Source organism: Mesoplodon bidens (assembly GCF_964165515.1).
Source record: "Mesoplodon bidens genome assembly, chromosome: 16".
NCBI classification, from domain to species: domain Eukaryota; kingdom Metazoa; phylum Chordata; class Mammalia; order Artiodactyla; family Ziphiidae; genus Mesoplodon; species Mesoplodon bidens.
In genome coordinates, this window is record NC_138173.1 from 12,168,711 (window position 1) to 12,312,889 (window position 144,179).

The 144,179-nt window shown below is 40.0% G+C and overlaps 1 protein-coding gene and 1 pseudogene across 2 annotated transcripts; one reads left to right on the forward strand and one right to left on the reverse strand.

Annotated features, from left to right (window-relative positions):
* Positions 1 to 1,705: 1,705 nt before the first annotated feature.
* PDE7A (phosphodiesterase 7A) lies at positions 1,706 to 109,148 on the reverse strand. The gene is made up of 13 exons (XM_081258218.1): positions 108,929 to 109,148; positions 49,012 to 49,072; positions 45,755 to 45,838; positions 26,562 to 26,713; positions 24,708 to 24,771; positions 18,940 to 19,035; positions 16,997 to 17,097; positions 11,805 to 11,936; positions 11,516 to 11,607; positions 8,893 to 9,037; positions 8,357 to 8,453; positions 7,605 to 7,685; positions 1,706 to 3,568 (listed from the first exon to the last, which is right to left on the reverse strand). The coding sequence occupies exons 1-13, from the start codon at positions 109,064 to 109,066 to the stop codon at positions 3,360 to 3,362; spliced, it is 1,452 nt and encodes a 483-aa protein (XP_081114344.1). The 5' UTR covers positions 109,067 to 109,148; the 3' UTR covers positions 1,706 to 3,359.
* On the forward strand, positions 60,968 to 61,137 carry LOC308629980 (large ribosomal subunit protein eL39-like; annotated as a pseudogene). The gene has a single exon. The product of its transcript is annotated as a large ribosomal subunit protein eL39-like (transcript).
* Positions 109,149 to 144,179: the final 35,031 nt, after the last annotated feature.

Genomic DNA, 144,179 nt, shown 5'->3' on the forward strand with positions numbered 1-144,179 from the left:
ACAGTTTTCTCTCTGAGGACCTTTAGCCTAGAGCACAGGAGCTGCCCCCATGACTAAGGGCCGGCCCAGAGCCCCAAAGGGCTGCTGCAATGCTCAACAATTCTTTGAAGTCTCCTGTTTTATCTTAAAAATTTATGTGAACTTTGCGTTCTCTTCCGTAATATTTAATTACTTATTTGAAATGTGAGCTTCTAAATTACTGTACTGTTTGCTCAACTTTTTCTAGAAAACCGATGTTCAAAGAACATAGGTCCTGTTGAAGAAGCAGGGTTATAGACGGTACTACCACATATATGTAACAAAACCTGTCTCTGCAGTGGGTTTATTTTATGTGTAGGTGGGGGGAGATGGGAGCAACACTCAGGTGTCCCCCCCTTGAGAATGGCGGTAAGAAAACAATCCTTTGAATATCCAACAGTGAGAAACATGTAGCAGGTCAGAGAAGAAGAAAGCAATCTTACACTGGCAGATGGAGCCCAGGCAGGCGCAACTGATGCAAGGCTGAAGGTCTGACATGCCTGCTGGATGTGCCAATCAAGCAGGCGTGGAGAAGCAGCTCCTGGCAGAGAATCTGTAGCCTCGTTCAGGGGAATGGTGGTCCACAAACGAGTGTCAGCAGGTACGCCCCTGCAGGGTGCATGAGGCGACTTGCTTCCCTTGCTCAGAATCCATGCTCAAGCAACCGGCTGATCGTCATTTGGCTTCCCGAGAATGTCTGCCTAAAGGGGAGAGAATGATTGATAGTTATATTTCTCATTGTAAATTAAACTATTAACACTTACAAAAACCATCAGTTTCTGTGAAATTGGTTAATGTGAGTTTGCTGTGAGATATAGTTCTACTTTCCATGTGCTGACATACTAGGTGTGTGAGCTTGCAAGTTTCCTTATCAGACGCTGGATGCGTCAAATTTGCCAAGATGATACTCCTCATATAAGGGGCCAACTGACCTTCCCCAGATAGCCCTCGGCTCCACCACCATCAGACTTCTGCACCCAGCTGTCCAGTGTGGTGGCCACGAGCCACATGTGGAGACCGGGCACCTGAAACATGGCTGGTCCGAACTGAGACGTGCTGTAAGCATAAAAATACACGCCAGATTTCCAAGACTCTGTAACAGAAAAAAGAATGTAAAACATCTCAGTAGTTTTTTGTAATGACTACATATTGAAATGATAAAATAGTTTGGATATGTTGGAATAAATACCATTAAAATTAATTCCAGCTGTTTTTTCTTTTAAATGTGACTCCTTGGAAATTGACAGTCACTGACTCGGCTCACACTGTATTTCTATCCGACATCACTCTTCTATGCAAGTAATGACTACGTTTGAGTTCAAAGTTTACACGTATCCCTTCTAATAAAATGGACTTGGGAGGATCCAGGAGAGGCCCAGTGGTACCTTTCTTACGCTGATACCCAAAGGAGTATTAAGTGGCCATTTCTTATTACTTGACTTTTAAAAGGCCAACACGAGTAGTAATTTAGTACCTGCACGAAGGCCTGAGGTTCCCGCCGTGGGAACAAAGGGCTGTGGAGTCAGGAGGCTGGGCTCAGAGCCGACTTCTCCCGGCTGTTAGGACTCCGTCCCCTACATCCCGGCCTCAGCTTGCTCACCTGTAAGGTGCAGGCAGCACACGAGCCCGCAGGACTCTGCCTGAACAAATGTGTGGCGAGCGAACGCCGGAGCCGAGAAGCGAATTCTTTGCTTCCCTAGTAATTTAGCGTTGTGGTTTCCAACGGACTGACTTATAGGTAAATATCAAAGATGAAAATGTGAAAAGATAGGTTTTTATTCGTCAAAAGTTAACAGCAACAGGCACGTATTAAAATGAGTATGGCAAAGCCTTTTACAAATGGCTTTACACTCAAGCTTTCTCCCAAGAAAATGACTGTTGCAACAAACTTGTAAACATAATTAATAAACAGTCCTTTACAGTAACAAGGGAAATACAATTGAACTAAAAGAAAGCACCGGTTTCTCTTAAAACTAGATTACAGTTGTGCTTACTACACATAAAACATTTTAAAACAAATTACAAAAGTGGAATGTTGTAAGTTTAAAATTAGTCCTTAGATTTTGTCCTAGAAAACATCTGTTCACATCAAAAGGCCCATCAAAGGGTAACGTTTCATCAAAGGGGGAGGGACAAGAAAACAATGCACTTTTTTCAAATCAAAACAAGAAGTTTGGTCACTTAGCTTTGTGCATAGTTTAAGGCATCTGGAGCGATCTGTTACAGCTGACCTCCCTTCCCCTCCCCACGTGTGGCTGCTCATGATGTCACATTCTAAAATAATAAATAAAAGCTGACGTTCCCAATCCTTCCCACGTGGATAAATAGAACACATGCACAGTCACACATGCACGAGCGTGCGCCACACACACATCCGCACACACACAACATACCTCTCACTCCCTGCAGCGAGAGGGACTTTAGTGCCCTTGCTCTGAAGGACACACCGGCCCACCCCACTTTATTTCATATTGGCAATACCCTGAGCTGATTATGGTGTTTTAAAACATTCCACCCTTTTCTTGCATGTGCAGGTCAAGTGTACATTAGTGAAAACAACATGCAACGTCTTCACTGCGGAATCATAATACAGCTAGGACACGGGTTCTGCCCCGCCCGCCCCGAATTAAAAACTAGGAGTTAAAAAAAATTGCATTGCCAAACAGCACTGGAGTGAAAGCTCGGCGGCACTCTAGGATAAATGCTCAGTTTCCAGTGCACAAAATAAAACGACAGCAAATGGGAGGCTTTGGTGGCATCCAAAGAAGAAGAAAGGCAAACCGGGGGAAAGAGCCGCAGTTTAGGTTTGATCTTTAAAATTCTTAGTGGTTCCTTCACAGTCATGCTCCGAGGCGGACTGAGAACCAGTATTTCAGAGTTGGTCTGTAAACATCGAGTCTGGCCAGAGGCGCAGAGGCTGGGCACTTCACATTTCCATTTTCTCCGAGAGAACTTAGTGGAAGGTAACATACACACTGTCGTGTCAGACGGGTTAAATTCCAAAGATTTCTGCTGAAGGCTTCGGTTCAAGTTTTCATGATGCTTCGAGAAGCACGAGGGCCACCGCAAAACTTCCTGCAAAACTTTGTTATTCCCTTCGGTTCGCTCCCGCTGGGCTTTGCATATTCAAGGTTTCACACGAAAGCCAAATGCATATTGCTGTATGTTTGGGTCTTATAATTAAAAAGTGGGTTCAAATGATCCAACAGAGGAAATCTTGGAAATAAATAATGCTGGCGTCATTCACTTCCCTTGGCAGTCAAGAGTGAAGTTCTCTCACCTCAAGACCCCATTCACATTTCTTACGAGCTCCAGAGGCAGCTGCCCACTGACCGGGGGGGTTAGGATAACCGGTTCTCCTGAGGTAATAACTGTGAGTTCAGCTCCTCAAATGCAGCATCAGCGTCCTCGCTACTGGACTGTTCTCGCTGCAGTCCCTTCCAGCTGGCTTTGTTCAGCCCCACGTGCCCAAGCATTGTCTGGGACAGCCTGGTGTTGGAGAACCGGGCCCATTCTGTGAACAGAGGCTCCACGAGATACGTCATAAAACCTGAGACAGAGAAAAGGTATTAGTGGATGTTCTGAAACTTTACAACGTCGAGATAGTGTTTACCCTCTTAAGTCTTACCTCTTATTTTTCCAGTATTACCTCTTATTTTTCAAAAGATGTGTGTGTAGATTTACACGTCTTCTCTGAAGAATCTATTTAGGTCACTTACTGAAACCTGAAGTAAAGGTGAACTGACAAGCACAGCCCATCTCTTCTGACGACTCCTCTCAGCTGCACCAACCATATCCTTCTATTTCAGCAAACCCGCGGTGGCCCTCTAAACCCTGAGGAGCAGGGCACAGCGTGCCCAAGGCTAAGGGGGTCCCCCCGGGGCTGCGGGTGACAAGGCCAGACTGGGGCACGGCTGCCCTACCATCCGGGCTGGTAATCGTCACACCTGGTCATGAGCACAGTGGGCCCGCTATGAACCCCAGGATTTATAAAGCCCGAACGCATGCCACAAAGTGTGAGTCTAAAACGAAGAGGAGACTAGACAATTAGGAAAGTGAACATCAAAAGTGTACCAGGGGCCTACTTTACAGACACTTCCTACAATCGATATCCCTTAATTCACAGTCAGAAAAGGAGAAGGAGTGGTCTCGGGCCCATCTGCATCTCTGGGTTACATGGCACTCGAGCCCACATTACAGCTGACTTAATACTACATAGTGTCTTACACAGGTTGAAAGAAGCCTCACCTTCACAATCGGATCACATCTATAGAAGCAAATAACATTATCTTCCTAAACTTCTGATCAAGGACAGGAAAATGTACATTCAAATTCTATCACTGCTTGTTTAACAGTTTTAAAATTTTCTTCATCTCCAAAACCTTTTCTTTTCAGCAAAAGACCACATGGACCACAGACAACACAGGTTCCGTTTAGCCAACAAAAAAAATCTCACTGGAAATAACTCAATTTCGTTTCTTTTTTTTTTTTTTGGTGGTACGCAGGCCTCTCACTGTTGTGGCCTCTCCCGTTGCGGAGCACAGGCTCCGGATGCGCAGGCTCCGCGGCATGTGGGATCTTCCCGGACTGGGGCATGAACCCGTGTCCCCTGCATCGGCAGGCAGACTCTCAACCACTGTGACACCAGGGAAGCCCAGCGCCCACTACTTTTAATTAGAAAAGTCATATACAGCCAGATGATTGAAATTTTTAAGTGTACAGATTATGGTATCTGAAGTAGTAGTTACGATATTGGAAATAAGGCTTTCTTCCATTTCTTTTTTTTAAAATTAATTTATTTATTTTTGGCTGCGTTGGGTCTTCGTTGCTGTGCGCGGGCTTTCTCTAGTTGTGGCGAGCGGGGGCTACTCTTCGTTGCGGTGTGTGGCCTTCTCATTGCGGTGGCTTCTCTCGTTGTGGAGCACGGGCTCTAGGTGCACAGGCTTCAGTAGTTATGGTACGTGGCCTTCAGTAGTTGCGGCGCACGGGCTTAGTTGCTCCGCGACATGTAGGATCTTCCCGGACCAGGGCTCGAACCTGTGTCCCCTGCACTGGCGGGCGGATTCTCAACCACTGCGCCACCAGGGAAGTCCTCCATTTCTTTCCTTCATCTCTTCCATCCCCTACACACGTTAACTGAGAACCTTCTAGATGCCAGGCACTGCTCTGGGGTGGCCACGGATAAGCAGTGGACAGACAGACAGACAAGATGTGCTCTCCACAAGTTACGTCTGGTGAGGAGAGAGAGGACAGGGGAAAACGGCATCACTGCAGTCACAGAGCAGAGCGGCTTCTGGCAGCCAAGCCACCCCCTCAGCGCTGGGTCAGGCTGAGCCAGCCGCCAGAGCCCTGTCTTTTCCAGGTGCCACAGTCAAGTCGTGAGCAGCCAGAGCGTTGCACCCAAATACAGAACCTTATTACCGCAGGTTTCACACGGTCCATCTTCTTCGATTCTCCCACTGTTCCAGCTGGTTGAGAGCTGCATCCTGCTTCTCACATCCAGCGAATCAGCTCTCACTTCTGGCTCTATGGTACCTAGGATTCTTTTAGGTCTCAAGTACCTGATAACAGTGCACGGGCCGGGGCCGCGGACACAGCCAGGCGGCAGGACGCTGCTCGTGAGCTGCTCATCCACCTGTGAACCCCCTTAACTGTCCCAGCCCACACGCCTCTCCCTTTTCTCCTCAGATGCCACAGGGCGCTGTGTCAAACGCCTCACCCTTACCCGGTACGTGACAGGCCCTAGTGTTCCTACCAAAGAAGAAAGCCGTACGAATTAAACACGACTTCTACCTGCTGACCGAGGAACCGCTGCACGGAGTTCACTCTAATCGTCCCCTGACTGACCCTAGAAGGGAACCTCTGCAAGCCCCATTTCACCTAGGATTTGATGTCAGAAAGACCAACACCGTTTATCTGTATAAACTGGGCCAACTATGCGGAAAAGAACACCAGCAGTGCCTGTGTCCTAGGGTGCCGTGAGGGGTCAGCCACGTCAACTGTCTCCGCCTTCTACCGTATCCCTGCCCCCCGGGGGACCGGGTCCACAACTGCCCAACACCGACAAGGTCAGAAAGACAAGAACGGTTTGAGGGATCCAGCTTCTTGTCCCTTTTAAAAACTGCAGTTTTTTAGACCCCACTTGCAACGTCTCTCATGAATCAAGGGAGTAACTTACTGAGGCACGAAGTAAGCTGGGGCGTGTGCACAAGCCCTCCCTGCTCTTCAAGTCCCTCTGCCCGTATTTCATCTGCTCTTCCGCATCCGAAGGTTATTCCCTTGAGGACCCGGCCAGAGCAGACGGGCTTCTTGTCCCCTCATCCCCTCCCCTGCCGCCTCCCTCCCCTGCACTCCTGGCCAGTCCCAGCTCCCGGGGGACCCGGCGTCCCCGCGCTGTCCCCGCAGGCCTGGGCCGCACTCTCCCGCATCTCTACTGCTCCCTCTGCAGCCAGATCGTTACTGCCCACTGCCTCCCCCGGAGGATCCTCTGCAGCTGCTGTACAGTGTTAAGAGTTCTGTTTCTGAATTTCTCACCCTGCAGCACAGTCCGCTTCTCCGGGTATTAGCAATGCCATGGTACTGTGCTACCTTCCGAATTTCTAGATACTTTCTCTCTCCGAAGTTTCTGGACACACTTCACTATTGTCACCCGAGTCCTGAGAGGTCCTGCTCAGTATCAGCCACCAAAATTACGCCTGTTCCTCCATATCCTTCTGAGTGACCCCCACTTGGCAATCCACCCACCACACCCCAAACCTGGCCCGTCTTCCCTTGGCTCGTCTACGACAAGCTGCACGTTCTTGAATCGCGGCCCCTTCATCGTGCTTTCTCTTACGGTCACAGTCCACTCAACAAGCAGTTCTCAAGTGACCCCACCCCGAGGGGCAGCGCTGGCCTTGGGGACACACACCCCTCCAAAGGCCAGGTCGGCACCTGGAGCTGTGACGACAGGCATCCAGCGCCTCAAGAGGGGTGACGGCTGCCCGGAGAGAGTGAAAGGTGGCTTCTGGGGGTGACATCTGAGGTGGACCCTCAAGGAAAAGGAGGCTATAGGCAGATGGGGGGCCTGGCGAGGCACAGAGTGAAGGGGCCCCAGGGATTTGGGGAGCCCCGGGGAGTCCCAAGTTTCTGTAGGTAAACGAGGGGGATGGTGTTGGGGAGAAGACGGAAGAGACAACTGGAGGCCAGGTTACAAGGGGCCTGTGTGAGGTGCTGAAGAGTTAGCTTCAACCAGCAGGCAGCGGTGCGAGAAAAGCCGGCAGTCGTGGAAGCTGGTCTTCCCACCGTCAGGCCCAGCGGTCCCAGAACGACACCAGTGAGGCTCCCACTTGGGAAAATTAGGCATTCTTTCCATTTTAGAATGGAAAGTTATTGCTACCTGCTCTTCTTTTTAGGAACTAAAATCAAATGAGAGTAAATTATAAGAGCCAAAAAAAAGGAAAAACCAGAATAAAATTTCTTAAATTATTTAAAAATTAGAAATAAGCATGATTTTAATACTGATATTTCAGATGTACCTCTCTTCTTGACAAACTTAAAATCAGTGGCGTTTTAAAAACCAGTTATATCTAAGTGTGCATAGTTACCAATCTGGATGTTGGCAATAGATTCGGTCTGACGATCACAAAGTGGACTCACACCCAGATGATACTTTTTTTCTATATCTCCTAGAAATTAAAAAAAGAAAAAAATAATTCTTAATGTGGAATATACCTACTGGTTAACTATATAATGAGAGTCTTCATCTTACCTGTAAATTCCTTAGGAATAATGTAACACACTTAATCCTCATGAGAGGATGCCTTCTAAATTAGCTCTTTTTTAAACTTTAAGTTATTCATAAGAAAAGGCTGCCAAGCCGACATCCCACTTTACATGGAGAGGGTGGAAAACGTTTACTAGGTGTTATCCCAAGACTAATTCTGTCAGCATTTTAATTTAAAACTCAGATTTCTGAAAGGAAGGTCCACGGAACGAAGATCCTTGGTTCCTGGCTTTAAATCACAAAACCTGTCTTAGGTGGTCATACGGCCACGCCCTCCACGCAAGACAAGGATGGAGCAAGGGCCGGAAAATCTTTCTGTACAGAAAACCTTCCAGCCGGCTCCACGTCTAATTCATAAATGCCTACACACACGTCAGATCATTTCAAAAGAGAACTGCTGGTTTTCAAAACAGATGCTCAATTTGTGCATTATTGGTTATAGGTGCATCTACTGTGAATTGTCACTAAAACTATCAGGCACCTTCTGCTAGACTCTGCAATTGTCTGAGTTATTTTATTCATATGATGCTAAAAAATGAACTGAATAGATTATCAATCAATACTGTAACTTGCCTTGATGGAAGAACTCCTCTGTTACTTTTTCACTCCACTGCTTGCTTAATTCCCAGGTCCGACATGGGTTACAAATATCAGCACATTTCAAAGCCATCTAGCAAGCAAAATTTTAAAATTGTCTTAAGAAAAAAGGTAAAATGTCAATTTTACTAAGCTTAATATACGTTAATAGTGGGGAAAAGAGCACCTTAGAAAAGAAAAAGAAAACGTTGCAACAGGAAATTCATTATCCTTTATACTGATTTTATGATACTATTAGTTGTAACAATCATTTTTGTAGAAACACTGAAAGGCTACTAAGCAAATTATACACGTCTGATAATTCTGGAGAGGCAAGCATAGGACTGCACTAACCAGAAAGCTACAAAGAAATCAGCCACTTCTCTCTCATTTTTTAGATATGAGAACTTATTAAAATGAAATGCCTTCCCTCAAGATTTAACCACTCAGAAGACTACACGAGAATATTCCATTTTTATTCTAACAGTCGCATGACTTGCTCTAGAAATAGAATCTTTCCAAGCTCATTTTACCTGTAGAACCAAATGCCTATGCCTGATGTCTTCCAGACGTAAGTCGCCTTTGTCCAGATGGGCCCTAAACAAGGACAGGTATTCATTCTGCTGGCTGATGTCCGTGGCCAGTATCAGAGCGCCTATCTGAGCCTCCATCTGTTGTCTGGAATTAGAGAAACATAAAGAGAAGTACAAGTCTTTCAACTGAATAGCTACTTCTTGATTATTTTTTCCTTAAGTCTTAATACTCAGAAAGCTTTACAGGGCCCTAAGATATTCTAACTGCCATTCAACTTTTTTTTTGCGGTACGCGGGCCTCTCACTGTTGTGGCCCCTCCCGTTGTGGAGCACAGGCTCCGGACACGCAGGCTCAGCGGCCATGGCTCATGGGCCCAGCTGCTCCACGGCAAGTGGGATCCTCCCGGACCGGGGCACAAACCCGTGCCCCCTGCATCGGCAGGCGGACTCTCAACCACTGTGCCACCAGGGAAGCCCCCCATTCAACTTTTAACCTACCAAAAAGATGGATTTAAAGAACGCATTTTAAAAACCTGCTAAAATAATCAAAACTAAAACCAAGAGAGTTGGTAGGAAAATACCAATATTCAAACACTCCAAAAAGAATGCCTAAAGGTGGAATTATATGCCTAAGAAAGTCTATGTAAGATTGGCATGCTGCTTGAGAAAATTCTTCGCTGGGATGCAGTGAACAACCTTGGACTCTTGTTTGGTGCCTGAGATCTGAGAGGCAGAAGGAGGGTCAGAGGGAGGAAGAAGAGCCCGTTCCACCACTGACTTCTGCAGACTTGTGAACATGTCTGACTAAAACCTGACCAAGTTCCACCAATTTAATAAAGTTTAGACTCAACTACGCTTTCAGGGCCAAATTCAAGAATTAATTATCCAAATTTTCTGGAAGGGAAAAGGTAACATGTTAATACAAATAACAAATACATTCTATCATTTAAAAAACCGCCTCAAAAACAAATACCGTATGCTAATGCATGCATATGGAATCTAAAAAAACTGTACTGATGAACCTAGTGGCAGGGCAGGAATAAAGACGCAGACGTAGAGAACGGACTTCAGGACACAGCTGGGGAAAGGGAAGCTGGGACGAAGTGAGAGAGTGGCATGGACATATATACACTACCAAACGTAAAACAGATAGCTAGTGGGAAGCAGCCGCATAGCACAGGGAGATCAGCTCGGTGCTTTGTGACCACCTAGAGGGGTGGGATAGGGAGGGTGGGAGGGAGGGAGACAGAAGAGGGAGGAGATATGGGGATATATGTATATGTATAACTGATTCACTTTGTTATAAAGCAGAAACTAACACACCATTGTAAAGCAATTATACTCCGATAAAGATGTAAAAATAAATAAATAAATAAAAATAAAAATAAAAATGTAAAAGGCTCACAGTATTGAACAGTAAAAAAAAAACCTAAGCAAACATAAAAGAATGCTATTATGCAGTATTCCTTATTTTCAGTTTTTATTTGTATTAAAATATGAGAATTCAACAGGGTTGATCATGAAATGCAAAACATGATACAAAGGGAATAATGAAGCAAACAATTTAATCTGCCTTAGTCAAGAAAAAGAGAACTTAATATATACAAACACTGTGTGGTTTAAAAGCAGTTTTTATATTTGTACTATGACAAGAAACAATTTTACTTACCAGAAGTACTGTCATAACTCCAAATGGTATCCCTGAATACAGATTTAAAAAAATAAAAAGTCCAGCTTTTTTCTCACGGACATTACCAAAAACATTTTTGTTTTTTTATGAAGTTGTTTTAAATTGTGAAAGGGAGAAAGGAAAGAAAAATGACAGTAACTTAAATCTTGATACCCAAATGGATTTCTATGTCTCACCTTCTTTCTAGAAGTAGCTGGTTTATATCCACTGACATGGTTTTCCTAAGTGCACCTTCTCTTGGTAAGGCATCATTAAAAGCTTCAGTTTGTGGACCAATGACATGAGATTTTGTTGACCACCACCATCATTATCATATTGGGCTCATTTACATTAATGCTTTTTATTAGCCTTTCAAATGGCCTGCTCAACATCAAATGATATTATCTAAAAAAAATGTAGTATTTTCTGTTCTTTCAATTCATTATTTTATCCTATAACTCTAGCAGTGACTCTAGGACTATGTTATTGAGGATACAAAAGCATTCTTTTCACATCTTATCAGTTTTGAAAACTTCCTGGAACAGATTTTAATGAATCTATTTCTTATACAGATTGTTTACTTTCTATCCAATTTACCTTTACAGCTAGAACTTATGGTTTTATTCAAAAGAGCATAAAATGGAAATATGTAATACCATTTACATAAATAAGCAGTAAACCATGACTGAGCCATTGTGTATTTGGAGTGGATTTTATAGTATCTATGAGTGATCCTTCATAAAAATTCACTGAAAAAAAAATTACTACTGACTGTATTTCAGAACAGGTTTAAATTATTAAAATTTTGATGTAAATTTGTAAAATAAGATAATTTACCCCAAAATTGTGGAACACCTGAATCTAACAACATAATTTTAAAAACTTTATATGATTGTTTTTGCAACTTAATTTCCACAGTTCATAACTAATTAATTTTGTCTTAATCCAACCTACCTGCTTTCTAATGGCATATGTGAGAATAAACCGGATTCTCTCAATAAACCCACTGCAGATCTCCAGTGGTGATTTTCCAGTACTGAGGTATTCTACAACAAAAAGAAAAGGGCATATCTGAGTAAACGGTAAGTCTTTTTCTGCACATAAAGAATTATTTGTAAGTAATATTAATCTGATTAAAATTCGAACATTCATTGAGAATTTATTTACTCCTTTCACTTCTTTAAACATGACACATTTTCTAGAATGCAAGAATATTAAATTTTGCGGATAAAATTGCACTAACCTTGTATAAAGTTGCCAAGTAATGGTTAGTTTTAATAAGGAAAGGTTGATTAACACCTGGATGATCCAGATCATGAGTGGCAGCTGCAATTAAGCTCAGCAAGACGTCCCAAGGAGTTACAGAATTGGCAAGCTGCAGTGCGGCAAGGAATAACTGATTACAGACATATTTGAAACACACTCTGCACCATTACAGTAGCTGTTCTAAATCAGCCCCGACGGAGTGTCGGCGGTCTCCTCCCGCCATGTTTCTCAGACTGCTCATCCAGGCCATGCAGTGCCTGCCAGGGGCTGGTCTCCTCATGACCCTGGCGACAGGCGTGGTATAAGGGTGTTCCTGGCCACGTGGAGTTCATGGATGCAGCTCATCCTTCATTTGAAACTAGCATAATTAAGATGACAGCTAAAGTATAAACCACCTTTTTGAGAAATAAAAGTTTTCAGACGACAAACAGATTTGAGTATTTCTGTTACTGTAGTCAGAGAAGGCCTATGAGGCTTTAAAAACATTTTTATCCTGGTGAGAACACTTAAGGTGAGGTCTACCCTTTTAACAGATGTTTAAGTGTACAATACTGTGAACCTATGACTGAGTGTGTGTGTTTATCAATAAATTGGTTACTGGGCTTCAATCAAGAACCCAAATGCAAGGTTACTTCTGAGGTCCCAAGTGCTGAAGGAAGCTACTGAGTAATCACAGAGCGGAAGTTTATGTCAAACTGGTAATGAAATCCTCTCCCAATGGATGGACAGTTCAGAACAGCACACACAGTGTATTCATCTCAGAAAAAGCCATCCTGTACACTAGCTATTATAAGTTTACTCTCAACGGTCATTTATATTCTTGATAAAATAATCACACTAAATAAGCTTATTTACCTGACTGAAGTTTTCAACGACAAAAAATGCTCAGCTGGAGTGTGTCGCACCTGCTTTTCATGAACCGCCTCTCGCTTCCCGGCAAGCTTCTACTCACCCTTTAAGGCCCAGCTCCACCAGCGCCCCCCCAGCCCACCTCCGTTCTCCGCCTGCAGCCCAGCCCTCGCCCAGCCCCAGCGCACAAATGACTGACTGCGTTCTTGCAGCACATTTCACATCCTGCCACGCTAACACTGCCAGAGTGCAGCGTGCGCCTGTTTAGCTTTACATTGGGGCAGGGCTCTCTAAATGTGTAGGGTCCTGTGCCCTAAGAGTAGAAAAGTATTCTGAGCACAGGCCACCCATATAGGTGTACTTACTTACAGATTACAAAACGGAGCCAACCCATATTGCACATGATAAAACACGGACGAAAACTGAAAAGTTTTAAAATGTGAGATAAAAAATTTTTGATTCAAATTCTAGTATATTCTTTCTATGCCAGAATGGATTTTTTTTCCATCCCCTGAGCCAAGTTCATCTTGGTCTGAAAAAAACCAGTCGGAGGGCCTGAATCCGCTAAAATAGTGTAAGCTGTTTGAGGGCAGAGAATGTAAATTATTTATTTCTGTATTACCTGTAAATGGTATATATATAGAGAGAAACTCCATGAAAGGGTAGAAGATGAAGACAGTTATTTCCTCTGTAGGATACGCAAAAGCATTAAAAAATAAAATAAAAAATAATAAAAGGTTTTAAAAGTGCTGCTTGGACTTCCCTGGTGGCACAGTGGTTACAAGTCCACCTGCCAATGCAGGGGACACGGGTTCAAGCCCTGGTCTGGGAAGATCCCACATGTCATGGAGCAACTAAGCCCATGCGCCACAACTACTGAGCCCACGAGCCACAACTACTGAAGCCTGCATGCCTAGAGCCCGTGCTCCGCAAGAAGAGAAGCCACTGCAATGAGAAGCCCGCACACCGCAAGGAAGAGTAGCCCCTGCTCGCCGCAACTAGAGAAAGCCTGTGCGCAGCAGCGAAGACCCAACACGGCCCAAAATAAATAAATAAGTAAAAAGGGTGCTGCTTACTAATCAAGATGAACAGAAGGCATGCTCCATGGAGCATACTGCATATAAAGCCACATCCCCTCCTGACATAAAAATGTAGGCATGGCTGTGGATATCTTATGAACATGTGATTTGTTAAGCAATATTCAGAAGTGTTATATTCTTATGATAACTTTGGCAGAAGAACAGACGTGTACCAGCCTGGGAGAATGCAATAATCCAGAATTGTTAAAAATTAATGTATGACTTACACATGACATCAAACAGTCAGGCAGATTAAAGAGTTAACTATTAAAAATAGAAACATGAGAAGCAGCAGTTGGGTTGTTAAAGTTCTGTGAAGGAAAAGTAAGTTCTAAGTTTGAAAACAAATCACACATGCAAAAAATTTTTTGAATAAAAATGCAACATTTCTGCTGTTACAAAAATCTTTCATCAGAAAAAAAACTTTATGAGTTTCCTAACAAAGACAAGGAAGTCAATGACATTAATGCAATTTTTAAAACTAGATTTAAAAAAAAAGACAAATGTTATTCCCATTTCTGACTGTTGCTATTAGGTGCCGTTAGGCTCAACTGGAACAAAATTATAATCTATATTCTGAGGTTCAGCTTTGAGGACATAAAAAATAAATACTAAAGTTAGAGCTGATACAAGTACACACAGAAGGAACTTTCAATAATTTCTTGGTTTTCAAATATTTTTTTCTTTCTTTTTTTTTTTTTTTACTTAGAAGAGCCAGGAATTAGCTCTTATGTATAAATCATAAGATATAAAAACCGAAAGCAGGACTTCCCTGGTGGCACAGTGGTTAAGAATCCGCCTGCCAATGCGGATTCCCCCGTGCAGGGGACACGGGTTCGAGCCCTGGTCCGGGAAGACCCCACATGCCGCGGAGCAACTAAGCCTGTGCGTCACAACTACTGAGCCTGTGCTCTAGAGCCCGTGTGCCACAACTACTGAGCCCACATGCCACAACTACTAAAGCCCACATGCCTAGAGCCCGTGCTCCGCAACAAGAGAAGCCACTTTAACGAGAGGCCTGTGCACCGCAAGGAAGAGTAGCTCCTGCTCGCCTCAACTAGAGAAAGCCTGAGCGCAGCAACGAAGACCCAACGCAGCCAAAAATAAACGACAATTAAAGAAAACCAATAACAGCACCAATCCATAAAATAAAAGTTGCTGTTTAAACAAACAAATGGAAGCAGGTTTCCCACTACACACTGTCTATACGGCTTTCTCTTCACGGTCCCCACTGCACCTGGATTCTTCTCCGTGGCTGCCTCCTTCTCAAACACTGCCTCTCGGTTTATATGGTTCCCGTATATGGTTCCCGACCGTCTGTCTGAAGTTGTGAGCTCTCGCCAGCCACCCAGTCACTCCCCAGCACATCACCCTATTTACGTGACTTCACAGCAGCAGTTACCACAGTAGAGGTCAAAGTTCTGTTTATCTGTTTAAAGACTGCCCCCCCCGCCCCCCACTGGGAGGGCAACTTTTTGAAGGCCAGGGACCTTCCCTGTCTTGTTTACCACGGGATTCTTAGCGCCAGGAAAACGGACAGGACAAATAACACTGGACAATGCGATGCCATGTCAAGGACCGGGAAGTAAAAGAGGTACAGTCAACTCTGAGTGACTCTATTTCTATTTTCTTATCTCTATGATAAGGGAGAAGGGAACTGCTGTATTTTAAATCTTAGTGCTTTTATCTGTATCCTTAACTGAAGCCTTGACTGAAGTGTTCACTGAGTATGTTAATGATGAAAAGTGTTTAAAATAAGAATGATCAGAGCTACGTAGGCAAAGTGTTTACAACTAGTGCCGCCAGAGCTGCATGGGTAAGACAGTGTCTGCACCCACGTTCGCCCTGCACTCTCTCTGCCCCTCTGGCCCTGCTGGGTGCCGGTGCTCCTCAGCCCTGGCTTCGGGCTGGGCGTGGCCAGTCAGAGGGTGAGGCCTTCACAGCCCCGTGGACTACGTTTATCTCCTCTGTGTCCCATGGGGCACTTAGCTCCATCATTCCACTTCCCTGGCTGTATGGTGATTACTTACCAATTTCTCCCACAAGACTGTTCAACAGAGACACTTTAGGCTTGGCCCAAAGTTTGTTTTAAACTTTAATTAAAAAATTGGGGTGCATGGGAGTACTCATTTATCAAAACTACACACATAAAATGTATGCATTTTACTACTGCATATAAATGATGCCACGATAAAGTTAATTTTTTTAAGTCATAATATACTTTAAAAATTGGGGTACTTTCACATACTCCACATCTCTTGAAAAATCAGGAGACTGGCAACGACAAGGCTATATTCTCAGAGTTGGCATCAACTAGCGCCAACTGGCTCAGTCAGCCTCCTTCCCACCCAACATCCGGCCGAACTAAGATCCCTGGGGAGGCGAGTTTAGAAGTAGGGCTAAGGGTGGCAGGTGTAACTTTATAACCTCCAGGATCAGGAAACGCCCAGGGGCAAACACGGCTTCCATTAACATCTACAGCTGACGGTCCCCAACCCTGATTTCTCTGCTATGCTTCAGACTCCTTTCCAACTCTCTCCTAGACATCTGCATTCGGATATGGCTCGAATACATTTAACCGCACGTGCCCACGACAGAGCTCATCATCTCTGCCAGCCCTCCCTCCCTTTCTACATTCTCTCTCTCACAGCGACTCCCACCTGCCACTCAGCTGCCGGGGACAGTCTCCACCGACTTCTCTCCCTATTTCACTCCCCTAGATGCATCCAGACACCACATCCTCCATGTTCTGATTCCCAAGAGATCTCACCCAGCATCTGCCTCTCTCCTGCCCCAAGGCTGTCGAAACAGCTCCTGACGGGCAGCGTGCATGTTTCTGGTCTCGTCTGAGTTCTTCTCCCCGCACGGCCAGGAGAGCTCTGTGAAGTCTCCTGCTTCCCTTCCGTAGCTCCCTATTCATCACGGGACCTGACGAGCGTCATCCCTGCCCTCGTGGAGCTCGGCGTAAACGCCGGGTGACTTGACATGTGTGGCCGGGCCGTACAGCCTGACCCTCGCTTGGGCTTCTCCAACCTCATTCTCGACAATCACCCCAGTTCTCTAGCTGTCAACTTAACAAATACAGCCACACCTGGAAACTTGATCCAGCTACATCTCATTCTTGTGAAGGAAGCTTCTGATTTTAAGTCTGATTAAATCATTAACTTAAGGAAAAGTATTTGAAATTAAATCAAGGGCATTTTCTCAGGATTTTCACTGACTGTAAATGCCAACACCTTACCTTAGGTTCTTTTAGGTAACAGTGCATGGCCTGAGTAACATCTGCAGCGTGGACTGCATTGTGGTAAGGGTTTTGACTGTGGTAATCTTCTTGGATCATAACTGCGTCAAAGAAGAAAAAAAAAGACCCCAAATTTAACTGCGAACAGGAGGCATGTACAAATACAAAAATTGCAACAATTATGCATTCTCCACTTACCCTTCTCATGCGGCTATCAGCTAACTGTTCTGATTCGGGGAGATGATAATCACTTATCATAACTCACATGTATGCCCAAGGCATCAACACCACTTTGACTCTTGTTTGAAACTCTTCAAATGGCACGATGGTATTCATGTCAAAATTATAAAATTATTTTTTCCTTTTTTTCTCTTTTAAAATGTCAATCTATCATTGTGCCACACTCCTCTGACTTTTTTTTTTTAAGTGTTTCTCAGTTTAATAAAAACTGTACACTTCAATCAACAAATACTCATTGTAGTAGATACTGTTCTAGGAACTAGGAATTCACCAGAGGACAAAAATCTTTATGAGGCTAAAACAATACAGATATTGGGGAATGTGAACGCGATCCCTGGGACGCTCCACCGGTGAGGTGAGGTTCAGATCTGCAGTTAGTTTTTCAGTAGGAGGGAAGGATGATCTGTTAATCCTGCCTTCTCTGCTCAGTGTCTGTATTACGCTACCATGAAAAAGTAGACTAGGATGAGGGGGTTGAGCTGTCCCCACTGCCACCAAACCTGCACTGTGGCCCTCACAGCCTAACACTCAACCCAGTGATGTCCAGGTGTGGTGAGCCAACCCCAAGGCGGTGAGCTAGGACTCACTGGTGAGAGGCGAACAGCATTCGAATTCTGTATTTACTTTGATCCCATCCTTTAAAATAGCTTTCTAGATACTCGTGTTAATATCTATTTATGTGTTTTATAACAGGTATTAGTACAGTATCGCAGGCATACCATTTGTAAATAAATATGCATTAGAAGTCTCTCAACGTCTTAGGTAATAAATTAATCTTAGTTTGCTAATTAAGAGGAAAGAAAATATTATCACCTTCGTTACAAAAATAAGAATCCTCCTGCTAATTTTCTGCTAACATTTTTCTTTATTTGGTGAAAGACTCCAGTTTTTTTCCTAGCACAGTGCTCTTAAATATCACTGCACATTAAAACATATGCAAAATAATCTTTGAAGTTTACTATCAAGAGATTTCTGGGATCAGAAAAAGAGGAGACCCAAGTGCAGTGTACCTGGATCTGTTAAGGTTTTAGCCTTCAAGAAGTTAGGAAAGGACAGAAACTGTGTCATCTTTGTGAGGAAGCCGTGGCTGACGTGGGAGACTGACAGCAAAGCTGAGCCACTCTTCACCTCACACCCCCAGCCCCCAGCGGCACTGGGCCTTCGCAGCTTCCCCACCCGGAGGTGTGGCCCCCCCTTCCATCTGGCGGGCTCTGGCCACTGGGATGCGGCGGACAGCAAGGCAGGCCAGTGTCCAGGCTGGACTGGGGGGTCTGGATGTGTCAGCGCTCTCCTGCCAACTGGCCACTGCTCTCTGAAGAAGCTCGGCTTGTTGTAAAATAATTTTTTCCCTTTTTTGTTTTTAAAGTGGCTCTATTATGGTGCCAAACTCCTCTGCCTCCTTTTAATTTAACAGGAGATCATGTAGAGCTGAGCCGGATCAGGCCCGGTGTCCCAGCTGAGGCCCACGACGCCGCCGTGCAGCTCACTGGGTGTCAAGGGCGGGGGCACAAACAAGCTCAGCCAGACCAGAAGCAGCGCTCCACAGCCCTGCAGACTCGGGGCTAAATAAATGTGTGTGTTTTTTTTTAAGCCACTAACTTTGGGGTGATTAGTTTTAGAGCAACAGCTGATATAATTGAGAGAAAAGTTAAACAAGTACCAGTATAAATCTTATTACTGTTAAATAGGTTAGAATCACTTACCTAAAAATCTACGAAGTTTCATCATATCTAAATGGAAGTACTCAATTAATCCATGAAGACTAAATAAATGAAAGGTTAAACTTACTAGACTATTTCCTAAAAAGGAAGAAGAGGAGATATTAGCAGGAATACAAGCTAATGTAACTGCACTGTACTTCGAAATACAGGTTTGAATATAAAACATAAAGAGAACTAAGTCCTACTTTTTGTCTATCTAAAATTTACAACTTATTTTACCAGTTTTGAATTTTAAATATCACATGTTCTTTCTATTCTAAGAAAAAAAGATTTTTTGGTTTTACTTTTCCAAAACCAAACAACTGGAAGATAAACATTTTTGAATAGATGAGTTTTTTTTTAAAGACACCAAAGTAATTAGAATTGATAGAAAACTTTGAAAACTGTCCACACGGAGTAAGTTTAATTCAATTTCCCAAAGCACCTAAAACATGGCTGCACTTAACCTCCTCATAAACATCCCTCCACCACGCTGCTCTGAATGGGGGTGTACCAGAGCAAAGTGCCTTGGCTGCATATGCTATGTTATTTAACAATTAAACAGACTGTAGGTTTTAAATCTGTGTGAGCTCATAAATTACTGCCAGCATTCAGACAATAACAATAACATAAACATGATTCCAGTATTCTCGGAAAAAATCTATGATTCTTACAAACATGTATAAAAGACCCAACTAGTCCCATAATGAAAATCTGTAGTAATAATATTTATGAAGAATTACAAAGAACTATCAGGCTAAACTAATTATCCAAAACTGCCTGAACAACTGTTTAGAAGCCCACAGATGAGGAAAAAAGTAAACTAACTGGAACAAGGTTTGCATAAGCAACACTGGAAAGGCTGTGGCAACCAAGAGAGACTCTTCCTAAAAACCATCCGACACATCACCTTCAAGCAGAAAGAAAAAACCATTTCAAATCTTTTACCTTTAAGGAGTTAAATGTAAAAATGCATTCAAATCCTAGTAACACTCTACTGGTACAAACATGAGCCCATGTGGTCTAGAATCATTTGTGAAGAAGTGAGCTATGTTTCTGTTATAACCACTGTAACAACCAACTTTTCTTAGGGCATATATAGAGATATTTCAGAATGTATATTCAAAGAACAATCTGGTTTTAAAAAATGGGCAGAGAATCTGAATAGATATTTTTCCAAAGAAGACATACAAATGGCCAACAGGTACAAGAAAAGCTGGTCAGTATCACTAATCCTCAGGGAAATGCAAATTAAAACCACAATGAGATATGAACTCATACCTGTCAGAATGGCTATTATCAAAAAGACAAGAGATAATAAGTGTTAGCGAGGATTTGAGGAAAAGGGGACCCTTGGTGCACTGTTGGTGGGACTGTAAACTGGTGCAGCCACTATGGAGAACCATGGAGGTTCCTCAAGAAATTTAAAGTAGAACTACCTTATGATCCAGCAATCCCACTTGCTGGTATATATCTGAAGGAGATGGAGTCACTATCTCAAAGAGATAACTGCACCCCCATCTTCACTGAAGCATTATTTACAATAGCCAAGACATAGAATCAACCTAAGGGCCTATTGATGGACGAACAGATAAAGAAAACATGGTGTATATGCAGTGGAATATTACCCAGCCATAAGAAAGACGGAAATCTTGCCATATGCGACAACACAGATGGAGTTTGAGGGAACTGTGCTAAGTGAAGTCAGACAGAGAAAGATAAACGCTGTATAATCTCACTTATATGTGGAATCTAAAACAAAAACAACAAAATCTCGAGCTCACAGATACAGAGAAGAGACCAGCGGTTGGTTGTCAGAGGTGGGGCAAGGGGACAAAATGGGTGCATTGTGTATTTGAATGCTGCTGAGAGAAGGTCTTAAAAATTCTCATCATAATGAATAAAACCATGACTATTTTGCTATTTTACAAATAGCAGATCATTACATTGTATGTTTGAAGCTAACATAATGTTATATGTCAATTATGCCTCAATTTAAAAAAAAGAATATATATTCATTCTGTATATTTAGGTAATCACAGGATTCTCCCAAAATTGTTTCCCAAACCTAATGAAATAAATGATCAATTTCTAGGATCTAGAATAAGTTTTAAGAAAGCTGCAATCAAATGGTAAAATACCCTCATCTGGGGCTTCCCTGGTGGCGCAGTGGTTGAGAATCTGCCTGCTAATGCAGGGGACACGGGTTCGAGCCCTGGTCTGGGAGGATCCCACATGCCGCGGAGCAACTAGGCCCGTGAGCCACGACTACTGAGCCTGCGCGTCTGGAGCCTGTGCTCCGCAACAAGAGGCCGCGATAGTGAGAGGCCCGCGCACCGTGATGAAGAGTGGCCCCCGCTTGCCACAACTAGAGAAAGCCCTCGCACAGAAATGAAGACCCAACACAGCAAAAATAAATAAATTAATTAATAAAAACTCCTACCCCCAACATCTTCTTTAAAAAAAAAAAAAAAAAAAACCCTCATCTGGAATTCAGGCAAATGTCCTCCACCAAGAACCCTAGGGGAATCTGACAAGAACCAATCTAACAAAGTGTACCGCCCATATCAAAATGAAAAACTGTATGCAACACTTTTTCTCATTTTCAGTTTATAAGATACCAGCTGATTTAATACCAGTAAGTAAGAACACAAGTCAACGAAACATGTCAAAGCAAGTGATGATGCTTAGTCGATACGTTAAACAAGAAACAGGCATAGAAGAAGTTATTTTATATGAGAATGGAAACACCTTCTTGGAAAAGAAAATTGTGCTTATAGAAAAGTTACCCTTTATATAAAGATATATCAACGGACGGACCTGCCTGAGGTGTTACGGCTCTCGACAGGTTTTAGGACGTGATTCTCTTCAATACCTGGGAGCTGGTAGGACTGGGCTACGGCTATAACACAGGCCTGGCCACGAGGGTCCTCATGCGCCAGGTGACTTTTGGGGGAGACAAGCCCTATCTTGCTATCTGATGTAACCTAACTCATTCCTGCAAAAGCAACATCAAATATATCCTACCAGAGAGTAACTACTTCCCGCTTTGCAGTGGACAAGCTGGGAATCAGAGTTTTGTTTCTTCCTGGCCCTCCTCACAGCATCATTTGGGAAATCACCAGAGGAAGAAACACAGAACACACCGGATCAATAGCAAGAAGGGAAAACTATATACTTGGAGACTATGTACGTATATCATCCAGAATTCACTTCAGGCTAAGCACCTTTGAAAGGAAAGCAGATCCAATTAAATAACGCAAGTGAAAGGAATTTTCTCCTGCCCACTTGTTTCCCAATAATACCTCTTCATGTATAGAATTCCTGTAACGTCTGGGTGACTGGAATGAACAGAACATACATATCACCATCTGTAAAAGCACAGGTGGGTGGCTAACCATGGGTCGTTTCTACTAGCCCCTAACAACTCCAAGAAGAAACCATTCGGCCACCTTCTCCACAAACAAGGAGTGAGATGAGTAAAGGAAAGCCAAGTGCTAAGTTAACTGACGTGGACTAGTGGCTGTTACTCCCGCCCATCCTGCACTGTCACCCTCATTCCACTTTTATCGCCACGCCCCCTGACTAGCAGGTATGTTCTTTTTAAAAATAAAATCTAGAGGAAAACAATCAACTATTTCAGTGGGTGACAAGTGTCCCAGGAGGCTAAGAATAGGCTATGAGCTCTCGGTGTTTATGTGAGGCTAGACCTTGAAGGTGTTAAGGGCGGCACTGTCTTATCTATGTTTATCTTGAGATAATGACTAAAGTAATATTTGTGTTGCATTAAGAAAGGGGAGTTTTCCCAGATCTAGGAGAAGTTGAGGCACCTATATTTTCAAAAAGGGGATGGCTGCAAGGAAGGACAGTTGATATCAAGAGCCTCTGATAGGCCCTAAATGATATTAGAGCCTTTTCTGTGTGGACAGGCCCAAGTGGGGGCAGGGAGAGGAACAGGCACTAGTCACCAGAGGGCAAAAGAGAGGTGAGCAGGAACAGAAAAGGGGGAAAAACAAAAGGCAGGGAAGCGGGAGGGAGGCTCCGCCACTGAGGAGAACTTTACTGTCTTTACACTTGTGCCTGGGTCGCTCCAGTTTACTTTCAGTCAGCAGTCCACAGACAACCACAAGGTGATCACAAAGGTATCCTCACTACGCCTGGCCATACAGCTCAGAGTGAATGACGTACTGATACTAAAAAGCTAGACCCATGCTATTCTCAAGATGAAGACAGTTCTGTTTGCTTGTCCATTTCCAATATTTGGCTTTCTTAGGAAAGGAGCTTTATTCCAAAGTAAAAAAAGAAAACAAAGTGATTTCAAAGTACAGCAGTGAATCACATTTATTTCATTCTCAACCATCAGAACTGACTTTCTCTCAGTGAACTTTCCACTCTGCTTCATTTAAAACATATTAAGGCAAAAGGGGCCAAGTCTAGCTGGACAACAGGTACCACCTTTTTTTTTTTTTTTTTTTGCGGTACGCGGGCCTCTCACTGTTGTGGCCTCTCCCGTTGCGGAGCACAGGCTCCGGATGCGCAGGCTCAGCGGCCATGGCTCACGGGCCCAGCCGCTCCGTGGCATGTGGGATCTTCCCGGACCGGGACACGAACCCGTGTCCCTTGCATCGGCAGGCGGACTCTCAACCACTGCGCCACCAGGGAAGCCCACCTTTTTTTTTTTAATGCCAAAAATTTTACACTAAATAAAGAATGATTCTCAAAGGGAATTCTGTTCCCATTCCCAAACAGAATAAAGAAAAATGAACCCTTCCCGCAAAGCAAAACAAAACTCAGAAAGAGGTAAACAGATCAGAAACACCTGTCTTGGGGCTTCCCTGGTGGCGCAGTGGCTGAGAGTCTGCCTGCTAATGCAGGGGACATGGGTTCGAACCCTGGTCTGGGAGGATCCCATACGCCGCAGAGCAACTAGGCCCGTGAGCCACAACTACTAAGCCTGCGCTCCGCAACAAGAGAGGCCACGATAGTGAGAGGCCTGTGCACCGCGATGAAGAGTGGCCCCTGCTTGCCTGGCCCCCACTCGCCGCAACTAGAGAAAGCCCTTGCACAGAAACGAAGACGAAACACAGCAAAAATTAATTAATTAATTAATAAACTCCTACCCCCAACATCTAAAAAAAAAAAAAAAAAAAGAATCACCTGTCTTTTTCAAAGTACTCATACTTTCCGTAGATTCTGATACGCCCCCTCAAGAAGCCACGAGCTCTTCCCACCCCACCCAAGCCCGCCATGGAGAAGCAGTGCCAGGAGGAACCACTGTTGCTGATCATTAACACGCCATCTCTCAAGTGAGCAGAGAAAGGAAAGCCTAGGAGCCAGAGCTAGAAGAAAAGCCATCTCTCAAAAGGTCATTAATCTACCACATATCTGGGGCTATCAAAACTGGAATACAAGATCAGAGGATGTCACTGTGACTACAGTACAAAAGAAACCAAAAAAGAAAAATCAAGAACGAGGAGATAGTGATGTTCGCCTTGGGTTATTAACAACGGTAGCATTAATAAGGGATGCCCAAGTGATGATGACAGTGGTTACTTTTGATGACTACTAAGAGTAATAATCAAAAAATAAAAATTTAGATAGATTCTCTAGGCTTACAAATCAGTCACTAAAGAAGCAACACAACAATGCTCCCTCTGCCAGCGGAGGGCTCCTAACCTAAGTAATGAAAGCAGCAGCCCACCAGCAGCTGTACCATCAGTGCAGCAATCTCAAGAGTACATTAACTTGAGTAAGTCAAATTCTTCACTTACCATTTGTTAGTCTATCAAATAGAAAGATATCAAAATTCCAATTTCCAACTTTTTCCAGCATACACTGAAATGAAAACCAAACATTCCTACTGTAATTTAATTTCAGTAACATTCTCTATCTTTTGTAGACAGTCCACAGGAAATTAATGAAAATGGGAAGTGGCTGATTTACTTTAAGAAATGTTAAGTATCATTCTCCTTTTAATCATGACCTTTCCAAACGGCTCCAAAACCTGTCCAGAGGGATAAACTCCATTTGAAAACACAATTATTATTTTGTTTTCCAGTTAATAAATGTATAGGTAAGGTTAGTGCTCCCTTCGACTTATTCCTATACTCCCATGAACGGTCAAGAGTTCTAATATAACTTAGCATCACAGAAGTGTGGTTCATACACTGCATGGTCTAGAAACCAGATTTTTAAAATCGAATAAAAGTAAATTATAATAGCCGAACACTTGCTATATCCCAGGTACTGTTAAAAGTGCTTTACTCTTTACTCACTCTTACTCTTCATACCGACACTATCAAGCAGGCATTGTTTTCAATCCTCATTTATAGATGGGGAAAGAGGCAAAAAGTTCTAATTTGCTCAGCAAGAAAGTAACAGAGCTTAGGATCTGAAGTCAGGTGGTCTGATTCTGGAACCTAGGCACCAGACATCTACACTATACTACACTTAAATTATTTGTTATTCGTTTTCTGAAAATACACTCCCAACTTATGGGTATTTATTTATATTCTTTAAATATCCTTATAAAATAGTCAATAGCATTTACTACATTAATTTTTAGGTTGATGGTTATTTCGGCCAAGTAAATAAATCCCACAACCCTAAAACTCAAATAGATATTTATACACCATATATTTGTAACCTGAAAATTTTGTGAACTTTATTTTCAAGAAAAAATTTTTGTTTTGTATCCAAAACTTCACTGTCATATACATTTATGACCTAATCGACATAAGCAACATTAAGGTACTACTGGTTGAGATTATAATACTAACAACCAATGATACACATAATATTCTCATTCTAAAAGACAAAACTTGTGAACTTTTTAAAATTTAAGGAAAGCATCAGTACTTTTCCACTGATTTGTTTTATCAAACTGGGAGGCAAATTGTTTCACTTTAGTATAACCGTAGAGTGGGTACCCCGACCCTATCTACACAAACTTGACAACATCTGGCCTGTAAGTATTAAGTCAAAGAATACTTTTACAAATATTAGAAACATAAGATTATTAAAAAATCCTCATTTGGTCAAAAACAACCTCAACTAACTTCCACCTTCATTAACATACTTCTTTTAAACTATATAAAGAAAACAATGCACACAATCACTGAGTTTAATTTTTAAAAAATCTAAATCTTCCAAATATCTCACTGATACAAGAGACAATGAAAAATCATTTGACTGAAAGTCATGAGTCTTCCCGTGCTGGGGGAGCTCAACCAAGTTCCTTATACTATTTAGGCCATAGTGTTCTTTTTTTTTTTTTTTAAGGCCATACTGTTCTTAACTACAGAATACAGAAATTAGATCAGACAATACATAATATTCTTCCCAGCGTTAAGTGTGATCTTATAGCTTAACATTCTATTGATCTACTTGCTGTTATAATAAATTGAAAACATTTTCATTATTTTAGTTACTTCAGAAATGTTCCTTGCTCTGTAATACCTAATTATAGGATGAACAGCTAGCTGCTCTAAAGGGAAAACCTGAAAAACGGGTTCAACTGATTTCACATACAAAAAAAGGCTCTATAAATCAGTACCATATGGGAAAAACAAGGCTTCGTTAAACTTATCTAAAAATTAATGTTTTCTTGAAAAAGCTATACACACCTTGGCTTGTCCATTATAATCATCATCTAAAATGTTTAGAGAATTCGAAACGCTGGTACCACGGAAAAAGCGTGACGATCTAAGATACCGCTGGAAACTTAGTAACCTTCTGATATTCCTTGCAGACACAGAAACTTCGATTTCAGATTGAGCTGAAATAAAAGGAGTAAAAGGTGAGTAGAGCGACTCAAAACTGTGCATACCCCTATCTTTGTTGGACCCCTTCTAGTTACATACAAATAGTTCTTAAAATTAATCGGCTGCCATGCCATATTTCTAGGAGAGAAGAGGTACTTTATTTGTACTTTCAATTAAAGAGCTAAGAATGAAGGGGCAAATCGCCAGTTTTATCAGCATTTAGAAATCTAATGAGGAGTGTGGTTAGATTAGTAATCAGTTTTTCTTTGACTTCCTAAGAATTATTACCTTTCACTCCATCGCTTCAATACACTATACAAACACTATGAAGCAGAAAGACAAAATCTAGTTTCAAACAATCCTTCATATTGAGAAGCCAGGTCCCAAGTTATATATAAGACTTTAAGAATTAATTATTCAACTCAAACATCTCAAATCCTAATGAGGTATCATTTCAAATCTTTCCTTAAGAGAATTTTATTCAGAGGAAAAGGAGATGGAATGGAGAATAAAGTAGTTTATACGCTGTAAGAGTTCTAAAGGATAGGGATAAAAATCCTGCAAGAAGAAAAACTCTAGGAAAAAAAAAATGTGGTTCCACATTGGATACGGATACGTTTTCTTTCCATGAGTCTAACAGTCATGTGTCCCTGCAGTGTTAGAATGAACCAAAGTTTCTGGGGGCACCAGACAAAATAAAAGACATTGGTTACAAGCTGTCTTGTAGGGCATGAATGTTATCTTTAAATTCTAGAATCTAACTAAGTTAAGTGAAATGTTCATAATACAAAACATCAAAGTGAAGACTAAGGATCAACAGATCATCATCTCTCATCTTACCTTCCATTAACATCCCACTGGTGGAATGACAGGTAATCAAACACATTCTCTCTTGTGTGTCCAGTCACTAACTGTTCTATTAACCTCTATCACACAGTGTTTTCTCATCTATAAAATAATGGCAATAATATCTAGTTCAAAGAGTGCTGGATTAAATGAGCTAATATACACACGAGTCAGATATATAATAAGTATTAAATAAATGATGGCAATGTAGAGGATAATAAAATTGATGTTGATGCCACTGCTTGGAGGTATGCATCTAGGTAATTATCCTAAGCTCCAAATTTATTTATGTTGCTCTAAATAAAAATATTCACTGATCCCTCATCATTTTAAAATGAACTCCATCTTCTTGGCCTGGAAGAAAAGGCTTCATGCTCCAGGTTCTGGCTCTCTCCAGACTCAACTCAGATGACACCTTCCCTGGGAAGCACACCTGGACACCTATATACACATTCCCCATCTAGGAGAGATGGGAGGCACCTCCTCTGGGTTCTCAAGGCTACCCGTGCAGACACCTCTCACACTACTTTTGATGCTGTTATTACAATTGCTTATTTATCTGTCTTCTTCAACAAATGATGACCTCCAATACAGGCACGGATTATTTTTTTTCATCTTTGTATTCCAAAGCGTAATAATAGTGCCATGTAGGTATGTATAAAACATATTGAGTAAATGAATAAATGCATACTGTTTTTGAAATACCTGGTGAGTTTTGAGGTTCCCATACACTCACGTAAGCCAGAAATAAGATAACGCACAGTTACGTGGTTTTTTTCTCATTTTTCATCCCAGTGGATCTAAAATAGAGTATCTAGAACAACTGTGGAGTTAAATTTTTGTCTTTATCAATGTAACTTACATTAAAAGGACTAGAACCAAAATGGTAATGTTATTAATATCAAGCGATTATGCTTGAACTAGAAATAGTATGTTTGAGGAAATGAGGTTAGTTTAATAAGTTCAGTGAAAGTAATGTTCCACGTGCTTTAAAAAAAGGTATCTAGGGCTTCCCTGGTGGCGCAGTGGTTGGGAGTCTGCCTGCCAATGCAGGGGACACGGGTTCGAGCCCTGGTCCGGGAGGATGTCACATGCCGCGGAGCAACTGAGCCCATGTGCCACAACTACTGAGCCTGTGCTCTGGAGCCCGCGAGCCGCAACTACTAAGCCCGTCTGCCTGGAGCCTGTGCTCTACAGTGGGAGAGGCCACCACAATGAGAGGCCCGTGCACCGCAACGAACAGCAGCCCCCGCTTGCTGCAGCTGGAGAAAGCCCGCACGCAGCGGCAAAGATCCAGTGCAGCCAAAAATAAATAAATAAAATGAATTTTTAAAAAAAGGTATCTCATCTAGCCCTCAACAATGTAAAAAAACCGAGTATTATTATCTTCCACTTTATACACGAGCACACTGAATCTACAAGAGATTATATATAAGATCATACAGCCAATATAGGGTGACAACTAGATTTTTTAAAAAATAAATAAATTTATTTATTTATTTATTTTGGCAGTGTTGGGTCTTCATTGCTGCACGTGGGCTTTCTCTAGTTGCAGTGAGCAGGGGCTACTCTTTGCTGTGGTGCGTGGGCTTCTCTTTGCAGTGGCTTCTCTTGCTGCGGAGCACGGGCTCTAGGCACGCAGGCTTCAGTAGTTGCGGCACTTGGGCTCAGTAGCTGTGGCTCGAGGGCTGTAGAGCACGGACTCAGTGGTTGTGGCACACAGGCTTAGCTGCTCCGTGGCATGTGGGATCTTCCCAGACCAGGGATCAAACCCGTGTCTCCTGCACTGGCAGGCGGATTCTTAACCACTGCACCACCAGGGAAGTCCCTGACAACTAGATTTTAAAACACAGATCTGCTGACAAAGCCTGTGTGTCCACAGTATTACGCACAAGTTTCTTATTACATCTCTACAGTATGGTTTATTGACTGTTTATGATAAAATTCTGTGTATACCATTATTCAAAATTGTCCTTATTTAGATGAAAGTATGTACAGAAAGAAACACAGAGGGAAAAAAGCTAATGTACAGAAATAAAAGTATTCAATTAAATACATATATATATATATATAATTTATTTATTTGGCTGTGCTGGGTCTTAGTTGTGGGCTCTTAGTTGTGGCATGCAAACTCTTAGTTGCGGCATGCGTGTGGGATCTAGTTCCCTGACCAGGGATCGAACCCAGGCCCCCTGCATTGGGAGTGCAGAGTCTTATCCACTGCACCACCAGGGAAGTCCCAGAAATACAAGAATTTAATACGACCCTTCTAGTCTTATTCCTAGAAAAGACTGGACCTGGAAGGGCCAGAGTGGAATGACACGAACACATGGGGAGCGGATGAGAGCTAATTAATACGAGTGCTGCCATCTTTGCATTTACAAGGCACTTTACTGTTTTACAAAGAGCACGTTCACATCTGCCGTCCCATTTAATGATCACAACAGTCCTGTGAAGATGGCAAAGATTATCATCCCCATTTTACAAATATAACCTTAGAAACCAAAGTAGAAATGCAATACAGTTAATGCATTAGAGCCAAGACATTTAGAAAGCTTCTAAAAAATGTTGCAGAAGACACGTATTCTATTCATTATGGAAAAGCAACCTAAAAGAGGTCAAGGTCATAAGCATGACTTCATGAGCGTTCCCTTCAATTTACTATCTTAAATCACACACAAAAGGTAACAATTTTATCACTGGCAATTCCTTTGCATCCTGTGTGTGGACACTGGTAGTAGGATCACTGCTCCCAAATTGTATGTCCAAACTAATCCACCCTTGAAGTAAAGTTGAGAATCTCTTTGGGAGGATAATTACATAAGGTCCCAAAAATTAATAAGCCTCATTTGAAGGGGCTCAATCCACTGTGCTAAGTCCCTACATCAACATGGCAGGATTCACACTGTCAATGGTTAAGACAGGTGGCACTGTCTGGGAGTCAGGGCTCTACCCACAAGATCACGGCTGTACCTCCCCCTGCCTTATTCCTATCTTCTAGGTGACTTCTCACAAGTCACAACTTCTCATTGTCTCATTTTCCTTAACTGAAAAAAAACTAACCATAATTCGTGTCTTTTTTCCTGTTTCACAGAGCCCTGAAGTTGGGACTCATTATCAAGAGTTCTGTTTTGACCACATTAAGTTGAGCACGAATATGAGATACTAACTGAAGGGGAAAAGCTCACTCATCGTAGGAACCCAATGTCTTCAGCAAGACTAATCCCACAAATAACCTATATATATAACAGGATAAGAAACAGACCTTCACTTAGTGATAGAACCAACCTTAACAATTACTGATTATTTCACATACAGTCTAAGAAAGGACGGAGAACCTGTCCAAATGAAATGGCAAATCATCCAGTGAAAAGAATTTCCTTCACCTAGGGGGCCTGAGGAGCCTATACCTAAGAAGATTACATTCCAGAAAGAACTGAAAATCCCATGAGACTTTGCAGAGATGGTAATTAAAACTACCTCAAAGCTTTGCCTGAGACTTAGTATAGGACCAAAATGGGGGGAGGGGTGGGACCAAAATGGGGGGAGGGGTGGTATCTGATTTTTTTCCATTAATCTAATTTTTAATATGTACTGCACTCACGTTTCAAAAATGAAAATCAAGGAGGGAAAGAAGGAGGGAGGGAGAAAAGAACACAGTGAAAAACCTTACCCCTACCCAGTTTCTGATCCAACCAAATGCCAAACTCTCCCCTAAAATGATCACCTTTTAAAAGTTTTGCGGGTATCCTTTCTCAGTTTTTGGATCAAATATATGGAAACATCATTATATACTATGTTTCTACTTCTTTTACGTAAATGGCAGCATACCATATAACCTGTTCTGCACTTTGTTTTTTAATTTATCTTAGAGCTCTTTCCCTATCAGTACACAGAGACCTTCCTCATTCTGAGGCTACAAAGTATTCCATCATATGGATGGACCATCATCTATTTAACCAATCCTCTACTGAAGGGCACTGCTACAACTTCACAATTTGCAAAAATCCCTTCATTTTATTAAATATGCTTATATTTCCACTACTTGTCAGCTTTAGGTATCATTCTTCAATGTTTTATAATTACAAACAGGAAACAACACTGTACAGGAAATCACTCTACATCCCACCTTCTTTGCCTTGTCCTCTTCCTCTTCCAGTGTCGGTTAGTTGTTAGGGTGCTCTTTCCCCCCTCTCACTCCAATCCCCACTTGCAGTTTAAGTTCAGCTCTAGCATTAAACATATTCAATATTCAGGTGCTTTTACCATGGCTGCCCCAGTTATCTTTCTTTGCCTTTGGGTTTCAACTGTTTGACTATAATGTATCTCTGTGTGGGTCTCTTTGAGTTTATCCTGCTTGGAGTTCACCGAGCTTCTTGGGTGTGTATATCCCTGTCTTCACCAGATATGGGAAGTCTTCCACCATTCAAATCATTTTTTCTGCCCCTTTCTCTCTTCTTTCTCCTGCTGGGTCTCCTATGAGTCATATGTTGGTACACGTGATGATCCCCCCGCTGGTTTCTTGGGCTCTCATCATTTTCTTCATTCTTTTTTCTTTCTGCTTCTCAGTCTGGATTATTTCAATGTTCTTATCTTCAAGTTTGCCAATCCTTTCTTCTGCCTGCTCGAATCTGCTGCTGAATCCCTCTAGTGAATTTCTCATTTCAGTTATCATACTCGTCAGCTCCGGAACTTGTTGGGTTCTTTTTTATAATTTCTATTTATTGAGATTCTGATTTTGTTCATACAATGTTTTCCTGATTTCCTTTAGTTCTTTGCCCATGGTTTGCCTTACCTCATTGAGCATTTAAGACAGCTGATTTAACATCTTTGATGAGCAATTCCAATGTGTGGGCTTCCTCAGGATGGTTTTTGTGAAGTTCTTTTTTTCATATCTATGGACCATATTTTCCATTTTCTTTGTATGTTTTATATTTTTTAATTGAGAACTGGACATTGTGAGTATTATGCTGGGGCAACTGGAAATCTAATCTCTCACCCTTCCAGGGCTATTTATTTCTGCTTGTTGTGGGCGGAAGCCATCTGTTTCGTGACTATTTTGTGACCAAACTATTTTTGTCTTTGCATATCTATCTGATTTTGTTTATTCCTTGTTGTGTGTGGTCACTGAAATTCCTGCTACAGTATCTCTGCAGTCTGCCAAAGACCCAACACAGACTTCCCTTAAATGTCTGGCTCCAAAGGCTGGGGGGTGGAGAGAGAAGGACTGATTCTTTAAACCTTCTGGTAGATGCTTCAGGGCAAAGGCTCTGCAGCTGAAAGGACTGAAACCAAGGCAAACATCTGTGCACGTAACCCTCAGGATCGGCCAGACTGACGTCAAGAAGCAACCCCAAATTTCTGGAGGACTAGGTCCCCACTGCCCACCTGGCTTCAGCAAGTCACTAAAGAAACACGGGCCACTCTCCCCACAGGTCGAGGGGCTGAGGAGCGGGGGATGATCACTGGTTTGTGCACACTGCTCAACTGCCAAAGAACAGCAGCCCCGCCCCTCAACAAGCACTCCCCTGGCTGTTATAAGTGTCCAATCAGGGTCCAGAGTCCTGAAATAGTTAATTCTGCCATCTTTTTTTTCCAGTTTAGTGGTTGTTTTGATGCAGGAACCAACCCCTAGAGCTTCCTACCCTGTCATTATTTTTATTTATTTATTTATTTATTTATTTTGCGGTACGCGGGCCTCTCCCTGTTGTGGCCTCTCCCTGTTGTGGCCTCTCCCGTTGTGGAGCACAGGCTCCGGACATGCAGGCTCAGCGGCCATGGCTCACGGGCCCAGCTGCTCCGCGGCACGTGGGATCTTCCCGGACCGGGGCACAACCCCGTGTCCCCTGCATCAGCAGGCGGACTCTCAACCACTGCACCACCAGGGAAGCCCCCGACCCTGTTATTTTTGGGCCACACTGCCCCTTCCCTTTATAGGGTGTTTCTCCCGCTCCCTTCTGGGAGTGGCTGCCCTAAGCCCTCTCTTCCGCTCAACCTGGGTTTGAGAATGGGGACAAGGTGCGTGGAAAGGCTTAGCAGTCCAGAAACAACAACTACCAACAGCCTGGTGCTCTCGGTATTTTTCTATGAATTATTTCCTATATACGTGTAAACATACAGTTTCTCTCTCTCTTTTTTTTTTTTTTTTTTTTTCGGTACGCGGGCCTCTCACTGTTGTGGCCTCTCCCGTTGCGGAGCACAGGCTCCGGACGCGCAGGCTCAGCAGCCATGGCTCACGGGCCCAGCCGCTCCGCGGCATGTGGGATCTTCCCGGACCGGGGCACGAACCCGTGTCCGCTGCATCAGCAGGCGGACTCTCAACCACTGCGCCACCAGGGAAGCCCCATACAGTTTCTTTTTTATCCCAGACAGTTCACGGCATTTTTTTAACTTAAGAAATCACGAACATCTTTTCAAGTCAATAAATGGCACTTACATGTGCCATCATTTTTACTAGCCACATATTATTCTAAAGTATGAAACTAACATAATTTACTAAATCTTTCTGCTGTTAGGCTACTCCTAACTTTCATTTTTCTTACCAACAATTCTGTAATAAACATTCTTATAACTGAATCTTTGCACACGTCCTCATTCCCTTAGAACAAACCCTCAGAAGTAGAACAAGCACATAGGAGCACATTTCAATGGCTTCTAAAACACACTATCAAACTGGAGAATAGGTTTTCTAAGAGAAAATTAGAGAGGTTTCCAGAACTGTCCTAGAATAGCTTCCAAAATATGATCTAAGAAAAGGGAATCAGTAACTATGAATCAAGGATGAAGCATGATGAGATCATGTTAAGATGGAAAATTTTAGTTTCAGGTTTGCTTCACCCCACCCCCAGCCTTCCTCCACAACAGATACACACTGATTCCCTATAATGATTAAAAATAAAATTCCTATACTGAAACAAGCAAGTAGAGGCCACTATTGAGAAGGTATCAAGTTGAGTAAGCAGTATCATTTAGGAACAGATAAAGAGAGGACACATGGGGAACTGGGAACAGGAAAGAGTGATCCCTGAGAACTTAACTAGTACTTTCATTCAGACAGTTTAATGGCTAAAAGGCTCACCCCCTGACCATATTACATAAAATCTGACCCTATTAACCAATATTCTCACGAACTCATTCTGTGACATGAGAAACACCAGTATTTATTTCACAGCATAACAGACAACAGATTAAAGTTGTCTTTATTAAAGCCCAGCTTCCACCAGGCTAGGACTATTTATTTTAAGTCTCGGGCTTGTTCTAGTTTACATGGTTACCTACATTCCAATCCAGCTTAGAAAGCCGACAGGGCTCAGTGACTTAATCAAGTTACTATTAAGAACCGTTGGCGCTGCTGGTTCTCGTCTAAAATATCACATTACCTCACTCTGTGATCATGAACGAACTAATCAACCCACCAAAACTAAATGAGCATCGTCACATAATGATCATGGGAATTACTTCCAGTCACCCACTCCTGGCTTCTCTGAGCCAGTAATGAAATGTGGGATAGCAGCAAATTTAGAAGCCATGTTTTTCTCTTGCTTTTCTCCTTCATATCAGAAAGTGGACAGAAAAAAGAAATATAGATAATAGGTTAAGGAAGCAAAAGGGCTGGAAAATCAACACGTCTTGAGCAGTGTCACTCCCAACTCTCCTACAGACCCTCTCCTCTGTCATCCAAACGGCATGGCAAAGATGTCACCGATATTTAGTTATTAGACAAAAGAGGTTTTTAACAGAAAAGCCTTTGGATCTTGAGACTTGACCACTACTTGCTTTAATTGTCCACAAGAGGGAGTCCTGCAGTCACTATACCTGCTACCTTAAAACCATAACAATCATTTAGATGCATTAGCATTAATTACCCTTGGAGACTGTCATAAAAATTTTTTTTTTTTAATTCAGTGCTGTAAGGTTTTAACTCTAGTCTAGGGCAAGGTCATATTGAATGATAACTGAATAGAAAATATTAAGACATTCTTCGTTCTAATCTCCTCTTTAATTTTCCTTAAAAAGAACGGAAGGCATATCAGAAAGCCTACTGTTAATACTGAATAAACACATTTAGCTACATCTAAATTCAAGTTTTCTTGGAAGAATTTTCACATTTAGCATGCATGGATAAATGGAGAAAAAACAGCTAGGTGTTCAGAGCAATGGTCTTTAGTAGAGTAGCTTGTTCTGATACGGAGAAGCAGTACAGCAGGGCAAATAAAGACATCAGCTCCGGAGTTACATATCTGATTTTGAATTCCAGCCCTGCCCCCTTTTACTAGTTTTGTGACGTTAGGAAAGTTATTTAAGTTATTGAACTGATTGTCAGTTTCCTCATTGTAAAACAGGCCTTACAGAACTGTTGTAAAAATCAAATGAGGGGCCTCCCTGGTGGCGCAGTGGTTGAGAGTCCGCCTGCCGATGCAGGGGATACGGGTTCGTGCCCCGGTCTGGGAGGATCCCATATGCCGCGGAGCGGCTGGGCCCGTGAGCCATGGCCGCTGGGCCTGCGCGTCCGGAGCCTGTGCTCCGCAGCGGGAGAGGCCACAACAGTGAGAGGCCCGCATACCGCAAAAAGAAAAAAAAAAAAAAAAAAAAAAAAAAAAAAAAAATCAAATGAGATAATACAGCAATATGTCTTTTTGGGCAAAGAATAAACACTAACATTAATGGCTATAGTTGTTACAGATATCAATTTTTTTAAACAATATGTATAATTGACATATAACATTGGTTTCATGTTTAAATATTTTTAAGCATATGACTTCATACTATTTATTTTAACAAAGCCAGATTTATTCTTCATGATAGCATAACTTCATCCTGAAGACCACTGTATACTTTTACATACTGTAGAATTAAATGCACGTATTTAAAGATTTCAAAATATGCATATGTCATTACTTTAAAATAAATATATAGACATTCCAAGCTTCACTACAAATCAAAGAAATAAATGAGCTACTCATAATCTAAAATTAGATCAATGTTAACGTGAGAATAAACTAATATTCTTTCCCTTAAGCAATTCTTATAACTTTAGTTTGCAGAATTCAATATTCACTTTGACAGGATTTGATAAAACAGTCAATATAAAACCCTTTTTAAAAGATTACTCTTATTGTTATGGATTAGGCATTTCTTTTCTCCTTCATATTAGAAAGTGGACGGAAAAAAGAAATATAGGTAATAGGTTAAAGAAACAAAAGGGCTGGAAAATCAACACGTCTTGAGCAGTGTCACTCTCAACTCTCCTACAGAGATGGGATATGTGACATGTTGGGTCCCTCTTATGCTCAAACTTAGGACTTAAACACAGCTCCTTATTTGTTACATTCCTAATTCCCTTATTAGTGAGCTGAGAAAAAAGAAGGAAAAGAAAGCACACAAGCCTTACTGTATAATATACAAAATAAAGCTTAAAGTTAAATCTCCAATTTCTCCAATTCTCCAAAGGACAGGCAGAATTAAACTATCATTAAATTTTATTAAGGTTAAGGTCCAAACCATATTCCCTAATCTATGCTATGAAGTTAGAGAAGATATCTAGGAGATAAGATATTCTTTCAACTTGAGACAAAAAAAGAAACAAAAATCAGTGGTTTTTCAAATGCAGGCACTTCACAATCTCCTGGAAAACTAGATACATTTAAAAAAATACATACAGGTGGGGCAGAATGCTCTGTTTCCTAATTCAATTCAGCACAGCAGTACTCATCTCTACAGGCACTGCTTGGCAAGGGGATTGTTATAGGAAGGAGGCAGGAACACGCATGATGAACAGACAGGGGAAAAGGACATGAGATTGTTTCCTGTGACTATGAACGATTACAGAAATGTTTCTGAAACAACCAGATACGATTTCAAGATAAATGAATGACTGGGAACAAACTAAAATTTAATAGAAACTCCAGAGAGATATGACCTTAGTCTATAATACCAGAACTATAAGTAGAGGCTGGCACATTCACATCTGAATGAGAGACTAAATTACAAATCATGGACAGCCACTTTAGTAAATCAAACAAATAATGGCTAAAAAAAAAATACGCTTGTAAATAGGAAAGTGATGAACAGGCAGTACAGTATGAAAGATAATAAGAAAAACAATGTAACACAGAAAAAGTCATGGCTGAGGGAAACGCCACGCCAACAACTTCTATTCTTAAAGGGAAGAAGCAGTAAAAGCTTCGGAATATAAGAGGACCTGAGTTTGTGTGGGAGTTTACTATACATTAAAGACTAAGATAAACTAAGGCAATAAAGTCAGTATGACATAAGCTTTTAAGCTCAAAATAAACGCAGAAACAGATGTTCTTTCTGATCCTATCACTGCGTATGAAACAAGTATCCAAGTCTAACACAGCCCTGTTAGGAAGATAAGAAACAGCACAAAATCAAACACACCTGAGGGTCTAAGGGAAAACTTAATAATTTTGTCTGCTTTCAGAGTGGGTCATTATAATAAAGACAACATGAGACATTTGATTCAACAAAAGGGCAATAGCCAGTCTGAATTCAGTTTACAGCTAACACAGATCGTACTTAGAGAAATACAAATGGGACCCTATGAAGTCTAACTGGTAGAAGATACACAGTTTTAGTCAATTTGATGCAACAGGAATATATTCAATCTCTACAATGAGCCAGAGGCTGCCAGAAACCAGGAACAAAAAGATGAGTAAGGCTAAAAGCCTTTTAGGCTCCAATGTAAATATCCTGAAAGGTTCCCTAGTATGGGGTGGAATAAAGCGCTAAAATGAATAAAAAGGCTCAAGATAATGGGCAAAACACATTTACATAGAATGGAACATTACCATGTGTCAGAGTAAGAGAAAACGGAAAACTGCGTTTGTGTGGACATGAAAAAACATTCTCCTCGTATTACATCTTGTCCAACGTTGGCAGAGAGACCGTGGCTTCCAGTCTGGATGACGTCAATGAGCTTTGGTGAATTCCATGAAAATTTCAAGCTGGCAGCCCCTTACTACTTAATAACCATGCCAGGACCTTTCAAAGGAAGATATCAGGGCACATGTGGAGCAGAATTATAATAACGCTTTTATGTTTAAAGGTATTAGAATTGATTACTATATATGCTAAAAAGAATGTGTAACTAAAAGAATAATTTACTAAATTTAGGGGCATCAAATTTAGAGCAAACAAGAGATGAATTCTGACAAAAAGTCAATATGGAATCCATTTCATTAAGTCCAACTAATTTAAAAGTCAAAGTATTATGTTTCAAGAGACCAGGTGTACGGCCAATTGGACATAGAAAAATATCTGTAGGAAAATTTGGGGCTTTTAATCCACCCTACGGAAAGTTGGTAGGAGGCAACTGACAGGAGGGAGGCTCCTGGTTCTCTCTCCACAGAGAGCGGAGTGAAAGCAGAACTTGAGAAAGCCCGCGGAGGAGGGGCTGTCACGCTAAGGAGAGACGCTCAGGAGCCACGGAGCCGTGTCAGGGAGACCCAGCTCTGGGGCGCTTTTCAGTTCACACCACCCAGCCAGCAGCCTAACATCTCTGCCACTCTCTAATCAATCAGCTTCTCTCTCCCCAGTCTTCTTCTCTACCCCCCATTACCTCTTTCTCCCAGTTTGGTAGTGTATATATTGCTCATCCTTATCAGGTGCCTCAAACCTCGAATTTTCACAACATAAGGTCAGGAGACTAAATAGCTTAAAATTAGTTGAATGCGGGACATCAAGAATCAGTTTATTAAATGCTGGAGGACCAGAAGTCTGGACCTTAGTGGGAGTAATTCCTAGATAGGGCAGGTCTGAAAGGTTAGGGATCTTCTAAAAATGGGATGAAAGCTGAAGTTTTTCAGTAGGTATCAAAGAAGTATTAATGTTAACACTGAAGTTTAAATATTTGTCAGAAACTAATCATCTGCCTATTGAGAAAGTGGACCAATCCTTAAAAAAGAAAAAGTTATATAAAATGATCACATGCTTAGAAGAGCTAGCTGCATTATCTGCTAGTAATCCGAGAGCCCTAAACACCATTACAGGATTCCACGTACAGCTCTGGGGGACAGACAAGGGAAAAAGAGGTTAAGTAAGAAGCACCAATCTTAGTTTTCTGTTATCGAAACAAATAATTAGTGATTAGCATACTGTGAATACTGATGGACTGTCATGACACTTTTTAAGTAGTATAACCAGAAACTGCTTTCTATTCAATAAGCAATTTCACATCTCCTTTTGGGCTGAATAAAAATTTCTGACTAACATGAGCATCTGAAAATTTCAGCAGTATCTTTAATGAGCTAAGATCTTCCAAATTTCTTAATAAACACAACCCATCATATAATTCCCACTGATATGCATGTTCTATCTAAACTGCAAAATGGAACACTCCCCAGAGAAGAAAATATTAGTTTGAAAAAAAAAATTCCAAAAAATGTTTCTGATCATCCTAAAATAATGTCAACAAAGACTTCCTTACATGAAAAATCCCTTTCTCAAATTCAAACTATGTAAATATGTATGATATATATTATCTTTTGCACTATAACATAGGTAATAAGAACACAAACAAAGGTAAAAGAATGCTTCATAGGGCTTCCCTGGTGGCGCAGTGGTTGAGGGTCCGCCTGCCGATGCAGGGGACGCGGGTTCGTGCCCTGGTCCGGGAAGATCCCACATGCCGCAGAGCGGCTGGGCCCGTGAGCCATGGTCGCTGAGCCTGTGCGTCCGGAGCCTGTGCTCCGCAAGGGGAGAGGCCACAACAGTGAGAGGCCCACATACCGCAAAAAAAAAAAAAAAAAAAAAGAATGCTTCATAAAATCTCTTCACTGAGAGATGATACCTGGGAAAATTTGTTTTCTTGCCCCATAGAACCAAGATAATAACACCTGATAAATTGACAAAGAAGTTAGCATGAACAGTCTACTTAAAGCAGCAGAGACCAAAAAACAAATGAACAAACAAAACCCCCCAAACAACAAAACCTAGTTAAGAATGAAAGCTTCTGTATGATAACTTAACAATTATAGTAGAATTTATTGATTAAAGCAGAATCTGTGACAAATTGCCAGACTAACCCTGACTGCAGATTTACACCAGGTCTTTTGCAAACCCTTCCTGGCAAAGAGGATTCATGATCTTCAAAATCCCTCCACCCTCTGTAACCATGAATACAGGTTAGTTTCAAAACGTCTTCCCAAAGTCTGAATTCTCCCATTTCTTTATAAACAACCACAGACCTGGTCTAATACCAGTTAACAAATCTGCACTCCGACTATAAACCCATGATTTTTAATAAATGCATAATTTAATTACCATACTTTAAAAACTTTTTGTTTAGAGATCATTTTGAAATACAAATAAAAAATGCAAAAAGTTGCAAAACTAAATAGTACAGGGAATACCCTTTATCACTACCCTTTACTCAGATTTGCCATTGTTATCATTTTATCCACCTGCTTTACCATTTGTACTGTGTGTGTGTGTGTGTGTGGTGTGTACTTGATTCTTTTTCTGAACAGCTGAGGGAAGGTTATAAACATTCTGGTCTTTTACCCTCAAATACTTCAGTGAATAACACCACAACCTAATACATGTTCCTATTATAAATAAGACCAATGTGAATGTCTTCACACATACACTGACATTTGTGTAAGATTATTCCCTTTGCATACATGCCTAGTGCTGAAATCAAAGAGAAAAAAAATGTTTACGACTCGATGCATCGTGACGAACTGCCTTCTAAAAAGTTTGTAATAACGCAAACTTGTATCACTAGCACCTTAGCTGACCGTTTGCTTAACTTTCTAAATTTGACAGGAATTTGTTTAGTAGTGAAGTTGAACACTGTTTCTGTATTTAATGTACTCATGTGTTCAGCTAATTTTCTTCTTTTGCCTCTTTATACCCTTTTAGAAAGACTCTAAGTCAGAACTTGCTGCATGATAATGCCCATGGCAAATCCTATTGTGAAGATCCATTTGTAGGCCTCACGAGAACGAGAATAAGGATTTATGACAAAAGATAATCCAAACCACAAAAACTCAAGGCAGAAAAAACTGCAATATTTACATAATAAAATTATTATTGAGGTCTCTCACTTGCTAACTTTGGAGCCTGTAATTGTTCTCTAACTGGATAAACAGCTAGAGGAGAATGCACCTTGACATGGTAAACCCAAACACTGTTTATAATAAACCGTCTATATAAAAGAATCTTTCAAAAAAAGCTCAATATTGCAGTGTAGATGTCTAATCTCTAAGCAAATTTAATAAAGACAATTATGTTCAACGTGGAGAAACTCGTAATCCAGAAACAAGTTAAAACTATTCCAGCACCTAAACACACATCAGCAGCACCTCACAAATAGAACACATAGAAGAAATACAAAATTACAGACAAGTAGTAGTTATAATGTACTAATAGTATAATATATGTTTCTAACCTGTTGATATGCATTTTCTCCTGTATTTTAAACTCTCTCTCTCTTTAAAAAGACCCTGCCCTGGGAGGACAGATTACAAGACAGAATCCTAAAAGTAAAGATAACGGTTAAGAGACCACCACAATAACCCCAGACAGTGGTAACAGAGGTCTGAATCAAGCAGGATAGGAGATAAGGAGGACACAAAGGAGAGGAGAACGACAGCTGTTTTCGGTTACTAAATACATGGGACTGAATGCAGACTGGATGTAAGCAATGAAAGAACTGAGAGAGACAAGAATTTTACAACTGGGAACGTTAACAGTGAGTTGAAGGTAAAACCAAAGAGATGCAGAAGAAGGCGTGGGGTGAGGAGCTGTACACAGAGAAAATTCTAGATTCAATGAATTTAATACACCTACCCAGAATTTTGTATTCAGAACATTCTAGAAATTATTTTAAATTCAGCATGCAAACATTTATGTCGTTGTGAAAAATAAAATCGTATTTTTAATTGTATACAAAGGAGAGGGCACATTGCTCAGGCCCTCGAGGGACTACGCCCACCCCACAGCGCTGGCCAGGTCCGCGGGACACGGCTCGGGAGGCTTCAGCCACAGCTCGGGCATGCGCTCACCGCCTGATTAGATCACATTTCACAAAATACGCTCGATGAAAATTTTTTCTTTTCAGAATTCTGAGCTGTGTGATAAACAGAACCTACGACACGAGTAGGGAAGAATGACTCATTTTTCTCTATTTAAAAACCCCTCCAAGTTACGTTATCATTTTGGCTTAGAGAGATACTCGTTTTATAATAACTACAGGGTTAGTTCCACAGTGACAATTCCCAGCTACAGCCTAGAGTCTTAGAACATTTGTCACGATGGGGTCGTGAAGAGAATCTGCGTACCTAGAAGCCGAGTGGCCTCCGCTGTCCTGAGACACCAGACCACAGAGGCTCCACATCAGGAGGTCAGGATGCAAGTGGAGATCCCCAAGCCCGAGGAACATCCTCAAGCCTGGGATTGCTGCACACTGCTTTCAACCATTTCTTGCCCCTAGGTTTCATTTTTCACCCAAACTGAGCATCTTTATCTCTTAGAAGGAATATTTTATCTGTTTACCTTTACTGCCATCATTGATACCTTTGCTCAGACTTTTCTCATTTTGTCCTTAAGATTTTACATCATTTGCTCCTGGTTTCATAATGATTTAGAAGATAAACATCCTATTTGAATTCCATGAGAGAGTACCTCCAACAGTTTGGTCATTTCCAACTTCCCTCCCCCACAGAAATGTCTCCTATTTAAGACTTCCAGCATCTTATAACAATTAAAAATTTCAAATCCTCTCTTTCACTAAATGCAGTAGAAGACAAGGGGTAACCTAGAGCCTCCCAATGCAACTGTGCTTTTCTTTAGGTCAATATTGAGACTTAACCATTTTACTGATATCCTTACTCAGAGCCAATCTTTGTATATTACAATATTTACAAACAATTTTATTTAAACTTTTCAGCGAGTAATATGTTCACGTGAATCAAAATTCAAAAGGGTGTAAAACAAACAGCTTCTTTCTCTCTCACGTCCTCAAGCCACCCAGTTTCCCTCCTGGAGGCAACCCATGTTACTAAGGTCTAATGTGTTGTTACAGAAAAAAACTACATATTGAATCACTCTCGCTTCCTTCCCCAGACAAACCCACTAAGCCTGGAGTATTATCCTTTTGTGCTGTTGGTATTCTTTTTGCTAATATTTTTTGCAAAGATTTTTTTATAGACATTTACACTTAGAGAATTACATTTGCCTCTTGAAAGTTATATTTGCTCTATAAAAATAACTCTGAATGACTCCTTTTTTTTGTAATCTGAAAGAATTTAAAGTGCTGTGAAACTAATTATCAGTCTCTTAAAGATACTGAACAATTTGCCTGAAAAATCTCTGGACCTCACGCTTTTACAGAGGTAACTCTTGTGCAGCTTTCTCCAACACGTTGACCCCAGAACCCTTCTACACTCTTAGAATTATTTACTGCCCCAAAGGGCTTTAGTTTATGTGCATTATATCTACGGATATTTTCCATAATAGAAATTAAAACAAAAATTCAAAATACTTATTTATCATTTCATTTAGAAATAACACAATAGGACTTCTGGTTTCTGGATCTGCATATAAGGAGCTCATAAGTTACCATTCTATCCTAACAACACATAAAAAGCTGAACAGACTGAAAAATCAACAACTGTTCTAGGATCCACTGCAGAGGTGAGGACACAGGGCAACTCACTGACCCAAGACTGGAGAGAGAGGCGAAGAGAGACAACTTACTGGCACAGAGACTCACAAATGGAAACCTCCTTGGGAACCGGTGCCGGGGCAGAGAAACCTGAACTACAACTGATGAACTTCCGGAGGCTTCTCTGAGAGTTAAAAACTCCAGGGAAATCCAGTCATGGGGTGGGAGTGGGGAGCAGAATTTTGTGAGATTTACCTCCAGGAGCTTGACCAGGTTAATCCCACAGTAAATGTCTGCCAGAACTCACACAAGAAGAAGGTACCAATCTGAAAAGGCCTATATCTATTAAAGAAATTGAATCAATAATCAGCAACCTTGCAAAACAGAAAACATCAGGCCTAGAGGGGTTCACTGGTGAATTCTTTAAGGAAGAAATTATACCAATCCTCTAGAATCTCTTTCAGAGGCTAGAAGCACAGGTAACACTTCCTAACTCACTCTAATCAGACATTATAAAAAAAGAAAACTACAGACCATTCTCTCTCATGCATATAAATGCAGAACTTCTCAATAAAATATTAGCAAACCAAATCCAAGAGTCTCCTTCCTCCAAAGAAGATTAACACTTACTTCTAAGCAGGTGGCTTAGAGGCACTAAAATCACAGATCACCTTAATCTAACCATTATTTGAGAAAGTTTAAAGCTGGGATTTATTTCTAATATAAAGCACTTTGGGTCTCTAACTGAAGCATAGAGAGTTTACCAGGACAATTCCCCAACCTTGGTGAACTACGAACACCCGTTTTTGGTTTTCTAGCCTCAAGTGTCCAACAAAAGCTCTGCTCAGCTTCTCACCCACTTTTCCCAGCATTAGCAGATGCCACTAAGGGGAAAAGTAGCCTGAAATGCCTGCCTCGTCCCTGCCTCAACAGCACTCTGATACACTCAAAATACACGTCTTTTCTACTGTGTCTAGTTTTTCTAATTTTTTAAAATGTAGCGTTAATCCAAATAATTTATCCAACATTACCAAAAGAGGAACTCCTCCAAAGACAGATTTAATATGTTTTTTCCCTTTTTCTCCCATTATGCGCCGGAACCAAACAATGTTTGTTTTCAAAATACGCATTCTACCAAACATCTTTCAGGGGTATGGGTGTTTTTAAATAAATCCAAGGGATATATACCTTGTTAACTATGAGATACCTTTATATAATGTCACCTGCACAAAAACATTTTATCTAGAGTAGTGAAGACAAAACATTTAGAATAAAACAACTTTTTGAAAATATAGTTTTTAAAAAGAAAAAAATGTACCAAAGTAATTTCACATTTCAATTAGAAAGAAGAAAAACCAAACCAGCTTTCATATTTTGATGCTTTCCAATTCTACTTGCCTCTAAACATTTACAAGCATTATTTAGAAATAAAGTGTCATGTATTATGACCCAGTATTTTAAAAACATTTTAAACATAATATGTTTTTCCTTGTATTCGTTTTCCCTTGGAAAATTACATAATTTTATGAAGATCTGTTACTGGAAGTCTGAGAGAAATACTGTATCTGCTAACACTTACCGTGGAAAATACGAAAATCAATATATGGATGAGAACCTCTTCTTTCTGATTCAAATCCCGCTCGACTCCTTACGCGTACATCTCCTGGGCAGAATCAGGAATAACACGTAAGTTTAGAAGGCTGCCGTGCAGGAAGAAGCTCCCACATGCAATAAAGGTCTCTGTGGGATCATACCCATAACTCAGGCTACTAATGATATAAATGGAATAAGTAGTTAAGAGCTGATTTATTTGAAAGGGTTTACAAATTTGGGGCACTGAGTTATAAGTCTAGATGAGGTTTTTTTTAGCCTACCCCTATAATAATTATAATCTCTATTTTAGAGTCACCTTCTGAAAGATGATTCATGTAGATGATAATCCAACCTCATCTCTTATTACTCACAAGGAGTTAAAAAAATCCTCAGCACAAAACTTTAAAAAGCCACAATGAGAAGCAAATATTTATTAAGTGTCTACTCTGTGCCTAACACTATACTATAAGGGATATAAAGAAACAGAAAATATATTACCTATTCTCAAGCAGCTTATAATTTTTTAAATGTACAGAAAACTAAAATGTTAAAGATTTTGCCTGAAATGTTTAATCTGATCAATCTTCTTTTTTCTCATTGACAGTGGGTATAGTCAAGGTCTTTAGTTGGGCCTTAAACTTTGTTGTTGACAAGCTCAGTACCGTTTCTTCCTGTATTCATATGACTTTTGGATCCACTTCTCCATACAGCAACATAACCACTGCCATCTTCTGCCAGGTACTCTTTTTGTGCCTTGTAGACATTATTTCATTTAATTCTCTAACCAACTCTGAGAGATAGGAATCTTAACCCCCACTTTCAGATGCAGAAACTGAGATTTTTAGATGTTTAAGGGCACGCACATGCCACAACGCTAGTATAAAGGTGTGCCAGGGTTTAAACCTAGCTCTGCGGGCTCCAAAGGCAGCACCTTACCCACTACACTTCCATAGCCTCCGAGTTTATAACCTTCAAGTCTCCAGTCCCTATTCCTGTGCCCTTGCAGTTCCGCTTGCCTGGAAGGCTTTCCTGCTTATTCTTTGTTTCAAGGTGCCTGTCATCCGCCATGAGTCCATCCCACAACGATTAATCACTTCTCTCACGTGGAGATGCCTTCACTCTCTATCAGATGTTTACTGAGCACTGACTACATGTCAGGTAACACAGCAGTGAGCAAAATATATAAAGTCCCTGTCTTCATGAAGCTCACCCTTTCAGGGAGTGACACAAATAATAAAACAAATAAATAATTTCATTCTATGGAAGATGGTAATAAGCACCATGCAGAGAGTAAAGCAAGGAAAGAAGAACAGGGAGGGGGGAGTAGGGAGAAGTGATTCATGACTGTGGTCAGAGACCTCAGTGAACGGGAGGCATCTGAGCAGAGACCTGAAGGCAGTGAAGCAGTGAGCCACATGGCTACCTGGATGAAGACAGGTCCAGACGTAGGGAGAGCAAGTATGAAGACCCTGAGACGGGAGCATGCTTGTCACGTTCAAGGTCAAGCAAAGAGGCCCGCACGGCTGGAGTGAGGTGAATGAGGGGAACTGGTAGGAGGTGTGGTCAGAGAAACAGTAGGGCCACATCACACTGGACCTTCAATGGGCCATTATAATAGCTTTGGCTGTTACTCCAAGATAGAAAACTACTGGAAGATTCAGAACAGAGGGGTGAGATGGACTTAGGTCTGAAAAGGTTCACTCTGGCTGCATAGACTAGACTCAAGTAGAGACGCACAGGTAGACGCAGGGAGACACTTAAGGAGTGAGTGCATTCAACAAGGCAACAGCTATGGCCTGCGAGGAGGGGGATATGGGGAGATGCTGGTCAAGGGGGTACAAAGTTTCAGTTACGCAAGGGAAGTTCTGGAGATCTAATGTACGACTATGTGACGACAGCTACCAATAAAACACCGAGTAACTGTGGTTCAGTTAGGGATGGTAAACAGCACTGGGCTGGTGAAGTTCTGGATACACTTTGAAGGTATCAGCCAAGAGGATATGGTGATGAAGTAAACGCAGAGGAAATAAGAGTCTCAAGAATGACGCCAAGGTTCCTGACCTGACAACCGGAAGAATGGAGTTCCATTTTCTGAGACGGTGAAAGAATGCAAAATCACAGACCTGGGGAACACAAATCTTTTAACACATATGTTAAATGTGAGGTGCCCATAACCACGTGGAGATGTTCTACAGAGTGAAGAAAACAGGAGTCTAAAACTCTGTTTTGAGGAGAGTAGAATCCTGACATGTCTACAGAGAGAGATGGAGACAGTAAAGAAGAAAAGGCTCAACATTCCTGGGGGAAGATATGTGCTAGAGTAGAATGGAACTAGGCAGGTAAGATACACAAGGTAAATTAAAGAGGGGAAAAAAGGGAAGAAGAGCAAAAACAGGACACTGGAGAACACACAGGCTTAAGACTATGAAAGGGAGTTAATGAAAGAGGCACAAACAAACAACCCAAAACCAAATCACCACCCCAGAAGCAGGTGAAGAATAAGGATGACTAAATATCATAGAAATTGAGCGAGGAATTCTGAGTATAAGGAGAGCAGTCATGAAGAAAAGACAGTAAGAAAAGGTGAGTTAAGGTGCCTACTGCAATCTTTATAGTATGTTTTTAATAGTGTGAATTAAAAGTACCAGGGATCAAGGAGTGCGTGGATGAAGAGAAAAATCTGGCAAAGAGAGGGAAAGAGAGAAACTACACACATATACGTATGTGTGTGTGTATATATATATATCAATTATATATGTATATATACACACATCAAATTCATTTTACCCTCTGGACTTGAGTAATACATTAAAGATTTAAGAACTGAGACTAGGAGAAGACAAATGGCCTTCTCACCAGCCAACTGAGAACAAACACATCCGGTGACAGGACCATGCGATCAGGTAATTCACAGCCTCGTCTTTGTTCATGTTACCGTTTAGTATTCAGCAACTGTACAAATCTAAGACTCTTTTTATGAAGAATAATCAGGATGCAACTTAAAATTGTATACTAATCACAGAGTCCCAGTTATTAAGCCAGAGATTTCTCAATTACCCAAACTCTAAGATGTCCCTCTTTATTCACATCATATTAATTTTGGCTTCTAGACTCAACTTCAAAGTAATAGGTCATTTCTGCTGCAAACGGTGATGAAAAGCTACCTAATGAAAGATATCTCGATCTTGAATAACAGCAGATAACAAAATTAACTGATATTGGTGCAAAATAAATAATTCTTACCTAGCATACGAATGTACAACGCAGTCTGATCAGAGCTGTCATAGGAGATAGCTCCACGCCTCTAGAAAAAAAAAACACGCATTTTAATGCATGACAATTTAAAATGTGATATAAAATTCAATTCAACAAACATGTATTTATTACTTTTTGTGACGCACTGTGCAAGAGAAGGTGGGATAAACAAAATGAAATTAAATACAGCATTTGCTCTTGAAATCTCTAGTTGTGAGGAAGACAAATAATTATAACACAATATGATTAAGCATTGCTGGAGAAGTGGATACAGAGTGAGGAACACAGTAGGTGGAAATTTAATGTCAGGGTACATCATACAAGCCCACTTGAAGAGAGAGCTTCTGCAGAGGTAGACGGAACTGATGGAGAGACACAGTTCACCTACTTCACTATTCCCTTCATTTAAACATGAATGAATAAGCAAACAAGAATCATCAGACATTTGAAGAAACTCTTTAGCTAGAAATAAATGGAACAAAATGAAAAACCAAATGGCCCAGAAGCTACAAGAAATAAGAGAATTTAAAAAATGTAATTAGTGTACTCAAAGGAATTTGAGTAAAACAAAAAATGGGGTGCACTGAAAGAGAACAGATTTAAAAATGCATTTTGAGCTTAAAAATAAACAGGTATAGGGCTTCCCTGGTGGCGCAGTGGTTGGGAGTCTGCCTGCCGATGCAGGGGACACGGGTTCGTGCCCCGGTCCGGGAGGATCCCACGTGCTGCGAAGCAGCTGGGCCCGTGAGCCATGGCCGCTGAGCCTGCGCGTCCGGAGCCTGTGCTCCGCAACGGGAGAGGCCACAACAGTGAGAGGCCCTCGTACCACACACACACACAAAAAAAACAGGTATAAAAAGTATCTTGCAACATTACTCATAATGGCCCCCAACTGGAAACAATCCAAACGTCTACTAACTAATGAAGTACAGCCGTACAGTATTATTCAGTATTCAATATCTAGTGTTGTTATTCAGACATAAAAAGCACTGAAGTACTGATACATGTTACAACATGGTTGAACCCTGAGAACAGTATATTGCATGAAAGGAGCCAGTCACAAAGGACCACGAAGCATATGTTTCCAATTATATTTGCCAAACAGGCAAATCCACAGAATCAGAAAGTAGACTGGTGGTTGCCTAGAGTCGGGAGAGTTGGTGGGAACTGGAGAGTGAACGCTACTGGGCACAGGGTTTCTACCTGCAATGATGAAAGTGTTCTCAAATTAACTGTGGTAATGACTGCACAACTCTGTGAATATACCAAAAAGCACTGAATTTAAAAAAAATCACCCACTTTAAATGGGTGAATTGTATGGTACATGAACTATACCTCAGTAAAGCCGTTATGAAAAATAATGAGTATTGCAAATATTTTAAATATAATTACCCAAAAAACCCCAAAAACAAAAAAAACCTTTGGAAGACCCAAAACACCCTCAGCACGTTCTGCCAACTCCACCTTCACACTCATCTCCCTTCCTCGATCTCCACTTCTTCATTCTGTCTCAGGCAACAGCATCTCTCACCTGGACTCCTGCAATGTTCTGCCCTGCTGACTGGTTTTCCTGCTGCATCTCTTGGCCCCCAGTCCATTCACACAGAAGCAAGAGTGAACATTCCAGCTACTGCTCACAAGTCCTCCAATGGCCCCCACTACACTTGGAATAAACTCCACAAACACCTAACTCTCCATGATCTGCCTACCCCTCAGTCCTCTTGTCCTATCTCCCTCTTTCTACCACTAAGAGCCAGCCACCCTGGCCGCCTTGCCCTTCCTCAGCCACGCCACACGCACAGCCTTGACACCTGCTGCTCTGTGCAGGATCACTGCATCATCGTTCCCGTCTTACCTCTCGGGTTCCAGACGAAATGTCATCTCTTCAGAGAGGCAGTCCCAGACTACCAAACCCAAAGTCACCAGGCAGTCACCCTCCCCAGAGTCCCTACGTTCCTGCTCTGTACAGCACACCTAGCTGACCTATTCTTGTTAGCTTGTTCTAAAACAAAAGCTTCACAAGAGCATGAACCATGTCTGACTTATTCACCACTGTGTCCTTGGCCCTTAAAACTACTATTATTTAGTAGATGCTAAATAAATATTTGGTAAATAAATGATTGAATGCACTTATTGTAAATAAATTAGTGAATAATCATTTACAAATTAAGTTGATGAATAAATTAATGAACAACAGAATTGATATAAAGACAAACTAAACATCTAGAAGATAAAATTAACCAAACCTCATACCAGAATCTAACCTCTGTGGAGGCAGAGACTTTGTTCAACGCTGTATCCCCAGATATAGAATAAATCCCAACATTTAGAATAGTGTCCAGCACATTCTAATGTAATCAATAATATTAGCTGAATAAACAGGCAAGCAAATTCTTAAAAAACAGTAATAAATAGAACTAGCATCATGAGCTATTATAAAGTAGTGTGACACTACAGAGAATCTAGAATCAAATCCAAGAATATACAGAAATTTTGTATATGCTAAATAAAGGATCTGAAACCTGTGGAGAGGAAATTCCCTGGCGGTCCAGTGGTTAGGACTCAGCACTTTCACTGCCGAGGGCTGGGGTTCAATCCCTGGTCAGGGAACTAAGATCTCACAAGCTGTGTGACACAGCCAAAAAAAAAAAAATCAAGTCTGTGGGAAAAATATTAATTATTTGATTAAAAATATTAGATTAAGTGGTTGTTATCTGGAAAAACATAAGGCTGTATTATTACCTTCCTACTCCAAAATAAATTACACATGGAACAGAAATTTTAATGTAAAAAAAAAGCATGAAAATATTAGAAGAAAACATGACTGTATTAAAAAAATCTCAAATAACAACAAGGACCTACTGTATAGCACAGGGAACTATATTCAATATCTTATAATAACCTATAATGGAAAAGGATCTGAAAAAGAATATATATATGTATAACTGAATCACTTTGCTGTACACCTGAAACTAACACAACACTGTAAATCAACTATACTTCAATAAAGTTTTTTAAATTTAAATAACGACTCAAAAAGAAATCTTAACTAGGAAAGGCCCTCCTAACTGTTCTATATAATCCAGAAGTCAATTTGGACACATAAAAGTTAAATTATGTATGGCAAAATATATCATAAACATAGGCAAAAGACAAACTCCAAATGAAGAAAAATGAGTTCAACAGATGCGACAAAGGGCTAATTTTTCCCTGTTACTCCTAAAAATGAAGGGAGAAAAAAGAAGTGTCTTACAAATCAATTACAAAATGAATAATAGTGTAGAAAAACAGGTAGGACATAAATACACTACTCACAGAAAGAGAAATAATAAACTAATAAACACAAGAAAAAATGCCTGACTTCATTAACAAAATACATATTAAGGAAATGAGATGGTATTTTTACATATTAATGATCTTCTTTCCTCACAAACCCCTGGCATGAAATTTACAACTCTTCAACATATACCTAGAAATCTCAAGGAAAAATAATCATTTTTTTTTACTGTTATTATAAAGAAAAGTTACTGTATTTAAAGCCCTCATTTGGATTTAGTATGCAAAATAGCTCCCCAAAACATTGTTATTATCTCCTCGGTGCTTATCATTTAAGAGAAAAACATCAATTAAACTGCTATGACTTAATGTATCCTTAAACAAACAAACAAAAAACCCCAACAGTTCAGGAAATAGAAAAGGAACACAAGTCACAAGCAAAAATAAAATTCTAATTTTCAACATTGGCTGCCTCCAGGGAAGCTGAAGGACAGACACAAGGGTAGGAAGAGGACTTTTCAATGAATATCTTTTGAATTTTGTAGCATGTGTAGTTATTATATATTCACAAAATACATTGAACTAAAATTTAAAGCTACAGTAAGAATGTACTACAAAGAAATCTTCAAAGAAATGGATGATCTCAAAACCCAAGGGACTAAATCATACAGAACACACTGCTGGCAGCATAATGCTTTTAATAAAGTTAGTGTCTTCCACCAACAGAAGACCCTGAGCCTCCTGCAGTGTTTCACGGTAAACTACTTACTCTGGAGCAAACAGCCACTGTAATCACTTGGTATTAAAAGGCACGACTCGCACCTGCTGTTCCCATCGCTACCCCAAGATATTTATCTTATTAGATTTCAAGACTCCCCTTAATACCACCATATTAGAGGAAAACTTAGTAGTCTGGAGAGCACATATGTGGAGATAAATATTTCTATCGGCCAAATCATATTCATGAAACCACAGATATAATTATGTAATAGTTTGTCATGGTCAGGACCTATCAACTCACTAGTATCCAATCAAATTGGGTAAATAGCTTGTTAAAACAAATTTTAACCTGTTATCTCTAACAGTTCTCTTCAGGAGAAGGGTTGCCTTTTTTTTTTTTTTTTTTTTTTAATGAGGGGAAGGGTATTTACTAAAAGAGCCACTAATTAGAAAGGTAAAGTCTCATTTATCACTTTAAGGATTGAGAAAGACTAACATCAGCTATTAAAATAGTATAGGTAAAAAACTAGGTAATGAACATAATCTGGATTATAACTATGACACTAAATTTATTTTAAGGTAATCACTTTAGACTTATTTATAGAGGCACTAACTTAGGGTCTGTATTAGTTAACCATTACAAAAACTTGGCAAAAACGGTAGAATTTAATTTTAATATATTTTAACAAATTACTTTGGGATGTGCAAAATATTCAAGTTATTTTATTCATTACTAATTTAAGTAAGCCTGGTCCACAAATACTTAGCTTAAATGCTATCCTAACCTGCAAGACACAACTCTCATGAAACAAATCCAAATGAGATAACAGAAAAAAATTTTAAGAATGGACTTAAAAAAAAGGTGGACCCATCAATGAATACATTCTGAGTGATAATTTACTCATTTATTGCCTCACAGACCAAGATTTAAATGAATATTATTAAACTGTAAACAGTCTAGGTAAAATAATCTAAAGTAACTCTTTTTGGATAAATATACTATAAATTATAAAATTAGAAATTTGATTTCCATGTTAGAATGTTACTTTAAAAAATAATTATATGTGCTTTATACACCAAGACTGCAGCACAGACTTAACATATATCTTTGTAAAAGACTATCATTTTTAAAGCCATATACTAGTAAAATTGTTTTTAATAAAGACAGTAAAACAAATTTAATCAAATTCCCGTGTCACACTGTCAGTCATAAAACACTCGGGGCTATCATCCACATCCCCACCTCACCTCACCAGTGAATGGAAACAACCGAGAAGCTTCTACTCGTGACTTTTCTAATTTAGCCATCCTGGGAACAGCTCGGTAAAGCAAACTCGTGTAAGTCAAACCACGGGTGAGGCCCAGCTCATCAGAAACTGACAGCCGCAGCATAAACAAGTTAAACTCTAAGGTTCCAAAGGATCCACCACCACACAGACAGGCGTTCTCTGAGTGCCCTGGTAAGACACTCAACCTTGCATCAGGATGAATCGCGGCTCTTCCGCAAAAGATCTGACTTACAAGGTAAATGACCAAAGGCGTAAAAGTTGTTCCTGATATTAGTTAATACGTAACTTTTAAAGACAGACATGGTTTTTTTGTTTGTTTGGTGCAGCTTATGAGATCTTAGTTCCCCAACCAGGGATTAAGCCCGCGCCCTCGGCAGCGGAAGCGCCGAGTCCTAACCACTGGACCGCCAGGGAATTCCCAAGACAGACATGTCTTAAAACTGAGCAAAGGTATCTTAAGTGCTATGGTTTTTATCTTGTTTGGGTTTTCCAGTAAAATAATCTATTGTGCAAAGGCGTGAGTCTTTCCCTTAGATGGTGAAGTAATGATATATTAACTCCTTGCTGAGCTCCTACTCTGTGCCAGAAAATGCTCCAGGCGCTTTCATACAAAACCTCACTTACCCGCACAAGACCTCTGTGAGGCAGGTTTTGGAGATTAGTAAACAGGTCACGGGGCTTAAACACAACAGCGCTAAATACATTTTTGGGTAACGTTACAAAAATGGTAACACACTACAAAAGATGAAGCCCAAAGTTCTGAAAGCAGTTTTCTCTGATGCAGTAAAGTGAGCTTTTTCAGACTGTATTCATCTTACATACGCTAGGAAAGCGTTCCCACCTGAGTGCCTATCCAAGGACGAATCCATCCACTGAACACTGTCCTTCCCAATCCTCTTCCCTATGCAAACAATATATTAAAAAAAAAAAAAAATCACACTCTTAAAATACTAGCCTTCTTTTTGTTTAAAAACTTAATTTAAATTTTTTGGTGGTTATAACAAAAGTTTAAAAATCTCTGAAAACATCCACAATTCCACTAATGCATTATTAATATTAACTTGATCTTCATTCAGTAACTTGGCAAGCTAATCCTTTAAAAACAATTAGTAAATTGGTGTGAGCGCAACAAAATTAATTCTTAACTTACAAAACACAAGATTTAAAAAATCTGAGTGCACTGTTTTTAAGAGATTTCTTCAATCCTATTCACTAAGAAAACAGAACTGCTTCAAGAAAAAGACAATTATGCCTAAAACAATATGCTTAAATGTGAAAAACATTACATTATCAGGGATTCAGACCTCGCTTGAAGAAGAAATATAAAAGAAGCTTTTGTGTTGCTTATTAGCAAACAGTGATGGCCTTATACATTTTAAGTTACTATTCACACTTTTCAATTTCTTAATAAAGGAAGACGAAAAGCTGCCTGGTGGATGAAAGACCATCACTTTTATACAAGTATAGAAAAATAATTTCAAACAGTATAATCTTAAGTATTTCCTACTTTGAACTCTCATTCAGATGGCAAATGGCTAGCATTCTAGCAAGCAGTTCTTTTTTTTAATCATAGCATAATTTTAATAAGGAATAATGAAGACAACTTAATATGGAATGCTAGATTCAGTTGATGAAATACTATAGCAAGCATTTCTTAAGCCCAATATTTGGAATCCAAATTTAAAAACAACAGATATATAATAATCTTACTCTTCTCAACATATTGTAAGTAAGGCATATATTTCAGCAGCAGGAAGACCTTAAGTGAGAACATGAGAGACAGTGGTATTTAGTTTTTTAAAAGTTTTTAATTGTTTAGAAACTCTCAATAATTATACTTTAAATTTATAAGCAACAGTAAATTTGCTATCTCCAGAAGAGAATGTTTAAAATACATACACCAAATGTCTAAACTGTTTAATTCCATAATCTTAAAAGTTGACCTTCTTTAAGTGTAAAAACTTCTTTAAAGGAATGATCCTGAGGAAAGCTACCTCGATACCAAGGAATGATACCATAAAAAGCCCTGGTGGGAGAAGAATTAAAATTACATGCAGTCATCTCAAGCTTCTCAGCTGACAGGTAAAATGTGTAGCTCTTTTAATCAGAGAAATAAAACTGAAGCAAAAGGAGAAGAAACTTGACTAGCAAGTTCATTCCTACCCATATATAAACTAACGATTAATGTCACAATCCTAAAAATAAAGATGGCCTACCTTAGAGGCGATCCACTTGATAAGAACCAAGGCCAGACACCAGATCAATGTAATTCCCATTGGATCAATGAAAAGCCCCCTGCATAGCCTCCCTCCTCTCCCAGAGAGCAATGAGCAAGGAAGATTTGTTAGGATCTGACAATAACCAGCTGTCCCGAGGCAGAAGAGAGGGGACACTGCCTGCCTTGAACCTCACGCAGCTGCCTTCAAACAAGGGTCACCTGACTCTCTGAGAAAATGCTGCCAGCCGGCCTTCCTACCAGCGCGTGGTTAATGCCACAGCCCAGGGCTGGGGAAGGAGAGTCAGTAAAGCTGGAAGAGGGGAGGAAACACCTTCGTGAGCGCTGACCTGACAATCTCTCAAAATATAGGCAAACGAGGTCTCCAGCTGGGCCCAAGCACATCCTCGACCTTAACACCAGGAATGCTTTCAAGTAACTTCCAAAAAATGTCTGGCAGTACTAAAAATCTCCTCATTTCCTCCACGTAGACCAGTGTCACAGGTATAATGTCCTGGCATTTAAAAATATTAATGCATTTTACTCTATTTTTTCAACTTTAAATACTGAATTGGTCAACTCTATTTCCTTTACAGCCAGGATTACTTTATGAATGCTAGGGGCTTTGACAGATAATGTTGTGCTACTTCACATTATTATAATTCACTCATTATGGATTTACTGACAAAGGCCAGCCTATCTGCATTTTTCAAGCAATTAAAAGTACACTATTTCTAAGCCCGACTTGCAATCTAGCTTACACGATACTATTTGTGTTACACGTCTCGTTCTTCTCTCGGCTGTGAGTGAGCTCGGCGGAAGCAAAGTGGGTCTCTATTCGTCTTCATGATCTCTCACAGCAGCCAGCAGAGAAAAAGCCTTTCATGAAACTTTCATGCAAGTATTCATTAAGCTCCAACTAGGTACCAGGCCCTTTGCTGGACGCCAGGGGTATAATCTTTGAGTGAAAACGGAAAGGGCTCCTGCCCTCCCGAAACTTACAGTTTAGTCAGTCTACATTCATCAAAGTCTGCAAATAAATACAAAACTGCAACGGAAACAAGTACGATGGAGCTGCGACGGGAACCGCCAACAAAGCCCCGGGTCTGACCCGGTTAGGAGGTCAGGGGCTTCTTCCCAGAGGCCCTGAAATGCCCCTGAGCTGAACTGCAAGGGCAAGAACACGAAGAGGATGGGAAGAAAGATCCTCCCAGATATGACAACGCACAACAAAGACAAGCAGAAGATTCGAGAAGAACAGCAGAGGAGGCTGGAGTGCAGGCTGTGGGACCGCCATGGTGGACGCCCCGAGAAGGGGCTTCGTCTGCATCCTAAAAGCTAATCCCACCCTGCTGGAGACTTTAGCAGGTTTTGGTCAAGGGCAGCTCACTGGGGTAGGGGCTGGGGGGGCGGTCAGGAGGCCACAGCGGAGGCCCTGGAGAGGCGCTCACGGACTGTGCTGGGGGGAGACGTGGACGGGCTGGGAAACACTCCGGCTGCGACAGGACTACGTCATGGGCTGCAGTTCATGGTGAGACAAAGGCATCTGCCTAGTGGCGGTACCCACATGACGGTTCTAAAATATTTGAAAACAGCCCAAATAGTTCAAATACCAATGCTGTTTTCATTATCCAATCCTCAGTAGGAAGTTTATTTTTTTTTTAAAGTTAATTCTCCACCCGTCAAAATGAGGCATAAATTCAAATTACAGATGCACATCACAATTTTTCTAAGTTGAAGCTATACATAACATATGGCCATACATTTCCCACTACACCTTATACATTATATATATATATACATACATATATATATATACATACCTCTTCTTTCTACTGAACTAACAAGCTGTAATGCTAATCCTTGCACAAATGGAGATAACTTTTTTAGTCTGTCACGAAACTAGGCGTGACATGAGATTGTCAGGGTCCTGGATTACTCTCTGGGCCGTAAGTTTCCAGCCAGCAAACTCAAAGGATGCCCAGGAGTAGGACAGAGCAGCCAGAGGTAATCAGCTCACTCTCAGTAGAATTGCTGGTGGTCATCCTTCATCATCTGCCGCACTAGCCTGGGCTGCACACTCCAAATTAGCCTCCTACCTCGATGCTCAGCCCAGAAATACTTCTTATCCTCACAGTTCCCAGCCAGTCAGCTGCTCGAAAAGTTGAGTTCTAAGAAGCAAATATGATACCGTCATTTTTGGTACATTTTGATAAATGCCTTTTTGGTTAACGGTGAGGTCAAGAATCTCAACTTGCTTTTCATCTAAAAGTGGAGGATTGGGACTTCCCTGGTGGTCCAGGGGTTAAGACTTCGCGCTTCCACGGCAGGAGGCGCGGGTTCGACCCCTGGTCGGGGAACTAGATCCCACATGCGGCAGGGTGGAGCCAAAAAGAAGTAGATAAATACAAGTGAAGGATTGAACAAGGGAAGAGGGAAAGAATCAGAACTGAGACACACAGGAAAAAAAGAAAGGCAGGCCTAAAAATTCTCTCATTTAAATGAACTTCTGTCGAGATTATCCCACCATCTCAAAACTCTACTGGGTTTGGAGTCAAGGGCCTGGGTTTATTTCCCAGCTGTACTGCCAAGAGCTGAGTGAACCTGGGGGAATCACCACCTGTAAGGGCCTTGCTTTCCTCCCTTCACAGGAGTTAAATAACATCTGTAAAAGAATACCTCACTCACAGCAGGCTCTCAATAACATTCAGCCAAGTCCAAATTAAATAATTAAGACCTAACAATGATCATGACCTAACCACTCCAGCTCCACCCCAACTCTGGGCTTAACTGAAATCACATGGTTCATGGGGGCAACGTGTGCTGTGCTTGCCCAGTGCCCTGGGAACCTCTTCTGAGGCCTGGTAGGACTAAGGTCATTTTTCACACCAGTGAATGGTTCCCCAGCATCCTCTTCCTTAAATATCTACTGTATGTCTGACACTGAAATACAGAGATAATCAAGACACAGTCCTTCCAGATCAGAAAATTTCCTATTTGAATAGAAATAGCTACTAAGTTTATGCCTAAAATCATAGCTCCTTCGTTGCTGATGACATATTTACATCACTCAAATCTTACAAAAAACTCAGGCAATACAAGTTTTTCTTAAAACAGTACACTTACCTTTCTTAATGGCACGGACCTAATGGCCTTAAAACTTTTTCCTATTCTGAGATATGAAATATTTATCACTAATTTATCTTGATAAAGTATAAGGCTTCTCTTAATAAAAAATTTTCAATAAGACAAAATAGAAACAAAAGCTGTTATCAAATTGTATTAACACTCCTTTACAATATTATGTCTATTTCTTAGAAAATTATCTTAAAATCTTTCTAAATATAAAATAATTTATTATCCCATGAAGAAATAGTTGCCTCTTTTACAATAATAACAAATGTATTCTTTTACATTAACTTTTCTCACCTGTCTCAAAGCCTTAGTGAACCATGACAGAGCAACAAAAAACATCACTTGACTATACTAGAAAAATTAATGCACAGGAGATAGCTAAGCTTTTGAACACAGAATTTAATACTCTAAGAAAAAAGTATAAAACTCTTTACCTTTCTGGGGCTTATAAAAGTAATATCTGAACAGTCAGGGTATTAAAAGCAAATCTCACTATTTTACGAGCATGATCAATAGAAAGAAAAGGTACAGCTTTGATCACTGTGTCTTAAAAGAGAAGTAATCCAAGCGCAAATTTTATCCCTGGGGCTCTTTGCCACTCACAGGACACCTGTCAATCTTGGCAATAGCCTTTAGCTATCCATATAGAGACTCAGCATGTCCTTCTCTTGACCAAATTAGGCTAACCTCATCTGCATTGACATCAGTGTCTATAATTTTGGAATCCTGTTGACAAGAAGAGCCTATCCCAGAGTTCTTTATACAAATGTAGTGTCTGTTGGAAATTAAAACCAAATTTATAATAGAAAAATGTGAATACTATAGTCTAAACCTTCCAACTGTGCTTTTATCATTTTGAATTCCAACCAATTTTAATACCAAATAGTAAATCAGGGTGGGATTTTTTCTTTCTTTTACTAAAAACCACATATCGGAGCTTATTATTTTTCAAATGTTATGAATTTCAAGAGATACAAAACTGACCAAAAAATTAATCCTTGATAAGTAACAAAAATTATTTAAAAACTATGGTAACATGGGAGTTTTACCACTTAATGAAGACCTTTGTGTCATACTGATTTAGAGTTCTGAATTAAGTTTTCTGTTGGATAGTAATTAATGGCAATGAACATGTGATTAGTCTTGGTATGAAGTAAGTATTCAATAATAAAAACACCCTGACCTTTTACAAACATTCAAGTCTTCTGGTCCAGAAAACTACATTTTATGATATTAAAAGAACTCAGAGATTTGCTTATTGAACGACTGTTCACAGTATTTTAAAAATTATGGGAATTTGCTCCTCGCCATGTCTTCTCACAACACTTTCAGGATCAAGTGACTCCCGGCCAAGAAACGAAAGCAGAATCGTCCCATTCCCCAGTGGATTCGAATGAAAACTGGTAATAAAATCAGGTACAACTCCAAGAGAAGACATTGGAGAAGACCCAAGCTGGGTCTATAAGGAGCCTCGCGTATGAACTGGCACACATATTTATGCTGTGTCAAGGTCACTTGCATCTTACCATATCACTCTGAGAACATCACTACTATCTGAACAGCTGGACGTTTTTTATTGGGAAAATGATTTTTCTCTTTGTGCTTCTGCACTAGTGCTTTGGCTCAGTAATAAATATGTGAGACCTTTTGTCGAAAAAAAAAATTATGGAAAAGTAGAAATGGTCACAATTTCCAGAAGGGAAAAAAAAAATCAGTGGTGTAGATCTGACAACTGTAGAGTTTGGACTTAGGCTGCTAGTATATAAGACCAGGAGAATGTCACAGACACCGGACACTTTAATTTCAGCAAGGCTGCACACATAGTCTCTGGAGGCATCATTGAGAACAAAACAGAGCAACGTTAGGCTGACTGAACAAACACAACCAGAGTTTAAGTACCGGATATCAAGCTAGTGGAAGAATTCTAGAGGTAGCTAACAGAACTCTATATTTGACTTTGTCTAGTTCCACAGTTTATTTATTGGGATGCAGATCGGACTAATGCATATCCTATCTGCATATAAAACACAAAGTATAAACCACCGTGCTTAATTACAAAATAACTTAAAAAGAGAATGAAGTATGAATTTTAAAATAAAATAAACTGCATGCTTATGGAACAGTGGAAATGGAGTTTACAAGTTTCCTTAAAAAAAAAAAAAAAGCCAGAATGTTTAAACTCTAAATTAATAGGAGACAGTAAGTAAAGGCAATCTTAGGGAAGCACTGAGGGTCAGATAAGTATCCAAATCAAGGATACTCCACTGTTCTCAATACAGGCCACATTTATAAGACTGAATTCAGTTCTCAATATTACACTGGAAGATGCATTGATACATAACATTTTTAAATGCAGATAAGGATAATATATAAACTGCTATAAGATAAAATAAGCCAAGGAGTTCAGCTTTATTCTGTGAAATTATGAAAGGTGGAAGTAGACCAATGGGCACAAGTCTGTGGAAAACAGAATTTGATTCAATATTACTTTCTAAGAACTTTCTACAGTTAGAACCATGGAAATCGAAAGGAGCTGCCTCAAACTAGCCTCTGTCAAGGCGGTTGTGGAGCAGGCTAGAAAAAATGACCTTCAAGGTCTCTGCCAGTTCTCAGATCCCACAATACTATACCTGACTCGATTTCATAATCAAAGAAGCCTTTCTAAGAAAGCTGTTATTAAAGGTTCTTCAATGGGAAATTCACCCCCCACCACACCCCACAGACCTAGCCATACTGATTTCCTCAAAGTTATTAACATCTAAGGGGTTACTGGTATTTAGCTCAAAAGAGAATTTTTAAATTAGAACTATTTGTAGGTAAGGAAAACAACTTCATGCTAAAAATAATACTACGAACTGACCACTACTTGTGGGTAAATATACATCAAAATATTTATAACATAAATGACTTAAGAAGAAAAATACTAATCTCTCCGAGACTGGTCAAATTTAAAAAGGAAACGCCAACTGTCAACTATTGTTGCCCTCTCCAAACCAATCAGAGTAGAAGCACAAAAAATTTCTGAAGTATACTTGAGGCACACCGAATAGTACCATTTCATCTCCACATATAGTACTGCAAGAGACAGAAGGAGACGCAGAAAGAGACTTTGAGATCTCCACTGTGCTGGGCATGAAGGATAGAACATAAGTGGACATAGTCCTTGCCTTCACACAGCTCAGACTTTTGTGGGGACTACAATCATAACAAATAACCACGATTACAAGCAAATGTGAGATGCTATGAGTGCCAAATATGACACTTAACCCAGGATTCAGTAGTAGCTAGGAAGACCACTGGGAAAAAGTGACACATAATCTGACTCTTAAATGATTTCGTAAGAGTTTGTCACACAAGAGGTGGGGGAAAGAGTTCCAAGCACAGAAAAAGCAGTATGTGCAAAAATCCGAGGTAAGCAAAATCATGGCTTGTTTATAAAAATATAAACAAGGTTCAATAAATGATAGGACAACTGGTAGTGGACTAGCACTCCCATCATGAACAACTAGAGAACTAGGCTATCTATGTGAAACACTGCTTTCAGATGTTAGACAAGTAGTGTAGGACTTTGATCCCTGAGAGAAGGGGGAAGAAAACAAACAAGGTGAGACCTATAATTGCCTAGGTTTCTTGAAAGCAGTTACCAAACCCCAAAGCAGAGCAGAGTAACCCTGCAGAGCAAGAAGTTTCACAAAGTTGAGGACACAGAGACCGGAGTTCAGGGAGGGTACAATACTTGGATTTTGCAGGGCTGAGTACCAGACAGGAAGAGCTGTGAAGATAACGGGCTCCAGAAGTCTGAAAATGGGTCTCCTTGCGTCTTTGGCTAAATGCTAAGCTAGCCATGTGTAGAACGAGATACCATGAGGCTGGGAAAAGAATAGCTACAGGGGAGCTGGGAAACATCTGGTCCCCACCAACCACAGTGACGAGCTCTCACAGAATACCTGGGACATTCCATAGCGACCCAAGAAATGCCATAGCACAGGAGAAGGGCAAATGTAGCCCATCAATGCCGAACGTTCTACTGGACAGCACTGTTCTGGACCCACATTAACAATGCTTAAAATAGGCCTAAAAGGATCAGGCTGATCCACAAGGAACTAAATTGCTTACCAGATCAAAACTCAACACTCTTTTAAAGAGGACAAGTGAAAAATAACAAATCAGGAGAATAAACAAGAAAATGTGACCCCAAACGGGGTGATGGTGGGAGTCAATAAAAACCCAGAAATGAACAAGATGATGGAATTGGCAGATTAAGGACTTTTACGATGTTATTGTAAATATATCCAAAGATTTTAAAGAAAACATGCACACTATGAAAAAAAGAAATTGAAACTTTAAAAAAAAAGGATCACTTAGAGCTAAAAAATACAACATCTAAACTAAAAATTCGCAGTTGGGCTTAACAGCAGACTAAATGCTATAGAAGAGATCAACAGAAATTACCTAAACATTTTCCAAATTTGATGACAACTATTAATACAGATGTCAAAGAAGCTCAATGAACCCCAAATAGGAGAAACACAAAGAAAGCCACACCAAGATACATCACAATAAAATTACTGAAAAAAACAACTGATACCAAAACCAAAGACATTACAAAAGGGAATCATAAACCCAATCACTCACAAACATAGACACAAAGATCTATAAGAAAATATTAGTAAATCAAATCCAACAATATATAAAAAGGAAATACATATGACTAACTAGAGATTATCCCAAGAATCCAAAATTGGTTTTCTGTTCAAAAAAACAATAAATGTAATTCAACATATTAGAATTTAAAAAAAATCATATAATCATTTCAACTGATAAAGAAAAGGCACTGAACAAAATTCAACTCATTTATGCTAAACACTCTTACTCAACTAAGAATAAAAGGAAACTCCCTCATCTGATAAAGAACATCTATTAAAAAACCTACAGCCATCACCATACTTAAAAATTAAATGTTTTTGCCCTAAGATCACAAAAAAGACAAGGATGTCTGCTTTACATCTTTAATATGGTATTTAAAGTCAGAGCCACTGCATTAAGGCAAGAAAAAGAAACATACAGCCTACAAATTGGAAAGAAAGTAGAAAAACTGTCTTTTATTTGAAGACAATATTATCATCTATATAGAAAATCATAAAAACCCTACAAAAGAATTTCTGGAGCTAATAAAAATTTGGCAATGTCACAGGACACAAATTTGATATATAAAAATCAATTGCATTACTATATACTCGTGAAAAATGATTGAAGGGTTTCCCTGGTGGCGCAGTGGTTGAGAGTCCACCTGCCGATGCAGGGAACACGGGTTCGTGCCCCGGTCTGGGAAGATCCCACATGCCGTGGAGTGGCTGGGCCCGTGAGCCATGGCTGCTGAGCCTGCGTGTCCGGAACCTGTGCTCCGCAACGGGAGAGGCCACAACAGTGAGAGGCCCGTGTACCACACACACACAACCCCCCCCCCAAAAAAAAGATTGAAAAATGAAATTTAAAAAATACTACTTCCAATAGCATCCACAATGCTATTGAATACTTTTGAATACTTAGAGACAAATTTAATAGAATATGAGCAAGATCTGTACAGTGAAAATTATAAAACATTTTTGAGAGAAATTAAAGACCTAAATAAATGGAGAAATATATCATGTCGTTACAAGACTGAATTGTGTTTTCCCCAAAAGATTTGTCAAGGTCATAACGCCCAGTACCTATGAATGTGACTTTACTTGGTTCCTTGCAGATGTAATCAAGTTTAAGATAACAGTATACTGGGTTAGAGTGGGCTTGAAATCCAGTATAACTCATGTCCTTATAAGAAGAGAGAAATCTGGACACAGACACACAACCACACAAAGGCAGAGACTGGAGTAATGCATCTACAAGCCAAGGAATAACAAGGACGGCCGGCAACCACAAGAAGCTAGAAGAGACAAGGAAGGATTCCTCCCCAAGAGCCTTCAGAGAGAACATGGCCCTGCTGACACCTTAACTTCTGACTTCTAGCTTCTAGAACCATGAAAATAAATTTCTGTACTATAAGCCATCCAGTTTGTAATACTTTGTTTTGGCAGCCCTAGGAAACTAATACACATGTTTACAGATTGGAAGGCTCAATATTGTTTCCAATTTTTCTCAAGTTAATCTATAAATCCAACACAATCCCAATTAAAATTCCAGCATTTTTTAAAAAGAAACTGACAAGCAAATTCTAAAATCTATATGGAAACACTAAAGATCTAGGACAGCCAAAAACGTTTTGGAAAGAAAAGAGAAGATTGGAGGACTTGCACTACCTGATTTCAAGACTTAACTTAAAGCTACAGACAATGTGGTTTTTGCATAAAGGCAGACGTAGAGCATCAGAACTCAACAGAGAGTTCAAACACAGACCCACACTTATGTGGTCAATCGATATGTACAAAGGTGCCCAAGTAATTCAAGGGAAAATGTAATCTTTTCAACAAATGGCACTGGAAAAACTATATAAACTTATGAAAAAAAATCTCAACGTGCAATCTCATGCTATACAAAAAATTAACAGATCATTATATCTGAACATAAAAGCTAAAACAATAAAATTTCTAAGAAAAAGTACGAGAATATATTCATGATTTGGGGTTAAGTAAAGATTTCTAGATTCAAAAGCACTAGTCATAAAAAATGTTAATTATGCTTAATTATAATTAAAAACTTCTCTTCAAAGACAGTGTTAATATATGAAAATGCAAACCACAGACTCAGATATTTGCAATATAAATATCTGACCAAGGATTTGATCCAGAATATATTATACATATATTAATGACAACTCATATCTTAATCACAACTAATTCAATTTAAAATATAGGCTAAAAACTTGAACAGACAAGTCACAAAAGAAGATATACGAAGATATACGAATAGCTAATACACACACGAAAAGATGCTCAACATGTTTAATCACTGGAGAAATGAAAATTAAATGAAAATTAAATTTAATGAAAATTAAAACCACAAAATACCACTACACACCCAACAAGAACAGCTAAAATTTAAAAGACTGGCAATATCTAGTGTTGGGCTGTGGAGCAATTAGAACTCTGCACATGAAACATATGTCCCCAAAATGACCTGAACATTAATGTTCATGGCTTCATTCATACAGGCATCCCTCAGAGATATTAAATGTTCAGTTCCAGACCACTGCAGTAAAGCAAATGTCACAATAAAGCAAGTCCCATGAATTTTTTGGTTTCCCAGTGCATATAAAAGTTATGTTTACACTATACTGTGGTCTATTCAGTGTGTAATAGCATTATATCCAAGAAAACAATGTACATACCTTAATTTAAAAATACTTTATTGCCAAAAAAATGATAACCATCATTTGACAATGCAGGGTTGCCACAAACCTTCAGTTTGTAAAAAACACAATACCTGCAAAGTGCAATAAAATGAGGTATGCCCATAGTCAAAGCTGGTAACAACACATGCATCCAACAACTAATTAACGGATAAATTGTGGTATATCCATACAATGGAATACTGCTCAGCCATAAAATGAAACTACTGATATGTGCAATGACATGGATAAACCTCAAAAAACACTGTGCTAAGTGAAAAAAAAATCAGGAAAAAAAGACTACATTTTGTATGATTCCATTTATATGAAGTTTGAGAACAAGCAAAACAAATCAGTAGTGGTGGTCTGGGGCAGGAGCCCAAGGGAGCTTCTGGGGTGATAGAAGAGCACAGTATCTTGACTAGGATAGTAGCTGCATAGGTGTACACATTTGTTAAAACTCATCACATTGTATAAATTATACCTCCATAAAGTTTAATTTCAAAAAGAGAAGCAAAATCTATTTCCTCCCACCCACAAAGGAAGTTTAGTACAGATTACAGTGTAAAGTGAAGGTGGGAGTGATAAGGGATTGAGACTAGAGAATAAGGACTGTCAACAATATTGACAGGTCTGAATTGTGTACAAAGGACAAAAGGAACCTATTGAAAGGTTTTATTTAGGAGAGTGATGCATAAATTATATTTTGGAAAAAATACTTTGGGTGCCAGTGGATGGAATGGATTAATAAAGTGGAAGACTTCAGTCTTCAGGAGCTCTGTAAGAAGGCTGCTGCCTTAATCCAGAATAAGACGATGGCTGAGATTAGGGTAGCGGTCACAGGAACAGAGAAAGGTGACAGGATTCAGGAGACTAATGTGCTCTGTTTCAGGAGAGGGCTCAGGGCCCCAGGGACAGCTAAGTGGAAATGTCCATCCAGGAGTCTGGCTCATGGTGAGCTGAAGAAGGGATTTGGGAGTAATCCCCTCCCAAGCACTCAAGACCACGTGGTAAGATTACTCAAGGAGAGAAGATAAGACCAAAATCTTCAGGCTTACAAACAGGAAAGGACTGGGAGAGCAAAAGACCAAAACTCGCAAACGGTAACTATTCAAACTAAACAGCACATCCCCACGCGTTTATTTTCTCTCACACATAAATATAAATAACATTCCCTCTTATATCTCTGTAACATTAAAGCCAGTAAGAAACAGCTTTAACCGTAATACAAAAAGCAAGTGACAAGAAGGCCAATGCTCAACAAATTTCAAACTGCATCCCCTGGAGGGCTTGTAATAGTTTCTTCCAGACCTAGGCTAGAGAAGGAACTTTTGGTTCAGCTCCTTCCTCCAATCTAGGCTCCCTTAGTTCCTTTACAAAATGAAAGCAAGATAGAGCAGATAATATTAAAAATTCTGCCATCCAGTTCTGTAACAGACACTGATTTGGAAGAAGCAGCCAAGAATAAATTATCGCTAATAATCAAGACAAAACCTGTGTTCCTATTCCTATCATTATTTACCTGGTGGCTGTAATGATTCGGTTTAAGTCTCTGAGATCACAGGAGTCATTTGATCACAGAATCATTTCCAACAGCAGACTAGTTTAGAGAGTGGACCCTACCACTGAAGACAACTGAAAATGCTGGAAAACACAGAAAATACCTACTGAAATGAATCCATGAGCTGGTAACAGAATAAGGAACACTCAGGCAAAAACTAAGTAAAGGCAGGTATGCATAAAGGCAGGCAGAGTACTGAAGCTGGCTCTCACTGCAAGGTCAAAGTAAAGTGGGTGAACCTGAACTCTGCGTCTTTCACAACCTCCTGAGTATATCGAACAAAAAAAGCCCAAAGCCCAGGGTCTGGACCAAGTCTAGAGCACCTCCCAGTAACTATTGCTAATGGAATACAATGAGCAATAATAGTAACATTCTGGGCTCATTTAAAAAAATAGCTTGAATCAAATCATGTGCAATTTGACAACCATCAGCTAGGAGAACATGATACAAATTTAGGCAGGCTAGCAAAAAGGTTGTCCTCTTTTGAATTTGCTACCATTTTGATGAACTTAATTGCAAAGGCAATTAAGACTAATGCTACCTTAAGGAGCTCGAACTGGAACAATGTATAAAAAGCAATGTGGTAAAAGGTTCAGAAAAAAGAACTATGTTCTCTTAAATTAACACCATTTGTTTACATTTAACAAAATGAGAATGCGAAGCCTTCTGTACTTTGCATACGTAATTATAATATTTTGTTTAAAATAGAATAGGCAAAGAATTAAAAGGGCAAAACTAACTTTTAATTTACATTGAAGTACATGGTACTTCTTTGTTCAAAAGAAATGCCTTTATAATCAACACTTCACAAAGAAATTTAAAACTTAATTTATATCATCTAGCATCAACAAATTCTCTCATTACAAAGAAATTTTCTTCATAGACACAAAAAGCACAATGGAGGTTTCCAGGGGCTGGGAAAGAAGGGACTAGCAGTTACTGTTTAATGGGTACACGGTTTCTGTTCGGCCAATGAGAAAGCTGGGCAAATGGAGAGAAATGATGGTTTGTACATCTAAAAATGGTTAAAATAATAAATTTATGTTAGGCGTATTTTAGTACAATTTAAAAAGTACAGAGGAAAAATATTTTCATCTAATTTTCCTCGAAGTCTGGAATCCTCTTAAGTTTGAAATTCATGCCAACAACTATCTTCTTAAAATTGAACCAGGAGAGCAGAGACTTTGGATCAGGTACGTGATCGTGGGTTCAAATCTGAGGTCTACCCTTCCTATCATGGAGTCTTGACACAAAAGTTACATTCTAAAAGCCTTGGCTTCCTCCAGCTGGATAATGGGAAAGTAGACAGCTAAGGTATGCTTAAAGATAATCCAGGAACGTCACCGAGGTGTTCTTACCCAATCCTCCAACACAGTCCCAGGAAAGGGTCATTAACTAAAATTTATAAGCCTTTAAAAATCATTTAACACCCTCTAACCAGTGCTTTAATATATTCAGGCATATCAAAGACTCAAATCAAATTCTATAAAATGGCTTTCCCCTCTCTACAGAGCAGACATTAATCAACCTAGCTCCTACTTAAATTACCAGGTTCTCTAAGTTACAATGTAAGACAGCCATGGAATTAAAAAAAAAAAAAAAAAAACTCATTAACTTACTCATTGTTTTTGCTCACGGTAAAAGCTTGACCATAATGCTCCCCTTATCAAATTTTCAGTCAGTGGCATCAAAAACAGGCAGGCACGTAACAATCAGAAATTCGCCCAAGTTATTCAGGGTCTAAGTCACAATTCTACCCCTTTTGGAGATCAGACATGGCGGGCATAGGCGGTGGTTAACCTTCCTAAGTGTCCAATAGTCCATGCACCCCACACGATACGGGTTACTCTTCTGACATCCTGCACTGTGTGTAATTTTATACCATTATTATGCACATATAATGCTGTTTTGACATCTTAAAAGCCTTTCTGACTGGGGAGACTTGCCCCTCCATGGGATAGCCAACTCTTAAAGATAGCCAGAAGCATGTCTTTGATTATGCAAACCAGCCAATCCAGAGCCAGACCTCCATCAGACCCTTGCATCTCAAAACAACTAATCATCCCAGGGTCAGGCACCAGGCAACTAGGGACCACTCCGGTAGCCCAAAGCCTGCAAAATGATGCAAATTAACCAATTCTGAACCATTCACTCTGCCCTGCATTGCCTTTCCCTAGGAAACCTGAATAGAGGCCATGGCCTAACTTTCCCTTCACTCCTGTCTTCTGCCTTCTGACCACCCTGGTGTTTTCCCACGTGGCCCTGTGTGGCATACCAGGGCTCCTGTCTCTAGGACCCATGAGCATAATACACCTTGTTTCTTCGTGAGCTTTTCCCATGTCTCCTCTGTGGCTGACTAATGTGACTGACCATCTCATAAAAGAATACAAAACATATCCACTGATCGAGAAAATACAAAATGATGTAACACTGAGAGTTCAGTAGTTATGTTTAAATGAATTTTATTTAATTAATCACAGGTATATCTACTTATATTTGAAAAACAATAATATGTATGAGTTTGTTTTTTTAAGTTTACTATTGCAAATACATGTGGATTCATGAATCCCTTGCCAAAATCCCAGATTCTTCTGGGATTTGCCATTATCAATTAGGAACTACAGGTCAGAGGATGATAAGGCCAGGTGTGTGTGTATGCATGCCCTTCCCCCTTCCCCCTCATCCCACCCAAATACACACCTTCTGAAAGAGATATGCCCCCTTCAGTACACCATCACGTCACTTAAAAAAGAAAAAAAACCCTGATAAAACTGAGGGGGAAGAGCTGATATGAGAAAAACTGATATGATAAGAAAAACCTGTATGATCACGGTTAAAAGGGGTGACACTCCAAAGAGCACAAAATCTTTAACCCTCTCATCAAACTGCATACACAGCACCTTATCATACATCCTCCCCTATACCCTATTAGCAGCAATTTTTTTATTAACAAGAAGATACAGAAAACCAGTTAATATTTGCCTTTTATGGCACAAATTTAACCTTATTATCTCATTTTCACCCTTTATGTACCCCAATTCCAACCAAATAATTTGCCCACAATTTCCTGATCAGAGCCTGGACATGACCACTGCCATACCTGTACCCAACTCATTTCCTCTATCTTGAATAAATTCCCTTCCACTTGGGAAAGTCACATCAGTTTTAACATCTCCAACATGCAGTTGTATAAAGAGAAAAATAATCAGTCATTTGGGCCATCCAAATGGCTTATTTCAAGATTTACTGAGGAAGCGTTATAAAAAAAAAAAAAAAACAAACAACTAACTGAAATATGTAATTTGATACAGCTGAAAGATTTATTGTATGAACAATTAAGAGCCAGTTACATAAAGTACAGGCAATTTACAACTGATGAATAAGATATATTTAAAGAGTTTCTTGTTTTGAACCTGGAATACAAACTGGTACTATGCAGCTGCATTCTTAATTTGAGGTAATGTTCCAAGTATAATTGATTTAAAAATTATGACTCCTGTTCACTTAAAAGTTTCTGAAGTGTTGCGGAGAAAACAATTTTCAAAATTAGACAAGTAAACATTTAATTGAAAGGCAGTTATGAACCTCTCTCCCTATATACAAATTTAGTTACTTGTATTATTATACTTTACACCTTACATGAGTCTTTCTTACATTACTGTTTGAGTATAAACTGATATAAGCTTTCTGGAAGGTAGTTTGGCAATGTTTATCAAAAGGCTTTAATCTACACCTAACATTTTAACTAGTCATAACACTTCTAGGAAATAATCTTAAGGAAATTACCGCAATGGACTGACTGGTTGATTACTGAAGTGAAATATGGACTACCTACAATCATTTAAAGTGAATGCTATAAAACATAAATGTTGTGTCTTCAACAAGATTTAATTTAATTCTTGGATACTTTTAACTATTTCAAATTTGTAGTAAAAACAGTGCACATATTCCATATGTAAATACAGAGAGAAAGTAGATGACTAGTTGCAGGGGCTCGGGAGGGAGGAATGACTGTGGGTAGAGTTTCTTTTTTAGGTGATGAAAATGTTCTGAAATTACATGGTAGTGAAGGTGTACAATATTGCAAAACTTTGTGAATACACTAAAAAGCACACTGTACATCTTAAAAGGGTGAATTTTATGGTATGTGAGTCATTTCTCAAAAAATGCACATATTCAAACATTTAAATTTTAACTCTTTGGGGACTCCTACCAAAATATTAATTTATGCTCCCAGAGTAACATCTTTTTGCATGTATCTTAAATTAGGCCATCCTCTGGCATCTCTGTATATGGATACGACTGTTTCATACACGTGTTACTGATTAGCAAAGTTTGGGCTCTGAATTAACCTTCTCTTTTTTCATTTGTGCCTGTGCATGGGTCCTCGTGGAAAACTGTGCTCCACCAAAGGAACTAAGCTCCATAAACAAATGCAAGGCAAAACTCAGATGCATCTGTTCAGCATATATTTTCATTAAAACGAAGCAGCTTTATACTAACAGATGAACATGTAAGAACACACTGGGGTTGTATATTATAATTTGAATGCTTAGTACAACTTTGGCTTACTTTTCTGACTTTATATTTATGACAAACAAGATGGACAAAATTTTAGATATTACTGCTGACAATACATTGAAACTAACATTTCCGACTATTTTTCCTTCAAACTTCTGGATCATTAATTTAAAAATATTCTGAAACTGCAAGGAAATCTCTAAATAAAATGCTGTTAAGGTTTTTTAAACAGCTTTCTTGAGATACAGTTCACAAATAATACAATTCCCCCATTTAAATACACAGTACGATGGTTTTCAGTGTAGTCGCACGTATGTGAAACTATCACCGCTGTTAATAATATTTTTTTCACCCCAAAGGAAGCCCCATACTTGTGAGCAGTCAGTCCCCATTCTCCCTCCCACAGCAACGACCTATCTTGTTTCTATCCTTACAGCAATCAAATTTTTGGATATTTTATATAAATGGAATCACACCCAATGTGACCTTTTGTGTCTGGCTTATTCTGTGTCTCGGCATGTTTTCGAGGTTCACCCAAGTTGCAGCATGTGTCAGAAATTTATTCCTTTTTATTGTTTAATAATATTCCATTATGGACGTAACACTTTTTGTCTATCTGTTTATCAGTTGATGAACATTCAGGGTATTTCTACCATTTGGTTATTTAATAATGCAGTTACTGACAGAAACATTCATGTACAAATTTTTGTGGTGCCTGGTTTTCCTTTCTCTTAGGTATATACCTAGAAGTGAGACTGCTGGGTCATGTGGTAACTCTACGTTTAGCATCTTGAGGAACTGCCAAACTGCTATCCAAAGAGGCTGTGCCATTTCACATTCCCACCAGCAGTGCACGAGGGTTCTGATTTCTCCACACCCTTGCTAAGACTTATTATCTTGATTTTTTTATTCTAGACATCTCTCATTGTGGTTCTGATTTGCATTTCCCTGATGGAAAAGATGTTGGAGCATGTTTCAAGTGTTTTGGGGCCATTTGTATATCTTCTTTGGAGAAATGACTATTCAGACCCTTGGTCCATTTTTTAATTGCATTATCTTTTTTTTTTAATTTATTTATGGTTGTGTTGGGTCTTCATTGCTGCACGCGGGCCTTCTCTAGTTGCAGCAAGCAGGGGCCACCCCTCGCCGCAGCGCGTGGGCCTCTCATTGCGGTGGCCTCCCCTGCTACGGAGCACGGGCTCCAGTAGTTGTGGCACGTGGGCTCAGTAGCTGTGGCTTGCAGGCCCTAGAGCACAGGCTCAGCAGTTGTGGCGCACAGGCCCAGTTGCTCCGTGGCATGTGGGATCCTCCCCGACCAGGGCTCGAACCCGTGTCCCCTGCACTGGCAGGTAGATTCCCAACCACTATGCCACCAGGGAAGTCCCTCGAGTTCCTTTTCTATCCTAGAAATGACTCCCTTATTAGGTATATGATTTTCTCCCACTATGTGGGTTGCCTTTTCACTTTCTTGATAGTGTACTATGAAGTATAAAAGTTTTTAACTTTGATGAAATCTAATATATCTATTTTTTTCTTTTGTTGCTCATGTGTTTTTCAGATCAAAGAATCCTTTCCAAATCCAAAGTCATAAAGATTCACCCTATGTTTCCTTTTAAGTTTTATAGTTTCGGTTCCTAAAATGAGATCTTTGATCCATTTTAACTTATAAGGATCAGCTTCATCCTTTTGCATGTGGCTAGCTATCCAGTTGTTCTACCACAGTTTACTGAAAAGGTACTCTTTCCGCATTGAATGGTTTTGGCACTTTTCTCAAAACTCAGTTGATCAAAGACACATGGGTTTCTATCTCAACTCTCAATTCATTCCATTGATCTATATGTCTACAAGTACAAAAGGTAAGTACTGCAAGCTTAAGTGCCAGTACCACACTGTCCTGACTGCTGTTGCTTTGTAGTAGTAAGTTTTGAAATCAGGAAGTGTGAGTCCTCCTATTTTGTTCTCTCTTTTTGAATGACTATTTATTGCTATTCTGGGTCCCTTGCAATTCCATATAAATTTTCAAGTCAGCTTATCAATTTCTATAGAGAAATAAGCTGAGATTCTGTGCTGAAACTATAGATCAACTTGAGGAGTACTGCCACCTTATCAGTATTTCAACTTTTGATTCATGAACATAGGGTATTTCCCCATTTATTTGGATTTTTGATTTCTTTCAATGTTTTGTAGTTTTCAGAGAATGTTTTGCACTTTTTTGTTAAATTCTTAAGTATTTCATTCTTTTTTTAAAAAATTGAAGTATCGTTGGCTTACAATATTATATTAGTTTCAGGTGTACAACAGAGTAATTTGATATTTTTATACATTACACATCACACAAAGTTATTAAAATATTAACTATATTCTCTGTGCTATACATTATATCCTGTGACTTATTTTATACCTGGTACTTTGTACCTCTTAATCCCCTTTACCTATTTAGCTTATTGCCCCACCCCCCAATTCATTGGTTTTCTTTATCTGTGAGTCTGTTTCATATTTGTTAATTTGTTTTGTTTTTTAGATTCCCACATATAAGTGAAAACATACAGTATCTATCTTCCTTTGTATGGCTTATTTCACTTAGCATAATACCCTCTAGGTTCATCCATGCTGTCAGAAATGGCGAGATTTCATTCCTTTTCAGCACTGAGTAATATTCCACTGTGTGGCACATACACACAACATATATATATATGTATGTATCTATGTATAAAAATAAACACCATGTTTTCTTTATCCATTCATCTGTTGATGGACACTTAGGTTGTTTCCATATCTTGGCTATTGTAAATAATGCTGCAATGAATATTTCTGTGTGTATATCTTTTCAAATTATTGTTTTTGTTTTCTTTGGATAAATACCTGGAAGTAGAATTGCTGGATCATATGGTAGTTCTATTTTTTTTAAAGTATTTATTTATTTATTTGGCTGCACTGGGTCTTTGCACACATGGGATCTTCAGTTGCAACATGCAGGCTCTTAGTTGTGGCATGCAAGCTCTTAGTTGCTGCATGAGGGATCTAGTTCCCTGACCAGGGATCGAACCCGGGCCCCCGGCATTGGGAGTGTGGAATCTTGATCACTGGGAAGCCCCTGGTAGTTCTATTTTTAACTTTCTGAGGAACCCTCGCACTGTTCTCCATAGTGGTTGCACCAATTTACATGCCCACCAACAGTGCTTAAGAGTTTCCTTTTCTCCACATCCTCACCAACCCTTGCTATTTCTTGTCTTTCTGATGAAAGCCATTCTGACAGGCGTGAGGTGATATCTCACTGTGGTTTTGATTTGCACTTGCCTGATGATTAGTGATGTTGAGCATCTTTTCATGTGCCTGTTGGCCATCTGTACGTCTCCTTCGGAAAAATGCCTATTTGCATCCTCTTCCTATTTGTCAGCCAGATTGTTTGTATCAAAAAAAAATACCTAAGAATAAATTTATCCAATGGGGTAAAAGACCTGTGCTCTGAAACTATAAGACATTGATGAAAGAAACTGAAGACAACACAAATAAATGGAAAGATATACCGTGCTTGTGGACTGGAAGAACTAACGTTGTTAAAATACCCATACTACCCAAAGCAATCTACAGAGTCAATGCAATCCCTATAAAATACTAATGGCCTCTTTCACAGAACTAGAACAAATAACCCTAAAATTGGTGTGGAACCACAAAAGACCCCAAATAACCAAAGCAATCTTGAGAGAAAAGAACCAAGCTGGAGGTACCATGCTCCCTGACTTCAAACTATACTACAAAGCTACAGTAATCAAAACAGTATGGCATTAGCACAAACACAGACACACAGATCAATGCAACAGAACAGAGATCCCCCAAATAAACCCATGCACATGTGTTCAATTAATCCACAATAAAGGAGGCAAGAATATACAATGGGGAAAGATAGCATCTTCAACAAATGATAGTGGGAAAACTGAACATCTGCATGCAAAAGGATTAAAACTGGACCATTTATTTTTTACACCATATACAAAAATAAACTCAAAATGGATTAAAGACTTAAATGTAAGACCGGAAACCATAAACCTTCTAGAAGAAAACAGACAAGTATGTGATGTGACATTGGTCTTAGCAATATGTTTTGGATCTGCCTCCCCAGGCAAAGGCAACAAAGGCAAAAATAAACAAATGGGACCACATCAACCTAAAAAGCTTTTGCACAGGAAAGGAAGCCATCAACAAAACGGAAAGGCAACCTACTGAATGGGAGAAGGTATTTGCAAATGATATGTCCGATAAGGGTAATATCCAAAATATATAAAGAACTCATACAACTCAATATTAAAAAAACCACCTCAGGATTTTATTATTTTTAATGCTACTGTAAATGGAATTGTTTCAATTTCATTTTCAGTTGTTCTAGAGTATAGAAACAACTGATTTCTGTATATTAACCTTGTATCTTGCAAACTTGCTGAACTAATTTATTAGTTCTAATAATTCCTTAGTATTTTCTAAAAAGATCATGTCATCTGTGAATAGAGTTTTTCTTCTTCCATTCTGATCTGGATGCCTTTTCTTCTTCTTGCCTAATTGACCTGGCTAGAACCTCTAGCACAATGTTGAATAGAAGTAGCATGACTGGACATCCTGCCTTGTTCCAGATCTTATGGGGAAAGTTTCACCATCAAGTATGATGTTAGCTATGGGTTTTCATAAATACCCTTTATCAGGCTGAGGAAGTTCACTCTTATTCCTAGTTCTCTGGGTGTATTATTATTGACACAGTTATTACATTAATTGATTTTTGAACATTAAGCCACCCTGCATTCCTGAGATAATCCCACTCGGTCAGGGTGTATAATTCTTTATATATGTTGCTGGATTCAGTTTGTTAGTATTTTGTTTAGGATTTCTGTGTCCATATTCATACGATATATTGGTCTGTGGTCTCCTTTTCCTGTGATGTCTTTGTTGGGTTTTGGTATCAGGGTAATGCTGGCCTCACAGAATGAGTTGAGAAGAATACTGTTAATATTTGCAATTTTTCTCGATGAATGAAAAATTTTATCACACAGTCAAAATAAAATAGAAGAATAAATACTGAAGCTGATAATATGATTGGAAGAGCCATCCACAACCCTGTGCAGACAACACTGTTGGTTGTATGTTCAACATCCACCCCTCCTTACCTCCTTCCTAAAGCAACATTTTGTTCAGGTGTCTGGGCAGCCATGTGCTTCAGGGGAGTGCGGGCAGCCTCAGCCCTGAAGAGTGGGCCCTGACTGGTCCAAACCAGTCATAATAGGTCCATCTTTCTTGCCAGAGACTGAGTTAGAAATGGCCACGTAAAACAGGTGTGATGCAAAGTCTGCAGTGGGGCGCCTCATGGGATGGGTTTCTTTAAACTTAAAATGAGACAAAAGGGAAGACGGCCCATTTCTTCCTCTGGAAGCTGTCATGTCTGAATACATGGAACTACTAAAGCCACTGTGCAGCCATGGCATGAGCACAACTCCAACATACTGAAGCTAGAAAAACAGAAAGACAGAACCTGGGTCAGTAATGATGATACTGAGCTGCTGAATTAACCAAATCTGGAGCCACTCTTGAGTCTTCTTGGTAAGTCTTTTGTTTGCAGAAACTGGAATTAGTTTTTTTGCTACCTGCAACTAACAACACTCTATCTGTATAACGAGTGGTGAGCTGGAGCCTGCGCACACTGGCTCAAGACAGCCAGTTCTGCACTTGTCCCATCATCTCGTTCACTGATTTTACATCGAGAGCTTCATATCAACCATGCTAAGAGTAAGGACACTACAGAAACTGGCAAACACCACAACTCAGGGATCCAGTCATTATAAACACTTCCCAGCACGCCACTGGATACAACCCAATTTCAAATTTTTTGTTCATTAAACCAACCTTTTTATTCCCATAATGAAGCTATAAATTAGCATTTACCAAGAGAAGACTGCATATATTTGGGTTTCTAATAAGGCTTTATTTAGGGAAAAAAAACCCTCAAGTATCTGAAATACTGCTATAAAATACTCCATATGAAAAATTACTGATAATGTAAATTAAAAAAAGATTATAAAACATTATGCACAGTAAGAGACAGAAAGAGAGAATATATTTAGATAGACAGATACTAGGGTTGTTGAGCTCGACACCAATATGTTCACACTGTCATCTCTGGGCGGTAGAATTACAGATGATTCTTACATTTTTTGCATGACTATTTTTTTCCCTAAATTTTCCATCATGAACATGTATTACCTTAGTAATGAAGAAAAACACAATTTATGCTTTTAAAAGGAAGAAATTTAGTGTTTTTTGTTCATGAACACAAGAAGACACTATTTTTATTTCATTCGTATCCAGGTAGAGCCTATATAATTCTCTGCAGGTAGGAAGATAGTTCCAGTTTTTAAATCGGATGATTCTGTGCTACTATCTATAGTACAAAGTTATAACCCTGTTCTCTGACACTACCCCCAAGAAGATGTTGCTGGCAGAAAATGAATTATAAAATGCATTATAAGAAGGGTGCTGAATTCACATAATCATTTTGAAAATAAAATCTAAGCCAAAATCTCTCCCATTTTGAAATACGTATGTGATATGATCCGTGAAACTGCATTAACTCTATTCTTAAAGATAATGAAGTAAAGGAGCATTGGCCATGAGTCAAGAGATTTGGTTTCTAGGTCTAGAGGTCAAGCTTATTGGCCCTATGCCTCTGGCAAGCAGCAACCTCTCTGGACCTCTAAACCTTCGCATTTGTTAAATGGGGCTAATACCTACCCATTTCTCTTCACAGTATAAGACAAAGTAGATGAAAGAACTATTAAGTGAAAGATGGTATTATGTGTCACCAGTTCATTACAGACACATCTTAAGTCTTGTAACAATTGTATTTTGTTCCACTCTGATACAAAAGACATCCTTATAACTAGCAATGTATGATGCTAGTTTCCCTGGTAACCAGTTAACTTCCCCACTGCTTTAAAAAGCTTTGTATTTAAAAAAATTTTTCTTTTCTTTGCTGCCTTACTGTTTTTGACTTGTCTCAAAAAATGCAAGAATGATACCAATAGAGTACTATTACCGCAACATGATACTGGATGGGGAGTGAAAGTTATAGATAATTTTCTGTAAGAGATACTGCTGCAAAAGTCCTATAACAAAATACTAGCAAGTAGAACCATTAAAAGAATAATATACCTTAACCAAGAAAGAATCATTCTAGGAATATAACAGTAAGTTAATTTTAGATAATTTAGGATAATTTACCAAATTAGTAGATCAAAGGTGAAAAACTTTAAGCATCTCAAATGCCCCAAAATGCATCTGAATAAAATAAACCACCATTCCCAAATAAATACTCCCAATGAAGTAAAGATAAAAAGGGCAAAGTTATCATTATTTGCAAGTGATTATGAAATAAAAAAGAAAAAGGTACTGAAAAACTATTAGAAAATTCAGTATGCAGCTGATGACAAAATTAACATACAAAAATCAATAGTTTGTCTATTTACAAACAGAAACCATAATGAGAGAAAAGATTCCGTTTACAATTGTAACCAAGGAGAAGTAAACCTGAGTATAAACAACAAAAATGATAATGGACTCTAGTTTTCATCTCTATTGAGGGATCTCAAAAAAGACTAGAATAGAAAGATTCAGTATTAGGATGAGAGCAGCTGTATCAGTCAGGCTCCTGGCAGGAAAACTGATGACACGCTTCAAGGAGTAACTGAGGAGAAATTCATGAAAGAACTATTTACTAAGCACTGGGCAGGGTGAAGCTCCCAGGGGGCAGCAACAGCAGCGGGAAGCTGTTACCACTGTTACTTCCAGACCCTTGGGAGGACTCTCACTATGGGCAAGGAAACATCAGGCAGAAGGTGAGCCTCGGGAGACACACAGTGCTAAGAGGGTGACAGGCTGCGAAATACACCCTGACCTCTCTTCCCTCCCACCCTCCCATCTCCCACCAGTCCTGCCAAGTCTAACAAGAAGCCAGTGGCAAGTCGGCCCGGATGAGGCAGTCCATAAAGGTCAGCCTCCTGAAGCACAGAGCAAGAGGGAGGGAGTGAATACACTGAACGCGCGAAAAGAATATCCAGCACGGCAGCCAGTCTCTTTTGACTGTTTACTCTATGCCAGGCACTGCTCTAACCACTTTATCTAATAATGCCAGTTTGCCCAAACAACAAATTCCAACAATCCCAGTAAAAACGCCCATAGGATATTTTACGGGTAGTGAGAGGGGAGTTTTTGACTAAAGATAAATTCTTCTAGAATAATAACCATGCATGCACAATCAGGTAGGAGAGAAAAGAGGGGAGAATAGTCCTATTACATATTTAAAAATATTATTAAGCTGTAATTAAAACAGTTTAATCCTGGCACATGAATATGCTCACTGAAACACAACAGAGCCCAGCAATAGACCAAACAGACACAACAACTTCACACACGATAAAGGCGGCATTTCAAATACATGGGGGAAAAGGTGTGTTAGTTGATAAATGATTTAGGGGAAACTGGATAGTAAGTAGAGGAAAAAAGCTGGATTTCTGCCTTACTCCTTACACCACAATAAATTCCAGAGATGGAGCAAAGATCAAAACATGAAAAACAAACTGTGGAAATAGAATTATCGAAAGAATAATGTAAAAGACTGTAGGAGAATACATGAAAGATCTATTATCTTGGGGCACAGCAGATAATACTCTATAAGTATGACATATAACCAGAAGTCTTAAGAGGGGAAAAATTATACATTTCACTAAATAAAACTACCACACACAAAAAATTACCATAAAAAGTAAAAAGAAATTAGATAAAATATTAGTAATATTATAAAATGAATTTATTTCCCTAATGGTGGAAAATTACTCTGATACAAGAAGATATTTTACATATTATTTTAAAATATAAATGCCACTAAAATAAAAATATGCATAGTATCACTTATAACTAAAGAGAAGCGAAACAGACCTAATGAGACACCTTTTTTAACCCATCACGCTATCAAGGACTAAAAACATTGATAATACCTCACTGCCAGTGAGGGTGTGGAGATGACAGAAGAAACAGCTGGTATTCTGCACTGTTCAAACTCGCACCATCTAACTCAGGAACCAGAGTATGATCAGCTTTCAAATGGACCCCTCATTGTCCAGGCTGTCCCTACTTTGGCCATCCAAATCTCAGGAGCTAAACAGATTTCAATAACACCACACCTTTCACTATTTGAACTCATTGTACAAACTGTCACTATGCTAATTTAAGAAAAGACCTGGACAACAAGGAACACACTGTGAAGTATACATAGTTTTGTAGGGAGAATGTCAACTGATGCAACCCTTTTGGAGGAAAATTGTAAATGCACGTAGCTTTGGACCCAAGTTCTTCCCCTTCCAGAAACGTATACCATGGACATACGTGGGAATGTAAAGATATGTGCACAGGACATTCACTGCAGCACTGTTTATAAGAGGCACAAAAAAATACTGTTAGCCTAAATATCTTTTTTTTTTTTTGGCCGCACCAACGTGGCCTGCGGGATCTTAGTTCCCCCACCAGGGACTGAACCCAGGCCCCTGCAGTGCAAGTGCTGAGTCCTAACCACTGGACTGTCAGGGAATTCGCTAGCCTAAATATCTTAATTGACAGGGGCCTAAGTTAAAGTACATCCATGCACTGGAATTCATGAGTTCCTAGTCTTCTGGAGATGACTGATACTGGGAAAAGGCCACTTAGTGAACTCTCTCAAGCTAAGCACCAAAATGTGATTATAAAATTGAAAATGATAACTGATTTTCAAGATTTTGACTTGAAAAATAAATATAAAAACAAGTTTAAGTTATAGTTAACAAGATTTAAGTTATAATTTTAACTATGCACAAATTCTAAGAATAAAAAAAAGAATCGTGTTGACTTTATTTTTTAGTGTAAGCTTTTCAACAAAATTGTATGATAACATAATATAATACATCCTTCATGTTTTTTTCTCAATCACAATGATCATCTTTTCAAAAATATTGAATGGCTTCATCCATTTTTCCTATGGGTCTCTCTCTAATCATTTGTATCAAAAGTCACTGCAATCGAATCAGGCTCCCTTAAAAAACAGCTAGCATGTTATTACCACCCAGTAATCCCACTACTGGGCATATACCCTGAGAAAACCATAATTCGAAGAGTCATGTACCACAATGTTCATTGCAGCTCTGTTTACAATAGCTAGGACATGGAAGCAACCTAAGTGTCCATCGACAGATGAATGGATAAAGAAGATGTGGCACATATATACAATGGAATATTACTCAGCCATAAAAAGAAACGAAATTGAGTTATTTGTAGTGAGGTGGATGGATCTAGAGTCTGTCATATAGAGTGAAGTAAGTCAGAAAGAGAAAAACAAATACCATATGCTAACACATATATATGGAATCTAAAAAAAAAAGAAAAAAGGTTCTGAAGAACCTAGGGGCAGGACAGGAATAAAGACGCAGACGTAGAGAATGGACTTGAGGACACGGGGAGGGGGAGGGGGAAGGGTAAGTTGGGACAAAGTGAGAGAGTGGCATGGACATATATACACTACCAAATGTAAAATAGCTAGTGGGAAGTAGCCACACAGCACAGGGAGATCAGCTCAGTGCTCTGTGACCACCTAGAGGGATGGGATAGGGAGGGTGGGAGGGAGAGGCAAGAGGGAGGAGATATGGGGATATATGTATATGTATAGCTGATTCACTTTGTTATAAAGCAGAAACTAACACACCACTGTAAAGCAATCATACTCCAATAAAGATATTAAAAAAAATAAAAACATCTAGTATGTTATCATCTTTGATCTTCAGTTGGCAGTCTGTCAATAGCTTTGAATTTTTTAGTGTCACACCCATGAATTTTGTGAAAACCTGCATACTTTTTGCAAGATAAGCAATTTCATTTTGCAGCTGATTTTATTGTACTTGACCAATAAAAATGTTAATAATGCATCAGGACCAATACTTAAGTGGGAACAAATTTTAAAAGTGGTGCTTTATTACTAAATTTTTTTCTTCCAATAACCAATCTAGTAACATACATACTAAGCAGTCTCTAAGAGAATGACATACCTACTACACTGATACAAAGATGCTCAAGATTTGTGTATTTACGGAACGTTTATTATGATCCCATGTGTTTAAAAAAGATTTTCCTATGTATACTTGTAATACATATCAAGGTGTTTATATGTGACCAAATTTGCAAAAAAAAAACCTTCAAGAAACTATAAGCACTACTTACCTCTGGGGAATTGGGAAGGAAAGGTTTCCTTAACTGCATTCTATACCCTTCTGAATTTTTTAATTTTACCACAAGGAGGTATTACTTTTACAATAATGATGGTGGTGATGATGATGCTATAACTAAGCTTTAAATTAAGTACCTAGTAATGATATAGAAAATCTGTGATTCCAGCTCCCAGGAGTTTAAACTAAGTCCTAACTTAGAAATCTCAAATGCTGGTTAATGAAAAGCCTTTCAAAAGACATTCTTACGTAATACTTGACTACCCTAATAGTTTTTTTCCAAATGTATTACTTCAGAGAGCAAACTTTTCATTCCATTATCCTTTAAACAGGAATGAGTTTTAATGGAACAAAGTTTAATGTAACAATGAATCAAAAAATTCACTGATATGTTTTAGAGCCCACATTGCAACTAACTTCTCAGAAACTACCATTTCTTGAGTTCTGGTTCATATCAAAGAAAAATATCCGCAATTATAAGGACAGGCTACTACAGTACCCCTCTCTTTTCCAACTAGCGGGGCCAGATTTTCTTCATGTACTTCAGCCAAAGCAACAAGTTCCAAGCAGACTGTCTGCTATTAAGCCAAAACTAATGAGATTTGCAAAGTGTAAATCAATGCCACTCTCCTCATTAACTTTTTTGCTTTGGAAAATATAGATTTTCTTCCATTAAAAAACATTATGTTAACAAGCAATTGGTACTACAGTTATTTTTAAGTGAACAGTATTTGAATTCTTCTATTTTATTTTCTACTACAAAAACATATCAGTAGATGAAACCCATATAAACAAAAGCTCTGTTGGAGTCTTCAACAATTTTTTAGAGTGGAAAGGGGTCCTGAAACCGAAAATTTTGAGATCGTACAGACCAAAAGGCAAACGGCTGGGAACAATGTGTGTACGACTGGGGTGAATGAATTATAACATGGTGGAGGTGGGGGGGAAATGAAATGTTACAGATACTTAATTTGTTTTTAGATATAATTCAATGCCTTTTTAAAACGTTAAGAAATGGGGAAAAATGTATTTAAAGTTTTCATATTAACCTACATATTTAAATTTCCAGTGTCTTCGTTTCATCCTGTGGATCTGAGTTACCATCTGGTGTCACTTCCTGAAAACCTTAAGAACTTCTCATATTTCTCGTAAGGTAGGTCTGCTTGCCACAAAGTCTCAGTCTCCGCAGAGGAATGTATTTCACCCTCGTTTCTGAATGATAGCTCTGCTAAATATAGAATTATTCATAGACAGCTTTTTCTCATTCAGCACTTCAGGTGTGCCACCCCACTGCTTCAAGTGTTTCTGACGAGAAGGCAGCCACTGATGATACCCATGATCCTCTGTATGCAATGGGTGCTTTTTCTCTTGCTGGTCTCAAGGTTTTCTCTTGTCTTTCAACAAGGTTGTCTATGTTATGTCTAGGCACAGGTCTCATACTTATCCTCCTAAGATTCACTGAGCTTCTGGATGTGTAGTTTAAAGTTTTTCATCAAATTTGGAAAGCTTCCCAAAAGGCTATTTTCTGTACCTTTCTCCCTCCTTCTGAGACTCCCATTACACCTATGTTGTATGCTTGACTCTGAGGCTCTGTTCATTTTCCTCCAATCATTTTTCTCTGTTTTTCAGATTGAATCGTATCTACTGGTCTGTCTTTAAATTCACTGATTCTTTTTATTAGCGTCTCAAAACTGTTGTTGAGACCCTCTAGTGAATTTTTCATTTCAAGTATTGTAGTCTTCAAGTCTAGAATTTCCATTTTAACTTTTTACTTCAGAATACATTTAGATTTGCAAAGAAGTTGCAAAGACAGTACAGAGACTGCCTGTATATGCTTCACCTAGCTTCTCTTAATGTTAATATCTTACATAATCATGACACATCTGTCAAAATAAAGAAATTAATATTAGTACAAAACTATAGACTTTATTCAGATTTCACCAGCTTTCCCATCAATGTCTTTTTTTCTGTTCCAGGATCCAGTACAGGATACCACATTGCATTCAGCCATTATGTCTCCTTAGTCTCCTCTAATCTGTAATAATTTCTCAGTTTTTCATGACCTTGACAGTTTTCAAGAGTACTGGTCAGGTGCTCACGTAGCATGATCCCAAGTTTCACTCTGTCTGCTGTTTTCTCATGATTGGACTCAAGTTCCAGGTCCTGGGAAAGAACAGTACAGAGGCGAGTGGTTTGTTTTTTGTTCCTGTTTGGTTTTTATTGTTTTTTAAAGTAATTTCTATACCCTTATTGAGAATCTCCATTTGTTGATTTACTGTTATATTTTCCTTTAATTATTTAAATATGGTTGCCTTTGGTTCTTTTAACGTAGTTATAATAGTTGATTTGAAATCATTGCTAAATCTAACATTTGGGGACATTCAGAGATACTTTTTTTGACCGCTTTTTTTTCCTGTGCACTAGTCGCACTTTTTTTTCCTGCTTCCTTCCGTGGCTTGTAATTTTGTTGTTAAACCTATGGATTTTATATAATATACTACAGCAACTCTGAATTCTTGATTCTTTCCCCCCCAATAGGTATTGCTGCTGTCTTACTTCTGTTTCTGTCTGGTATCATGTCTGGGCTAAATATGTGACCTCTGTCTCCCTGTGATATGCCACCACTGATGTCTCTGCTCAGTCTTGTTTTAAATACATCTTTTTATTTTTAAGCCTGACTTCCTAAGGGGTTGCAGCTTTGCATACGTTCAGGGTCAACTTGTGACTGGACAGAGGTTACGCTCAAACACCTGGAGCCAGTGAGGCTCCCACCTCTGCTGATGGGTATGTGCATGGGTAGGGGAGCTCCTGTGAAATTCAGTCTGTTTTCCAGTTTGCCCCAGGTTTATCTTTCCTCAGGCCCTTTCACATCTCCTACGTGCATGCATGGAACTTCAGGGTCAGTCAAAAGTGTGTCAATACCTTGGGCCTGCTCAGACCTTTTCTGTGCGTATGCTCAGCCTCATCCAGGAGTACGTTTGCCCCAAACAGTACTGCAGTCTGCTGTATGAGTGGAGCCACCGGCCCTCCCATGCCACCTCTGAAATCCGCATCCACGGAAAATGCCACTGAGCATCACCCGCCACTCCAAAGAGCTGAGCCCTCTTCAAGGTGAGGTCTTCACGGCCTGCTTCTTGCTGGCAGAACCTCATGCCAACCGAGCTGGGAGAGAGTGGGGTGGAATGTGCGTAGCCCCAGCCAAGAATGCCAGAGATTCCCATTTTTCTTACTCCAAGTTCGACAGCGTTACACTTTTCAAAGCTTTATGCAATTGGCCTTTGGTCAGTCTCCAGAGTAATGAAATGGTTGCTTTACAAAAGTAATGTAGAAATAAATATTCTATTCAAATGTTCATACTCTTTGGACCAGTAGTCCCAGTCCTATACAAACCACATTAGGGAAACCCACAATGTGGAGAAAGCTGTGCACAGCACGTTCCTACTGTGTTATGTCTCCCTTACAGCCTCCTGTACGGCTATGTGGAGCCACGTAAGTTCTCACCAATGCGACAAGAGTGGAAGAGATACCACAGCTTCCTGCTCACCTCCTCGATGTAAACTGCCCTGGCATTCCTCTCTTTCCCGTTCCCACAGACTGGCAGCAACTCACAGACGACCATGACAAATGAAATCCCTGTATTACTTCAAGGAATGGAATCACTTCACCAGCCTGTATCTATTTTCAGGCTACTGTATGACAACTCAATAAAAAGGTATCTTCTTACTGAGTAACATTACAAATCCACATTTTAAAAAGTAACATGTTCTAAAAAGCTACAAAATTAAATGTACCCATTCATCACAACTACCTTGAAATACATATAAAAACATGGCAACCGCATAAAAATAATAATGCTATAATGGTAGGATTATGGATGATTATTCCTTTCAAACTTTCAATAATATTTAGTCTGATAATTTAAAAAGTTGAAATTGTTGAGTTAAATCTGCTCTGAAACATTTACCATTCTGTTTTAAGACTGTCTCAAAAACTGGTTTCAAAACAGATTTAAAGGATTTTAAAAAAAATAAAATTTCCCTATTTTTTATTTATTTTTAATTTTTCAGCCGTGACACATGTGGGATCTTAGTTCCCTGATCAGGGATCAAACCCGTGCCCCGTGCACTGAAAGCGTGGAGTATTAACCAGTGGACTGCCAGGGAAGCCCCAGATTTAAAGGATTTTTATCCTATCCACTTTCATAGCAGTATAAAGCATGGATCCTCTGGCCAATGTTCACACCCAAGGTACCTGGTCTGCAATCCTGCCATTGTGTTTTTTCTTTAACAATGCAGAATTATTTACCCATGTTCCTCTAGGGTACTAGCTAACAGCCTTACCCAAACAAGACTGGCTTCACATAACTAAACTATTTCTACTTTGTAAAAAAACAAACAAAACACAAAACAACAACAACAACAAAAAACCTTTTGCTTCATCTTTCACATTTGTATTTCTTAGAGGAAACAAAGTCTCCATGCGTGCAAGGGGATATACAGAACCTGAACCAACAAGAAGCTTTATTGCCTTTTCTCACCAGCAACTTCCTTCAACCTAAAAAAATCTTTCTGGAGAAGGACAAGAGCTGGCCCCACTATGAAAAGCATAGCTTTTAAGACTGAAGTCCCTACACACCAGAACTAAGAAACTGAAACAGCCAAGCCCAAAGAAAGCAAAACAGAGCTGCTCAAAACTCTGTTGTCCTCTCATTTTTCAAACTACAGTAGTCAGTAGTCCCCTCTTATTTCACGTTCCACACTCCACGGTTTCATTTACCCCCGGTTAACCGCAGTTCGAAAATATTAAATGGAAAATTCCAGAAATAAACAATACACAAGTTTTAAAATGTGCATCCCTCTGAACAGCGTGATGAAGTCGCGAACTGTCCCACCTGGGACATGAACCATCCCTTTGTCCGGTGTATCCTGCCCATTAGTTACTTAGTAGCCATCTCAGTTATCAGAACAACACCGTATCTCAATGCTTGTATTCAAGTAACCCTTATCTTACTTAACAATTATTCACTTAATAACGGCTTCCAAGTGCAAAAGTAGTGATGCTGGTGACTCAGATATGCCAAAGAGAGGCCGTAAAGTGCTTCCTTTAAGTGAAGAGGTGAAAGTTCTTGACTTAAGAAAAAACTGTATGCTGAGGTTGCTAAGATCTGTGGTAAGAACAACTCTTCTACCTGCGAAATTGTGAAGCAAAAAGAAATTTGTGCTAATTTTGCTGTCACACCTCAAACTGCAAAAGTTATGGCCACAGTACATTCTAAGTGCTTAGTTAAGATGGGAAAGGCATTAGATTTGTACACTAAGATTTTGAGAGAGCTACATCCACTTAACTTTTACTACAGTGTATTATTATAATTGCTCTATTTTATTATTGTTGTTAATCTCTTACTGTGCCTGATTTTTAAGTTAAACTTTATCGCACGTGTGTACAGGAAAAAACAGAGTATGTACAGGGTTTGGTACCATCCATCCACAGTTTCAGGCATCTCCTGGGGGTCTTGGGACATATTCCCCGCAGACAAGGTGGGGGACTACTATATACAATCTCTCTAAAAGTGCAGCTAACTTATACTGGTATCTTGGTATTTCCAAGCCTAATAAGTAAACAAGGTTTGAATAGGGGAAATGTACAGAACCCCATAAAATGTAACAACAAATGTGTCTAATTATAGAAAAAAGAGGTGGCTTTGACACCCTCTAACAAGATGTACTATAAAATATCATTATTTCTAGAGCCACGCTGTCCAGTGAATCAGTAGCCACTGTGGCTAGAGTGCTTTAAATGGTGCTGGTCAGAACCGAGATGTGTGCTCCAAAAATACATAAAATTTACCACTAACATCTTTTTTGTACTGATTACATGTTAAATTAATAATATTTAGGATAGAGTTCGTTAAATAACATACATTAAAACTAATTTCACCTGTTTCATTTTACTGTTTTAAATGTGGCTACAGGAAAGTTTTAAATGACATACATGGCTCACACTGTATTTCTATTGGGCATCACTGATGTTATACCTGAACCAACCAGTCTAGTTTCTAACAAGAAAAATTTTATAACCATTTTCTTTTGGCTTAGTGTTCTCTAGTTCCACACTTATATGCTAAAGAATAAATAGGGTGGGCTTCCCTGGTGGTGCAGTGGTTGGGAATCTGCCTGCCAGTGCAGGGTACACGGGTTCAGGCCCTGGTCCGGGAAGATCCCACATGCCGCGGAGCAACTGGGCCCATGCGCCACAACTACTGAAGCCCGTGCACCTGGAGCCCATGCTCTGCAACAAGAGAAGCCACCGCGATGAGAAGCCTGCGCACCAGAACAAAGAGGAGCCCCCACTCGCCGCAACTAGAGGAAGCCCGCGCGCAGCCACGAAGACCCAACGCAGCCAAAGACAAATACATAAATAAATTTATTTAAAAAAAAAAAGAATAAAGAGGGTGTGTTGACCTGGGGCTACAACCCACAGTGTACTGAAGAAAAGGGCTACCTATAGTCATCACCTGGTTACTCAACAACAAGGGTCCATAATCCATTAAGACAACCAAAGCCCCAGGGGAAATCCAGGGACTTTTTTTTTTTGTAATTTATTTTATTTATTTATTGGCTGTGTTGGGTCTTTGTTGCTACGCGCTGGCTTTCTCTAATTGCAGCAAGCGGGGGCTACCCTTTGTTGTGGTGCGCGGGCTTCTCATTTCCATGGCTTCTCTTGTTGTGGAGCACGGGCTCTAGGTACGTGGGCTTCAGTAGTTGTAGCACGGGGGCTCAGTAGCTGTGGCTCGCGGGCTCAGTAGTTGTGGCACACGGGCTTAGTTGCTCCGTGGCATGTGGGATCTTCCCGGACGGGGTCTCGAACCCGTGTCCCCTGCATTGGCAGGCGGATTCTTAACCACTGCGCCACCAGGGAAGCCCTAGAGACCTTTTATAAAGTCCTCAAGGTTGAAAGCCCAGCCCTGATCCCGACCATGTCATTTACCAGCTTTACATGAGGGGACCTGAATACCTACTACCACTTCGAGGCCCTCCAGAAATCCTTCAGTTGTCAAAGACTTAAGAGTGGCCACCTTGAGATGGCATAAGATCCCTTAAGACAGAAATGACTGTTGCCGCAGCAGCGTATGAGGTGGCATCGCGGGAAGGGGGAAATAGGAGGGAGTGTGGGGAGAGCAGGAAGCTGGACTCTGTAGGATGGGTCACTGACAGGACTTCATAAAGGTTTGACGCACGCTCTTCATTTGCTAAATATCTACTTTGTGTGAAGCACTGGGCTGAAGAGAGCTAAATAAACAGTGACCACTCTTAAGGAGCTCATAGTTTAACCAAACTGAAATCAGGACAGATAGGTACACAAGGTGGCTCTTCTAAGAGTTAACCCTCGGCTGGAACCTTAGGGATGGAAATCAGAGTTGGTTAATAAAATTAAATAAATCAGTAGACAAAGAGCTGCGGCTAAGTGCACTCAGGAGGCAAGGCAGGTTATGGTTAAACAGGAACGCGAGTATTCTAGAGGTATGATGGACGGACTCCAAGAACCCTTTGAAATGTTGTGTATGTTCCTGCATGACCCGTGTGTGTGTATGCGTGTGTGTGTGTGCATGCACACACGTGCATGTGAGAAATACATTACAATCAATAGATTCTCTGATAGTAGTCTCCAAACTTGTAATGCATTTATTTATGAATTAGATACATATAATTTTATGTACTCCATGTAACATAAATAAAATTAGGATCTGAAACAATAAGGTTAAAAATAAACATAAATAAACATTCTAAAATTTTATTTTTACATCTTCAATGGCTTTTCTTGCACAGCCCTCTTGAATACTGCTCTAAGGGACTTAACCAAACAAAAACATGACAAAAAGGAAATTAAAAACCACCACTGATGGGGAAATAAATGTGGAAAGCCTTGAAAAAGTTACTAAAACTACACCTCAAATGGAAATGAACTGAGGCCAACCACAAAAAATTCTTGAAGTTACTTCTGCAAAGTTCTTCTCTGAAAATGAATTTGGAGATTTTCACTGGGATGAAAGAAAAATGAAAATGTTCGCTCTACACACTGCAGGTAATCTATGTTTTTGCTTTTATCTTCAAATTGTCCTCTTTTATGTTAATATTATAAGCCATTAAAAATCCTCTTAAATGTTTGTAAGACATAAATTCTCTCTAAAATTTTAGAGATTTTAGAAAAGCCATGTAAAATGGGTCCTACTTTCCATTTTTCTTACTACAAAATTTGAGTTACTATCACAAAATTAAAAATGTCTGCAGGAGGGTGAGAGGTTACATGCCAATTGCTTTAGTGGTAAGAATGCTTAGAAAGTACATTCAGAAGTTCTCAAGTCATTCATTTTCAATATATTTTCCAAGCATAAAATTTTTCCTTCAATTTCACATTCTTGGTTCTATTCTGGAAAAGTACTTATGTCACCTTCCTTTTACAATATATTTAAAATACAAAGAGATAATTCGCTATAATTTGTTATTGACAATCCATACAACTTATTAAAATGAAAAAGATCTTTATCAAATTAGTACGCTGAAGACAAAAAGTTTGTGTGGAAGAATTTAAAATGCTGAAAAGTTTTATTAACAAAAATTCCCTCTGATGACTACATCATTAAAGAGATAAGACTTACTAGATAAAGGCTTAGCAGTACAGGTAGAACATCATTTTATTAAAAATAGGTCAAGGGACTTTCCTGATGGCACAGAGGTTAGGAATCCACCTGCCAATGCAGAAGACATGGGTTCGAGCCCTGGTCCAGGAGAATCCCACATGCCGCAGAGCAGCTAAGCCAAAACTACTGAGCCTACGTGCCACAACTACTGAAGCCCGCGCGCCTAGAGCCCGTGCTCCGCAACAGGAGAAGCCACCGCAATGAGAAGCCCGCACACCACAACAAAGAGTAGCCCCTGCTCACCGCAACTAGAGAAAGCCCACGCACAGCAATGAAGACCCAATGCAGCCAAAAATAAATAAATTAATTAAAAAAATAAAAATAAGTCAAAAAGGTGGAACTTTGCCACAAATATGACAAAATTTTCATTATCAATATAAAATTTAAAAACTGATTTAAAATATACTAAGCTGCCAATAGAAAAATAAACAGTGGATATAGACAATTCCAAGATAGTTACTAGGTAACTAATAAACATATATTCCAAGTTTAATATCAAGAAAAATCCAAGAAGTGGAAACCAAAAATATTGAAAAGCCATGAAAAGGCACTCATGTGCTGCTCATGGAAATGTAAATTGGGGTCACCCTTCTGGAAAAAAATTTGGCAAATTGACAAATACAGATATTACACAGAAAGTTAAATCAACAGGCTAATACATACATGCCACTTTTCAGCTAAAATTTTCCCCATTCAAACTGTTATGTATACCTTTCCAAGACACATATGGATCTCTGGCATCATTTTACTGGATATAGAGTTTTACGCTGAATTAAAACGCCGTATTTTAACAATATCCAATGATGAGCACTGAAATAACCTAAACATCCATCGTTATCAATATTGCACATTGTTGCCAAAAATCTATGCGCATGTATCTTAGCAAATTGTTCTAACTGTCCCTTTGGATAACTTACAGGACCGCAGAAAGGATGGCATTCACAGTTAAAATTTTGATTTGTAAAGACCTACTGGGTATTCCCAAAAGACTGAAGCAAATGATACTCTCAGCTCCATTTATAAAAATACCTGTTTTCGGGGCTTCCCTGGTGGCACAGTGCTTGGGAATCCGCCTGCCAATGCAGAAGACACGAGTTCTAGCCCTGGTCCGGGAAGATCCCACATGCTCTGGAGCTAATAAGCCCGTGCGCCACAACTACTGAGCCTGCGCTCTAGAGCCCGCGTGCCACAACTACTGAAGCCCACGTGCCTAGGGCCTGTGCTCCACAACAAGAGAAGCCACTGCAAGGAGAAGCCCGTGCACCACAACAAAGAGTAGCCCCCGCTCACTGCAATGAGAGAAAGCCAGCGTGCAGCAAGGAAGACCCAACACAGCCAAAATTAAATAAATAAATAAATATATTTTAAAAAACAAACAAAAAAAGACCCTGTTTCCTCACACCCTGCTAAGATTGGTGTTTTGTTTGTTTGTTTGTTTGTTTTTGCGGTACGCGCGCCTCTCACTGTTGTGGCCTCTCCCGTTGCGGAGCAACAGGCTCCGGATGCGCAGGCTCAGCGTCCATGGCTCATGGGCCTAGCCGCTCCGCGGCATGTGGGATCTTCCCAGACCGGGGCACGAACCCGTGTCCCCTGCATCAGCAGGCGGACTCTCAACCACTGCGCCACCAGGGAAGCCCTAAGATTGGGTTTTGCCAGTCTTTGCCAGTAAGAAAATGTTTCCCCCACCCCCCAAATTTTAAAAATTTATTTTATTTTGCATTTCCTTTATTACTAGCAAGGCTGAACCTGTTTTCCTACATTTGTATTTCTTCCTGGAACTGAGTGAGTCTTCTGCTAACCTTCTGCTGAGTAGTCTTAATTTTTTCCCTATAGATCTTATTATATTGCCCTGTTAAAAGTAAAGAATCCTTCAGGGACTAAGGCCACTCACCACTCCTTTTCAACATCATACTGGAAATCCTTGCTAATGCAATAAGACAATAAAAGGAAATAAAAGGTATATTGATTAGAAAGGAAGACGTAAAACTCTCTTTGTTCACAGATCACATGATCATTTATGTAGAAAAATTGGAAAAAAATAGACAAAAAAACTCCTGGAACTAATGAGTTATTACAGCTAGGTTGCTGGGTGCAAGGGTAATATACAAAGTCAATCGCTTTCCTATATACCAGCAATGAACAACTACAATTTAAAATTAAAAACACAATTCCATTTACATTAGCACCCCGCAAAATGAAATATTTAGGTATAAATGTGTACAAGATCTATAGGAGGAAAACTATAAAACTTGGATGAACCAAATCAAACAACTAAATAAATGGAGAGACATTCCACGTTCATGGATAGGATGACTCAATATTATCAAAATGTCAGTTCTTCACAACATGATCTACAGATTCAATGGAATCCCAATCAAAAATCCCAGCAAGTTATCTTTTTTTTGGGGTGTGTGTGTGCTGCACCATGAGGCATGTGGGATCTTAGTTCCCCGACCAGGAATCGAACCCAGGCCCTCAGCAGTGAGAACACAGAGTCCTAACCACTGGACTGCCAGGAAATTCCCCTAGCAAGTTATCTTGGGGGATATCGACAAACTGATCCTAAAGTTTATATGGAGAGGCAAAAATCTGAGAATAGCCAACTCAATATTGAAGAAGAAGACCAAAGTCAGAGGACTGACACTACCTGACTTCCAGACTTACTCTGAAGCTACAATAATCTACAGAGTGTGGTACTGATGAAAGAATAGACAAATAGATCAATGGAACAGAATGGAGAGCCCAGAAATAGAGCCACAGAAGTACAGTTAATTGATCTTTGACAACAGAACAAAGATAGTCTGAAGCAAAGATAGTCTCTTCAACAAATGGTGCTGGAACAACAGGACATCCTCATGCAAAAATGAACCTAGATACAGACTTTACACTCTTCACAAAAATTAACCCAAAACGTAGCTAACTAATGAGAACCTGCTGTATAGCTCAGGGAACTCTACTTGATGCTCTGTGGTGACCTAAATGGGAAGGAAACCCAAAAAAGAGGAGATATATGTACTCGTATAGCTGATTCACTTTGGTTTACAGTAGAAACTAACACAACACTGGAAAGCAACTATACTCCAATAAATTAAAAAAAATTAACCCAAAACAAATCATAGACCTAAATATAAAATACAAAACTATAGAACTCTTAGGAGAAAACACAGGAAAAAATCTAGATGACCTTGGGTATGGTGATGACTTTTTAGATAAAGCACCAAAGACACAGTCCACCAAAAAAAAAAAAAAATCAAAACTGATAAGTTGAGGGCCTCCCTGGTGGCGCAGTGGTTGAGAGTCCGCCTGCCGATGCAGGGGATACGGGTTCGTGCCCCGGTCTGGGAGGATCCCATATGCCGCGGAGCGGCTGGGCCCGTGAGCCATGGCCGCTGGGCCTGCGCATCCGGAGCCTGTGCTCCACAACGGGAGAGGCCACAACAGTGAGAGGCCCGCATACCGCAAAAAGAAAAAAAAAAAAAAAAAAAAAAAAAAAAAAAACTGATAAGTTGAAACTTCTGCTCTACAAAAGACAATGTCAAGAGAATGAGAAGACAAGCCATGCACTGGGAGAAAATATTTGCAAAGAAGACATCTGATAAAGGCCTATTATCCAAAATGTATAAAGAACTCTTAAAATTCAACAATAAGAAAACAACTCAGTTAAAAATGGGCCAAAGACCTTTAAGAGACATTTCACTGAAGAAGGTATACAGATAGCAAAAAGCATGTGAAAAGATGTCATCAGGGAAATGCAAATTAAAACAATGAGCTATCACTACACACCTATTAGAATGGCTAAAATCCAGACCACTGACAATACTAGATGTTGGTGATGATGTGGAACAACAGGAATTCTCATTCACTGCTGGTGGGAATGCAAAGAGGTACAGCCACTTTGAAGATAGTTTGGCATTTTCTTACAAAACTAAATATACTTTTACCCATATGATCCTACAATCACACTCCTTTGGTATTTACCCAAAGGAGTTGAAAACTTATGTCCACACAAAAATCCAGCAGATGTTTGTAGCAGCATTATTCATGGTGCCAAAACCTGGAAGCCAATTAAGATGTCCTTCAGTAGATGAATGGATAAATAAACTGTGATACATCCAGACAATGAAATAGTATTCAGTGCTAAAAAGAAATGAGTTACCAAGCCATGAAAAAACAAGGAGGAACCTTAAATGCACATTACAAAGTGAAAGACACCATCCTGAAGGCAGAGGACTATATGAATCCAATTATGTGACATTCTGGAAAAGGGAAAACTAGAGAGAGAGTAAAAACATTCAGTGGTTGTTGGGAATTGAGGGGTAGGGATAATTAGGTGGAGCACAGAGGATTTTTAGGGTAGTGAAAATTCTCTGTATGATACTGTACTGATGGATACATTTCATTATACATTTGTCCAAGCTCACAGACTGTACAACACCAAGAGTGAACCCTAATGTATATACATAGTATGGAATTTGCATGATTATGATATATCAATTTAGGTTCATCAATTGTAACAAGCGTACCACATTGTTGGGGGGAAGTTGATCATGGGGGAGGCTAAGCATGTGTAGGGACAGGAGATACATGGAAAATCTCTGACATTCCTCTTAATTTTACTGTGAAACTAAAACTGCTCTTAAAAAAAAGTTCGCTTTTCACAATAACTTCATTGTTTTTCTTAAAATATATATGCACTATGAAGAATTCAAGCAAAAAGTAAAATGAAGTAAAAAAAAAATTCTACCACTCATCCTTTCATACACAGTACACACATAAATGGTTTAGAGAGTGAGCTCTTTGTATATCAAGAATATTCTTTTACTTGCTAAGATTCTTTTATTCCCTAAAGTGGAAAAAAAAGTTTTATTCTTATTAATTTTTAAAATACAGGTGAAATATGTGTTCCTTTTCAAAAGGTTATTCCTGCTGAGTTACACATAAATCACATTTTAACAAATATCTTCGTAACAGGCCCAATACACTTTCAGTAGTGGTTTTGCTTTATCTGACTATACTTTAAGTAGAAGTAACACAGACATTTTAAAAATTGAGTGTGTTTGCCCTTTAACTTTTTCAAATAATCACTGGTCTATCAGCAAATGCTACTCAAAGGAATAATGTTCAGTAAAGAAAGACTGCTACTTACGGAAATCCTATATATCAATCCTTTTATAAGGAAGTAGGGGTATAGTGAGAAAAGCAACAGATTAAAAGTTGGAAGAACTAAGTTTACAGCTTTAATTTTTCCACTTTCTAATTGTGTGATCTTGGAGAAATCCTGAACTTTCTGAGTCTCGACAACCAAATCTTCAAACTGTTGAAGATAAATTAAATTACTTATAAGGTCTCTTTCAAGCATTAATATTCTGATTCCATTCCTAAAGAAGGCCTAGAATGATTAAGTATGGAGATCCAGGATTATGAGCAATCAAAACCAGGAAAAGAAAAAAAAACCTGATGTGTAAGGTATTATTTCTGTATGCCTGTGGAGAACAGTAAAATACAGCAACAAGGTAATACGGTGAAATACAGTTAACAGTGGTCTACACACTGGGTCATGCATACATACCCTGAGGAGCACCTGGGCATGGAGAGTTTCAAGGGAATTGATTTCTAGGTCTTCAACTTCCATATGTGCAATTTTCTAGAACTATTCTACTGACACGTCAGTTTTCATTTACCTCCTCTCCCCTTTCACCTCTCCTCTTCTGCCCTACATAAATCTCTACAAGTCCTGAAACTTACTGTGGAGCTGGGGCCTAACAACAGCTGAGGAGCCAAAAGGAGAGTTTCAAATATTGATGCTGAAAAAGTTAATTGCTCTCCAGACTGGGTATCAAATTTTTTTCAAATCAAGTGGTCACCAGCTCCTATTTCCATGAAAATGGAAGGAGAACCAAATCCATTTGCTACTTGAGAAAGCCTTAAAAGTATTTTTGATTGTGGATCACTTTGCTGTCAACCCAAAAGAATGGGTGATACTGCTAAAATAAAGCACTTTTTATTACCATCTACTAAATTTGTGGACAAGATTTCTCAATACTTTAAAGTAAAAAAGGAAGAGAATCGGTGCAGAACCTCATCTTTTCTAATAATACTTATAAATGGATAAAATAGATTTCTAAATGATTTAAAATAAACAAAATGCATTTCCAATTAAATTTTTACTATTTAATACTTATTAAATTTAATAACTCACATGTTGTTTTGATTGTCTACTGGTTATGACTGTATTGGTAACTCAATCCAAAATAAATCTGATACAGCCTTACAGACACAGGAAATTTCAAATGTTTTAAATTATAACTGTTTTTGCACAGAACTCAGAAGAACTGGGTGACACTGCTTAAGTACTTTCTATTTCCATCTACTAAGTTAATGAATGAATTTACTTTTGTAGAAAAGTATGACACTGTGATTGATAAAATGCTTTCAAGTATAAAAGAATACATTAGGATAAGAATATGCAGAGACTGTCAAACAGAAATGAGTTCAAAGAGAAAAATAAGGGATGTAAAGATTCTGTTAAAATTAAGAGCTTGTTCATGTTTTATTAAAACAGATGATGGGGATATCATATTTTAAAAATTCCCCTGGATGTATTTAAAACTGTAATTTAAATAATACACCAAAATCTACATCATTTACAAATACACTTGGAAGAAAAATTCTAGATATGTAAGAAGGTATCCAGTTTTTTGTGGGTTTTTCCCCTAGTTTTTCAAAGAGATATGTGAGCAAAATATGTTCGAAAACCCTTGTAGTAGAAGTCAAAATATGTCATTAGTCTTAACCTTCGTCCTAAGATACTGCCTACTGGACACCCCAACCTGGAGGGCTCCCAGACACCTGAACTCAACATATTTAAAAAGTAAACTTATAATGTACTCCACCACCCTCCCCCGATCCTCCACACACACACACAAAAGAGGAAAAGAAGAAAAATAAAACCTGCCTTTTCTTCCTTTTGTATTTTTATTACTAGCTTCATGATCTACCTGGTCTCCCAAATTTAAAAGGTGAAGTTTTTTGTTTGTTTGTTTTTAGCCTCTCAAATCAAATCAGTTCCGAGGACCTAACTCCTGACTTCCTATCTCTATTCCTTCCACCACTGCCATTGTTCAAGATCTCTTCACGTGCTGTCATCAAACAACTCTTCTTTAAAACAATAACTGCACTTAAATTTACTTCCCAACATCTCCCATGGAGAGTGAAGCTACTTTATCATTATCAGAGCTATACAAAAATACCTGTCATGCATACAGCTGAGTTACGCAAAGAATTATAGAATCATGAAGTCAGACAGAACCAGAAAAGTCAAACCCCTTGACAGGAACCTCATCCAAGTATCTTTTGGGAATTTTTAATCTCATGAGGCAGTGTACTTCCTCTCTGGACATCTCTGTCAGAGATCTGGGCCCAAATACAACTTGTTTGACTTTTTCTAGGATTATTGTAGTTAAAACAGAGATTCATGTTAAAAGAAGAACACGTAAAATTACACAAAATTCTAAACAAAAAGTTTAAAATTACTTATAATTTCAGCATCCACAGATGGCTTCAGTTAGCATTTTGGGATATATATTGGCTTTTTTTCCTTCCGCAATCATGCACAGTATGTGAATATGTATATATTTTATGATTTATTTTTAAACAAAATCGGGATAAATCTGTAAATACCCTGAGGTTTTTTTGTTTGTTTGTTTGCTAGCTTAATGTTGTAAGCAACTCTTCATGCAATTAAATATTCTTCAAATTCTTCCAAGTATTTTAGTGGGTACACAATACAGAAATAGTAGAAAAGACTAAAATTTATTTAGCCATTTGTAAACTATTTACACTATACATACTTTAAATTCTTCAATGCATTTTAGTGGTCACACAATATAAAAATAAATACCATATACTCACAATAAGAAATACTATAGTTAATTTAACCATTTATAAATTATTTGTTTTCAATTTTTCAGTGATAAATACATGATGAATGTCCTTGAAGATCATTAATCTTTATCTACATTTCTAGTTATTTGCTCAGGACAGATACCCAAAAGTAAATTATCAGGCAAAAGTATTAATTTTCTAAGTATTAATTTTTTTATTCAATTGCTAAATTACTTTTCAGAAAACGTAAAACAATTAGACTCCTACTAGCATTACATGAGTATAATCTTCAAGCTATACACTTATTTTTTTTTAATTTGTCAATCTGAGAGCAAAAATCAGTATCATTCTTTTAACCTGCATTTCTTTTATTACTAGTGTGCTTAAACACAAGATCTCCCTTTCTATTTCTATTGTTTCTACCTATTGGTACTTATCTACCCTCTGAGATAACATCCTTTTTCCATGCAGTAAGAGGAAGTAGAAGAGAATGCATGGGCTTTAGGGTCAGAATGACCCAGAGTTTAATCCATTTCCAGTACCTAGTTGTGTGGCCTTGGACAAGTGACAACTTTAAGCTTGGATCTCTTCCTGTATATTAGCAACTGACCTCACAGAGTAGGAAAAGGCTACAGCAATCAAGAACACACAACCAATCAAAATCTAAGTTAATCCTCTCCTCCTCCCTCTCACTCACATGGCAATCCCTCAAACACTGGAAGACAGCAATGCTCCACCATCTCTCACCAAGCATTCCCCACCTCCATTCCCACCCCTCCTGGTCCAAAACCTGAGTCTTTTTTCTCCAGACTAAATGTCTCCAATTTCTTCAGTCACCTGTCAAACAATACAGTTTTCAAATCACCTCACCACCCTGGTCACTATCTTCAGAGTCTGATTTAGCTTAATCATCTCCTCCTAGAACATGGCATCTAGAACAAAATAGTCCAGATATGGTTTGAAAAGACCAGAGCAAAGGTTATCATTTCAAATAATCGTCTCAAATCGTCAAATTTGTTTTCTTTATCAAGATCCATGAACCAACAAAATCTATAATCCGTAAACCTAAAAGTCTAACTATATTCCACTCACCTTCACCAATGAGGGAGACCAGTTTGAAGGTAAGGGTGTGGAACACGACAGGCTCTTCTCCAAGATCATGCCTGATGCCTCAGACAAGCGAGTTAACTTGCCTGTAAGCTCAGTTTACTTATTCTTGGTAAAAATGGGATTTAATGTCTCTAAGCTCAGTTTACTCACTCCTTGGTGAAAATGAGAGTACTGTCAATTAACTCATAAAGCAATCTTTTGTGAAGATTAAAAACATCAATTACAGTATCTGGCATGTAGGAGGTCCTCAATAAATGGAAACAAATAATTATAATTAATACTGAAGCAAGACTACTGCATCTTTATTAAGCACTGTTTACCAAGTACTTTACATGGTCCTGAGCTAGAGTTTGGTCTACTCAAAACTTCGAGAAACAGAGTAGGTTTTGCCGAAATTTAGTTATCTGATTAATAATTTTTCTTCCCCAAATTATGCCCTGCCTTTGCCCTCTCCTCCCTCTAGCCATCATCTTCAGAAAACGAAGAGCCATCCCTACCAGCAGGTGGAGGCATGGAGCAATAATCCAAAATTATAAGCAAGAGAGACTCTGATGTCAACCACAGGATCAGTGGCAGAGATCCCTTCAGAAGGCTTCCTGCCAGCAGCCAAAATGAAGCTCCGCAGGATTAGAAGGCTCATCTACAAATATAGTTTTTATTCCTTTCCTCACATACTGATCGCGTGAACACTTACACCTGAATGCAACCATGCACAAAGTATCATTTACTTGTGAATAATCTTTTGAAAGGCATATTTGGCAACAATGTAAAAATTAATGGTCTACCTTATTTTCAGGCAAGAACAGGCCATTTAAATGTGGAAGAGAATATACACTTAATAGTCTCCCAATTCAAAATAATCATAAAATATGAGCAATTTGTAGCCAGAAAAAAATATTTTGAGTTGTTTTTAAATTAGAAGATTAAAAGTTAATTGTTGAAGTTTTCTGGAGTGGCCAAAGGGAATGTAAGAATGTCCAGAAAACTTCCACTAAAGATATTGAGTCAAGAGACTTCTAACAAAATTAGAAAGATTTTATAGCCACACAACAAACGTGATACGCACAGTATTTAGTACAGAAAAAGAAAAAAATTAAATTCATTAAGAGGATCTGCATGCAATGAGGGTTCTTTATCATCTAAATTTCCTAGGTGTCTTTATAACTATTAATGATCCCAGACAAAAACTGAGTTAAGCTAAACTCTGTCCGTTTCCCTTTCTTCAGCTCTCTTCTTCCAAGCCTGTCTCTATAGCCATCCCCAGAAAAGAAGTCAATTCTCTAAAACTGCTGTAATCCTTTCTGAAAAAGGAAAAAAGGAGTGAGGGGAGGAAAGGAGGGAAGGAGGGAAGGGGAAAGGAAGAGTTGAAATTTACACTGAAGTGTTCGCAGAAGGCTTATCAAACTGCCTCCAAGAGAATGGACGGTACCTCCCTCTCCCTCTTTCCACCCAAAGTGGGCGCCCTAATCTTCCTAACTCCTGCAAAGAGCTTAATATTTTACCTCTCGCAGGACATTTGTGTTTAAAAAAATTTTTTTGAGTAGACAGTATGTACAACTGACAGAACTCTAGGCGTTGCAACAAATCACCAAAATCTGGACACAGGTCTAAAACCTCTCAATCCACATCCCACAGACTACACGTATTCCTGATGACAACTTATAAACCAGTCATTTGAACACCCTACTCCACAATCAAATCTGCAGTCCAAATACACTATAAATTTACATTAATATTATGTTTGAGCATGTTATTTGAAGTATAGTATAAATACGTATTTGTTCTGAAGTATAACCCAAAATATGGTAGTACTGAATTTAAATCAAAATACGAAGCATTTCTGAAAACAGAAAAATGAAACCAAGGTCCCAACCAAAGGAGTGTCTTGCGAGTGGGCAGGGAGGAAGGTGTCAGGAACAGAATCACTCCCCCGTTCACCACTGTTCACACAACCCATGTACTGGCTTCTAAACGCAGGCTTGTGAAAAGGCAACAACTGTGCTAACAATATTTGAAAAGATGCAATTTACAAACTGATATTAGATATATAACAGCCTCCATAAATAAGCACAGGATATGCAAATCGAATGTCACAAAAGAGGTAACGCAAATGTACAAAAAACAGTTGAGAAACTGTACACCCTTGCTTACTGCAAGTGAAAACAAACTCGGTGTACCACAGCACATCTCCTGAAGCAGTAAAACGTTTATATAAATGTTTATAAAATATTTATAAAATGGTTATTTAACATATAAGTATTACAATTTAATACTATGTGACTGGAGATGAAGGCGATATGCTCATTCATCTTTGCACTGTAAAAGAAGAGAGAATTCTAGAAAGCCAAAAAGTGTTCCTACCTCTCGACCCAATCTAGTGCTTCCACTCTAAGGACTTTATCAAACTTGCATGAAGGTATTAAATGAAGTTTTGCAGCCAACAGCAACAACCTGAAAGTAGCTCTCATGTTCCGCATCCGGAGAATGTGCTACGGACAGATCAACATGACATCGCTACTACCCATCATTAAGCACACCACACACCTGCTCTGCCAATACAGTAGCCGCTAGCCATATGGAGCTAGTTAAACAAAACTGTATTTAAAATTCAATCCCTCAGTCAAAACTAGTCATATTTCAAGGGCTCACCTAGCTATGTGGCCAGTGACTATTATCTTAGGTACTGCAGAGAACATTTCCATCATCACAAAAACTTCTTTTGATGGTGCTGATCTACATAGCTACCTGCGCCTCCTCTCTCCTCCTCCCCTACATGCACCCATTTACCCAGAAACATCTTCTTAACCTGCAGGCCTTACCCTAAGGCTCAACTACCACGTGAGGCTTCCCCTGATTTACCCAGGAAATTCAGGTATACCTTCTTGTAGCCTCATTACAGCTTGATAACCCCAGTACAAAAATTACATCACATATAAGCATACCATTTCCCCCACCACAATCCTGTGAGCTTTGTCAAGGAGAAACCAACTTTTATCCAAGGGGCTCTGAACTGTTCTGGCACATACAGGACCTCGGTAATTTGTCATATACTTAGAACATTACCAAAGACAACAGAGGTGTGGACTGTGACTACAGGTGAAAACTGTTTATGAATCAGGAAGGCAATGCTTCAAAGAAAACCTTGGTTAGGCTGGCAGGCTCCCAAGTGATTTTTTTTTTAAACTACTAATTCTTTACATTTTCTCAGCACCTAACACAAGGAGCCTCGTTCACAGAGGTGGGGTGTTCAGTAAATATTTGTGGAATAGTTTCTGGATTAAAAAAAAAGACACCAAGAATGAACGCTGTGGTAAACTATGGACTCTGGGTGATACTGATGTGTTAGGGAGGTTCATGTACTGCTCACGTTGGGGATACTGATGATGGGGAAGCTACGCATGTTCCAGGTGAGGGAAATCTCTGCGGGTTCCACTCAACAGTGCTGTGAATCTAAAACTGCTCTAAAAAATCAAGTCTATTTAAGAAAAAAGATACAGGTGCTAAATTAGAAATCAAATTTAGCTTATTATGGTATTAAAAGCACATGCTTACATGTTAGATCCCAAAATTTTGTTCAGTAATAATACATATCATAGATTTATGTTAAATTTAAAAAATTAAACCTCAGATTTCTAACCCAAATAAGATTTGTTTCCAGTGCATAGGAAATCTGACTGAAATAAGCCCAGGTGCGGTGTTTTGGAATGCTATCAATACACTAACTCAATTTCCATGCTTAATAAGCACCTACCTATGCAAAGCACTGTGACCACAGTGGTGAACAAGATAATTTCTGCTCTCACAGTATTTTTTTTCCAAATAAGAAACGTATTTTGCCAGATAAATGTTTTTATACTCAACTATCAACAACAGATATCCCCAAAATGGTGAAAACAATCATCAATCATCTTCTGTTATCCTTATTTTTCAAATAATTAAAAAATTTGTATGAACCATTTGAGAAAGTAGTACATGACCTGATTTAAAACAAAAAGTTAATGCTTCATTTACTTGGCATCCTTGGGAGAGTTGGTGCTCCACATAAATGAATTTTCCAGATAACTCGGGCTTGGCCATTTAAACATCAACACTTAAACTGTTCGGCATGGAGGTTTTTTTAAACAGCACAAATCTTTCAACTTTTAAAAACAGACTCCATTAAATGCTATTTTGACTAATGTCAAAAACATGACTGTGTTGTATAACACTCAAGATGCCAAACTTTATGTCCTTTTAAAAAGTTTTTGGCTTTGAAGGGCGTTTCTTTTGACCCCGAGCTTTTGGTGCGTCAGCTGTCAACTTTTGCTGCTATCAGTGTGAACCTGACTCTAGCAGCCTCCCACCCCCCTTCAAATCTGCTGCTACTTGGAAAACGAGTTCGTCAGAATTTTGCCTAAAACACACTGGCTTTGAGAGGATCTCCAAATCTACTTTGGTTGCTCAGAGTCTTCGCTTACTTCCTCAATCTGTTAAAGTCTGGAGAGCCAAGTTTTGGATAAAAGAGTTACTGCTATACCTGGATGAAAGTCCTTTCGTTGATGTCCTACTTTCAACGGATGCTCAGTCAGAGATAACTTCATTAGCCATTCGCTCATTCAACCAACATTACTAAGTCCCTACTAAGAACTGGCCTCCCATATTACAATGAAAATTGAAAAGACTGCTAGTTGTGAACATATTTTAAAATACAAGTACTCTAATATAAATAACTGTTCTACTTAGTGCCTAAGGAAAAAAAAAGAAAAAGAAAAACAGATTTCTTGAAGTCTTTTAAATGAAACTATAAAACCACCCAAACTTTTTATAATTCCTGTAACTTAAGACTTAGAAACTGAAGATTCAAGGGTAAAGAAAGCTTTTGATTTAACCAAATATTTACTTTATACAGCTCTGAGTAAGATTCCAAGATTTTCTACCTCTTTTTCAGTCTATTACAAATTCCCATCTGGCCCTAAAGAAATCACTATGACATATGTTTTAGTATTAAATGATAATCAAAGTCTTGATAATGATAAATATACCCATTCAGCATCATGGTAAGTTTACTGTCATTTTAATATTGTGCATCGCTACTTTGAAAAAAGTGTTAGTTCAGGAAAACTTCTGTCCAAGTTTTCAGAAGTTTCTATACACTTCACTTTGGGGTACAATTTCTTTTAAGTTTTAATAGTAAGTATGGTGTGACTATACAATATTTGCTTTATCTGCCAATCATATTTTTTAAATTCCATTACCCATTTAAATCTAAGGCTAGGAAATGAGTCAAGAAGGAATGGAGCTTAAAGCTGGTCTCTGTGGATTAATTAAGACATCAGGTAAACTCCCTGGCATCAGCCGTAACTTGTTTTAACTACCTTGGAATCTCCCATCTCATTTTCTCCTTGGGATGCACAAGTAACTTTATTCACATTTTATAATTTTACAAATGAGTGCTGATTGCCTTGATTATTTAGACTGAACCGGAAATGGGTATTAGTCATGTGCTGCTGATATAAGAAATGAAAAAGTTACTACCATTAAAAACCTTTTTAATGCATTAGTATCTCTTCAGTATTAAATTTGGAACCTGAAAATGCTTTAAGCAGTACTGTAAAGGCAGATCACGGACCTAACTTTAAAAGTAACTATGTAGCATTATTTTTAGATGTCACTTAATATTATAGTAATCTTTACAAGTTGGCTCTGACCTCATTAGCATACCACCTTGTCCTGCGAAAGAAGTCTGAGTTTAAATAAAACCAATTCACAGAGAAACCCAAATATAGGCTACGGCTCTCTCTCTACAAACAATTTAGGCAAAGAAGCAAATGGCAAATATTTACTGGACACACCTACTGTAAGTAAATCTCTATCGGGTGCTATCCACATTACCAGTAAAAACCAAAAGAAATACAGACCTGGCTCAAGATATTTACAATATAATAGGAGAGAAAAACATATACCCCCATAAAAGAAGCTAATATTAATCAACAGGAAAAATAAATATACGTGATTTAAAAAGTGATCGTGAACATGTGACGTTCTGGCAGCAGAAATGGAGGGCACTCACTCAGTTCAAATGTAAACAAAACAAAATTCTTTTAACCTCCTTATTTTAAATCCGGCAATCAAAATCAGCCAGAAGTAGAAGCTGGGCCAACAGCATCACCATAGAAAAAACAAAACACGAAATTCTCAGGGGCAACCGGTATTGGCCCATTCAAAACAAAGTCTTCCTGGGAGTGCTCCATCAGTAGTTTTTCTCTTGAAACCTCCTTATCAAATTAAAAACAAAACTGATTCCTGGCTATCAACTTTACGAAAACCGAAGCTTCGAGGAAGCACTCTAGAGACCGATACCACTTAGGGTCCATCCACATCATCGAAGGAGTCGGGGGAAAGAGCAACTGGGAATCGGCCTATTGTTCGGAGGACCGCAGGACCGTCCGAGCACCGCAGGGCGCGCGGGAGCTGCGGGAGGCGAGGCGCGCACCCAGCACAGGTGTGTGGGCGTGAGGGTGGCCAGGTGTGCCCAGGACCACCGCCGACGAAGAGAGTCCCAACTTCCAGACCGAGACGTCGAGAAAGGGGGGAAGACGAAGTCATTCCTGAGTCTTAAGCCGCTGAGCACGGAGGGGGGCGGGCCTGGGAAGGGTCTGCAGGGCTCCCAGAGCCCACCCGGGTCCAAGCTTGAGCAGGCCGGGGGGCTGAAGCCCCGAGGGTCAAGGAAAAGGCTCTCGAATCGAGGGGCCAGACTAGGAATCCCCGAACAATGGGCAGTAGTGGACCTGGGGTGAACGGCGAGGACTGGGGAGTAGGGGTCGCGGAGGTGAAGCCAGGTGGGAGGGGGGAAACAACAGAGAAGCCCCCAGGCGTGGGCCCCCGGCGGCGGCGGCGGCGGCGGCGCTTACCTGTGAGAGCTGCCGGGGATTGGGGCAGCCGAAGAGCGCGGAGCTGGAGCTGAAGCTGATGGCCCCTCGGCGGCTGAGGACGTGCTGGGGGACCGGCCTGTCCAGGGGCAGCACCGGCAGCTGGTAACATACTTCCATTGAATACGCCCGCCCTGCCCCCGCGCGGCGCCCGCCCTGCCGCGGCCGCCGGCCCCTGCACTGGGAAGGGGCCGCGGCTCGGGGGCGCCGGGCCGAGGCGGGGGCAGGGCGGGCGGGCGTCGACCCCGGGCGGGGAAGCCGCGCTCACGCCTCCCCCACCCCAACACTCCACCCGGGTTGCCGGCGGCAAGGCGCTGCGGCGGCGACGGTTACGAAGAGCAGCACGCGCCCGGCTCCGGGGTGCAAGCGGGGGCAGCACGAGCCAAGTGGGAGGGGGAACCCCGGCGCCGCCAGGCTCTTCGGCCGAGAGGAGAGGGTCCGGGGCCAGCGGCGCAGGAGCGGAGCAAGGACAGAGCAAAGCGGTGCAAGAAAAGACTGCTGGAGCTAGCAGCGAGACCCCAGAGCGCGCGGGGCTCGGGTGCAGCCACCAGCTCCGGCCGCCGCCGCCGCGGTCCTGCCCCTCCCCTCCCCTCCCCCGGAGCCTGACTTCACTCCGCCGCCAGCGCGAGCCCGGCGTAATTCACACTTTGCAGCCGCGGACCCTGGGCCAACCACCGCCGCCGCCACCGTGACGTCACGACGCTGCGCCGCAGGCCCCGCGCCGCCGCAGCGTCCAGGGAGACCGGCTAGCAGCGGAGGGGTTGCGCCGCCCTCCTCCTGTGCTGCACCTTGGAGCTCAGTCTCCGTCCTCACTCGCTTCACGCTGCCCTCCTCCCCCACCAATCCTCGTCCTGCAGGCCCCCCAGCCAAGGCGCGTGCGCACGAGGCCCCACCGTTTGGGGACATTCCCCTTATCGCTAAACTCTGGCGTTCGGGCGCGCTGAGAGTGTGGGGTGGGCTCAGCCTACACTAGAGGCGCGGTTCCGGCTTTTCGGCTCCAAAAACCCAAAGCACGCGGCCCACTCGCTGCGCTCAGCCGCGACCGCGGGGTCACCGCCGGGTTTCCCTCCTCGAATTCCCATTCTTGGGCTTCGCTCGGGACCGCTGCGGCAGTGACGTCAGCGGGCCGCGCGGGCACCGTCCTCCCCGCTACGTCACTGCCAGTCCCCCGGCGGGGTCGGGCTGGGCGCTCCCCTGGCAGGTGCGGCCCCGGGGCCGTCCCAGGCGGAGGGGCCAAGAGCTGAGCCGAGAGCGCGGGCGTGGGGAGGGGGCGAGGGGTGGGGAGGGAACACCGAGACTGAGAAAGAAGAAGTGAGAGTATGCACTGGAGAATATAAGGGAAGGATGAAAATGAGAAGCCAGAGGGGGAAAGGAGACTGCATGCCCTTTTACCAAAAGTGTTTTCGTTTCTTGGCTTTGATTTTGTAGAAGGCAGGAGAAAATAACTCTTGACATGGTTTGTAAAGTGCAGGTTCATTTTGTCACATTTCTTCCCAAACCATCAAAGCTTTTCAGCTTCCACCCTTTGTTTCAAGTGCATTCCAGCCTCTGGGACGTCACCCTGAACTAGCTTTCCCCTGCTGGCAAAATTGTTGATTTGGCTCTGCTTTCAGGTCACCCAAGCTTCCACTTCTGTGCTATGACCAGCCACTGGCAAGGTGGCAGGTCTCTGAAAGTACTGCATAGCCAGTACCGATAAGATCAGGTAACATGTGCTCTTGATCCCATAAATCAGCAGACGTCTACAAGACCTTTTATCGTCTTTCCATGACATCTGTTTCTTTTATATCACTTAAAACTTTCTACCTTCTCGTGGGCATTTTTCTACTTGTCTGCTTTCTACTATTAAAAGGATATCACTTCCAATGTGGTTTTTGTCTTCACTAGATGGTAAGCTTCCCTTCAGCGCAACTGTTACCAACCGGGGGTTCTTGTACTCATTACTAAGATGCCAGACGGGAAGCTCAAGCAAGGCTTTATTGGGCCTCTTGCTACTGCAGGAGGGAGTGAAAACAAATAACAGGTTCCCTTGCTAACTGGGCGGGCAGGGGGAGGGGGAGGTCCTGAGCTGGTCCCTTAGATGGGGTGAGGGAGGGGAGGATCCTGGGGTCGTGCTGGGCGGGTGGCTTAGGTAGTCTACCCACCCCTTTGACGGTGTTGTGTGCAGGGATCCTGCACAGTACCCTGCTTTTGCTCTGGACACTTCAGAAGTGGCAGGTGGGTTTTTGGTCTTTTTGTATCTTGTTCGTAATTTGCCCCAGCTGTGTATGCATGCATTTATTTTTAGTCCCTTATTGTTTTTGTATTCTCTTGCTTGAGGAGCTGTTGGTCTAGGTGTAAGCACTGCAGCAGAGGGTCTCCGGTCCCAGCCTGTCTTCCACCAACTGACCCAAGTCATCTTTGAAACCCTAATTACTCCCACGACGTCTAGCAGATTTGAGCATCCTCTGTATACTTGTGATTAAGCTGAGTTCTCCCTCGTATTTACATCTGACAAAAACCCCATGAGGTAATAGTTTCTAAATTGAAAGGAGGCTCAGGGAAACATGACTTGCCTTAGATCTTCCACAGATAAATGGCAGAACTTACCTCAAATAATGTCTGAATTCTGTGTTCATCTAAACACCCAGAAAGCTGTATTGGTGTGATATCAGACAGTATATGCCAAGTAACTCTGTCATATTTAATAACATCTAAGAGACTTGATGAAATCATTTAACAAGACTCAGATCTCCCTCAGCAGAGAGGGGAGCTAACATGTACTATGCACCCACTGTGAACTGTGATAGGTATTCTATATAGTGTTTAACTTAGCCCTATGCAACAGCTGCAAAAGTAAAAACTTGATCCCAACTCTACAGATGGGGAATCAGGTTTCGAGGCCATAAATCATTTGTGCCACTGAACTCTGTTCTGTATGATTTCAGAGCCATGCATTTCCACCACACCGTGTGGTTGCTCAAGACCAGAACTTCAGCTGTTTTCAGTGTTCTTTACTGTATTGGAGAGTGTATTAGGGTTCTTCAAAAAGCAGAACCTATAGAGTAAATACAGAGCCAGTGAGAGAGAGCTAGGGAGAGCGAGAGAGAGAGAGAGAGAGCGAGAGAGAGAGAGAGAGAGAGCAAGATTGATTTGCCACCCATGTTCCTCCTCCAGAGGGTAGAGAAGCTGGAGGAGCTGCCCCCTGGCCAGTGAGGAGAGCTATTGGATCATGTGCAAAATCACAGTGGTGCCTGGGACCCTGCAGGGACCTTTCAAGTGTAATGGCTGGTGCTTCACTTCCACTTTTTAATTCTTTTGCAAATTTCTATTGTGGCCAACCATAACCAAAACTATAAAAGGAAGAGAATTCTGGGAAATGTAGTTCCAACTTAGCTAAGCTGTCAGAACGTAGCCACCCCAGTCCAACACTTGCCAACTTGACATCCATCCATACACTCTTCTAATCGTATTTAATTTTCAAATAAAGAGGATAGCAAAATCATGCCTCTGTCCATATGATGCAACTCTCTTTCATATAACCCAAAACAGCTCCCTCCTTCCCCAAGAGGATAGAGTCTTTGAGTGATGTTAATTCCTCTTCTTGACGAGTCACAGTATATACCTTGGCTATCCTGTAACTTATATACTAAGATATAAGTTTACCTACTATTAACACATCATAGGGGAATGAGAGAGGAGTAAAAGAAAATAATTGGTTAATAAATACACAGATAAATTCATATCAAAATTAGGAAAAATGCTCAGAACTGTTATAGTCCTTGTATCTGCAACTGACAACATGATCATAATTACTATTTATAACTATTTTCTTGCTCCCATTACCTGTCTCATATCCCATTTGCCCTCAGCAAGCATCTCCGCTGAAAATGATGTGGGTCACTCCACTTGCCTTGTGGAGTGACCCAAACCTTCATTCCTAAAGGATCTGGGCCAGCAGAGGTTCTACTGCTATTGGTAGACGTATTCTTGGTTGTAGTTCTCCACTGTCATAACACGGAGCATTGGAGTACTAAGAGGCACCCCCAGAGAATCACCTGCATTCCAGCCATATTCCTCCCTTTTCCCATTGTGTAGCAACAGCTCAAAATCTGCTTAGTAGCCAGGGTCAATCATCCCAGGCAGTAGAGTAACCCCTTTCTTTGCATGTTGGTTAACTAGCACAAGGCTCGACAAATGGCCAAGTGGCAGTCTCAACTTCCAGTTTAATTGAACTCTTGCTGTGTACGTACCCTGGTGGAAACATTCTTCTTTGAGAACAAAGACCTCTTTGGGCTCTGGACCAGGAGAGCCCAAAGTTGCAGGAATGGGAAGCAAAATTTTGCACTAGGGGTAAGAGTAAGAGGCTCTACTCCCAGTCCCACTCCTTGATTCCTGGATCATGGATATACATTTAGATTTAGAACATATGCCCAAACACAGAGAATAGTATCCTAGCTACATGAGGTATTGCCACCCAGTTGGTATGACTGATTATTGAGTCTTCAAAAGGCCATTCCAATGAACCTTAAAACATGCTAAATGAAAGAAGCCAGATACAAAATGCTAAATATTGTATGACTCCATTTATATGAAATATCCAGAATAGGCAAGCCATAGAGACAGAAAGCTAATTAGTGCTTGCCAGGGGCTGGGGAGAGGGAGGAATGGGGAGACTGCTTAATGGGTATGGGGTTTCCTTTTGGAGTAAAGAAAAAGTTCTGGAGCTAGATAGAGGTGATGGTTGCACAGCATTGTGAATGTCCTTAATGCCACTGAATTGTACATTTTTAAATGGTTAAAACTGTAATTTTATCACAATGAAGAGAAAGGCCATTTGATCATCCTATTAAGCCAGCTACTTCAGGGTAATAGGCAACATAATAAGACCAGTAAATTCTATGAGCAGGAACCCATTGCTTTATTTGCTGTAGAATGAGTTTCTTGGTTAGAAGTAACACTGGGTGGAATGGTGTGATGGTGTTAAGTCCATGCATGGTGGTTTTGATAGAAGCATGGCAATCGGGGAAGGAAACTCATTTCCAGAACAAGTACCTATTCAGGGAGAAAAAAAGGGCTGCTTCTGCATAATGGAAGAGGCTTAATGCAATGTACCTGATGGCTAAGTGATACCTCCAGGAAATGGAAGCTTAGTCTTACACTCAGCTGTAGGCAACTTGAGCACTTAAGCAATAGCTGTAGCCAGATTGGCCTTGTTGAGTGAAAATCAATCCTGCTAAAGCCACATCTAACCCTCATCCTGCCACCATGGCCATGTTGTTCATGAGTCGGTTGGGCAAGGCCAGGGGTTGATGGAGGAAAAGGCTGACTGTATTTTTACATAAATATCTGATAGGATTCACCAGTGAAACTATCTGGACCTGGATTTTTCTTTATGGAGGATTTAAAATTATTAATTCAGTTTCTCTACTTAATAATGCTTATAAAGTAAGCTCTGTACTTTCCCTCCAAATAGTCCCCAAGGTACATCCCCCAAATGTTAGAAGTGGTCGGATTATGGTTTTTCCTTTTCTTTTAAAATGTTTTCTTGATCAAGTCTATTTGCCAAGTTTTCTAAGATAAATGTTATTTTGTAACAAAAATTAATTTGTTAAAAATATAAACTATGAATAAAAATAAAATGTTTAAAATGCAATGATGAATGTTTAATGAAATAAAAGACAATTGAAGGAAATTTTCACCTGAGGGTTGGTTGCTCTAGACTATTTAGTAGCTCAACACTAATTGACAAGCACCTTTCTTGGTGGTACACTGATGAATAATCAGTCAGAGGACATCTGGCTAAACACAGCAGATTACATACATGCATCCATCATTGTTCCCTCCCCAAACCCTAAGTAAATGACACTGAAGGAAGAAAATAAGGCATAAACCCAGAAAGACAGAGAGAAAAGAAGGGGAAATGAAAACTGACAAGTTTGTCTTCTAGAAACTGAAAGGGAATGGACAAGTTGTACTTGTCTTGGCAGAACAGAAAGCTAAAACCTAAGCTTACAAATGGGGAGGTCTATATCCACCCCATTCCTGCTGCAACGACCAGAATAATTGCAGAAATTAGAGGCCCTAGCTGTTTTGGAAGGCAAGGATGTAAGTGGGCTGAAAAAGAGGCAGATCAATTGAAGTTCTTTAAAACAAGTGGTTAGAACCCCAGATCTCCTCCACAACCTTGTGCTCTCCTTCACCTCAGCAGAAGACTGGATAGATTGAACCAAACAAGCTCTGGACATGGGTTCACCAGGCAGAACTGAGAGTGGGGTGAGAGTACCATATGGAAAGCAGTGGAATAAATGAGACTCTGCCTACTTGTTGACAGCCAAGTTAATATCCTTGAGGCAAGGGGTTGGAAGATTTCTCTTTTAGAAAGTGAACCTATCGAAGGCAAAAGTTTTACAGGTTCTATCAGTTTGGAGTCTTCCAACCAAATAAGTGGGTCCACACATAAATCTAAGGTAAGTCCTACCCATATACATGGAGTTACAAATAGCATTATCAGTGTCTCATTCTTAAATGTGAAAGAAAAATCAAGCATTACCAGAATTTGAATAGATATCATAAAATGAGAGACAATAGAAAAAACAGAAAAACAAACAAGAAGAAACAGAAACAATAGACAGAATCCTCCCTCCAAAAAAAAAAACCCAATAATATCTATTAATAGATAATATCTAAAATTGGGGTGTGAGTTAATAATATGGAGCTAAATATTGTTAGGAGCAATTTAAAACAGTGAACATTCTTGCCTCAGCAGAGCAGGAACTGGTAGAATACTGAGATGGAACAAGACGCTCCTAGGTTTATTATAATATAGTAGAACTATTGAACTCTAAAAGCTATGTATTATTTTTCTCATTAAAAAATTAAAATAGGGCTTCCCTGGTACCCAGTGGTTAAGAATCTGCCTGCTGATGCAGGGGACACGGGTTCGAGCCCTGGTCCGGGAAGATCCCACGTGCCACTGAGCAACTAAGCCCGTGAGCCACAACTACTGAGCCCACATGCCACAACTTCTAAAGCCCACATGCCTAGAGCCCATGCTCTGCAACAAGAGAAGCCACTGCAATGAGAAGCCTGTGCTCCACAAGGAAGAGTAGCCCCTGCTCGCCTCAACTAGAGAAAGCCCGTGTGCAGCAACAAAGACCCAATGCAGCCAAAAATAAATAAATTTATTTTTAAAAAATTAAAATAATTATAGTGAGTTCAACTGTGTTCCCCAAAAGATATGTTTAAGTACTAACTTCTGGTACTTATGAACTTATTTGGAAATAGGGTCTTTGCAGATGTAATCAAGTTAAGGTAAGGTCATATGGGATTAGGGTGGGCCTGACACCGACAACTGGTGTCCTTGTAAGAAGAGGGGGATTTGGAGGCCCACAGAGGGAAGAAAGCCATGTGAAGACAGAGACTGAGATTGGAGTGTTAAGTCTACAAGCCAAGGAACATCAAGGACTGCCAGCGACCACGAGAAGCTAAGAGAAAGGAATGAAACAAATTCTCTCCTAGAGCCTTCAGAGGGAGCATGGCGTTGCCAACATCTTGATTTTGGACTTCAAGCCTCCAGAACTATGAGAGAATACGTTTCTGTCTTTCTAAGTCACCCAGTTTATGGTAATTTGTTACCGCAGGAACTAAGGAAACTAATACAATCGTGTTACTCAACTTCTGTGTATCCGAATTGGAGCAGGAGATGTTTGACAGAGGGTCAATTCTTCTAAGTACATTTCCACACTTGAGGTTAAAAAAAACTAATCAAGTTAGCTGGGGTTTTTTTTGTTTGTTTTTTTAGGGCACAGTATAAAACCCATCTGTTCAATTAAGGGACGTGGGAGAACTGGCAAATGTGAAGCACGAATTTTGGTCTCTAGTTATAAATATTTAAGTGTACGCCTGCCTGAGATTTACTTTCTGTTTTTTAAGATACCCTTCTCTCCTGCTATCTCTGGAGAAGAATAGTTATAAAGGATAGGGCCCTCTTCCTTCACACCCTACACAATAATAATAAGGTAAAATGTTGAACAGAGAGAACATTATTCAAAACAGCAAACTCTTTCTTTTTTAATTAAAAAAAATTTTTTTTTTATTTTTGGCTGCATTGGGTCTTCATGGCTGTGCATGGGCTTTTCTCTAGTTGCGGTGAGCGGGGGCTACTGTTCGTTGCGGTGCACGGGCTTCTCATTGTGGTGGCTTCTCCTGTTGCGGAGCATAGGCTCTAGGTGTGCAGGCTTCAGTAGTTGTGGCACGTGGGCTCAGTAGCTGTGGCTCTAGAGTGCAAGCTCAGTAGTTGTGGTGCATGGGCTTAGTTGCTCCGCAACATGTGGGATCATCCCGGACCAGGGCCCGAACCCGTGTCCCCTGCATTGGCAGGCGGATTCTTAACCACTGTGCCACCAGGGAAGTCCCCAAAACAGCAAACTCTTTTAAAGTGGACCTGAATATTGATTACTAAACATTTTATCCAACTAATAAGTATCTCTGAACTTGTTAACTGCCATTTTTGTATGAAATAGTAACAGATTTAAAGAAACCACTGGTGTTATTTACTTTTCCTACACTTTTAATTCCAGTGTCTTGTCTTAGGGTCCAATATCTTCTTAAAAATAATGAGATATTGGGCTTCCCTGGTGGCGCAGTGGTTGAAAGTCCGCCTGCCGATGCAGGGGACACGGGTTCGTGCCCTGGTCTGGGAAGATCCCACATGCCGTGGAGCGGCCAGGCCCGTGAGCCATGGCTGCTGAGCCTGCGCGTCCGGAACCTGTGCTCCACTACGGGAGAGACCACAACAGTGAGAGGCCCGCGTACCGCAAAAAAAAAAAAAAAAAAAGATATTGAAGGTCTTAAAGCAGTTGGTTACAGGGTGTTATGGGTTGAATTATGTCAGCTCCTCCCCACCTCTTCACCCTCTTCACCCCCTCAAAAAAAGATACATTGAGATCCTAACCCGCAGTATCTCAGAATGTGAACTTATTTGGAAATAAGGTCATTAGAGATATGGTTAGTTGAATTAAGATGAGGTCATAGTGAATTAGGATGGGCCCATAATCCATTATGACGGGTGTTTTCATAAGAAGACAGCCATGTGAAGGTGGAGGCAGAGACTGGACAGATGCATCTACAAGCCAAGGATCACTGGCTGTCACCAGAGACTAGCAGGGAGACATGGAACAGAGTCTCCCTCAGAGCACTGAGAAGGAACCAACCCTGCAGACACCTTGATTTTGAACTTCTGGTCTCCAGAACTGTGAGAGAATAAATTTCTCTTGTTTTAAGCCACCCAGATTATACAGCATAACATAAAATTTACCATTAGCCACCCAGTTTGTGAAACTTTGAACAGCAGTCCTGGGAAACAAATATTCAGGGCTAGGACTTCCCTGGTGGTCCAGTGGTTAAGAATCCACCTTCCAGTGCAGGGGACACAGGTTCAATCCCTGGTGGGGGAAACTAAGATTCCACATGCCGTGGGACAACTATGCCCGTGTGCTCTACAGCCCGCGTGCTGCAGCTACTGAGCCTGCATGCCACAACTAGAGAGAAGCCCACACGCTGCAACAAAGAGCCCGTGCGCTGCAACTAAGACCTGATGCAGCCAAATAAATAAATAAATAAATAAATAAAGCAAGATGTCCAAAAAAATAAATATTCAGGGCTTTTATCAAAATTATAATACCTGGGGTGAGGGAAAGAGTCCTTTAAAATTTTTTCAATTCCAGTTTTTTCATTCAATAGTCGTTGAGTGACTACTATGTGTTAAGCCCTCCTCTAGTCACTAGAGATAAAATAAGACAGAGAAAGGTCCCTGTCTGAATGAAGTGAAAACTCTAATGGAGAAGAGCGGTAAACAGATAAACACATAGCATCACGCAACAAGCTAGTTTTAGGTGCTGTGAAGAAATATAAAACAGGGAAGTGTATTAGAAAGTGGTATTTAGAAGCTTATGGAAGGTATCATTGAGAAGATGGCATCTGAGTCCTGAATGAAGTAAGGAAGTAAGCTAGGCAAGGATCAGTGGGTACAGAAGAACTTTCTTGATAGAGGGAAACAGTACAAACACCCGGCACATGAGTAAGGCCGATGTCGAGGGAATCCAGTGATTGAGACGCAGGGAAGGGAGATGAGACCAAATCAACGCAGGCTCTGATAGGCCTGGTTAAGGACTTGGATATTATTCTAAGTGTGACGGGAAGCCACTGGAATGTTTTATTGTTTTGTTTTGTTTAATCAGAGAAGTGACATTCTCTGATTTATATGTTTTAAAGATCTCTCTGGATGCTCTGTAGACAATGGTTTCTAGATAAAAAGTGGAAGCAAGGAGATCAGGTGAACAGCTTTTAAATAGCCTGAAAGAGAGATGGTGGTTATTTATAGATAACCGTCTAAGCCAACAAACGTCATCCCCTTTTCAAGCTAAAAATCACAGAATCATGGAGTTCTTCCACATCCACTGAACTTCCTTTCTTTTGGCCACGCCATGCAGCTTGTGGGATCTTAGCTCCCTGACCAGGGATTGAACCTGGGCCCTCGGCAGTGAAAGTGCAGAGTCCTAACCACTGGACCACCAGGAAAGTCCTCCCGTGAACTTCTTTAGAGCAGATGCTAGCCAGAGTTTCTGAATAAACCAGTTAACATCCATTTAGAACATCTTATTCACAGCTCAAAAACAAAATAACTGTAAAGTTGAGGAATAAAAATGAAATTGCTATTGAAAAATCTCAGCATTAATTTTTTTAGGTAAACAACTTTTTTAATTAAAAATTTACAAGGTATAGCAAAATATTATGTATATATTAGCAGTATCGAATCAATTTTTAAATGCAACCAAAATAATTCTTCTACTTACAGTATTTAGAAATATCACATTGTCTAAGAATTAGTAAAACTTCACAATTCTTAGAGTGAAAGGAGTCAGTATTCAAAATTCAGTTAAATTTAAAGTGAAATTTGTTCATTTGGAAATAAGTGAATATAATTAGTAATAATGGTCATGAATCTAGAAAATGAAATGATCCAAGGTCAAAACTTTAAAAAAAATTTCTCAGGACAAACAACTCAGTTTAAAAATGGGCAACAGGACTTCCCTGGTGGCACAGTGGTTAAGAATCCGCCTGCCAATTCAGGGGACAAGGATTTGAGCCCTGGTCCAGGAAGATCCCACATGCCACGGAGCAACTAAGCCCCTGGGCCACAACTACTGAGCCTGCGCTCTATAGCCCGCGAGCCACAGCTACTGAGCCCACGTGCCACAACTACTGAAGCCCGCGAGCCTAGAGCCCGTGCTCCGCAACAAGAGAAGCCACTGCAATGAGAAGCCCGCACACTGCAACGAAGAGTAGCCCCGGCTCGCCGCAACTAGAGAAAGCCCACGCGCAGCAACGCAGGCCCAACGCAGCCAAAAATAAATAAATTAAATAAATAAATAAAAATACCTTTGGAACCACAAGAAACAAGTTGCTTTTACTTTAGACAAAGTTCAGTCTTATGAAAGAGATAACTGGACTAAATGTTTTCCTTAATCTGTGTAGAGTTTCACCTGACAGATAACCCACAGCCGCCCCTCCCACACTCTATCACCGTTCAAGTGAAATCACGCTGTTCAGACTTATTAACAAATGCAGCAATGACGAAAATTCTCAGAGAAGTAGAAATAAAAATGTTTGCACAGGCATGAATAAAAGTTATCAGTGAAAAAACATGCCAACTGTTCTGGAAAACAAGTGGCCAGAAATGGCAGTGAGGGGAGAGAATACTCTGGCTTTTGCACAGCTCACATGACTCGGAGTCTTTGGAGTTACTGGTATCCTCACAGCCCTCACTCTAGCATTTCTAAACTTCTGTTCCCACGAGGGCCTTGCCCTTTTGTCTACATGTCTTTGCTCATGCTATTCTCTCTGAATTGAGGGCCCATTCCTTCCCACCCAGCCCACCCAGGTTCCCCAAGTTCGAATCCCATACATCATCTGATGCAGTTTAAATATCCATCTTCAATGAAGCCTTTCCTGAATTCTCAGCTGGAAGCAATCTCTCTCTTAGGAGGTCCTGTAAGACCATCTGTACTTCTCTTAAGGCACTCCCATTTCTGCATGGTATGATTTTCTTTATTGTGTACATAAATGATCTCTCCGGACCCCTAAATACAGATGTTCTCCAAAGATCTCTCCTGGACCCTATTCTCTTGTCAGTCTACACTACTGACAAGAGTGTAGATTCACACACTCAGATACGCATATCCCTCCACCACAGCCATCTCTCCACTGCTCAACTCTCTCTCACCTCTATAAATGTGACTCCAAAATCTCCATTCCCATCTTCAGTCCTATGGTTCTCTCAAGTTTCAGCCCCTTATTTCTGACTGCCTGTGAGATTTCTGCACCGAGCTGCCTCTTTAAACCTTAAACTCACTAAATCTACAGTGGAAATGATCATCTTCCTTGCCCAAATTTCTTCCTCTGTTTCTCCTTATGCTAATGACACCACTGCCTTTGGGTGCAAACGACCCAGATGCACCTGTCCAAACCTCTCGTGAAGCCTTGCTCACTTTTATGTGACAAAGGGTATTAAGTCATGGAAAAAACACTAGAATCAAAGTCGACAGTTCTGAAACCCACTGTGGTCATTAACTGATCATGTAGTTTCAGAAGAGTTTTTCATCTTTCTAGCCCTCAGTTTCCTCATCTGTAAAATAAGTTTGGAGAAATGATCTCTTTAAGTTCCCCTCCAGCTTTAAGAATTCCCCGAAATCTATAATCAAAATCCAGAGTATCTCCAGCGTCTCTTAGCAAAAACGAATTATGAGTTCTGAAAACTCATGATGAGTTTTTCCTTCCATCTTTTTCTTGCTCTTGCCCAGGTATGGCTGCCTCTGCTATGTTATTCCAATCAGATCTTTTGCTTTCCCAGCAAAACCCTGGTTCTGCTCTCTGGAATTCCCTTCCTGACTTACAGCGGTCATCTGCTCAAAAACTATTATCAGAGGACAGTCTCTGCAAGGCTGGATAGGTCAAGTTTGATCATTACATAATGAAGTTACCCATTTACTGAAGTCATTTCTATGTACTCGGTACTTTGTTAAGTGCTTCGTAAATACTATCTCATTTATTCTCACAACCACCCAATGAAGTAGGTATTTTTACCCACATTTTACAGATGAGAAAACAAGCCTCAAAGAGGGTTAGTGAACTGCCCAAGACCACACAGTGCATTCTCTAACATTTTTAAAATCAGACATAAAACACTCTTAACAATACTGGTTGTCTTTCTAAGCTATGCTGCTTAGAAACACATGTCTGGCTACCACATTGTGACCTTGCAGTGTCCAGTTCTGACCCGAAGATATCCATAAGACCTACATTGCAAGCCAAACTGGTTTCCCTTTTGCTTCAAGGAGAGAGTTGTGGCATTGCTGATAACAGTCATTAAGATTATTGTGGCAGATCAAGGCATCTGTTTTCATCAGACTGCCTTTAACTCTAAATTCGAGCAAAGCAGTGAAGATTGGTGTACTTTAGACACTATCTTTCCAAATGAAACCTTCTAGAAATGGCACAGCAAAATTCTCAAGAATAATCTCCTTTCAACCCTGGGGATTCCATTCCAACTGCTGATTTGCCAGATCCATGTTTTGGTGGCCTTCAACATAAAGTTTCTTTCAAAGAGGGTTTTGTTTTGGTTTGGTTTGGTGGGAAAGGTTATTATTTCTGTCTCTACTTCCAGAATGCACTTTGTTTTGATTTTGTGAGTTTTACTTTCCTGATTTCATTTACATTTTAGCTAGTTGAGTATTTTTGGCAGAAATTCCATGAAAAAATTATTACGCATTGAATATGGTATTTCAATCATTTGGGCTTATTGCTTTTGAAATAGAATTCAGTGTCATAAAATTGATTATTTTAGTAGAAAATGAAAAGCCATTGAAACTGTCCACTCTATTAATCAGCTTTGAAGAAGTTATTATCCCAAGGAAAAGCAAATTCTCACTCATCAAAAGTTGGGATATTTCGGGCTTCCCTGGTGGCGCAGTGGTTGAGAGTCCGCCTGCCGATGCAGGGGACACGGGTTCGTGCCCCGGTCTGGGAAGATCCCACATGCCGCAGAGCGGCTGGGCCCGTGAGCCATGGCTGCTGAGCCTGCGCGTCCGGAGCCTGTGCTCCGCAACGGGAGAGACCACAACAGTGAGAAGCTCGCGTACCGCAAAAAAAAAAAAAAAAAAAAAAAAGTTAGGATATTTCGAGTTACAACAAGATACAGTTGGCCCTCCATATCTGGAATCCCTGGATGAGAAGCCAGCAGATATGAGGGCTGACTATAATACAGCCCTTTGATATAAGGGACTTGAGCACCTGAGGATTTGGGTATCAGGCGGGTCCTGGAACTAAACCCTTGCGGATGCTGAGGGTCGGCTATAATTCTATGAAAGAGTATCTGTTGACTCTTACGAGCATAGTTACTGCTTTCTCAGCATCGTGCCAGAAGCAGCTTCTTTCCTGTAAGGGGTCATCAGCCTTCAATTGTTCTCTCATCAGCTGCTCATTATTTCTCCCTTTTAGAAAATTTCCTTTTCCTTACTCTGTAGATGATTTATTTCCTCATCTAATTTTCTCTATTTTTTTCTTTTCCTGAGGCCCTTTCCTACAGACCCTCCCCCAAGTTTTCTTCCATATCTTCTGTTTATCAATTTAAAAAAGCTTACAGTTTTCTTACTGGTTTATATCAACTCAAACATTAGAGCATGTAGAATAATGATAGAGATCTTAGGACTATTTAGCTTTCATTTTGTTACTTATTAAAGTAAAAGAGAAAGGAAATAGATGGCTTAGACTGGAATACTGAGTATCAAAGGCTGCTCAAAGAAATTTCAGTCTATTATTTATGTGATATTTTTCTTACATGGAACTCAAAACTCTTTTGTGTATTGTCCTTATATATGGTTTTGCAAAGAAGTTCTGGCCTGTCATCCTACCTTAGAAGATCTTTGGGAGATCTAGTCTCTACAAGAGTAATTACTATGGAAAACAGTATGCAGGTTCCTCAAAAAATTAAAAGTAGAACTACCATATGACCCAGCAATTCCACTTCTGGGTGCTTATCCAAAGAAAGTAAAAACACTAATTCAAAAAGATATCTGCACCCCCATGTTCACTGCAATATTACTTACAATAGCCAAGACATGGAAACAACATAAGTGTCTACCAATGTATAAATGGATAAAGAAGATGTGGGGTGTGTGCGTGTGTGTGCACGTGCATGGGTGTATACACACAACGGAATATTACTCAGCCATAAAAAGAAGGAAATCTTTCCATTTGTGACAACACGGATGGACGTAGAGGGCATTATGCTAAGTGAAAATGTCAGATAAAGACAAACACCATATGATCTCACTTATATGTGAAATCTGAAAAAAAAAGGGGGGGTCATAGATCATAGATAAAGAGAAAAGACTGGTGGTTGCCAGAGGCAGGGGGTGGAAGGCAGATGAACTAGGTGAACAGGTTGAAAGGTACACATTTCCAGTTATAAAATAAATAAGTCATGGGAATGTAACGTACAGCATGGGGGCTACAGGATTACAGCTAATGATACTGTACTGCACATTTGACAGTAGCTAAGAGAGTAGATTTTTTTTTGGGGGGGTGGCCACATTACGCCGCATGCAGGATCTTAGTTCCCCAACCAGGGATCGAACTCATGCCCCCTGCAGTGGAAGGGCAGAGTCCTAACCATTGGACCGCCAGGGAACTCCCGAGAGTAGACCTTGAAAGTTCTTATCACAAGAAAAAAATGTAACTATTTACGGTGACCAGTATTAACCAGACTCATTGTGATCATTTTGCAACGTATACAAATATTGAACGACTATGTTGTACACCTGAAACTAATACAATGTTACATGTCAATTATATCTCAATTACAAAAAAAGAATCTATACAGGATAAAGTCAGATCTGACAAGTCCCAGCTTTAATGAAAATTTCCCCCTGTCACAGACTTTAACTGCTAACAAAGACATAGCATGAATCCAATTTTCTGGTCCCTCAGGAAAACAGATAGAGAAGAGATACTTGGGAAAACCATGATAAGTAGGTAGGTAGATAGATAGATAGATACAAAGATAGAAAGGAAGGAAGGAAGGAAGACAGTGGGACAGAAAAAGGAGAGAAGACGGAAAGAATGAGAGAAAGGAAACTCAAAAGCACGGCTGCTCTAAGTACATCATCTTAACAAGAGATAAAATCATCAGAAGTGTTCCAGAAACAGACAAGACTTGAAAGGCAAACTATACACCCGACTCTGAATCTTTTGTGATGTCAAGGTTCTATTAATTCATTAAATACTTTTTTTTGGTTTCTTTTGTTTTTTGCGATACGTGGGCCTCTCACTGTTGTGGTCTCTCCCGTTGCGGAGCACAGGCTCCGGACGCGCAGGCTCAGAGGCCATGGCTCACGGGCCCAGCCGCTCCGCGGCATGTGGGATCCTCCCAGACCGGGGCACGAGCCCGTGTCCCCTGCATCGGCAGGCGGACTCTCAACCACTGCGCCGCCAGGGAAGCCCCATTAAATATGTTTTAAACACAGATATCATTCCCCTGTCTCAAGTCTTACTCTTCATTGTAACAATGAAGCACTTAGATGAATGCTGTTTTTAAGTTCAGAATTAGACAAATGCTTTATCAAGGTGGTATGATGCCATTTTTACTTCACTGCTGTCCTCTCTTTTCTAACCATTAAAGAATGAAATTGATCATTTATTATTTTACCAAAGTCTCACAGAATCCTTGAATTTGTAGATGACTCTCTAAAACTTGGAATTAAGGCCCCCATGGCTTCTGTCATAGATAGCTGTCGCTAGGAGTGGGACAAGCTTTCTCTTTCAGAGCTAAGAAATAAAAAGAAACCTCTGGAGCAGGTTGGGGGAGAGGATTCAGCTGTTTATTGTCTAGCCCTTTGTCCTGAGAGGTGTTAAGCTTATAAAATGATTTCTGTTATTGCTTCCCTCGCAGTGAGGTATGGAAATAAATTCCCAGATTTAGTCTTTCCTTGGAGAGCACAGCTGCTGTCTTGTTGGCTTCCAGATGCACCGGGTTGAGAGGTCGTAGGCAGCAAAGCCAGACTACATGATTCTCTTTTTTTAAACCAAACGATGCACCCATGATTCAAATCATTGTCACGGAGATGCTGAGAGAACAATGAGATCAAAAACTTTGAAAAGAAAAAATTACTCTCTCACCCCTGACGCTCAAATTCTTTTCATTTTTGCATATTTCCTTCCAGTCCTGTTGATAGGTAAATATATATTTGTGTGGTTGCAATTTCAGATCTTCTTTCTTAAAATAATGGCATTATTCAAAAGCTCATTTTTCAGAAGTCTTTGTTGCCCTTTACCTCCTTGGGTGACATTTAACTAAGCCTGGCTTCATAAACATCAAGTGTGAAGGGCCAGAGAGAAAAACGTTGTTGTTACATAATCTTAGCACTGATTACTCACATCTCTAGCATGTTATCTGACCTCCCCAGTTTGGCCTAAATTTCATTTTCTGCTCATATTTTAAAGTATCCCACCCCCAATATTTCATTCAATTTGGGGGGAAAATAAACAGATATAATATCTGACATTTTAAGGAACTATATAATTTTTTTTTTATATACAACCAAGAATTTTGTAGCTTATTTACAATAGACTGACAAAGCGTTGCCATGGAAGACGTGACATCACCAGGACAATGAACGTGAGAAAACTGTCGACAGTGTCACAATTACAAAGGAGAAATAAAAGGAAAGGAAAGCTTTAACTTGTCAGGAGGTCAAATCTCCTAGGAAATGAAAATATTAGGGACAGTTGAAGGTCCATGATTTTTTCTAATTTAGTGTTCTAAGGATCATTAAAGCTGTACTATTTATCTAGAGAGACTACTGCAAAAGAAGTGTTGGTTTTCCTAGCTTAATGGTCTGTTATGAATTCAGATTTTACATATTACTTAATCATAATTGTGAAAATTCTGTTATATTCCTATTCAAATAGAAATGGAAAAATTAATTGAGAAGAACTTAAAGAAAATCCATTAGAGAATAACATTTCGGTGATTTTTCTATGGTATTTTCAAGGCACATTTAAAATCATCTCACTGCTTCTTTTCTGTTTTCTCAAGTGGGAAAATTATAACATCTTGAATACTGAAAGGCTTAATGAGCCTATAAGATTTATAGAGCATTAAAAGAATAGTTTTCAAATCCACACGTTTGTCATTCATCCTCCCCTGAGAATAAATTTTCATCCTTTTTTCACATGATATCATAGATTGATGACGAATGCTGTAAGAAATCATCTAATCACTCCTGCTTTCAGGTACAAGTAAGTCTTGATCTAATCTGGAAGGAAAGTTTTCTGTAGGGAGCTAAAACACTTTTCTCAACACTGTTGGTTTTCCTTCCGGTTGTGCCGACCTGCTGGGATGGCCTCGGATTCTGCATCTAGATTTCTTTTAGGGCGCCTGGTAAAATCTGCCCCAGGCATTAACTCTGGAGATAGCCCAGTTCCTCTTTGATGTTTCCCATTTCCCCTGTGGGGCCTCTTTTCTTCCAGGCCCTACCTGGTGCCCTGCCTGGCTCACACCGTGAGGACAGCCATGGGCTAGCGGTCTAGGCAGGCTGGCTGGGTGGGCACTCAGAGGATTCTCCCTGATTGAGCCTGGGCTTCATTTCCACGGTATTTGTTCCTTATTCTCTCAACTAGGTAATTTCCCTTCATCGTCCCTAGAAAATTCTACTGAAAATTCCTGAAGTCTCAGAGGCTTCAGTTAGTTGTCAAGTTTATTCGCTATAATAGGAAGTGAACTTCTTTCTTCTGGAGAAGCAGACTAACTTCTTTTAAATCATGATTTATTTCTGTGTAGAGATGTACAGGCTTCTCCATGTGTGGCTCGCTGGGTGAGCATTCCAGAAGTGAGATAAGATGGGATCAGGAGGGCTTCCCTGGTGGTGCAGTGGTTAAGAATCCACCTGCCAATGCAGGGGACATGGGTTCGAGCCCTGGTCTGGGAAGGTCCCACATGCTGCGGAGCAACTAAGCCCGTGCACCACAACTACTGAGCCTGCGCTCTAGAGCCCGCGAGTCACAACTACTGAGCCCACGAGCCACAACTACTGAGCCCACGAGCCACAACTACTGAGCCCGCACGCCTAGAGCCCGTGCTCCGTAACAAGAGAAGCCACCGCAATGAGAAGCCCACACACCACAATGAAGAGTGGCCCCACTCACTGCAACTAGAGAAAGACTGCGTGCAGCAACGAAGACCCAACACAGCCAAAAATAAATAAATAAATAAAACTATTAAAAAAAAAAAAAAGATGGGATCAGGAGCAGATGGATTAAAGTAGGGGATGCTGAAGCTTCAGGTCCTCTTTTTACATAGGTCTTTCCAAGGCTTTGGGAAAGGCCTAAGCAATGTGTTCACGTGCCATATGTTTTTGCAAAATTTGTAAAATGAAGATATTTAAGCCACTCTCAGTTAACAGTACTCTCTCGCCCCTTTGACTTGCCCCCTGTAGTGTTTGTCCTTGTGTTAGGTGTGCTGGAGTGGCTGTGGACATTATAGGATCCTGGTAAGTGGAAGTTAAGTTGGTGATACTGTTAGTTTAGGTCTCATAGGGTATCTTTATGTGGTTTGCAGTCATTTCTGTAGTAAGTTAAGCTACAGCTAGGTGTCCTGGTGAAGGAATAGCTTCCAGGAAAATTTGTAACTCCCATTATGCTGAGCTACCTGGCGCCATGACATAAAGGGGCCAAGCCGGGTTTATACAACATGAATGGGTCCCATCACACCTCTTACCAGGATTGTGTAGGCAAGTGGTGGAGAAACGTGTTTGAAATGTCCTAAGCTAGTGTGTGGAAAATTCTTCCAATCATCAGATGTATAAAACTGTGAGTACAGGATTCAGTTTGCATAGAAGCCTAGGCATAACCATGGCTTTCCAGTTGGAATATATATGATGATGTAATGTACAATTATCAATGCACCATATATGTCTTTCTTTTGTGATGAGAATTGTGTGAAATAGAATTGATCAAAATTCTTTTGATTTTAGGGCACAAACTTGCAGCAGTACTAAAAACAGCAAGTATGTCTGTGTATGAGGTTGTGATGATTTATGCATCCCAAGTGTCAATATGTAAAACAAATTTTGATCAACTATACCACAAGAAAGACTGAATTATTTTTCTATTCTCTTCATAGAAGATGATATTACAAAATAGCTGTTGTATAAAGAAGCTACCGAAGTGCATTAAACCAAAAAAATGTATAAAAAAAGTAATATAATGGTATGTCAGGAAGTTAATTAATAAAAATATCATGTAATTTTCCTGGAGTTTTTATTATTAATGGTTATTTGTCAGTAATGGCTATTTGTCAGCATTAGAATGTTTTTAACTTATTGTAATTTGTATTATCTTTCTAATTTTTAACCTCATTTTGCATTCACATTTTTGTATTCTTTGTTTTTTTTTAACAGATGACTTTATTTTTTAAAAAATATTTATTTATTTATTTATTTGGCTGTGCCAGGTCTTAGTTGTGGCACGTGTGATCTTTAGATGCGGCACACGTGATCTTTAGATGCGGCATGCGGGATCTAGTTCCCTGACCAGGTATCAAACCTGGGCCCCCTGCATTGGGAGTATGGAGTCTTAACTGCTGGACCACCAGGGAAGACCCATAATTGTGTATTCTTTTATATAAAGAAGGGCCCCCAGTTATGTAAGCTTGAATCTGTACAAAACCTGAATCTGCCTCTGAATGAAATGAGATGATCTAAGTCAAGCTGATCCCTGGCATCTGACACAATGAGCTAATCAAATAAGAAATGAAGTTAGTAAGAAAAATAGTAAAAATAAAAATAGTCAAGGTGCTATAAGCTAGGCAAGGAGCAAGACGTATCTTTTTTTAAAAATAAAAACATATTTTTTCTTGGTGGGTATGATGGTCATAGGTTTAGATGAGATTACATAAGGGAAAGTATGTGACTTGCTTCTATAGTTAAATTTTTACTGTATTTTTTGAGCTCCACTTCTTCTCTCCTATTCCAAAATATACTATTAGTTGCTTAGCACTGGAGGAATATTAATGTTAAACATTTTTTTAAAAACTTACTTTTGAGGGTGTTTTTGTCACCAGAATTTTTTATGAATTCTTCCATTTATATTAGAGGAATTTTCTCTAAACAACATAAGCCCAAAACATATACGTAAGGTACTCAGTGGATTATTGAATTGTCTTTCCTACCTACTTAAGCAGGGTTCTGTCCAGGGGAGCCTACTTTTCCTTTCAAGCGTATGTACAAATTCAGCTCCTTAGAAAGGGTAACTAAGTGTCAGTGGCATGTCAGGCTATAGATTATTACAGCGTCTGAGAACCAGGTTTCTCGGTGCCGCCTCTATAAATTCTCGTTAGGATGATTAGTTAATTCTTGCTCTTCATTCCAAAGGTCTGAATTTCTGGGGCAAGCAAAGGCACATTGCTGGTGGTAGATTCTTGTGTCTGGAATTTGCATTCCTTGTTATCTTTGTGAGATCTGGGAGTTTCTGATCTTATCTACCCCAAACATGTTCCCAAAGCCCTCAAAAGTGCTATTCACTCTTGGTTTCCAATTGACCGACCTTCATAATGAAGGGTAATGGTATTGCAGGAAAAGCACAAAGAAACTGTCTTCTACTTCTGCTGCTGCTTGAATTTTTATCTTTTCATTCTGGAGCTGGATCCTTTTTTCTGGAGTATTTATTATCAGGTTTTCATTCTCCAGTATAAATCTTACAGGCAGTATGTAGTTGATTAATGATAATAACTGGATTGAGACTCTGTTAAGATCCTGCTCTGTCTGCTTTTCTCTCTCTTGTGCTTGAGCTCTGCTAAAAGAACTACTAGACAGTTTTGCTCAAACTGCGATGGAGCACAACAAAGCATTTAGAAAATCCAATTATGGGAAACAGATTGCATCTATCATGTTTTCCACACATCCTAATGCAACATGGATGTATAGAAAATATTATATCAGGGACTTCCCTGGTGGTGCAGTGGATGGGACTCTGCGCTCCCAATGCAGGGAGTCCAGGATTGATCCGGGGTCAGGGAACTAGATCCCACATGCATGCCACAACTAAGAGTTTGCAAGCCACAACTAAGACCAGGTGCAACCAAATAAATAAATACATATTAAAAAAACAAAACAAAACAGTTACCAAGGTCACTGGCCTCTGGGCCAAGACTTCAGGAAAAAAAAAATTTTATCAAAAAAGTTTTGAGAAGATATACAGAAGTTGCATTAAGCTTCATTTAAAAAAATTTCATAAATTTTATCCACTTGAGGAACTACATTTAATTTACATGTTGGTTTTATTGTCATTAAGTATTTGCAATTAGTTAAATCTATTGTGTTCTTTGTGTTGGAAGAATGACTCAATAGAGGTTTGTGAACTGCTAAGCCAGTATGAATGACTTTCTGTAGACTGCTATACCAGATCAGAAAAATCAGTCCCCAGAAGCATGGCAGCAAATCTGCCAAATGGCACAACTTGGTGCTTATCAAGTCAAAAGCCTTTTCTGTTTATTAAACTGTTCAAGGATTGTGAGGAGAATATGAACCATTATACCTCTACTGCATTTTACTCACAAAAAAACAAATTTCTTCCAGGCAAATGCTCCATAATCTGAAAATACTGATAGTGTAACACTTTTATTCAAACATTCCAGCAAATCATTAGCCATTGTGTAACACTTGCCACAGAATACTCAGATTCCATTTGGCCAAGTTTGAGCCTGCCAGTATTTTAAGTAAGTTTTTATATATGTCTATTATTAAATGTATTATCTAATAACTATATTATATAACTTATATACATTTATAGGTAATCCTTATACACAAAAAGATTTTAACCCAAACCCCCAAAGGATTAACTACAGAACTGGAAATCAGAAGACATGGATTTTCTCATTTTGTTTTCTTATAGTTTTGTTTTAATTATTAAAACAAAACATAGGGCTTCCCTGGTGGCGCAGTGGTTGAGAGTCTGCCTGCCAATGCAAGGGACACGGGTTCGAGCCCTGGTCTGGGAAGATCCCGCATGCCGCAGAGCGACTAGGCCCGTGAGCCACAATTACTGAGCCTGCGCGTCTGGAGCCTGTGCTCCGCAACGAGAGAGGCCACGATAGTGAGAGGCCCGCACACCGCGATGAAGAGTGGCCCCCACTTGCCACAGCTAGAGAAAGCCCTCGCACAGAAACGAAGACCCAACACAGCCGTAAATAAATAAATAAATAAATAAATAAAAAACAAAACAAACAAACAAAAAAACATATACGTAAAATGCTCATTTTAACAATAGATGAACATAAAGAAAAAAGTTAATAGTCTTTCCCCGCTTCCTTTCCTAAATCGCTACCTTCTAGTAACTAAAACTCACAATTAGTTAGGTATTTTCTCATACCTTTCTCTAAGACAACACAGCTCTATAGATCAGATTTTGCCCATGACTAGCTGGGAAACAAAGCACGAGACTCAAGACTTGCTTCCTCTTGCTAAAAATAAGAATGATTCAAAACCACAATGAGATACTACTTTAAACTCATTCGGATAGTTAAAACAAAAAATACAGGCAGTAACAAGTGCTGGCAAGAATGAAGAGAAATTGGAAACCTAGTACACTGCTGATGGGAATGTAATACGGTGCAGCCACTATGAAAAACAGTTTAGCAGTACCTAAAAATATTAAACACAAAGTTAATATATTTTACATATAGTGTTTAATATATTCTTTATATATATGTATGTATATCATATAGCATATAATGTGTTAGAATATGACCTAGCAATTCTACAACTAGGTATACATACAAGAGAAATGAAAACATATGTCCACACCAAAATAAATGTTCTTAGCAGCATTGTTAATTATTGCCAAGAAGTAGAAACAACCTAAATATCCATCAACTGGACAAACAGAATGTGGCACATCCACACAACAGAGTATTATTCAACCATAAAAAGAAACAAGATACTGACATGAGCTATAACATGGATGAACCTTGAAAAGATATTGTATGATTCCATGCATGTGAAATGTCTGGAATAGGCAAATCAGAGACAGAAAGTAGATTAATGGTTGTCAGGGGCTAGGTTGTCAGGCTTCTTTTAATCCACAAAAATGTTTTATAATTAGATTCTTGTAATGGTTGCACAACTCTGTGAATATACTAAAAACCACTGAACTATAAACTTTAAATGGGTAAATTTTATGGTATATGAAGTATATCTCAATAAAGCTATAAAAAAGAAAAATAAGACTGTTTAACTTAGTTGCTCTACAACATCTCTTTAGATAACAGAATTTCTATCTCTTACACAATGTGAAGACACTAACATGTTCTTTCTTACTTTGTTGACAAATTCATTTCAATATCAAATTCTTCACCTGTTCATTGGAGTCACTACATTTCCTCCATTCTCTTAAAATAGTTCTTCATAGTTATGCTAAAGTTTAATATTTATTCTACGACATGAATAAACTTGACATGAGCTTTTATTTAGGGCAACATAGAATCTAAAATATCTTGGTAAAGAGGTAAATAAAAGTGAGTTGTCATAACTAGTGTCCTTCTGGCTTCATATACGCAGTAGGGTCTGTTATTCGTCCTAATAATTGATCAGAGAGTCAAGAGAGCAAAATATTGGACCAATCCTGTATGTATGGGATATCAAATTTTAGTTTCTAATATTTTTAGTACAATTATCATATTTCGTAGCCTCAAAACAAAATATGCAAATAAACTTAATTTAGCTGTCATTTTGGCCAAGTCAAATGTCCAACAAAGGAACCATCCCTGTACAGACAGACCTTCAGTGACTGGTCTCAGGTATCTCAGAAGGCAGGGGCTTCTGGGCTACAGCCTGTCGCAGTGGGGGAGGGGACCAGAGGCTACATTTGCAAAAGATTGAGGAAGCTCCTAGTGATCATTTATGTCCACACACATTACAGGAAGATGTATGACAATTAGGGTGGGTCAGGGGGAGCGGGTAAAGCCTGCCCCCACCCTTTTCTTGGTGCTGGCACTGGCTTAGCATTTTCTCAGTACTAGCAATAATTTTCTCCTTGCCTGTACTTCCAAGGTAGAAAGCTCCTCTATCCATACTCAGAGAAGGCAAACCTGAGCATGACCCTGACTCCTAGACGGTAGCCAACTAGACCAGCGTTGGGCCTTTTATTTAAAATAAACTTATAGGGCTTCCCTGGTGGTGCAGTGGTTGAGAGTCCGCCTGCTGATGCAGGGGACACGGGTTTGTGCCCCGGTCCGGGAGGATCCCACATGCCGTGGAGCGGCTGGGCCCGTGAGCCATGGCCGCTGAGCCTGCGCGTCCGGAGCCTGTGCTCCGCAATGGGAGAGGCCACAGCAGTGAGAGGCCCGCGTACCGCAAAAAAAAAAAATAATAATAATAATAATAAAATAAACTTATAGCACTCTCCTTAGAACTCTCACTTCTTGGAACTGAAGTCAGTGAGGTCATATATTTGACTAAAGTAAGATACAACTTAAAGTAAGGGAGACAGAAAATAGGTTTAGAAAAGTAAGTTGAGGTCGGGTTGTAGAAGGCACAGCGTGCCAGATTAAGGAGTTTGAATTGTGTCTTAGAGGTGAAAGGGAGAAATGAAAGGTTTTGAATAGGAGATTGGCAAAAGTAAAGAAATGGTGCACGGGAGAAGCTGAGGGAAGGCGGACTCTGAAGATAAGTCTTTGCAGACGACTGCCATGGTCCTGTTAAAGGGTCTGGACTAGAATGCCAGAGGCAAAAGGGGCAAAGAAGGGGGAAGAGGTTTCTGAAGCACTGAGGGGTAAGAGTCAGTGGAAGTTTGTGGCGGATCAGATACGGGAGTAGAGGGATGAGGACAGGAATTAGCAAGCATGAGGGTGACGTTAAATCTCAGAACAGTGAGACTGCCGATGCCGTAGCATAAACAGGAAGTCTGGAGGGGGAGGCATTTTGGGTCTAGGTAAATGGTTTAATCAGCAGTTGTCAGGGCCAGACATGTGAAATGAAAAGTCCAGCAGGTCACTGAAGCCAGGGAACTGGAGCTGAGAAGTGGTCCTAGTTACACCTCAGGTCTTCACAGTGTGACAGCTGACGCTGTGAAGCTGGACAAGATTTCTGAGGGAGGGCTGATCCTCGGGGACCCACCACTGTCCTCGGACAGGAGGAGTCCAGGAAGCAGCTGCCAGGGAAAACGGGGGGTATGCCAGAATTTCACTGCATCTCTGAACACCAGGAAGAAAGGGGGTTCGAGGAAGAGAGTGGGGAGTAAACTATTTCAAAAGCTGCTAAGAGAATGGGGATGGAATTTAGTGAGAAGTTGAGCTTAAGTACATAGTTGCAATGGAATCCTCCGGCCGGAATTCATATAATAAGGGAGTAAAGGGAGAGTAGTGGAGAGAAAATAGAAGCAGAAAGTAGGGTCACTCCTTATAAGAATTTAGCAATGAAGAAAGTAGAAAAATAGTAAATTATCTGGGAGGAGTGGAAGGGGTTAAAAGAAGAGTTGCCTTGTTCCACTTTCTCTCCACTGGAGAAGAGACCTGCATGTATGAAGATGGCCAGGAGAGAGCAAAAACAGTTCAAACTACTTAAAAAGAAAAAAATGAGAGAGAAAGGTCCACATATTTCAACGGTTTTCAGTTTCTGTTAGAGCTGTTTCTTCAAATCAGTCTCACAGGGAAAACTAATATGTAAAATAAAAGTGGAGTTGCTCTGATGAAGTTTACTCTGTGTGTGTGTGTGTGTATGTGTGTGTGTGTTTTGGTTGGGAGGTGTTGCCTTGGGGTTCACTTTCTTCCATGAAAATCAATGACATGCCTCATTTGGCCTCCACATCAATGGGGAAGGCATTTCTATTGTTCCTAGTTTACACTTGAGAAAAATGATTGAGTGGCTTAGTGACTTATTTAAAGTCACACACCCAGTATGGGGCAGAGTCAGGATTAGAACCCAGATACTACAGCCCCAAATCCCTGTTCTTTCTGATACATCACTCAAAAATGCCTTGTTCTTTCTGCTACAGCACACTATCTTCCCTGTCTAAAGGAGGTCCTTTGAAGAACCAGGAGAAACAAAAAGAAAATAAAGTTCTGGGGAAAATATGTGGTAAATAATAAGTAAGTAAAGTCAGCAAAGTCGGCTCATTTGTCTCATCAGAGGCCCTAAAAGGTAGTGCATTTTAGGAGGAAGTTGCCGTCACATGGCATCTTCTTTATTTTTGGCTGCGTTGGGTTTTTGTTCCTGCACACGGGCTTTCTCTAGTTGTGGCGAGAGGGGGCTACTCTTCATCATGGTGCATGGGCTTCTCGTTGTGGTGGCTTCTCTTGTTGCAGAACATGGGCTCTAGGTGCGCAGGCTTCAGTAGTTGTGGCATGCGGGCTCAGTAGTTGTGGCTTGTGGGCTCTAGAGCACAGGCTCAGTAGTTATGGTGCACGGGCTTAGTTGCCCCGTGGCATGTGGGATCTTCCCGAACCAGGGCTCGAACCCGTGTCCCCTGCATTGGCAGGTGGATTCTTAACCACTGCACCACCAGGAAAGTCCCCCCATGGCATCTTTTAAAAAATGATCCCTTATTGAAAAACATGATTTTTCTTCTTTTCAGAAGAGACAGGCATTCCTGATGGAAATGTAAAATGGCGTAGTCTCTGTGGAAAACAGTATGGTGGTTCCTCAAAAAATTAGAAATAGAATTACTGTATGACCCAGAAATCCCATTCTGAGCATATGCCCATAAGAATTGAAAGCTGGGACTTAAAAATATATTTGTACATCAGTACTCATAGCAACATTATACACAATAGCCAAAAGGTAGAAACAACTCCAAAGTGCATCAATAGGTGAATGCAATACACAAAATGTGGCAAATACATACAGGCAAATGGGATGTTGTTCAGCTTTAAAAAGAAATAAAACTGTGATACATATGCTACAACATGGATGGACCTTACAGACTTTATGCTGAGTGAAAGAAGCCAGACACAAAAGGATAAATAGAGTGTGCCTCCACTTGTGTGAGGAGCCCCAGAGAGTCAAAACTATGGAGTCAGAAACTAAAATAGTGGTTATCGGGGCTAAGAGAGGGAGCACAGGGAATTATTTTTTAATGAGTACAGAGTTTCTGTTTGGGATGATGAAAAAGTTCTGGAGATAAATAGTGGTTTATCTACACTATGTGTGGTTGCACAACAATGTGAATGTACTTAACGCCAGTGAATTTATACTTAATTTATACTTAAAAATGATCGAAATGGTAAATTTTAGGTTACATAAATATTATTATTATTATTATTATTATTATTATTATTATTATTATTTGCGGTACACGGGCCTCTCACCACTGTGGTCTCTCCTGTTGTGGAGCACAGGCTCCGGACGTGCAGGCTCAGCGGCCATGGCTCACAGGCCCAGCTGCTCCGCGGCATGTGGGATCTTCTCGGACGGGGGTAGGAACCCGCGTCCCCTGCATCGGCAGGCGGACTCTCAACCACTGCGCCACCAGGGAAGCCCTAGGTTACGTATATTTTACCACAATAAAAACAAAAGAAGAATTTTATCCTTTGTTGCCTCCTCTGCCATATTTAGTAATGTAATTTCTTGGCTTCCATAATCACTGTTTTAGTTGAAAAGCAAGACAAACTTTGTTTTTCCTTGCAATGGGCATGCTTTTGCTCATCTTTAGTTTTTCTTAGCATGCCTGAGAGACCCTCAAATGACTGATCATCAAACCTCTATATTAAAAATGATTCTTATTGGATTTTTCTATCTCACCTAGATTTTCTAGGCATATGTTTCTTATTTCTGGATCAAGAAGTGTAAATGAAATCAAACAGTGAGAAGTCCTAAATTTTTTTCCAGGAAGCATGGAAGGCTACTAAGATACATCCCAATATTAGCTAACTTATTCTGATGTGGAGAGCAGTCTGATGATATTAGTAAACTAGGAAGATCATCCAGACCCTTGATACTTAAACTGTGATGTGTGGACCAGCCGGGACAGCATCGCCTGGGAGCTTGTTAGAAATGCCTAACCTTGGGCATCATCCTAGACCTACCAAATCAGAATCTGCATTTTAGCAAATCCCCAAGTGTTTCCTATGCATATTTGATGTCTGTGAAGCACTAGTCTACCCTGCTTTCTTAAATGCAACGCAGAAATTTTTTTCTCCTTGGAGAAAGAGAGCTAGAAGTAGGGCACAGACATTTACTGCAGATTTGCTATGTAATAGGCACTATAGTATGAGAATCACCAATGCTATATCATTTAATACCTACAGTAACAACAGAGGTATCATCTATTGCTCCCAATTAGCAGATGAAAAAACTGAGGCTCAATCTTCCCATTGTCATCCAGCTAGGAAGTGCCAGGACTGGCATTTGACTGCAGGTGTTTCCAATGCCAAAGCTTTTTCTATTACACCAAGCTATCTTTTAAGCATATGAAAGAGGGCATTCTAAAATCTTCTAGAATAAAATATTACTCAAGACTTTCACTAAGGAAAACATGGCATGAGTCAGAATCATAAAACTATAAACATCGAGCATTTATTTTTATCATTGCAAAGTCCTTTCCTTTGTTAATCCTCACAATAACCAGGTGAGGCAAAAATTATCTCCATTCTATAAACAAAAACGCTGAAGCTCAGAGTAGCTAAAGGTTTGCCCACAGTCATAAAGCCATGAGTCAGAATTGGAATTAAGGTGAGAAAGCTTGACTGTTAACTGCCAATACCCTGACTCTCTGAAGTCATTTAGATACTTAGAGAGCCAAGGTAACTCTTCTACAGCTGTTAGCTACTGTAGTTTGTAGCCAGCTGGATTGATACGGGGCGTTCAACTTTCCTTGATGTGACGAAATGAAGCCACGTGGAACCCACCCATGCATTACTGCCTGGCTTTGCCCCACACTATCCACCAGTATGTATTAATTTATGAGGTCCTGTGATCAGATTCTCAGAAGATGGTAGTCTTCAAAACTCAGCATGATGTGAGCCCGAGTCTCCCTGCCTATTCTCTCTCTTCTCATGTGACTTGTCTCTGGGATCTGGATGCCCAGCCACCCAGGTGTTCTCTCCTCACTGCCTAGAACAGGCTGCACCCCTTCCAAACTCAGGCCTGTTGCACAGCTATTTCCTTGGCTTCTCGCGCTCACACTCCTCTTTGCTAACGATGATTCATGCATTCTTCAGGTCTCAACCTTCCTTTCACTTCCTCAGGGAAACTCTCCCCAGTGCCCTAGTCTAGGTCTGGCTCCCCTGTTGGAGACTCTCCATCATGGTACTTACCACAAATGTAATTTATTAATTACTTGGTTAGTAATTTCTTCAAGGTATAACTTCCTCCACTAAACTGTGAGTTCTGAGAAGGCAAGAACCATGTTTATTTTTTATACTATTCTCTCCGGGCACAAATACCTAACACATAATTAATTTTCAATAAATATTTGTTGAGTTAATCAATGCATATCAATAATGTCTGTGAAAACATTTTTGTACACTGTAAAGTTTTATACACGTGGTATTGCTATAATCATTATTTGTACTCTACTTAGAATTTATCTTATATTTTAGTGTGATTGATAATAATAAATTTATACATGTTAAATTAACTGTAATACATTTTCTTTTATTTTAATAGCTGAGACTAACTTTGGTCAGTCTTGTGGTTTTATATGACATGCATAGGAAGGGCAAAAGTTAACCAGACAAAGGCAGGCAGATTTTCATTCAGCTGTGACAGGAGAATCCTAACTAGACGAGAAGGGTCTAAATTCCACACTTGACCTCTTGCCCTTAAGATGAGGAGTCAATTCTAAGAGATTCACACTCACACTAGAGGAGTTGTGGCCATCTTTCTGGTACTACTTGTGTTTGCAGACAAATGTGTTTGGTGTTTTGTTTGTTTGTTTTTTGGGTCAGAAAATGTAGATCATGTTACACAAGATGCTTCCAGCTTCTGCCATAGTTTCCAAGATATTAAAATAAATTCAGTGCCCAACTTTAACTCTTCAAAGTCTGGCATTCCATACTTTTCTGCTCTTTTTAAATGACTTCTGTTCTTATTCCTAATTGTCCTGTCTTACATTGTATTAAAAAAGTCCAGAGTCGGGCCTCCCTGGTGGCGCAGTGGTTGAGAGTCCGCCTACCGATGCAGGGGATACGGGTTCGTGCCCCAGTCCGGGAGGATCCCATATGCCGCGGAGTGGCTGGGCCCGTGGGCCGTGGCCGCTGGGCCTGCGCGTCCGGAGCCTGTGCTCCGCGACGGGAGGGGCCACGGCAGTGAGAGGCCCGCATACCGCAAAAAAAAAAAAAAAAGTCCAGAGTCATTTTGGGCAGTAGGCATGATAAAAACCTTAAAAAAAAATATATATATATATATATGATAAAAACCTAAAGAAATATATATATATATTTATATGGCCTGAGCTATCAGCAGTTCAAGAAGTAATGGCATTTTAAAGGAGGAGCTGGCAAAAATAAAGCTATTATCTTTACTACAATCATGGAATTCAGACACTGTGGCATTTGGATTGGAGAAATATATGGTGCATTAAGCTTTCTTTAGTGTTCCTCAAATTAAAATCATATATAACTCCCCTTTTGACTAAGATGAAGTTATCTTTAACAGGATCTCTAAGGCTAGCCACTATTTTTAGTTCATGGTATAAATTCAATAATGTGTAAGAAAGCACTTTGTAAACGTTATTTAGTAAAGGTTCTACCCAAGTGTAATTCTACAGTTATAATTATTCTTACTCTTATTACATAAAAAATCATTTAAAATGTTAAATGTATTGAACCTTGAATATTGAATCTGGGCATTTTGAGCATCTTAAATAGCTGTGCACTGGCTTCTTTCATTTTAAGAGACTAATTTTTTGCTAGCAAGCTAATGACAGCTAACATTTATTAAGAATTTATTGTATGCCAAGCACTGTGTTAAGTACCTTAAGCAAATGATCTCATATAATCCTTACGATCCTAAGAATAGAGCCATTATTATTTTCATCCACATTTTAAGATGAGAGGAGAGGTTAGGTAACTTACTTAAAGTCAAGTTTGAAGTTTGTTAGATATAAACCAGGGTGATGTTCACAGCTTTTAACAGTAGTTATGGCAGGGACACCTGACAATCAGAATGGATACAGACTGTTACCCTGCAGGGGCCAGAAGGTCAGTAAATTCCATTTAGTTCTTGGATTACTGGCAAGTCCAGAGGTGGGATCAATAGCCTGGGAATTTAGCTGAATATCAGCTCTGAACATAAACCAAGACATTTGTGTGGTGAGTAAACGGAGTATTAGACTGAGAATTCAATCCAGCAGATACCTGACTCTGTGCCAGACACTAAGCAAGCCCCTCAGGGTGGAACAGGAATGAGGAAGATGTGATCTGTTATTTTAAGTAGCTTGGAATTGGAAGACCTGAGACTTGGTCTTAGATCTGATTTTGGGAGCTGGGTGACCTTGAGAAAATCACTAGCTTCTTGGAGCTTCTTGGAAAATGGATTTTCTAATCAGTACAACTCAGGGTAAGCAGAGGGTGACTGATTTTTATGGAGCCTTAGATCATTAGTGACCACTTCTTAAAGATCTGCAACTTCCTTCACATATATGTCATGTTACATTTAGCTGATGTTATTTTCTTTTTTGGTGGCACTGTGATAGTCTGAGTTTGAACCTCTATAAGGCAGTAAAATTGATTCAAACTGTTAAATAATTTAGACCAACTAAACCCTGTACACAAATATGTAATTATGTAAATTGCTGTTATTGATGTTGGAAGGTAACTGTTTACCCAATGAAAGCTAAAGGTGTTCTCTAATTAAAGTCTTTTAAGTTCATGCTGGTATTTGTAGAGTTGAGATGCCATAATTATGTTCAAATGAATTCTTGGAGCTTCAGGGAACATGTGGCTATAGAAAATAATAATCTTGCTATAATTATTTTCAGTGTTTATTTAATGATGTAATGGCTTATGCAATGTTAATGTTCAAATGCAACGGGTTGTTAATGAGGTGATTATTGAAAAGAGCTAAATATGTTATCATTTAAAAAATCTGTGACTGACAATCTAATTTTTGTTGCATTATGCTAAGGCAATACTTTCTTCACATGCTGGATGATAAATGTCATGCGTTACTTTCATACATGGTTCATCTATATAAATATGCTGGGATAGGGCTTTCCAAGGTTCACACTTAAGTGTGTACTGAGAATGCACAGACTCTGGTATTTATCCACCCTCATAGAAACACATATTTCTGAATGTTGTCAGCAACTGACATTCTGGTAAGTGAAGCAACACAAACTAGGGAGATGGGTAAAAAGAAGCAAAAGATTGACATGATATTTCATCTTATAGGACCAATTCCTTTCCTACCTGTAGCACTGAGAGAGCATGCTACTCCTCATATTGGTTTTATTACTCTAAGGCCTGAGTGAACTATATTCAGTGAACACTTCCATGAAACAACTACACCTGCTTCAACTACTGAACAAGACTGCATTGTCCAAATCACCAAGGCACCGGTTAGCTGGAGCTGGACATTAGTATGTTCAGAGTTAAGAGACTAGAGAAGTCCTCATATCATTGTGTATAAATACACCCATGGAGGGGCCATTCAGTTTTGCTTGTCACAGGACAATTGATGGCATAGTACTGCATGTGGCAAAGTTGGAAAGTGTCAGGTGGACCTGGGTTCAGATCATGGCTCTGAAACTTAGCTGTGACTGTGGTCAAGATACTTATTCTCTCTGACCCTCAGTTTCTTTAGACCAGGGTTTCTCATCATTGGTTCTACTGACATTTTGATAATTCTTTATTGTGGGGGAATGTTCTGGGCATTGTAGAATGTTTGGCATCTCTACTCACTAGTTGACAGAAGTTCCCCCCAGTCATGACAATCAAAAATGTCTCCAGGGCTTCCCTGGTGGCGCAGTGGTTGAGAGTCCGCCTGCCGATGCAGGGGACACGGGTTTGTGCCCTGGTCCGGGAAGATCCCACATGCCGCGGAGCGGCTGGGCCCGTAAGCCATGGCCGCTGAGCCTGCGCGTCCGGAGCCTGTGCTCCGCAACGGGAGAGGCCACAACAGTGAGAGGCCCGTGTACCGCAAAAAAAAAAAAAAAAAAAAAAAAATGTCTCCAGACATTGCACATCACCCCTGGCTGGAAATCACTGCTTCAGATGTTAAATTATGAATTACAGAACCCACTTCATAGGTGTGGTAGGCAGAATAATAGCCTCCGAAGATGTCCCTACCCTAATGCTTGGAACCTATGATGATGTTACCTTACATGGTAAAGGAGGATTAAGGTTGCAGATGGAACTTCGGTTGCCAGTCAGGTGACCTTAAAATAGGGAGATTATTCTGGATTATCTGGACCCAATATAATCACAAGTGTCCTTATAAGTGAAAGGCTGAAGCAGAAGAGGTCAGAGTTGATATGATGTGAGAAGGACTTGGATTACCTTTGCTAGCTTTGAAGATGGGTAGAGATCCACAAGCCAAGGAATGTGGGTAGCTTGCAGACGCTTGAAAATGCAAAGAAAACAGATCCTACCAAGAATGTACAGGAAGGAACACAGCCCTGCCAATGCCTTAAATTTATTCCAGTGAGACCCATGTCACATTTCTGACCTACAAAACTGGAAGATAATAAATTTTTGTCCTTGTAAGCCATCGAGGTTATGGCAACTTGTTGCAGCAGCAAACAAAAACTAATACTATAGGGCCATTGTGAAAATTACAAGATAATGCATATATGTTACTATTGCCTGACAAACAGTAAGTGCTCAATCAATGTTAGTGACTTTTTTATTATTTTGGGAAAAGTTTAGTTCATAATTCATTCATCTGCAAGTTTTAATGATGTCCTAGGCCTTTTTTTAAATTTTATTTTTTTACACAGCAGGTTCTTATTACTTATCTATTTTATACATATTAGTGTATATATGTCAATCCCAATCTCCCAATTCATTATCCTAGGCCTTTTAAAAGTATCCATGGATTTCGTGCAACATGCAGTCTGAGCATGGCACTTGTTCAACTGTAGCAAGAAATCCCTCATACTACTGCTTGTGTGTTTCAAGCTACAATTCTATTCTCTATGTTCCCAGCTCTCTGAGTCTTTGACTCCCTTCTCTAAAGCCTTTCTTCCTGTGGCCACTACT

Coding starts and splice junctions, on each gene's coding strand:
- PDE7A (XM_081258218.1), bottom strand. CDS start 109,066: ATGGAAGTATGTTACCAGCTGCCGGTGCTGCCCCTGGACAGGCCGGTC. Junction 49,073..108,928: donor ATCCCCGGCAGCTCTCACAG/GTAAGCGCCGCC, acceptor TTTTTTTTCTAG/AGGCGTGGAGCTATCTCCTA. Junction 11,937..16,996: donor GTTACCTAAAAGAACCTAAG/GTAAGGTGTTGG, acceptor GCCGCACTGCAG/CTTGCCAATTCTGTAACTCC.